Source organism: Alosa alosa, chromosome 2, assembly GCF_017589495.1.
Source record: "Alosa alosa isolate M-15738 ecotype Scorff River chromosome 2, AALO_Geno_1.1, whole genome shotgun sequence".
NCBI lineage: Eukaryota > Metazoa > Chordata > Actinopteri > Clupeiformes > Clupeidae > Alosa > Alosa alosa.
Window position 1 is genome coordinate 14804051 of NC_063190.1, and position 137543 is coordinate 14941593.

The window sequence follows — 137543 nt, forward strand, 5'->3', positions numbered from 1 at the left end:
AGAAAAACAATTTTAGAGAAACAGTGGTGACAGTCAGAGAAGCATTTTTTATGACCTAACCTTTGCCTGTATAAGAGGCATTGCCTTTCACCTGTGCCAGAGTTACGCAAGTCTACTTCATTCTACTTATCATGTTTAATTTTTTTAACAAGGTCACTTTTCCATTTGAAATTCTGTTTGTCAATTCTTGTTTCGATCTGTCTGTTTATTTGACTCATATTGATTTTGCTCACATTGCCGAAGCCTCCATCCTCACACAGCACCCGTTCCTACTAAACATGACAAAAAAAAACCTCAGCTTGCTACTGACAGCTTTGCATTATCACTGAGGCCTTACAAATAAAGTGATGTCATGGGGTTCATTAAAGCCACATGGATGATAACAATCTCCACAGTAACGCCATCACAGTTATCTGCTCGTTCCATCTCAGAAAGCTGCTTACTAGAACTACCTCATGTCATGTATTGCACATCGGACTCAACCTTTGACCAGTTTCTCTCTGCGTTATCCCTAGTCACCCTATCCTCTCTTGCACAACATATTGATGTTGAACGTGCAAGATAGGGTCCAACACGGCACCAGATTTGGCTCTGAGCTGTGAATGTCTCCTCTTGGGTTCGTCTCCACTGACACTGGTGCACAATTCTGTGCAATTCTCACAGTAATTCTTCCATTGCTGTGAGCATTTTGAAAATCTCTGAATAGAATATGATTTATCACTATATGATGTCCTCTTTTACAACTCTCCAGTGGGTGACAGAGGTCTCTGGACTTTACACCAGTGAACCTTATCGGATGGGGGGCACAATTGACAGAGGGAGAGCAACAGAAATGACTATCAGAGAGGGGATGAGGAGGAAGAGAAGATAGCAAAAGAGGAAATACAGAGAGATACTCGGCAGAGAGAACAAATAAGATGAGGGTATGCAATGATCTGTTGAGGGAAGGAAATCCTCTTTACAGTATATTGTTCTACGTATTGGGTAACCTACCTACATCTATGTCCCCATGCTTTTGCTATGTGTGCTTTATGTGTTTCAATGATTAACACCCTTGGCTTTGTGCTGTTTTTATCTTCTTTTCGCAGTCATGACACATTGATCAGATTTCTTAGAAAGAGGGGTGGTGCGCACATCCAAAAAAGTGATCCACAGGTGCTAGACAATTGTATCAGATATAAGAGAAAGGTTGGTCTGCACACTGTTTTTTGCTCCAGAAGTAAATTTATTTACTTAAAAAGGCAACATTTCGATCACTTCGGACCTTCATCAGGTATTGAGAACAAAGGGTGAGGCGGCTTATATTACATGACCCCAAAAAGGGGCACCTGCCTAAACAACAGGGCGTACCCAAAAAGGGGCACCTGCCTAAACAACAGGGTGTACCCAAAAAGTGACAAATGGCATAACATGCACCCGAAGGCACTGGCTTATATGCATTGCATAAAACCACAAGAATAAATAACAAATAAAAAAAATATATAACTGTATGTATCAAAATAGGCAATCAAAGAAAAGTTTTTAGATCAAGATACATCAATATATTTTTCATATACAAGCAGAGAACAAAATGTAAACTGCAGGCTATATATCAAACATGAGCAATCAAAGAAAAGGTCTAAGGTCAAAATACATATTGAGGCCCTTTGGAGACATGGTGTTTAACATGTGTATATAAAATGCCTCCCTTCTAAGGAGAAGGTTATCTATGTCTATTCCACGTCTGGGGGTGGAGACATGTTCAATTCCAATAGGTTATGTTTTAGCGCATTAAAATTGACAGCTACAGGATTTTACTGATCATTTAGTCTTATATTGCTCCTGTGTTGATGTTTTTATGCAGCTCATAGTCTTACCATTTAATAAGCAAGGCCGCAGGGGCACTTTATCAAGTAAATGACATTCTTAGTGTTGCATGTTATAATTCCTTTTATTTTGAGCGTCTTCCCTGTGTGCGGATGGCAATATGTGTTGCACTTATAGGTGAAATTGCATTGCACACAGTGTGCACACCTGTAATTTCCATCAGATGGTGGAGGGAATCACTGCTCCCTTGATCAGGTTTACCCAGACAGCCCCTGAATGTGGAGCAGATCTGTTGGTCTCGTGTCAGATCTGGGCCAGTTCTGTTGCAGAGATGTCTGCTATCTGGACGGGGAGGAAGACGTCTGACCACTGGGGGGTGCACACACGCTTTCAACTAACATCAATATCAGAGCTGGGAATGGAACTGATGCCAACATACTGCCACCTAGTGAACAAATATCTTGAATGAATTTGGTTCACAGCTTTTGTCCAAGGAGAAAGCTCACAGCTGAAGCTAAACAAAGCTTCTCCACTTCCTCTCTCTCATGATAAAACCATGTCTTTCAGTGCTTAATGGGTATTCTGTTGGTCCCCAGATTTGGTACAGTTTGAGAGGAAGGTTGTCAGCGTGCTCGGTCATAAAAAGTCTAAATATTAAATGTTGCTTTAGTTGGATGCTCTGTGTGCCAGGGGAAAAGGCAATTCAAAAAGGAGGATACTTTCCCTCTCTTTTCTCAAATGTAGTACAATACTAGGTGTATTGCTCTGCACAAATAATCCAAACCAAATAAAAGTTGTTGAGATGGTCATTGTTGTATATTGTCTAGTAATAGCTTTCTTGGTGTTGTTGTTGTTTGACAGACAACATCACTATTCTGTCTGGACAGGAGTGAGAGCCTGGTCCTGATGAATCTGGACAGGTGGGTGCATAAATAGATAGAATAGAATAAAAAACAGCTACACAAGCCGTTACTGCAAGCCTAGGATAGCTCTACATCTGTGTGTCCTATCGTACATGCCAAATTATAACTCATTATTATTACTCAAGGGGACAACCAGTGTCCACAGTGAATAGCCTGGAATGGATTAAAAGTTAAAAACAACCGTCCTCTGAAACTCTTGAAGTCACAGCAGGGGCTTAATAAATGCATTCAGAGAAGCCTAAACCATTGTTGTGTGGGGGCACAGCATTCATTTTACAAGAAGTGCTGAGATCAAACCAATGGTAATTACGCTGTGTCTACGGCAACTCAATAACATTCCACTGCGGGGCTCTCTCAATAGCCCAGTCAAGATGTTCAAGAGTCAATCTGGTCTTTCACACACATCGTTGTCTTAGAAAAAGAGGCTCCATGAAGTTATCTTCTCATGAAAGTGTTATGTAAACGGCTCCTCATTTTAATTTAGGGAAAAATGCAATGGCTCATGGCCATCAACTGCATGTATGTATGTATGTATGTATGTATGTATGTGTGTATATATATATATATATATATATATATATATATATTTATATATATATATATACACGTATATGTATGTATACATATAGATAAACTGGTTTCAGGATAGGAACGCAAATCAGTACTTACTGAAATAAATATTTCACGTATGATACATACATACATACATACATGTATGTATGTATGTATGTATGTGTGTGTTCTTTAAAAGCAGATGAGTCCTTCCTCTCGAATTGGGAGTATATCCAAAAAGTATTGGGTGCTCTTGGAAACGGGGAAAATGAAGAATTATTCCACAATGAAGAGCAATCCTTGCCTAGACTTGTAACCGGAGGGTTGCCGGTTCGAGCCCCGACCAGTGGGCCGCGGCTGAAGTGCCCTTGAGCAAGGCACCTAACCCCTCACTGCTCCCCGAGTGCAGCTGTTGTAGCAGGCAGCTCACTCTTGCCCGGGATTAGTGTGTGCTTCACCTCACTGTGTGTTCACTGTGTGCTGTTTGTGTTTCACTAATTCACCGATTGGGTTAAATGCAGAGACCAAATTTCCCTCACGGGATCAAAAAAGTAGATATACTGTACTTATACTATACTTAAATTCATCCTTCCTCGTCCAGCTTGGTGTGCCTGGATTGCTCTTTATTGTGGGATAATAGTTATTCTTGGTTATTATCATATGGATTTTATGACCATTTATATTTGGAAAGGTGGGTCTCTCTTATCATATGCAAAGGAATGTCCATGGCAATTGCAGTGTGATTCAGTGTATTACAACACCACATGCCATCATTTGTAATGTTTTCTTCAAGGAGGCTGCCGAGACTCTAAAACACTGATGTTCTCTGTGTTTGCACAATGCATGTAAAGCACAGCCTATAAACGTGATAGAGGAAAGGTGACTATTGTACTGGCATATGCAATAAAAAGCACTTGGTGTACTTAAATGTGTGCAACAGGCCTGTCGGATCTTTTTCTCAAAGAGACAGTCAACCTTTGGATTGCCCGCAGCTAGTTTTGGACAATCATCACACAAGTCTCGGTGAGAAAGCCTCTGTTTTAGACCCTGTTTTATAGATGTACTTTATTTAGATGTCATTGTATACTTATGTGTAAATTTTATTTTTAAATCATTGATTACCAACTTGTTTATTTAACATTTTGAGACACCTCAATAGATTATAGAGTTATATAGATCGATGTACTGTAGTGTTGTAATGAGGAGATTTTGGAATATGTCAGACAGGATATGGTTTTATCATTAAGACAGTAGAGGTTGAATTTTTCTGGCTGTATCTCAACAAACAACATCCCTGGCTGTATGTCTCAAGGCAAGAAGTATCTATATACAGTATAAAGTATATGACTGCTTTCACAGTACTTTGGACAGACACATACATGTGTTGCAGGCTGCAGGCTCTGTAGACTTCAGAAATAAGAAGACAGAATTTAGATTACATATTGCAATGGCATCAGCAGCTTTCTTTAGCAGGCACAGATTAATTTAAATCCTGTTCGTCACTGCATCTCCTCCATGTCCAAGCTACCAGCCTCCTTAGCAGTAAGGATGGGAGTGATGTGGACCGGTGCTCTCACTCACCTCGTCCTTCTCTTGAGCTTCAGGGCAGAAGGTAAAGACTCCACACACACTCAAACTCCAGCATGTCTGTTGTCAGATTTTTGAAGAAAATGAGAGTAACATGCATCTGCTCCTGGTCATCACACAGATTTTGTGCCACTGCATTTTACTCTTTGGAGTTATGCCAAAAACAAAGATTAACATGCTGGTATAATAAGTGAGCAGAGATGAGTAAATTTTTAACGAGTGAGAGGAAAAAGTAAAAGTTGTTCTTGTTTACTTTTTAAGACCCCGTTGTCGTTAACAACACAATGCTGCCATTAAACATTTTTCAAAGCACACATGTAACACAGCTAGAACTCCATGAAGAGAACTTAATTTGACAAAATGTGTATTGGATTATAATCGAGGACTTTATCCTCCACTGCCTATTAACTTTCACTCTAACATTATCCCTCTCCTTTCTGACAGCTGTGATAGTGGAGTCGAATCCTGCGGTGGACAATGGGGGCTTTATTCAGACCAGGCTGGACCAGATCGTGTCCCTGTCCTGCTCGGCGGCCTCTGCAGGCGGGGAGGGCGAGTTGCAGTGGTTCCGTAACGGGATGCTGGTGGATCTGAAGGAGGGGAACTACATCAGCCAGAGCCTCCTATGTGTCAGCCCCGTGACCCGGGAGGACAATGGTGCCATCTTCCGGTGCCAGCTGAAGAACAATGCAGCCCTCAACGGCTCTGTGCAGCTGGAGGTGACCTGTGAGTGCCAGAGAGAGAGAGAGAGAGAGGGGGCACCTATCTGCTATGATCTGAAAGAACAAAGGAAAAACAGTGATGGAGGACATATTAGTGTGTGTTTACTGGTGGAAAACAATTCCTGTGTTGGATGTTGGAAAACACTAGCTGACACAAGATTAGATTCTTACATATAATTAAATCATTACAATAATTACAATGCATGCCATTCATTTATTAGATTAAATACATCACGTGTTGTTTCCCTGTTTGAGGCAGGTTTTCCTGTATAACTCTAAAGTTATTGTGTGATGATCCTGTTGTTAGTGTCTATATTTTACAGTTCTCTTTTCTCCTCCTAGTCATGAACTTTGCCCCCTCTCTTGCAGATGCCCCTGACCTCTCAGGCAAAGAGGAGCAGTCCGTTGAGGAGAAGAGTACACTGACCCTCTCCTGTGACTCTCGTGCCAACCCCCCTGTGACCATGGTTTGGAGCCGTGATGGCCAGGTGCTCGACCTGTCCGAGGGGCACTTCACTGCCACCAACGACGGAGTTACAGCACGTCTCAGTGTGCACAGCGTAAAGCGAGAGCTCCACCAGGGCGAGTACACTTGCACGGCCACCTCACCTGTGGAGCCCAAGAAAACCAAGAACTTCCAGGTCACTGTAACCGGTTGGTACTACCTCTAATATATTATTTACTTTCTCTAGTAAATATCCCCACGGCTATAATCTGCATTAAAGGTTCAGTGGTCATCAGTATAATATAGAATATATTCTATATAATGTATATATATAGAATATAAAGTCAGACAACTCATAGAATTGTTGAAGGTTCCTTCTATGGCTGAGATGTCTTCTCGTGTCTGCTCTCCTGTCCTCCTGGCTTCAGATAAGACCATAAAGTTTCCCCGGGACCCCATGATTGCTGGAATAGTTGTGATTGCCTGCACTGTCGTTCTGGCAGTGCTTGCCCGATGGGAAAAGATTGTCAAGGTGAAATAACAAAAATGAATAAACAAACAAACTGTCAGTGTTGATAACAGATGTACACATTGTGTTTAGAATATTTGTATTTCACAAACATAATATCTTGCCAAACTATGCACTTTCTGAGTCTAAGTGTTTGTTTTATGTGGTCCTCTAGTGCTGCAAGTGAGTGGGAGTTGGCCAGGATCAGCAGGAATGAAAAAGAAAAAAGACAAGAACACATCCTGTCATGGCAAAATTGCAAGGAGCGCTCCTGACAACTAGCTCCAACAGCATATCTGAAAATAAAGTTCCCTGACTTAAAAAAAAAAAAAAACACAGAGGCTCTTTCATAACAGTAAAACCAGGAAGTAATATATAGCTGTTGTATGGTTGGCATGTGTGTTTGTGCTTTATCTTTTTATATGCTGCTGCTGGCTGAGCAGCTTTTAGGGCCATGTATCAGACCTTTTACATATTTACTGTCACCAGGTCCTGAGGCACTGGGAAAACACCCACCATACTCTCAGTTTCTCAATGCCAGGGGGGAATGACCCCATTAAAGTGGCTGTGTTACTGCTGTTCGCCAAGGTCACAATCAAGGTCAAGGATACTGCTATTTAAGTGTTTGCATAAAAGCTTATGATGGGAAAACCTGATTGGGTTCCTGTCCTTGTAAATACATAAGTTTTGTGGTTGTCCTGGGTTGAGATAACAAACATTTTTAGTGTGGAACATCTTTGTCATATAGCCCCAAGAGAGGCAAATGCATGATCTCTCTCTCTTTCCTTCTCTCTCTGTGCATACAAGAAAGAGAGAGGGACAGTCTATTTTTATTTGTGGGGTTTAAAATAATTTCAACCATTTAGAGTTTGGAGTTGTTTTATAGCCCTAAGCTAGGCCCACATTTGAGCCCAAAAAGTATCCATGCCAAAGTCAGATCAGTGCATTTTTATTTTTTAGTTGACCATTAGAGCTTTTTATTGAAGCAAATCGTTTGTTTCTGCCTACAAAAGGCGAAAACGTGCTATGGATATTTAAATGGTTAATAAACAACAGCAGTTTGATAAACAGTTGAAAACTGTGTGAGAAATCTTCGCTTCTCTCATTTTGCATAACAATACTACCATTAGAATGCAGTGAAGCGCTCTGCTCCGTCTTTTCAGCGTCGAAATGTGGGCCAATCACTGACTAGAGGCTGGGTCAACTGTGATTGGGGAGCGGTGGAGAGGGTGGTCCGCCAAATTCAAACAGTGGAGTAGTAGGTTAGCTTCTACTACAACACAGAGAGCAAGATCTGAATCAGTCACTGTGAACAATAACGTTGGTGAAATTTGAAAATAAGGTAAGTTGGGAATTCTCAGCTAGTAACGTTAGCCTACCCTTTGTTATGTTTTAACAACATTGTCAATAATAGACGCCCAACTATTCCGATAGGTAGCCTAACGTTAACGTTAAATAAATATGAACTGTCTAGGTGGGTTAACGTTAACAATTGTTACCCCATCGATAGATAGCTTTCTTTTAACCGAGCTGAATCTGAAAAGGGAATGTCGAGAACTGTGTAATGTTAACGTTAAAAGCTATTCGTAGTAAGGCTAACGTAGTTAACGTTAGGCCTAATACACTCATTAACGTTAACGCGTTGTGTTCGTAAACTTGTTCCCGTGGATTTTGAATGTTGGGAGCCCGTCTACGGATGGTTAACCCCAACATCATCTTAGCATAATAATTTGCAAGTAGATTGGCAAACAATAGGACAGGTTAACGTTAAGGCTAAGTAACTACATAAAATTAAATTAAATAATAGTTTACGGGTATTTTACGGTTATCATGGCCAGTCTCCCATTGTTTTATTAACTCCAATCATGTTACGTTTCATTGTTAGCCCCGCAACATGACGTCTTTTGCGAGTGGAGTCGGCACGGCTGTGACTAGCGTGTGGCGGGTCCACACCCAACTCGACGAATCCGATGAACCAGACACCTCCCCTGTCGCACCTAACCGGTTCCGAAAGCTGCGTACCTCCAGCTCTCTGAACTCTCTGCGTATGTCTCTGCGTAAACGACTTCCACTCAAATCTGTCCAGTCTAATGTGGTCGCTGAGACGGAGAACCCGACCTGGGAGTCACTTGAGATGAACAAGAAGACAGGGGCTGTCCGCCAGTTGACGCGGAATGCGAAGAATTCCATTACGGGAGTGTATCAGGTTTGATAAACATTTCTATTTAATTAACGATGCTCTTTTGGAAATTTCATTTATGAGTTCAACAGTGTTGTTTTCACTCGAATCAGGCTACATCCCACCCCTCACTTATCAACGTAGTCGCCTACCTTGAAAATTAAGTCTCGATGTATCAACTCTACCAAAATCAAAATGTTGTCAGTCCTTATGTTACTGTAGTAGTGAGACCGTGTATGTCAGTGGTTACTGACATCTACAACCTGCCTCTATCCTTACCCCATTCAGAAGTTCCAGAAGAGACAGGTGTCCCGAGAGGACTGTTTGGTAGCCACGCCCGGTCGGATACTGGAGGGGGAGGAAAATGGTTTCCGCACTCCTCGCCCCGGCACGCTAACGCCCTCACGCACCCCGAGGTCCACCGCCAGACGCACACTAAGGTCTGCCACCAAATGCACACCCAGATCAGCAACCAAAAGCACCCCGCGGAGAGGAGCTGCCTGCACCCCAGAGGCAAGCGACTCGGTGAGGGGTGTGAGGTCAGGGGGCGGCCGGAGACAGCTGGTGCGCATGGCGGCCCTGAGGAGCCCCTTCGCCTCCCCAAACACCATGAACCACAGGCGGTAAGCACACCCCACACACACACACACACCATAAGCACCTGTCATAGTCATATTTCATCAAGCTGTTTGGCAGATGCAGTAGAACAGTCATTTTAGGCAAGTCCCCCCTCCCCACTCGGCAGCTACCTTGCAATGCACTTTGGGCAGCTATTTTGGGCACACTGCACGTGTGCAAGGCTTCATGACACCAAGCTGCGAGATCACAACACATGACTGGCACGATGTATTCACAACATACCACATGATTGGCACGATGTATTCACAACATACCACATGATTGGCACGATGTATTTCACATGTCGACTTTTGGCGGCGGAAGGGGGGGGGAATATGTGTAGACCACTGCTGCCATGTTTGTGTTACGAACTAACCCCATACATTTCTATGGGAGATCCTTTGGGTGCTGTGTCTCCTCAGTAGAAAGTCTTTGAGTAGAATTCAGGCATCTTGGCTGCATGCATGAACTGTATTTCCTGAACATCATACAAGACAGCAGAGGTGCATTCAAATTCCTTGAACAGAGGTGAACGTTTGTGGCGAACATGTTTGTCTGAACAGACACATTTAAACTCCCAACTCCCAACATGTTTGTTGAGAACTACCTTCTCAAACTGTTTGTGAGTGTTCGCACACGTTCACAGAAAACTCAAGGCAAACCGAAAACTGTTTGCAAACGTTTGCCAAAACGCACCTCAGTTCTGCTTCTGTGTTCCGCCACTTCCATAGATAGTGGCTCACTCAGGATAAGGACATTTGGTTTTGACAGTGTTGTTTTTAGGAATAAGTCTTGAGAGCTAAACTAGAGTTCACGTGAGAAACCATCAGTGAACAGTCTCTGACCTAAATATGGGCGGGACAGCTGAAAATTGTAACTGACTCTGTGTGTGTGTGTGTGTTCTGATAACAGGCAGTTTGAGCGGGAGCTAGATGGTGTGGCCAGTGGATTGAGGAAGCTGAAGAGCCTGTCTCAAGCCCTCAATGATGTCATCGGCAGAGATGAACGGTATGTGCATTCCTGTGAATACAGGCCCCTCATTTTGAGTGAATCGCAAAACCAAAATGGCCATGACCTTTATACAGGGCTTAAAGTTTTCAGGCACTGTTCCAGAATTTATACATGGGCAGGGTTGTTTAGGATTTGAAAATAGATCATTATATAGACCCTTTCAAGAGAGTTCCATTATCAGCATCATAGTTGGCCCCACAAGGCTTCCATTTTAACATTCCATATGTTATCTTAATGCAGAGGAAGTAGATTGGGAACCAAATAGAACGTTCAAGCATTGTTTTAGTTTTTATTGTTGAAAGGGTATAGACCAAAGATCCTTGATTACTCCGCTTTAACCCTCTCTGGTATAGACCTTAAAGGGTATAGAACAAAAACAATGCTTGAACGTTCTATTTGGTTCCCAGTCTACTTCCTCTGCATTAAGAACTAAACATGGTGAAGCAGCTTTTAGCTGCTATGCGGCTCAGCTGTGGAACCAACTTTCGGATGACATTAAAAAGGCCCCAACTGTAGCCAGTTTTAAATCTAGACTTAAGACCAAACTGTTCTCAGACGCTTTCTGCTAACTGTGCCGAGTTACAAATTCTGAATCTGCCTCGATAATTATTCTACTTTGTCTTTTTATTACTTTTTTTACTACTTTTGCCTTTTGCATACTAATTATTCTTTATTTTTTAAATGATTTTACCTTGTGTTTTATGTTTTTTTTATTATGATCTTTACCTTTTAACTATTCTTTGACTATATTGCCCTTCTATGCTTTTTTATTTGTTATTATCGTTTGGTTTTGTTTATGTAAAGCACATTGAATGACCTCTGTGTATGAAATGTGCTATATAAATAAACTTGACTTGACTTGACTTGACTAAGATAACATATGGAATGTTAAAAAGGAAGTCTTGTGGGGCCAACTATGATGCTGATAATGGAACTCTCTTGAAAGGGTCTATATACTTATGTGGCTTAAAAAATGTATATCTTCAAGCACAGAAACTTCATGCTTTAAGCTTAGCCCTGCCCTTATAAAGGATAATTGAAAATAATTCAAATTGAAATGAAACTATTAACGATTCCATTTTCTCCCTTGGGAAATCCAAGCATTACTTCCTGTCAGTCAGCCTGTTATGCACTGGCTTTCACTGAAGAGGACAGTGAAGTTACTCATGCCAGACTTCCTGTTAGCCTTGCTCCCAATCCAGATGTGGGGAGTTTCCTGTTTGTGTTGTAAAGCTTTGGTCCTTGTCAACGGCCAACTCTCGCTCTTGCATAGCAGAGGCCCTGTCTCCACACTCCCCTCTCTGTCTCGGCATTCCCGCCTAGTGGTTTTGAAATGTGTGTGTGTGTGTGTTTGTGTCTATGGGGCGACAGAGGAATTTAAGAAACTTCTGGGTGCATGGATGAAATTTAGGGGTGTGTGAAGGGTGGGCTGGTAAAAATGTGAAACACATGTCAGAGTTTTAGATAGACTTAGAGATAATGTTATGCATGGTGTAAGAGATCTTTAATGAACTGAAAAGACTAAAATAAAAACAATAGAACAATCACAATAATTGTGTTATTAAATATAAGCAGTGTTTTTTTCTTTGTTTGTTTTAAGTGGAGGCTGATGATATGGTCTGGCCATCTTTGGTTTAAACAGCACTGTAAACCATAACTGTAAACTTGTAACCATAACTGAGTGAGTGTGTAAGAATAGGAGAGAGGGGGTGTTGAGAGTAACAGGGAAGCTACACCAGGCGCGTAACTGAAGCGTTCCGTTCCCAACGTGTAAAATCCACTTTAGATGAATGGTCTATTTTTTTCGAACATACGCGCCACTATCACGTCTGGTGTAGCTACTGCCAATGATTTTAGCAACGCGAACGCAACGCTTCAGTTATGTGCCTGGTGTAGCTCAGCCCTAAGAGTTAGAGCATGTATTGCAAGAGGGAGCAGAAGGAGGGCCTGGCTGGGACCTCATTCCCATGCTGCTGTGCCCCTCTTAAGAGCTTATCTCCCAGATTCCTCACATTTTTCCTGTTCCTACCGTCTTGAGTCAGAGGCCCACTTGTTTCAGATGGTCACCAACTCCCATTCACTGGAAGAATATAAAACAACAGCAAAAGATGGCTTTGAGAATAGAGTAGACTCATAACCAATAATAGTTCTTTCAGTTCTGCTCAGTCTGCTGACTGCATTGAGGCCACTGGCTGTTGTTGGTCAAATGGGCGACGCTGGGTCAGGATCAATGATCAAGCAGCAAGAGTAAAAGATTGAAAAGAGTTTGTAACTTGTTTTCTTCCCCCACCAGCAAGTTCAAGTACTCCCTTATGACCGAATAAAAAAGAGAGGTAAATTTCCTTCCTTTCATCCTGTATGGCATTTGACAAGGTCATGTCTTTGTTTCATGAATAGCATGTTATATGTTTAAAATATGTCTTGTTGTACCGTGCTGTTGTCATGTGGCATGATGACTTACTGAATGCAAGACAGATTTGTAAAACACAGTGTGCTTGTGTGTATGTGTACTGATGTGTGTATGTGCATTGTGTAAACACTGACTGCATGGCACTGATGCATTTATTACGAAAATATTGACTACATGCTACGTATCAGTCACCAAATAACGAATAATTAACACATGACCCCTTGGAAAACTATACTTTTCAAACATTATTGCTTTAGTTTATTGGCTACTTGAAACTTCAAAATATGTCATGCTTGAAAACCTGAAAGAACGATGCACACTCTTATAATGACAGTGCTACAGAAATTTTAACTGCATGTGTTAAATAAGACTCCAGATCAATCTAACAGCAGTTAAATGAGACTCCAAATCAAAGACAAATTATTTTCTCACAGGCTGGGGAGGCAGCCTGGCTTTCGATTGGTCTGGCCTATTACCTTCTCTCTAACCCTGTCTCCTCCATCCCACCCAGGTCTCAGGCCGTGGAGCATTACAGAAGTGTTATGGCAGGAGAATACTCCTCCTCAACCCCGAGGGAAGTAGCCGGCATTTTGTCCAGAGATTCCGTAAGGCAGGGGAGCCGATGCGTGCGACAGATGATGGGGACCTGGAAGGACACGGTCATGTCCAACATTCACAAAGCGTCCTGAAGTACTCCGGTTATGCTTGCTTAGTTACACTGTCATCTCTGTGACATTTATACTGTACAGATGCTATTTATGTGTGTCTGTCTGTTTACATATATATGTATATGTGTGTGTATGTTTGTGTATAATCAATGGGAGAACTTTGTTACACATGTGTCCTGTCTACTAACAGGAGTTGGGAGATGATCCTTAAGGGTCCTGTGGAGCAACTACATTTCAGGCTAAATTAAGCTGCTCATGAATTTCCTCCTGTTTGTATAAAACAATTATGATGTGTGTTCTTCAGTTATTATTTCTATTCATTCATTTATCATGTTTTACTTTTGTGGACCTAGTCATCAAACATGTTCTACTCACTGAATGCACTGTATGTTGTATAAATGATGCCTTATACCAAAATTGCGATTGTACTTTAGGAAACACTAGGACTAAAATACTGTGAGTTGTTTTTTTTAAATATAGACTTAACTAACACTAGACAAGAGACATTGTTTGTCTCCAATTTAATGCTTTTTTAAAATAATAATAACACATTTATTATAACAGCAAAATCTGTTTACTTGTTTAACTGCCAGTTTCAGTAAGGTAAGGTTTGTAAGGTTCATATCACTATGGGAAACTAAGTAATTTTTTCTTACTTAGCTAAAGCCAAGGGAAAAAATTTTACTATTTGGGATTTGTATGTTTTACTTATCTGTAAAGTCATCCAGACTGTTTAGAAGGTCAAAACGTTTTTATTGATTTTTATGTGCAAAGGTATACCAAAAATGTCTCCTTGAGGACTGTTACTTCCAAAATATTGTTTACCTTTTTGTTTTTGATAGGCCAATTAAAGTTCACCTTTTACAAAAAAGAATGTGTGGTTTTTGGTTTGAGAGAAACCTTCATTTGCCTTCAACATTCACAGACTTTTACACACTCCTCTCATGTCACTTTTAAGTCAAAACATTGATGTACAGTGATGTACCCCTGCTGACTTTGCCTCTTTCAGAAAGTTTTGTGTTTTGTTTTGTGTTGGTTCTGCTCACAAGAGGGTTATCTGCGGAGCTGAGTTGCATGGTGCAGGCGGCACAGTTATTTTTCAGGAGAGCTTGAAATAAACTTGAGCAAATAATATGTCAAACACCAAATCCTTTGTTGTCAGTGTAGACTAGATAACCTCACATTTATTACTAGCAAGAAGTAACCTTTTCACTGAATTGAGAGAGGGCAAATACAAAATATGCTTTTAATGGACAATGCACAGAAGCCCTATAGGTCACAGCATTCAGACATACAATAAGAAATTAAAGAAGAGCTAGGACTTTTTTTCAGTGTTGGAAACACAATGATCATTATTCAACAGCAGACAACCATGTTCACACGTTTTATACAACTATGTACAACATTTCCGATAGCATCGCTCTGGCACATTGAGCTTTAGGCTCAGAAAGCATCTCAGTGGAAAGTTTCTATCAGTGCAAGATGAATAACAGGCATTATCAAGAAAGTGACTAAACTCATTAAAATTAAAGGCATAAGCAAAATGTTGGTAACAATTCAGAAGGGCCAATGGTTCTTTTTTCTGTAACACTAACTGGATTTTCCCTCACTAACATTTCAATGAATAATTCCTATATACTGTTATTATGACCAGTGTTAAAGTATTGAAATAAAAGAACCATATCCTCAGTATTTTGCACAAATTCACACATACACACATAAACAATGCTTCCCAAGCACTTCCAGGTTGAAGTCAGTACTCCTCTCTTCTTCCCCATGCATTCTGACCAACATTTGTCTAGATCATTAATATCAACCACACTGACATTCTACTATAGCTGGTTATCTTCACTGACATCAATATTAATTAGATCACTAGTTCAGCATATGATGAAATCACCAAATGTACCTTAAGGTTGCTGTAAGCGATGTCAACATTGTGACTTACGAACGTTACCGGCAGATGAATACTTGCAGTGTTTCCTATTCATTGACTTATTTGTGGCGGCCCACCACAATATCAACATTGACCACCACACGATGATTTTCCTGGTTGTACTAAATTGTGTTAAATCTGGTTAGAATCATAACCACACTGCACTACTTTGTTAAAAACTGTTGCATTCAGGTTATTCTGCAAACCTACCACCACAAATAGAATTCAATTCTGTGGGAAACACTGACTTGAGTTTTTCCGATTCAACATGTTGTTTTGCTTCAGCTGTCACTTTAAATATACCCTAAAATGATTAAAGATGGCATAGAATGAATGAAAGGAGTATTTTACCTTATTCTCTGATGTCAATATAGAATATATGTAACTTTGGTCTGTCAAAAACATGCTCAGATATTAAGGGATAACGGCCGCTGAGGTGTCCTGTTATACGGAATTAATGAACGAGGGCGAGGGGCAAAGAACTCCCCGACGCGCAGCGGAGGAGTGTAGAGTTAGTGTAGGAATCTCAGTATTGATCAAATGCACATTTTTACATTTTTTTTATTACCTTGAACCGGTAAAAGTAGTCGATTGTTGTTTGTGTCAGATCTAACAGTGCTATGAGATAACCCCATATTCTTGCCACGCATGCAGAAGTCAGAGCAGTTGTAGGCTACAAGCTCATTTACAACCCTATAAGTAGTCTGGGGAATAAAATGGCCCTTTTAAGCAGATATCTAGTGCCCTTTATGCTTATCTGGCAATGACTACGCATAATAGGCTCCAGCAACTCCTACCTGAATATCCAACTCGAAGTGGTGACGTAAAGAGTGGAGGGGTGCGGTGATCAAAGTGATGGTTTCCATCACAGTCAGACTATTTTTTAGTGGTCATTTCAAAGTCCGATATTTGCATATGAAGAAGGAAACAACTGTTTTTAAGGGCCTGTCCACACGGAGACGCTTTTTAGGTTAAACGCAGAGGTTTTGCTTAGCCTTGGCCGGCGCCCAAACGAATCCTGTAAACGCACTGCCCAAACCGCGACTTTCTTGAAACCTGGTCCCAGAGTGGAAAAAATCTGAAACCGTAGCCTGTTTGAATTGGTTTATACAGCGAAACCGCGACATCCCTGCTTGCGTATCGATGATGTCATCGCCACACCTCAGCTGCCCTGAGTTGCACTTATAGTATTGCCTAACAATACTAGTTTTCATACATGACATTACCCTACGATTACACTCCGAAGATAAATATCACAACTGGTGCTGCGCAGCGCCGATAGCTTATGACTTGGTGGACTGAACACTGTTTTTCCCGGTGTTTTTTATGCATTCTAGCTACTGTCAGTGACGCGAGAGAACTTAAGTTATTAGGAAAGTGCGGTGTAAGTTTAGGCTACATTAATTTGTGCGTAGTGCCAGTGTCATTCATTTATTCTACATGTCTTACAACATATATACATGCATTCACAGTCGAGTGAAATCAGATATAAGCATATAGCAAGACACTTAGAACTCATGTTAAGCCGATGGTAGCACACTGAATGCAAATGCGCGATTTGATGCAGGCAAAAGTATTGACTGTGTAGTAAGACATTTTGGCCTTAAAGGTGTTTCCATTTAAGTGCAGGCTATATTCAACCATTTGCTCTTTTGGTATGGTGTGTGTAAAGCTGAAAGGAAGAGTCGCTGCTGTAAGCAGAAAGTGAAGGAGAGATTTATGAGGTAATAACTGTGGAATTCTATGTTCAAGGTGTTTGCACAGCCATGCTGAGTGTGTAAGTGTGCAGTCCTGCTGTGTGTGTATGTGCCTTCATGCTGAGCGCGTGAGCGCAGCCTTGTTGTATGTGTGTGCGTATGCCATGCTGTCTGGATGTATGTGTGTGTGTCAATGCTGTGTATGTGTGTAACATGGCTGAGTGTGTGTGTGTCCTTGAAGGAGGCTGGGTAGGCCTCTTCTCGACGGCTGGCGCCCTAAGACCTTATTTACTGTCTTGGGGTCAATCTTGACTGGATTCCATGGGCCTTGGTCGTTATGGGATACAGCCTTATAGATATGGTTGACTCTTTGGGTAACTATGTCGTAAACAAGTTTGCGTACCATTAATGGAGATGTCATGTCTTGTCTGACCTGTCAGCGAGGTATAAAAAGTGTTTCCCTGTTTGTAACATCAGACTGCGTCTGTTAGCAACACGACGCAGGTCTCCGGATTCGTGAATAAAGCTCTCTGAGATTTCTGACTTCACTCCTGGCTGACTGAGACTTCATTTCTGAAACAATCCCTAGACAATTTAAGTTCCTACAACTGTTACTAACGAAGGTTTTATAGCAATATTATAAATGTGGCGACAGAATAGCCTAGAACTTGGGTAAGCCTTGCGTTTAGTAGCCTAATTGCAGTGATAGCCAAAACTAATCACGGACTATCCTACAACCAAAGAAAGTAAAGGTGATTAGTAGGCCTACCTGCGTTAGCCAAATAAAGGACGGGACTGCACCCTTCACAAACCGTAAAATAAAGTGTATTAGTTTTACAGTTGACTACAGTTGACAGTTCACTCAGTCCACACAAACAATTCTGGTTTCCTTGCATTAGCCATTTCGTTGTAGCCTATTCTGTCTGTTTGTAAAGTGCAAGTTTTGGTCAATTTCTGTAAAGAAACAGTGCCACCTATAGGCCTGGGGTAAGAAGTAACGTGTTGAGTCGTGTTGAGATGGATCCGTTTGGACGCAAATATTCTTGATACGGTTCCAGGGAAGACGGAGGAAAAAAAGATCGGTTTGGTACGTGTGGACTAGGCCTAAGGTACATGGTAGCTCTGTGGCCATGCACCAAATTCTCTTTACAGTAATTTCCTGTGTATTAACCGCATTGTGTATAAGCTGCAGAACAATGTTTTATGCAAGTTAAAAAAAACAAAAAAACATATTAATACCATATTAACTGCCCCCCTGTATTAACCTCATAGCTGAAGAAATTTTGCAAAATCAATGTATGAGCCGCGGCTAATAGTTGGGAAATGACAGTATTCAACAAAGCCAAGGTAAAGAAAAAAACAGTTTTTCATTCTGTCTGCTTTAATATTTGATCTCTATTTCAGATCTATTTCAGTATCTCCTCTACTGCACTCCATTGAGCAGGGCAGGCCATTGTGTTATGTTTCACATTTTCTTGGCTCATGTACACTGTGTCCACTGCGCACATACACAGTGTATCTGACACAGCACAGGGCACCTGAGTTGTAGTTGACTCCAAACTAGGATTGGCTATGGTTGGCTAAGTTTATTACATGCCTACATGATTTCATATGAACATAGACTAGGCATCACTGACGCAGACATGACTGTATCATGAGCGGTTATGCTGTGTTGGTTGAGTTGTAGAAATTGATTGTGTTTTATCTGTTAGGTTGTACACATTAGAGAGACACAGGTGGCCTTCTGCTTAGATCTAAGATTATTCCCTCCATGTGGCACATTTAACATCTTGGGCACACTCTTCATTGTAGCAACAAAGATTTTAATCTACATATAGGCGAAAGTGACTCAAATCCAAATCAAACAGAACTTAAAAGTCTGATGTGTTGGAGCTCACTTCTCTCTGCCACTAAGCTGATGTCCTTCGCTAAGGCGCCCTTCATGAGAATTCAATCTGCATCGTGCCGTTACCTCCTCTCAAGTCCTCTGGTTCTCCTGCAAGCTGGACTGTGGCATAGATCTCCATACACTTCAGGACACATGGGTAAAATAGTTTAGATTTTGGTGTCGATACTGCTGGAAAGAGGGGAAAGAAAAAAAAACCATGTTAACAGTATCTCAGAGTGTTAACTGATGTGATGGTGAATATGGTCTAACATTCATTCAACCTTTATTTATTCTCGGAGGTTCGTTGAGGGCAGTCCTCATTTTCAGTGAAGCGGAGATAACAGCATTGATTATATGATAACCAATTCTCTCGTTTCTAAAATGTCTGTGGGTCTGGATAAAACCATACTGGTGTGATGATGTGTAACTGAGGCCGATTCAACTACAGAGAATCATATGTATATCAGATATATAAGAATGTGAACTTGGCAGATAACATGGTTTACCTCTTCTAGGTTGGACCTTGGACCTGTATTTTCTAAAGAATAGACCTGACAGTGGCCTACTAAAGCAACAAAGGAGGCTGAGCAGAGCAGACAGTGACAGACTCAGACAAAACACAGACAGACAGCGTGGATCGACAGGGCGGTGGACTGATAATGCTATGGTACTTCTCTGATCTCTGCATCTTTATGCACGAGGCAGTCTCTGGCTCAGGAGTGAATAAGTGTGCTTGTGTGTGTGTGTTTATATCAGAGCTTATCCTGTTTGTTTGTATTCACTTGTTTTGTAAATGGGTGTTGAGTATCGAGTGAATCCCCTCACCCCATATTTTCTGTGATTGTCTTGGCATTGAGAACTACCATTATGTCAATCAAATCCTTCACAGAGCCAAAAGAGTCTCGTCACATCTGAACACAAAAACACCGCTGTCATCTCTGTGTTACAAATGCAGCAAACAAAAGGACACACAATTATGGAGCCATCAAAGAAAATAAAATAAAAACATTTCTTGTTGCCCCTCAACGTTCCCTATCTGACGTCACATGGTTACAATGGACGGCACAGCCAACTGACTCCACATCTACTCCACACACGCACACAAAGCTCTCATTCAGTCATCTCTACCCAGCGGATGAAAGACGGGGGCATTTTCTCAGGCAGTCTCTGGGTCAATTTGCTGCCCAAACCGGAGCGAGAGAGAATGGGAGGATGACGCAGGTCAACACAAGCCAGTCCGAGAAGCAATCGACTGTGGAGCGTACCAAACCCTCCCCCCCGGGGAGCCCCTGTGCTGCACTTTCATTCAGTCAGCCAGCAGGCAGCCAACCCTACATAGGTCTGTCTGTCTATGTAAGAAGACTGGTTTGAGGGTCTTCCTACTCTACTAGGATAGATTCCAGCTTAGAGACCGGTCAGGTTGACTTTTTAACAACATAATGGATTAAAATCTGATGGGATGAAAACCTGGAATGCCAGACAGAAAAGAAAATGGCACAATAACACATGCAATAACCTCACATTATTCATCATTGTAAATGACAACTGGTTCTTTATTCATTTTATCTGGTAAAATAAAGGTAAAAATAAAGAATATATAATCATAAATAAATACTATAAATATAGTATATACTATAAATATATAAATACTTGTTACACAGTAGTTACACATTGTTGCTGATGCAAGTCACTTAAAGGAGAAGTTTGGTGTGATATTGACCTAAAGTGTGTTGAAACATGATACTGAGTGTGAACTTTTGTCTCATAGCTCATCTCGGCTTGTCCTGCAATCCAAAATCTGGCGCTAGTTAGCCTGATGCTACCAACAGGTTTTCGATGGGGGTGTCTAGCCATGCAAATAAATCACTGTTTTACACCATTTACGAGGCTCAAAGTAGCTCCACGCTTCATTGGTAGACTTCCGAGGGCCATGACATTTAAAACGAGACATTGAGAACTTTGAAAAAGCACTGGTAGTTTATTTACAAGACGATTTATGCAGACAGTACCTTCAGGAAGTTTACCATTCCCCGCCATCTTGAATTTAGTCACGATAAGTCGAGCGACGAGTACAAATGAACAGGTATGATAAGGGATCAGATTCCAAAAATAATTCCATGGAAATGCATGGATTCCAGTTGCTGCTACTGGAAGCAACTGGAATCCATGCATTTCCATGGAATTACTAAATTATATAAACTACCAGTGCTTTTTCAAAGTTCTCAATGTCTCGTTCAAGTCTACCAATGAAGTGTGGAGCTACTTTGAGCCTCATAAATGGTGTAAAACAGTGATTTATTTACATGGCTAGGCTGATGCCCGAGGCACCCCTATCGAAAACCTGTTGGTAGCATCGGCTAACTAGCGCCAGATTTAGGAGTGCAGGAGACAAGCCGAGATAAGCTATGAGACAAGAGTTCACACTCTGTATCATGTTTCAACACACTTTAGGTCAATATCACACCAAACTTCTCCTTTAATGCTCCATCTTTAATGTTCCATTGTTTTTAACTGTTTCCTGTGACCTTACGTTCCTGTTATATGCACACTTACTTTTTCCCACAGGGGACCCATTTCTCTGTGCTACCCTCCATCTCTCTCTCTCCCTCACCCTCTGCGTGTGTCAGGGAGTGTGGTCCTCTTTGATGAGAACAGGCCCCACTTCGTCCACGTGTACTTCACACTGACTGTGGGCGCGTTCAGGCTGGCTTTTGGCACGTTCAGGCTTCGGTGTGGCAGTGGTGGAGTGGGGTGGGGACGGCTGCTGCACAGACATGGCTCGTCGCAGCAAAGGCGTGCGCTTGCAAGACAGGAAGTCGGGAGATGGTGACAGGAAGTCAGACTTGGTGGTGAGGCCGAAGGAGGCCTGGCGCGGGATCATGCGGCTCTTCTTAGTGCAGGAGCCGTGCTCGAACTCCAGGGAGGAGAGGTGTGCAGCGTAGCCCTCACTGAGGAACTAGGGGTGCCATGGATGGACAGAAGTAAAGAGTCGAGAGAGAAAGAGAGAGAGAGAAAGGGGTGGGGGGGGTGGGATGTGAAAAAGTAGATGGACAGAGAATAAAGTGAAAAAAGGTGGAGGGGAAGTAAGAGTATAAAGATGATATTTTCCTGTATAAAGTATTCTCAGGTGCTTTTTTGCTAAAAACAGAACATTTCGAAAAAGAAAGAGGTCATCAAATAAGTTAATTTTAAAGGTGATCCCGAAAAGGGAAAAACACAGATGGAAAATCTTGTTGCAAGTTGCAACGTTAAGTCTGACTCCAGATCTGCTCCACAATTTGTTCTGTATTCCTGTATTCTAAAAATCCAAGCAGTTCCCAGGCAGTTTATTTATTGATTCATCCATTTCCTCATTAAGTTTTACATCTATTATGACCGCCGCTAAGCGAAGCGGTCATATAATGATTGTCAAAGTTTTTTTTTTTTCCATCATCTACTTCCTGAATTTTTGGTCAACGATACCCGGGACACCGAAACACCGGTGCACATGAAATTTGGTGGGTATGTAGCCCCACTAGACTTTTACGGAAAAATTTTGTTTGGAGTCCCCAGGGGCCACTCCCCCCCCACCCGTGCTGGGCCCCCCGAACCGCATAAAAAGCAGTTTTTCCTAAATAACTACCTGAACCGTGGCACCGAGGATGAAGAATCTTTTATGGTATGTTGGTCTCAAGGGCCCACATCAACCTGGCCCATAATCACTCATTTGTGATTTGTACTTTCTCGTAAAAAATGAAAATGCAATATTATTCTGCTTTAATCGCCCCTATCTTCAGTTAAGATGTTCAGAACTGCACCAAATTTTATGTGTATGATTGACCTGGCATTCTCTGGGGGTATGCCAAGTTTCGTAGAATTTCATCCATGGGGGGGTCTAAAAAAATTAGGTTATGTGTACATTTAGTGACTGTACACTCATTGGCCTGTAGATGGCGGTGCACACATATACACATGCACACACACACAGGCACCCACATACTAATTACAAATTCAGTAGGATTAAAAGAAAGCCAAATATTCATCATCATCATCATGGCTGCATTTTCAGTATTGGCGATAAGTAGTCGTTTGTCCACTAGATGGCGCATCGTTGCAGTGAGACGTAATTTTGTTGGAAGTTAAAAGTGGGTTGGAAAAACAATGGACGCTTCCTACAGGACTGTAGTTTACCGCAGAGAACGTCTTATAGCCTAAGGATAGGACGATGTTCACATGAAATGTAATTCCCATTTCTTCTTGAAGCCGAAATAAATCTGAGGATGTTTATCGGACATGCTTGGTTTTTACTGCAGGTACGTTAATCTTATAATATCAATAAGGACCTAGGTAATGTTACCGTTAGCGTTGGTTGAGTGATGGAGGCCAATTTGATTGATTGCATTTGTAGAAAACTATAAATGCGGTTTTACCAAGCAAATTGATAGCAGCACTGTAATTGTATCTTTCGACTGTCATTTGTTGCACGTGCTACAAAAATCATTCTGTGCAATGGAAGATTTATCAACTTTACACCGGTCTGATACAGTTTTGCCTATACATGCGTGAGACTGAGACGCCTGTTTATTTGTTTTAAGTGCGTGCAGGGTGTGAGAGGGGAATCGATGTGCTTTGATTAAATTAAAAAGTGAAATTAAAAAGCACGTGTGTGTAAAGTATCCAAACAATGACACCTTCATTTCATTATAGCTGCTTTAGCAACACACCTTAAGCTACTGTGTAGTGGGGGTCCCATTTAGAAGTGGTTACTTCATTCGCGCTACTTCATTTTCCTTGCCTCATGGAGCTGCGTGAATTTTATTACAACTTTTCGCCACGATATGGCAGTTTAAGTCCGCTTGATATTGTAAGGCGTAAGCCATTGGTTTCCAAAGGAGATTTTATTTGTGTCGCCAGCATAGCCTATTGACAATTTATGTTGTAAATAGGCCTACCTTATAAGCTGTAGCTTAGGGAAGCTAACAGCTTTCTAATAGGATCTAGTTTGTTAGTTACAGTTTTGTCATAACTCCCTGATGTATTTTTGCATTTAGAAAAGCCAGAGCGTGGATATCTCAATCGGAAAATTAAACAATAGGCTATCGGGTGCCTATTAGAGATGCGCAGTTCGCGGTTACAGCCGTGGACTCCGCGGTTAAACCGTGACGGATGACGTGAAGACATATAATATTTTAATTAAATTCAGGCGGGTGGCGGTTGAACCAATCAAACGCATCACCCATATACATTAAAACAACCAGCGGATGGCGGGCGGGTGCAGTTTTGAAAATTGGTCAAAAAACGTTGGTGCAGATGGATGGCGGATGGATGATACGTTTTGCTATGCGGTTACGGTTGAAATAATATCCCATCCGCGCATCTCTAGTGCCTATGGTGAACCCAGCCTGATCTGCCCGCTATTTATTTTTTGATTTATTAAAAGATTGAGCTTGGTCTGGTGAAAGCCAGACTAGCCATGGACCTCAGTTACACAATGCAAGGGAACATGAATCAGCCTATTTTTGCACGAACAATAACGAACAACAGCTCTTCAACTTTGGCCCGTTAAAATGTGTATGAACAGTCTAGCGACGCATTTCATCAAGGCCCATTTGGACATGTCAGTTATTTGCACCACTGGTTAGATGTAAAACAGCATTTCGTTTCAGACTACTGTTACTTAATTTGTGCATTGACAATAAAGTATCACATGAACTAAAGATGACTAAAATCTTATATAGACGAAGAAACATTCACAAAAAATCCATCCATCTAAAAATGACCTTTGTTTTTGATAGCTGTTGAAAACGGCATGGAACTGACAGAGATGTTATTTTGTTTATAAATAAATAAATAAATAAATAAATAACATTATGCTGATACCTTTTGCTTTTCCCAAATACAATGTAGCCTACAGGTGTAAGTGACCTTTCATCAATCCAGTTGCAATGGATGAACTGCCCTACTTGTGATTGTTTAGAGATTTTAAAGGTTTCATAACAATGCTACATCTTCTTTGGCTATTCTACAATCTATTCACCTTTTCAGCTCCAGTAGGCTACTTTCTGTGCAGCCGCACACACACACACTCAGGCATGCCAAACAAGCATACACAAAAGTTTCAAGAGTGGGGGATGGAGTAAAAGATGGAGACAAATTTAAGTGTGATTTATTTTCACGGAACGGATGTACAGGACTGAGCGGCGGTCATATTTTGTACCTCTATGGTATATCTAGTTTCTATGTGTGATTGCTTTCAATCACCTGAATCCTTGCAAAAGATTGCCCATTTCTTTTCTACAGTGGCTTTTGCAGAATTGATCTCTTAGGCCAAGATAATATGACTATGGCTTTTGTGTGTCTTCAGGTGTCTCTCTTGTACAAGACGATGCAGCATCTTTGGGTTGGACTCTGAAGAGAATGAACAGCTTTGTCTACATTCTAATGCAAAGGGTGAAACAAATAATACTGTCAATGCAGACAATTGTCTACTGCTCTCTTTGTGACACAGGGATAGAGTGACCCACTAAGAAAGGTGTATCCTTCATCCTCTGACACAAATCTGAGTTGAGCCTTTGTGCCTCAGTGCCTTTTGGAGGTAGGGGCGAGAACAACTCACAGCATAGACAAGACAAGGCAGACCCATTTACCCCAATAAAACATTTATCTAAAATACATATGCCCTAATATAACTGTTGAATTACTACATGTGTAAAACCCAAAGATATAATTGGAAAATGCTTCCGGGGTAAATTCAATGGAACTAGTTACAGGACCTACCAAACATTTCAGTGCCTTGCAGACTGACAATTTCTTATGCCAATAGACCCTTTCAAGAGAGTTCCATTATCAGCATCATAGTTGGCCCCACAAGACTTCCTTTTTAACATCCCATATTTTATCTTAATGCAGAGGAAGTAGATTGGGGCCCAAATAGAATGTGCAAGCATTGTTTTTGTTTACCTTGTTGAAAGTGTCTATACATTTTAGAAGGAAGGAGAAGAATGAAGACTATTAGTCTTTTTTCCTTTTTACTTGATGAGAGCCCTGTGACAGCACTGTGTTCTTGGCCTTGATCAGGAGAACAAGGTGTAAAATGTCAGGCTGAAGTGAAAACTTGTTTACAAGGAGACAGCTCACCGGCAAGCACAGTCAATTACACAGAAATAGCACAAGAGGAAGGAGACAGAGCTCGCTTAGATAGCTTGAAGAGGAAGACAATAAAACATGGCAGCTTTGGACAGCACAGGAAGAAAATGGTAATGTCAAAGAGACGTGGTTGATTTATGCAGGAGGAAGGGGATATGGTTGATAAAAGGTATTTTTTCATTTCCTGCATCTAGTTTTTATAGATCTGTTTACTTCAAATAATGAAGTTAGAGTAGAACAGACTTCCTCAGCCCAGTGATAAAAGAGCATAGCAGCAAAAGAAATCAATAAGTAAACAAATAAGTAAATAAATAAACACAAGAGGGAAGAGGAATAAACAGTAGACAGGCATAAGACAGAATTTGATTAGGCCAGTACATCCTGGGAATTCCATCTTTAGAGCTGCAAAAAGTCAAAATACAGCAACAGAGCTCAATGCAAAAAACAGTTCCGGTAACATCACTCCTGACATCACCCAAGGCAAATTCAATATTCCATTTATTGCTCTGGTTGTAAATATGTGAACAGATTACATTGGTTAATATTGCTATTGACAGAAAGTGTCTGTGCTGATTTCTGGTAAATAGCAAGTGAGAAAAAAGTGTGTGTGTGTGTGTCTATGTGTGTGTGTGTGTGCATGTGTGTGTGTGTGTGTGTGTGTGTGTGTGTGTGTACTGCATAATTAACATACAGTACCTGGCACTGGCTCTGGTGTTTCTTGGACGGCCGGCCCACAATGTAGATCTGCGAGGGGCTCAGGCCCAGAGTACTGTACACAGACATGTCCTTCATGGAGCCATAGGCTGCACTGATCTTAATGTGGCACTGCAGGAGACGGAAACAAAGCAAACAACACACACCAGGAGTGTCCTTCACCAGCTCTGTGTGTGTATGTATACGGCAGTGGAGGAAAGAGCATCAAGTAAGTACATGATAATAGACGAAGGGAGCAAGAGTTACAGAGAGTCAGAAAGACAGGAAGGAGGCTCCAGGAATAGTGTGATAAGAAAATAGAAAAGAGGGAGAGAGCAGCACCTCCTGCACGAGGCCCTTGAGGAAGATGGTTTTCTGGCGGAGCGGGTCGTGCACCAGGCCCTCGGAGAAGAAGACCATGCCCTGCGGGAAGTTGTGCTGCGAAAGCCAGGACACCACGCGCTGCTTCTGCATGTCCGGCCGACCCGTGATGTGGATGATCAGGTATCCCCTGTCCTGCCAGTGTCTGGGTGGACACAGGGAGCCCCCTCAGCTCATTAGTTTGATCAACCCCACTGAAACGCTTATTACACACTCACACATACTGTAAGCATACTATAAAAGATGTAATAATGTGAGCAAATGAAAACCAGTATATACCATAATGTAATAATGACAGTGATTCATGGCTATGCAATGCAAAGAACACTACGTATATTAGTTCATCCATTCATCGCAACAACTATATCTGCTTCTATTATTGTTATATCAACCTACTGTGTTTTGTCTAGCACACAGAGAACTTCTGTAAAAACAGCTTCCCCGACACCACATGGCTGCATTAAATCATTACTGATGCACTCTGAAGTTTCTTTGCTGTAGGAGCTTATAGAGCTTATCCAGGGTTTGATGTTTTTGTTGTCATCTGTGTTGCTGCCGCTCTCTGGTGAGCCGTACGAGCTGACTTTATTATCATTCGTCATTAATCTCTCCACACCTTCAGTCACTGGCAAAAGTAAAACCTATAGCCATTTCCTTCACAAACAAAACCTAGAACTACACACTATACCTTCTTCTAAATAAAAGAAAACACTTAGTCTTACCTCACAGATGCATATTATAGAAATACAGCTATGAATACTTCCCAAACCCATTGCAGATTGCACCCATCTGATAGATCTGACTTACCTGACCACATCCACAGCTCCTGCACGGACCTTGGGGTCGCTGCCCATCAGAGACACGCTGGCAGCAAACGAGCCGTCAATGCTGAACACCACACACTCCATGCCCTTGGGCAGCACGGTCAGAAAGGCCTCAGCACTCGTCTGGTCACCCCTGTTTAATGGGTATGGTGATGAGCCAGGAAAAAAAGTCACAAGTCTAAAGTGTGTACATCTGCGAGGTGAGGACCAAATCTAGAAGGATGAATCTAGAAAGATCTTTTGCAATCAAAGTGCATCACCAATACACAGAAAAGGCACCTACGCCAAGAATGTGGTTAATTGCCCCTCTGGACCACTTACTTGTGCATGAATACAATCTGAAGCACTCCAATATTCAATATAACCATCAATATAAAAGGCTCAATTGAATTTACACTTGCAAAAAAAATAGTAGTAGTAAGTGCTAGGACCATACTGACTTTGCAATCAAATGAGATAATTATATATTAAATGATAAAAGCACTATCTCTTTCTAGCACTACCTGGAGCAAATGAGGTGATTATATTTAAATGATAAAAGCACTATCTCTTTCTCTCACTGTCTTTCTCCAACTTCTGTGCTCATTCAGTGAAAACATCCACAACATCCATACATTACATAAACAATTCCACATGAGGACTGTCCTACATACTTGACCACCATTTTTATGGGGTAGACTCCAACAGGAAGTCGCTTGTTTGCAGGGATGGTGTAGGATACACGGCCACTGTTGCTAGTGAGCTCAGTGTCAAAGAACACCCAACGACCGGATGCAGGCTGAGACATCAAAAATACATCCACCTAAGAGAGAGAGAGAGAGAAATAGCTTGAGAACACACATCATAAAAACAAACACATCATAAAAGTTAGAGGGAGAGAGAGATAGAGAGATAGCTAAAGGATAGAAGAGGGTGAGTGAGAGTGATACAACTGAGAAGAACATAAATAAGTTTCAAAAAACTCCTGAAGACCCAGCTTTTTAGAGAACATCTCCTCTCATAGCACCACTTACAACAAGTCTTGCTGATCCTAGCACTTACCAGCTGTCTTGAACTGACACGTAACTGTTAAAAACAGCACTTACTGCTGATGCACTTATTCTTACTGTACAGTTTTTTAAAATTTGTCCTAAAATTGTTGAGAATTGCTATAAAACTTAAACTGTTTACCAAGTTGTTAGTCGCTTTGGCCAAAAATATGTCAGCCAAATATAATGTAATGTAATGTAAATACATTTGTGTATGTGTGTGTGTGTGCGTCTGTCTGTGACAGTGAGTGTGTGTGTGTGTGTGTCTGCACGTGCGTCTGTGCGTGTGTTTCTGTGTGCATGTCCATGTGTGTGTGTGTGTGTGTGTGTGTGTGTGTGTGCATGTCCATGTGTGTGTGTGTGTGCATGTCCATGTGTGTGTGTGTGTGTGCATGTCCGTGTGTGTGGGTGAGTGTGTGCATGTCCATGTGTGTGTGTGTGTGTGTGTGTGTAGGCAGGCTGGAGGCAGGGCACACAGAGGTCATAGGAGGGAGAGGTTTCTCTGTAATGACACAATAGAGGCCAGAGAGCACTGCTAAAAATGGACCACAATCTTCTCCCTGAACCCACTATCACCTGACCAGGGCTTGATTTTTTTGTCATCGCCTCAGTGACAGCTAGCAAAAGCTGCTGGGCTGCACTGATAACGCTGTCGCGTTTTCTTTCTCACAGCCTAAAGGCTCTGGCATAACCTGCAGTTGTCAGCACACGGCACACACGGGGTACACATGATGCAAATGTAATCATCAGCAGTGTGCGAGGACTGCCGAGTGCCTTTAAAATTCTGTGTCCAACCAGTGTGTGCGCTGACAGTGCACTGACTGTGTGTATAACTGAATGTACTTTCACTCTTTTTCTCTTTGCTCAAACTCTCTGCTTCTACTTTACATCCATCCATCCATCAATCCATTCATTCATCTATCTATCCATCCATCCATCCATCCATCCATCCATCCATCCATCCATCCATGTGCCTTTCAGTAATGACATTTCATAATTAAGTTCTTTAGCATTAAACACAGCAGTTGTGCTGTGGCTGTTTCACAGGAGTGCACGCCCTCACCTTCTCCCCTGTTAGGGTGACCATGTCCAGGGGGCCGTACATGAAACGCCCCACCACAGTCTGTGGACCATCCTCCGTGGCAATAACATCATGCACTCTGTGGTTGGCTGTGACATTCTGCATGAGAGGTAGAAGGGGGGGAAAAAACAGTGCAAATAAATGCAATTGCCCATCATTCTTGACATATTGTGTCTGTCACTGAGTGACAGACACAATATGTCACCCATTAAATAAAATTGCTCAAGCTCACCTGACAACATCCCAACATGTCTAGATGGTATATTTGAGTTCATGCAGGATTGGTCCTAATGTCAAGCTATGTTCCCATAGTTCATAACATTGTGAAAACCTTTCATCCAGTAATGGGCATTGTTTCACTATTAGTGACACTTGCTTGTTTGATATAATTTGTTCAGTTGTTTACATCCTAAAATTCTGCAAGGTCTTCAAAACTATATTCACAGCTTCTGCTTAATGCTTTGTTGAAAATTCCTTGATAAAGCCTTTACCAGAACTCAGTGTGTTACTGAAATTCAGCTTGATTTAACAGCGAATGTATTATATAATCACAAAAAAAATATGTAAATCAGTGTTCAGTCTCTCTGGCACTAAAACTGCTGTTTGCCTCAATTTGTCAATCTTGCTACTCAGTGAGGGCAGAGAGAAATCTCAGCCAAATGTCTTCAAGAGCTTAAAATAAGTTCCAAGCTCAGAGAACCAGCCACTGGCTGCAGTTCTAAAATGAGGTCAAAGAGCCTGTAAAGTGGCTTTATGATTCTCCAGGCCGACAGAAGCACAGTTGCAAGGGGCAAGTTATTCAATCAATCACAGTACTCAGAGCACTGTTCACACATAGGAAATTTGCCCTAGTTACATGAGCTGTGCTGTTTAGCTGGAGGGGGCAGCTTAGGCCACGCCCATGACAGATTGGGGCGAGGTGACCATACCCGTAGTTTGACGTGGGTGCACCGTCGGAGCCACTTCTCCCGTGGACTGGAGGGGCAGAGGGGTGCGGTGTCACAGCAGTCCGCCTTGCCAGCTTTCAGGCAGTCACATCGCAACACCTGTCCAATCACCACAGAAGGAAGACAAATCAGGAAGTCAGCAGGACCAATTAGCGTGTGAAAAAATCTAATCAGGATGTCAGAACTCATTTCGAGAGTAGCTGGGACAAGCCTTCTCGTGGGGACCATGCTAAAGAAATTACTTTCTGAATCGATGTGCCAGAGCCAATCCTCACACAGGGCTTGGAGGTTATCACAATATCACAACGACTGCTTAGTTACACAGTGGTGCAAAGTTTTATTAAAAAAGGAGGGGGGATGTAATGAAGGTAACATTTACATATCTACATATTTACAGGTTCATAAAAATAAGAAAACCATGACAAAATTATGCGTAATGCTTCCCAAAAGGATAGAACAAAATACTTTTAGAAAATATTGCCTCAATCTGTTTTGCTTAGAATGCTTCTGGAATATTTACAGCCTAACCTTTTATTCAAAGCCAAGAGAAAATAATTGTCATGGGCTAGATGGAAGCCCTGTTTTTTTCTCATCGGTTCAGCTGCATTTTGTTTCTCTATTGTCTGCTGATTTATCTTTCGATCTCTGTTTGTTTGTTTGTTTGCATCCCTCTCTTTTTCCCTTCTTCTCTGGGCTGGTAGCCTTTGTCCAGTAATGGCACTCATTTGAAGTTGTCCTCATGTCAACCCAGTGGATTGACATCAGAGCTGAAATTGCCCGTGGAGGCATCAGGAAGAGCCCCCTCCTCTGAATCCCTGGACGAAAGATCGATGTGCCTTTTGCAACTCCTTTGTGTCCATAAATAGTTCTGTGAGCCCTGTGTAATCATTCTGATGTCACAGCTCTCTTGCGCAGGTCATGGTCTGCAAGCAGGACAGGAGATCAGAGAGGCTCTGTGACTAGGCCTACAGGGCTTCAGCTGTGCAGGGAGGAGGCAGAGGGGGGACCTCAGACACACAGACTAGATTAGCACTGAACACACACTAGCTCTGTGAAATACTGAACAGTTGCTAGAGCTAAATGTATGTGTTTTTCAGATAAATGTATGCAATTCTGGCATTATCAATTTTGTTAAGCAATCATCTGCATGTGAGCACACAGTTAATATGTATAGTCAAAATATTAGGTGAATGAATTACATTCCAAACATTATCACACACATTATCTTTTCAGGTATTGCTTAAAAGCAGAGCTGATATAGAGTTCGGGTGACTACTTCACGTTTGGGCAGCAATGGTCATTTTCCCGGTACGCTAAAGGAAGATGCAGTGATGAGGCCTGCTCACGAGAAAGTAGTTAACGTCAAGAGGAGATAATAAAACAAATGGACCATGGTATAAGCAAATGTGAGCTTCTTCAGAAAGACGAGATGTAGCCTACAAGAAGGCAACGGAGTGTTACTTAAATAAAATAAAGACCATTAAATGCTGTAAATTGACCTCTGTTCTGTGGGCTGTGTAATATTGAGTTTGCCTGCTGATGTTATGTATCTATAACTTACTACTGCCTGTACAAACACTCTTATTAAGCTGCTTTGGATCCACTGGGTAAAACAGACATAGTTACATAGATCCATAGAGATCCTTTCTGTGTTGGCTAACATTTGTGATTACATGTTGAACCTGTCAGTAGCGTAAAAAAGAGGTCTATTTGACGTAAGTCATGCCTACCCCACTGGATTTCTATCTGTACAGTAGCCGCCATTATTACCAGGTGGTACTGAGGCCTTTGAGCATGCAATAAAATGCAATGTCATCTAAATAATATGGGAAGGAATGCTTGACATTATCAATTCAAACACCTCTGACTGGAAGAAAAATGTTTTCCAAATGAACTTTACCTAATTGTTTGTTTCAATAGACCAGATAAGATTCCTAGATGTCAAGTGATTATAATGCTCTGTGTACTCACATCTAGACAAGCTCATCAGAAATATGAACAATCTAACAATTTAGTTATATCTTTCAGCAGCCCAAACATGTATTACAGCTTCAAACATACCTTCTGTGTCTAGGTCTGAGATTCTCCATTGAAATTCGTATAAAGGCATAAAAATAGCATTTTGTGTTTAAGTATTTAGGTCTATCCTTTTATACAGGAAGTCTAAAGATGTTATGCAGGAAGAAAAATAGATGCCCTTGAGGTGTGGCTCTTGCATTGCTAGATGTCTGAAGAACACAATGACAAACGGGTCTGACAAGTCACACTCTAGGTGATGGAAGGCATGCCTTTCAGCCACTGCTCACATAACATAACTGTCCATCTTTGAGGACAGACTAGGTTTTGTTACAGAAGAACCCAAAGTTATCCCAAGTCAAGCCATCCACAGGTAAAACAGCCTCATTGGTCAGACTTCAGCGGCTCTATCAACACACTGGAAATAAAAGAATATCACCAAATACCATGCTTCTGATTATATTGAAAGGAGTTGCTCGAAAGATAAGCAACATGACAATGCTTTGCCATCAATCAACTAGTCAATTTTATTATATTGCTTTGCTTTGAACTCAATTAAATTGGCTATTTGGTTGATCTCTCGATGCCTGAATAATTTTCTTTATATTTATAGTAGACTCGTAAGTAATCCTGTGGTAAAGAAATGGGAGAAACCAAGAGTTAAAAGCTATCTATAGGATAAATCATTCTTTCCAAAAAAGTACAGTGCACTAGGGACTTCAGATCTGTTCCACTGAGTTCACAGCCCACGGCGGGAAAGAACCGATTCTGACACACAAAGGGCACATGCTGTTAATGCTATCGATCTATTCAGCCAAAAACTCCAGCCCAGCAGGGGCATCTAGCCCAGGGAACCAGAAGTGCATGCTGCTCGCAACCACATTTGCTTCAACCCACAGACCTTGTATTTCTGGTTCAGATGCAATTATGAGCACAATAAGTCATGTTTATTTCTGCATATGGATCATTCAATTTTCTGCCTCACATATAAAACGGGTTATGTGAAATTTCGTGGATTCATTTTTAAAATTGTGACAGTAACACTTGTGTTGCTGGGTGATGGGATAGTGTGGTGGCCAACATAAATAGTACATATTTACAGAGTATATATTTATAAAAAGTAACCAAAGCCATAAACAAAAATCAGAGCACATAACCTTCTCACCTGTCGTAGAATGAAGGCCACAGCATCTGTGGACTCCCAGTAGGATGCGTGGAACAGGTGGGGCAGAGCCACAGTAGGGAATGTAGTCAGGACGTCAGGGCAGAAGAGCACGTAGTCCAGGCGCTTCAAGCCCCACCACTGGCTGCACACTGAGGTGTACACACATTGAGGCCTTACTCTTATGCATATTGGTCACATTTTTTAAAGAGCCAATTGGCTCTCTCTTCAAAATAGACTGCTAATTCATAGGACCCGTTAATCAAAGCTTGCGGCTGTATATTCAGTTTAGTTTTTTATTTTTTATTTTATGGGCTCATTACAAGGCTATTAAAGTTGCAACCATCTATGTTCAGATCATAGATCAGCAAAATAATCAGTACACTTGAGAAAAGGGTAACACTTTATTTTAGCAAACACGGCGACGAAATTGTGAATTTCCAGAGCGTGTTACTCCACACTCGGCAATCGACTCCTACAGACTTTCCCCTAAAGACGCCAGCTGCAGCAGCAACATTTCCGGAAAGGTACTGGCTTGATGAAATTCATTCTGGACTCTCTATCCGACCACATAAAGACCTCGGGATACTTCGGTTTGGCTTTAGGGACCCTCTACTCACTACCACATAAGTGTAATGTTGTTTGGAACTGTAGAAGAGGTATGAAAATAGCGTTTTGTAGCGGCGAAATGACTTGCCCTGGTCACTTCCAGGCTAACGAGTTTTGACTAAAAACGGTAAAATTGAACTTTCGCAAAACACATCCAAATGACATGATTTTGATGTCAACTCAACGTATGTACTCCCAACCATCTGTAAATTGATCTAAAGTGCATTTTACTCCGGATAATTCCTTTAAGACAAACAAGTTACTTATTCAGGATTTACTAAGAATAATTCACCTATTGAGTAAGAATAAGAAATTGTTGAATAAAGATCTTATGTGTAATTATGCTTAATACAGACCTTATTGAGCACTACTAATACATACACATATTTATGTATTAATGACTAACATACATGCATAGGGCCTACTGAGAAAAGCTACACAACTCAAATAAAATGTCAAAACCAACACAAATGTATGTGCTGTAGCCTACTGTGGATGTGATATAGCTGCAGTGTTTTTGTGTACCACTCACAGTCAGTGAGGTGGCGGACAGGTTGTTGCTGAGAGGTGGCTGATGTTTCACTGTCGCTCCTGGCCAACCTTGCCTTATGGATAAGTCTGTCAACAACCTCTTCCTCAGACACAATGTCCACTTCAACTGGGGGCAGACCTTCAGGAAGGGGGTCTGTTCCCAACATGGCTGAACCCCCAGAGTGCTTCAACACGGTGTCAGCTGGCAGAGTGGGAGGAAAAAATGAGAACGAAAATGAAAAATGAGCTTGATAAGGGGGAGATGTCATTTACAAGGAGGTTCCATTTGCTTATCTAGTTTTAAAAATGTGTTCTGAAAGTAAAGCTGTGGCATTTTTGAGACTGACAACTTTCATCATGGCCTCAAATGAAGCATATATTTCACCAGCGTTTTTTTCTTTAAGATAATACAAAAGTGAAACAGTACGGTTACAATTATACAAAAAAAATTACAAGTTGCACAAAACAAAGACAACAATTAATAAGTAAATAAATGAAAAGAAAAACAGGAAAAGAAAAAAGACAATTAACTAGGGGAATTAACAAGCACATTATTGTAATGTTTAAGCAATGTTGTAGCTTTTTTGTTATCCAATCTTTTAACAATGTCAAGAAAGGACTCAAGTTCAGCGCTAAATTGTTGTACATTTAGGGTGGCTAAAGCAAATTAAAAACTTAGTTATCAAAATAACAAGATTACAAATACAGTAAATTCTAAGCTAGTGTCTTCCTTATTTTCATAGTACATAAAGACATCTTTCAAAGAAAATTGAAGATTAGGGTATTTCCCTGAGAACCAGTGGCTCACAATGTCTGCCCATAACAACTGTAAAACAAAAGTTTCGCTATGACCCTTACAAAATGTACATATATCTTCAGTATCACAATATTTAGAAACAAGAAAATGTATTGGATATATTGTGCGCAAGATTTTAAAGTGCACTTCTTTGACTTTGTTACTTATGCAATACTTAAAGGGAGTCAACCAGGACTTACATGGGCCCAATTATTGCACCCCAGAAGAACTTCCTCTAGGAGAAATCTTATTTCTTTCCTGCGTACAACTCGAATATGTTTGTTACTGCACTTCTTGTCAGTAATTGGAACGCCATTTAGAGAAAGTGTAGGGAGAGTAATATTAATTGCATTATAACAAAGATGACTTTTAAGTAGCTGTTTTTTTTTTAAGTAGCTGTACAAGCCAGAAGGGATAGCCTTTGTTACCAACTTATATTGTTTGAAAGATATAAACAATGTTGAGCCATGAATTGTTTATAAGACAGCACATCCCCTTTGCCATCTAACAAGTCCACAATACGATTGATACCCTTTTCATACCAGTTTTTAAGAAAGATAGATTTGTTCTTGCTGATGATCTTACAGTTATTCCAAAGAAAGGCACAATGTGGGGAGAAATTGTTGATTTTAGACATTTTAATCCACAAAGGGGCGTGGGTATGACGCAGAGCAAAGTACCCGGATGTTTTCGTTTCGTCATCATTGGGAAGAGCCCGTTCTGTGTGCATGTGGAATTAAAATCGTCGGGATGCACACGGATTGAATTAAACAGTCTACAGAAAGACATGGTACGCTGTCGAGGTCGGTGGTGTATAGCATTAATCATAAATTGAGCCAGCATGTTACCGTTTAGGAGGTTCGTGAAGATATCTAAAAACATAGGCTAACCAAAATGCACGCTAGCTTAACCAGCGAAGTGAGATTCCTCCAAACATCCCCCTCATGCTTCATTACATGGGGGACTATTCATCCATGCATTAAAATTGAGCTTAGCCTCCTTAATGCTATGATAGGTAGCTAAGGGGAAATCAGGGTAGGCTACCCATACTTGTCCTGTTGTTTGAGGCTAGGCTGCTTGCCGCTTACCCCAACCGTAGACACCAGAAATCTACTGATACACTGTGTCTTAACGTTATGTCTTTGACACAGGGAGTTTACAATTTTGAAAAATTAATATGCTACTAGATAGACTACATTTTAAAAACAATTTCAGTAATATTTAACTTTAAGAAACCTTAATACAAAGTTCTTCCATATCATAAAGTAGAGCCTACATAAAAGGATGCAAGTAAATGCTTGAAAGTTTACTGCATTGTAGGCTGTAGCCTATAGATTCACTTTGCCTGCTGCACACAGCTCTCACATTTTGCAACAAGGGGTAGCCTAGTATGTGACCTCAGCAAACACGGCACACGTTATATCATGTAAGGGCTCTAATGAAGTCTAGTGCATAGCAAACATGGTGCAACAACAATCACCATCATCTCTGCTAAAGGTATATTACTTTTCTTTTGTCTTTCTGTTTTATCCTAGATGGATGTTACGTCATCTGATATTCAGATGATGAATATGACCAGCTGTGTTGTCCGTATCCCTCGCCTGGATCTTCCACTGGATGTGGTAGTGAAGGTACCCCTGTGGGATGAGGAAATCTGGGAAGAGTCTGCTTCATCCAGGAGGCAGGGGAACAGCTTGTGGCACAGTGTGTTACATGAACCATTCCAGGAGGCCGAAAAGGCATGTAGCAGACTAAAAAAGACCTTTATGTTTCATGTTGTGAATTACTATGTTGAGTCTGAGAGAGCATGTCACTCTTCTACTTGTCTGCATGACCTCTAACTGACTACCATGCTGTCCTTATCAAATTCAGTTTACTAATGCTTGTCTGCAACCATGTAGGCTACCTGAACTCATATCAGGCTTACACTTCTTCTCATTCACTACTTTTCATAAAGACACTTTGTCTGGCATCGCCATCCCCATACACAAGGCGATCTCAATCTAGCCTGTACTCATCCATAGTTTCCTGATGGTGGAATGAGCTACCAGCTGCCATCAGAACAGGGACATACATCTCTCTCTACCTTCAGCCTGTTCAAGACTCACCCCTCCTGATAGCACCTTCTCTCCTAACACCGCAATATAAAAAGTTTGGTTCCAAAACGCTATATCTCCGTTTAAAAAAAAAACATTAAAAAGTCAGGCTATTTAATTGTGTATTTCAGGTAATATCAATCAAATTGCAGTTGTGTTTGTTTTGATTGAGTAAAGATAAATCAAATAATAATATCCAATTACAGCTCTACTGAAATTACTTGGAAAACAAAATGTAAAAGAAATATTTATGAAAATTCATTAAAATGGTAGACTGGTGCCAAAATCCAAAATTGTGACACCCTCAGGCATTTTTGAGACAGAGTTGGCAACCAGTCTTACTTTGTCAATTTGGGTGTGCTGAATTCAAGTCTGCAATATGACAAGCTCTATCTGACCTCAGGTGACCTCTAGAGGTCATTGAACTTTGGGGCTGTAAGCGTCCCAGCTGAACCCAGTTTCTCAGTTTCATAAACAATGAAATGTACTAAAATGATTAATTAAAGGTGCTCTAAGCGATGCCACACGTTTTTTAGGCTAAAACATTTTATGTCTGTCTGTGTCCTCACTGTAAAAAAAACGCGATCTCTGTGGACAGCCCAGGGCCCAGTTTCCCGAAAACGACGGAGACACACTCTTAAGAGGGTTTTCTACGATTCACCTTACGGTCGTTCGTTTGATTTTTCCGACTGTTGCCCGAACATGCTCATAGCGTGAACGCGCGTGCACTGCTCTTAAGGGGAGCTGTCCACGTTAATAGTTCTGAAATATCCTCTAATTTGATGGTGATGTCAGGTGACATCCTACCATTCAAACTGGGATCTACACATTAATTCACATCAATATGAAAATAGAAACAAGTTGACATCTGCATGTAAGCATCCCAAGTAGGCTAGGTTATATACCACACACAGACATAAATAATTGTAATTATTTAAGACTAGATTGTTGCACCATGTAATAATTTTTCGCGGTGTCACTTAAGAACACGTTTGAAGATAAGAAAGAAGTCGTGTAAGAAAGTGAGGAAATGTGTAGGCTTAGATTTTGATGCAGTACAGACTAAACCACATGTTCCTTTCTCTGCTTTTACCTCATAGGCCTAATAAATTATAGCCTTCACTTAGCAAAGATAATGGCAAACTATTCTGGCAACGTCTCATTTTATAACTGGATTGCATTTTTGTCCGCTTTTCATCACATTATTATGACTATTAAATGTAGGCTATGCTAGCCTACTTGCACGTTAAAATCTGATTCATCAGGTAAACACAATAAAGAATGGGAACGTAAATTGGATTATGTATTCTAAATTGTAATTCCGCTGTATGTCCTGTTGGTGACCTCAGTGAGAAGTGTTAAGACGCTCTTAGCCGGTAACGAGAACTCTGGAGCACTCGTAGATCTATGAGTGTTTTCACGACGTTCTTAAGCTACGATGGTTTCAGGGAAACAGTTGGCAAATCTTAAGACGTTCGTAAGAGGGACTTTGCGACTCTCTTAGGCTTAAGATGCTTTCGGGAAACTGGGCCCAGGCTCCAAAAACAGCAACAAAAACAACCTGGGCAAACCTAGCCCATAAAAACACAAACTGTTCCAGCAAATCACAGACGAGATGCGCGTTTAGGAGAGTTTCAATTGCACGGGAGCAGCATGGGAGGGAGGGGGAGGAAGTAACGAGCTAGCTCTCTGTTTTGTTTGAAAGTCAACAGAAGTGACGTTACCCAGCATCACTTAGAGCACCTTTAAGTTAACAAATGGCCTTGTTTGGTAAATATTGGGGTGCTGAATTCACTTTTTCATTTGCAAAACCACATATGACCTCTGATAACCTCAAGGTCATTAACTTCATTTTTTAATTATTTTTTTTATTGTCCCAAAGGGAATATGAACAGACAAAAAAACAAATAGACAGGACCAGACAAAACAAAAACATTAACTGCCAGTCTATGTGCATTTCACATTTTTTTCCAAAATGGCCACCATGAGAATGCCTAGGCTGTGATATTAGTGTGCTTAGTCTGCTTCTTTTAGGCAAACATCAGCAGAAGTGTGGCAACGACATTTAGCAGTGCACTGCAGCTTGTATTCTTTGCAGTTGCAGTTCTTCCTTTTACACTGTGTAGTACAACGGCATGTAAACAGATTGATAACAGCCCGAGAATAGATAAAGCTAGATACCGCATTGGGCTCCAGAACATATGTAAATAGCTACGCCATCTTGGTGGGGGCAGCAATCACTGGAGGCCAATGGAGGAACATGTGACTCTGACTGGAAATCAGACAGATGTCTGTGATTGCCTGCAAATGTTGTCCATAGACAATAAAGGTTCTGCCCACACCAATATGGCAGCCGCGTTTACGATGCCACCTAATAGAACTCGACAGTCAATGCGGTATCTAGCTTTCTAATATATATGGCCTGAGGCACAGAAGGAAGGGAAGTGAGAACTAGCAAAAGAGCATCTTTCTCAATTCGCCAACCCATAGTTTCCGGTGGAGACAGTGCAGGTCTTAGTTGATTTGCTTGGAGCCATACAGCTGCTTGGTAGTGTGCCCTCTTGATATGGAATGATAATGCATCATGGCTTGGGGGCAATCTTTTCAAAGGAACAGCCTGAGCAAATAGAGGCCCTGGCACTGTTTGATGACGTGCATGAGCCAGCTTTGAAAACCTTGCAAATGAAGGCTTCCAGATCAGCACACTTTCAGAAGACTATGGTGCTCAATGAAAACTTTGAATCAGGATTTTTTTGAGTGTCCTGCCAAGAAAGAAGTAGTATCGCATCCTGTGATAGCATGATAGCATGATAGCAGGCAGGCAGGGTACCGAGCAGACCATCTTCAAGCTTTGCGGCAACTGCGTGAATTGGAATGAATTTCTGCTTCTTCGAGGTGCTTGCCTTCATCCATACTTTATCACAGTTGATCCTGGCAAAATGGACCAAAAGGAGAACCAAAACATCTGAAGACACAACAATGGCTCAAAGAAGCATAAATTCATCCCAATTCACACAGTTGCCGCAAAGCTTGGAGATGCTCTGCTCGGTACCCTATCCATGCTATCACAGGATGTGATACTACTTCTCCTAGCCATTCTCATGGTGGCCATTTTGGAAAAAAAAATGTGAAATGCACATGGACTGGCAGTTAATGTCTTGTTTGGTCCTGTCTATTTGTATTTTGTCTGTTCATATCCCCTTTGGGACAATAAAATAAGCAAAAAATGAAGTTAAATGCATAGGCCTATAGGCAAAGTTTATCAGAGGTTTTCAGAGGTCATATGTGGTTTTGCAAATTAAAAAGTGAATTCAGCACCCCAATATATACCAAACAAGACCATTTGTTAACTTAATTCATCATTTTAGTACATTTGATTGCTTATGAAGCTGAGAAACTGGGTTCAGCTGGGACGCTTACAGCCCCAAAGTTCAATGACCTCTAGAGGTCACCAGAGGTCAGATAGCTTGTCATATTGCAGGTTTGAATTCAGCACACCCAAAATAAGACTGGTTGCCAACTTTGTCTCAGAACTGCCTCGGGCTTCCTAAATAAGCACATTTTTCAATTTTGGAACCAGTCTATGGATATCATGTTTTGGAACCAAACTCCTATCTCATACTTACTGTCCTCTTTAACTGTTCTCCATGCTCTATCCAATTGTAGTGATGCTTGAATGTTGTTCCTCACTTGTAAGTTGCTTTGAATGAGACTTGGAATAAATAGTTTATGTGTGTTGACGCAGCGTAATGTGATATAGTGTACGATCTGCAGCTCTCTCATTGGTGTAATACTTTTCTTGTTCCCTTTTCTTGTTTTATCCTAGATGGATGTTACGTCATCTGATATTCAGATGATAAATATGACCAGCTGTGTTGTCCGTATCCCTCGCCTGGATCTTCCACTGGATGTGGTAGTGAAGGTACCCCTGTGGGATGAGGAAATCTGGGAAGAGTCTGCTTCATCCAGGAAGCAGGGGAACAGCTTGTGGCACAGTGTGTTACATGAACCAGTCCAGGAGGCCGAAAAGGCATGTAGACTAACAAAGACGAACACACTAACAAAGACCACACTAAATGTATATAAACATAATAATTTATTTCAATTTTAACAGGAGAACCTTGGTGAAGCACTGGATTGGATGAGCCCATATGCCTCATCTAGTGGATCTCTTGTAAATGTGGCTGACAGGAAGGAAGAGGTCACTCAGGAGGTGCTGACTGGGCCCGAAAAACAGCAGAAATGTTGGAATGTTTTAAACCAAGGAAACGGAAAGGAAAAATCTGTAACAAAAGGCGACAGAGGAAGCAGGAGCTGCATTGTAAGTGGCTGCATGGCTCGAGTGGTCCACCTGCCACGCCACCTCAGACGCGTGCACCAGCGGAGCCCCCAGCAAGCCCTCAATGCTACGGAAAAGACGTCCACAGCAACATGTGGCAGACGAACCAGGAGCTGCATTGTGGATGGCTGCACAGCTGTTGTGGTTCACCTGCCACGACACCTCAGACAGGTGCACTATTTGGGCCCATCTGAGATCCGAAGTGCTATATTTGGCAGTAAAAAGCCACGGTCCCTCACCAGCCGCCACAGCAAGAAACAGTGTCCTCAGGAAGGATGTGGCCGTGTAAGTCGGAATATTTACCAGCACATGAGAAAATTCCACAAGCTGGAAAAAGGGCGGAGAGGATGGAGCACAATGTTAAAGGCAAGAGATGAAATAGTAGCCTTGTAAACCATACTCTTGACTACATTTCGCTATACGATACTCTTCGGCAAAGAGTACTGTAGGAAAATGAAATTGAGCGGAAGTACGTATTCGGGCGGAGCCAGGCTAATGAAATAGTACCTTGTTTAAAAAAACAAAAAGATTGATTGGTTTTGTGTAGTAGTACCAGTCTATGAGTACTCAAAAATGATTTGTAGTCTTAGAACAATAGTAACCTACAGTAATTACAGTAAGTAATGGTAACATGCTTTTTTATTGACATTGTAAAACGTGTTTGTTCCTTTTGTGTATACAGTGGAATGTTTCAGGCAATGAAAGTGGTGAACTGTACCCTACCACCTCCTCAACATGGAGGATCGTGGAGGAGGGATCGCAACGAGAGGAGCCACCTAAACAAGAGATGAAACAGCCCAATAACCAGAGGCGTCTATGTGGCAAGATTAGACATAAGGCAACTGAGAATGGAGAAATAAGGCCTTGTGGCAGAGGTACTAAGAGCTGCATTGTAAGTGGCTGCACAGCTGTTGTGATTCACCTGCCTCGACACCTGAGACAGGTGCACCAGTGGAGCCCTAAAGAGGCCCGAGATGCTGTCCACTCCCTCAGGAAGCCGTTGTCACCAACGAGCCGCCCATTACAGATGTGTCCAGTGGAGGGATGTGGTCGCATGGCACAGAGGATTCCCCAACATTTGAGAAAATACCACAAACTGCGCATTGGTTCTCTTGCGCAACATAACATCAAAAAAGCACAAGTTGAATTAGAGGGCCAAGATGGATCAATTCATGGGCCAGAAGTAGTTGAAAGTGTAAGTAAACGCCTTCTTGGACGTGTAAGGCCAGATTATCTACTACACGATTGTGCCATGGAAGTTTTACAAATGGATTGTGGTGATAGAACTATGGTAGACAATAATACTGTAATTATAACAATAGTAAGTAATGACAAACTAAAGTAATCCTCACTAAAAACTTGATTAATCTTGTAAAATGTTCTTTTTTTATTCCAGAGTATTGTAAGCTCATCAAAGCTTTCAGATAATGGAAGCGGTGAACTGCCCCTTCAATACCCAACCACCACCTCAACATACGTAGAAGACGGACTACAAGGAGAGGAGCCACCTCAAGATGAAACTGTACTACCCAATGACCAGAGGAGTCCATGCAGCAGTATTACTGACAAGGCAACTGAGAATGGAGAAATAAGGCCTTGTGGCAGAGGTACTAAGAGCTGCATTGTGAGCGGCTGCACAGCTGTTGTGATTCACCTGCCTCGACACCTGAGACAGGTGCACCAGTGGAACCCTAAAGAGGCCCGAGATACTGTCCACTCATTCAGGAAGCCGTTGTCACCAACGAGCCGCCCATTACAGATGTGTCCAGTGGAGGGATGTGGTCGCATGGCACAGAGGATTCCCCAACATTTGAGACAATACCACAAACTGCGCATTGGTTCTCTTGCGCAACGTAACATCAAAAAAGCACAAGTTGAATTAGAGGGCCAAGACGGATCAATTCACGGGCCAGAAGTAGTCGAAAGTGTAAGTAAATGCCTCCTTTGACTTGTATGGCCAGATTATCTACTACACGATTGTGCCATGGAAGTTCTACAAATGGATTATGGTTATAGAACTATGGTAAACAATGATACTGTAATTATAATAATAGTAAGTAATGACAACCTAAAGTAATCCTCACTAAAACTTGATCAATGTTGTAAAATGTCTGTTCTTTTTTTTATTCAAGAGTATAATAAGCTCATCAGAGCTTTCAGACGATGGAGGCTATGAACTGCCCCTTCCATACCCAACCACCACAACATACGTAGAAGAGAGACTACAAGGAGAGGAGCCACCTCAAGATGAAACTGTACTACCCAATGACCAGAGGAGTCCATGCAGCAGTATTACTGAAAAGGCAACTGAGAATGGAGAAATAAGGCCTTGTGGCAGAGGTACTAAGAGCTGCATTGTAAGTGGCTGCACAGCTGTTGTGATTCACCTGCCTCGACACCTGAGACAGGTGCACCAGTGGAGCCCTAAAGAGGCCCGAGATGCTGTCCACTCCCTCAGGAAGCCGTGGTCACCAACGAGCCGCCCATTACAGATGTGTCCAGTGGAGGGATGTGGTCGCATGACACAGAGGATTCCCCAACATTTGAGAAAATACCACAAACTGCATATTGGTTCTCTAGCACGACGTAACATCAAAAAAGCACAAGTTGAATTAGAGGGCCAAAATGGATCAATTCATGGGCCAGAAGTAGTCGAAAGTGTAAGTAAACGCCTCCTTTGACTTGTATGGCCAGATTATCTACACAATTTTGTCATGGAAGTTCTACAAATGGATTGTGGTTAAAGAACTATGGTAAACAATAATAATTATAACAATGGTAAGTAATGACAAACTAAAGTAATGCTCACTAAAACTTGATTAATGTTGTAACATTTTCTTTTTTTATTCCAGAGTATTGCAAGCTCATCAGAGCTTTCAGATAATGGAAGTGGTGAACTGCCCCTTCCATACCCAACCACCACCTCAACATACGAGGAGGAGAGAAGTGGTGAACTGCCCCTTCCATACCCAACCACCACCTCAACATACGAAGAGGAGAGAAGTGGTGAACTGCCCCTTCCATACCCAACCACCACCTCAACATACGAAGAGGAGAGAAGTGGTGAACTGCCCCTTCCATACCCAACCACCACCTCCATATACGAGGAGGAGGGAAGTGGTGAACTGCCCCTTCCATACCCAACCACCACCTCAACATACGAAGAGGAGAGAAGTGGTGAACTGCCCCTTCCATACCCAACCACCACCTCAACATACCGAAGAGGGAGAGAAGTGGTGAACTGCCCCTTCCATACCCAACCACCACCTCAACATACGAGGAGGAGGGAAGTGGTGAACTGCCCCTTCCATACCCAACCACCACCTCAACATACGAAGAGGAGGGAAGTGATGAACTGCCCCTTCCATACCAAACCACCACCTCAACATACGAGGAGGGACTACAAGGAGAGAAGCCACCTCAAGATGAAACTGTACTACCCAATGACCAGAGGAGTCCATGCAGCAGTATTACTGAAAAGGCAACTGAGAATGGAGAAATAAAGCCTTGTGGCAGAGGTACTAAGAGCTGCATTGTAAGTGGCTGCACAGCTGTTGTGATTCACCTGCCTCGACACCTGAGACAGGTGCACCAGTGGAGCCCTAAAGAGGCCCGAGATGCTGTCCACTCCCTCAGGAAGCCGTGGTCACCAACGAGCCGCCCATTACAGATGTGTCCAGTGGAGGGATGTGGTCGCATGACACAGAGGATTCCCAACATTTGAGAACATACCACAAACTGCATATACTGTAGGTTCACAGGATAGAAGCAACATGCAAGGTAATTAACAGCTAAACTAAAGGTCAACCACATAACCACGTAACGCTAAACTTTATTTAAGGTAGCTCACTAGGCCAAATGATCGAAACGCTCCATTTAAGCAAATACTATTGTAAAAGCACCAATAACCGGCCCTTTCGTTTGAAAATTCTAAAACAACAATGTTTTTTAATACTTCAAAATCACATTTGATAAATTAACCTTACATTTTTCAGTGGCCATAGGTGTGTAGATTTGAACAAAATCTGGTTTGCTTTTACTGCCTGAAATATCCGATTTTGTTTACCACGGTTGGAGGTTAGTGCTGGGCTGGTGGGTGCCTATTTCCGACCTTTCTCACGGCACATCAACGGTTAGACCGAGAATTCTCGTTGCAAATTAAAAATTCCACTGGAGCAGCTCTTTGAGTCACGGTAGAATGTAATTTTTGGTACAAAGCTAATTTAGATACACTTATGGTGTGGGTGCTTGCGTTTCTTTAGGAATCCGCAGTCTTTGTATAGAAATGAATATTAAGTGACGCATACACGTAAGAGGTCGGAAATACGGGACAGTCGGTAATTGGTGACGTTCCGATACAGGAGGCTATTCATACGTGAGGGCTCATTTTGCATTGTACCATGATCTAGTGGGCAAGAATTTTGACTGCAAGCACAGAATTATCTGCCATATTGACTTTGGGTCCATGTGTGCTTAGCCCACTGCTGTACTCCCTGTACACACATGACTGTGTTCAGTCATGCACAGCTCCAACTCCAAATTTGCGGATGATACAATAGTGCTGGGGTCCATCTCCAACAATAATGAGACAGCCTACTGGGAGGAGGTAGAGAGTCTGGCATCATGGTGCCAGACGCCTCCAACTTAACATCAGCAAAACAAATAAGATTGTGGTGGATTTCAGGAGGGGTCAACCCCCCTCAACATCAACGCCCCAGTAGAATGTGTGAACTGTTTTAAATATCTGGGTGAGGACCTTACTTGGTCTACTAACACCCAGACTACGGCCAAGAAAGCCAATCAGCGCCTGTACCATCTAAGGCAGCTGAGGAAGTTTGGAGCCTCCCCAGCCATTTTAAGATCTTTTTACTCTGCCACTGTGGAGAGTGTCTTGATGTGAGAGTGTATGGCAACAGCTGTGAGAAGGACAGGAAGGCCCTCTATCCATGCTGCTGAGCGTCGCTGCAGTTCAGCTCTCCCATCCCTGGACGAACTCCATCAGAAGAGATGTTGGAGTAAGGCTGTCAAGATTTTAAAAGACATCTCCCACCCCGGCAGCTGCCTATTTCAGCGGCTGAAATCGGGCAAGCGATTCAGGAGCTAATACAGAAAGACTCAGGAGGAGTTTTTATCCACAAGCTGTTAGGCTCCTAAATCAAAACATGACATGCACCTCCCTCATGAACTGCACAATGCACCTTGCACTTTAAGCCCTGGATCTACTGTTAGTGAGCACTTTAGTGGTACAAGCTTTTATTATATTTATGGGTAGGGGTAGTCTGGGTGGTATATCTTTTATCTTTAGGTTCTTATTTATTTATGTTTTAAACTTAACTTTTATTCTATAACGTAACTTATTATGCTATTAGTTATGTGACTACATGAATTCCTGACTCAACAGTTAGAGTGGAGTCAGGAATTAATTTTACTGCTTGTTGTAAGTGTATGACTGACTATGCATGTGACAAATAAAGAAACTTGAAACTTGAAGACACCAGTGTATCCAACTGATCTTTACCAGACCCAAGGAAACTAAATATGTCTCCTCGTTCTCCTACTTGCTTCCTGTCACTGTTAATTGTCCTATCTACATAACGTTTAAAGCCCCTAAAATGTATCTCCTCTCTTCCTTTTCCAGTTGCAGATGACGATGCTTGTTGACTTATCCAATATTTGGACTGAAGCAAGTGGAGCTGCCAGACACAGTGAGAACATGCAACCCCATTTCGACTGTTAGCAAGTGGCCAAAGAAGTAATGTCAGAGGACTTCTCTGTGATCTCTCAACAAAAGACTTAACCAAAGATCCTTTAGAACACTTTCTCAACCGTCTCTGACTTAACTATTGGCTCAGTCACACCTCTTCACTCTCCTAATTCTCTCGTCCTGGGCTGGGGCTTTTAAAGAAAATAACTGAGGGTGACCGTAGGGGCTGGAGCTAAAGCACAAGTGATGTGCAGCACCACAGGTGCTAAGTTGCCTCAACTCTGCAGAGGGTTGAGATAGATATAACAAAATAAAAATACATTTTAAAACAATCAAATTGCAATGTAATTTGTTCAATACGCTTTATTGAACAGTCAGTATGTTTACATGTTAATACACACCTATAGCATAACCTATAGCTATGGTTGCTAGGTTATGGGGACGCTGGCTGCACTCAAGTCGCTCCGTGTAGCATTTGTTAATTTGTCATTTATTTCCGATTTACCAAACATTTTGACTGGATTTATTTTTAATACTTCAGTTAAGTTTAGTGAAGTTAAATTAGTAGATAGTGTTCTTAGTGTTCTTAGATCTTTTATTCTTATTGTGTTCTGCTTTGATCGCAATGGTCACCTGCGTGTAGTAACCTAGTTACCTGCGGTGAATAGAAGCTGCGTGGATTGCATAAGTTTTGTCCAAGAACGACATTTTATCCAGAACTGATTGCTGTTGCTGTGCTGCTGACAATGCCCTATATCTTCACTGCTGCTCAAGGGCATCTGGCTGAAGGTGATCATCATCAGATGAGGTGGTCGGCAGAGGAGTGCAGATTGGCGTGACACCCACTTAACTCCAACCCACACTCTGAACTGTGTCTGATTGTGTTGGGAGGGGAGTTTGTGTTGTTTTGGTCTTGATGCCCTTTAGGTATACCCTGGAAATCCAGAGTTCTCGCAAGAGCACAATGGAATTGTCTTTGCGAGACACTCTGGCAATGAGCAATTGATGCATGTTACTTTTACCCCTTGCATCCCGTGGAACCAATCAAATCGGCGTATCTGATATATGCGGGCCAGAGGCGAGATGACGAGAAACTGATGACGACAGCGCTGCAACGTTGGAGGTCAGTAAACATTGGTTGTAGTGTTATCCAATTGCGTCGAAGTCCGGAATCATTCAGAGTAAGCATTGGTCTAGTGTTATCAAATTGCGTGCAGTGAGATTTTCAAATGCATGCTTGGTGCCGCCCTTTGAGTTGGGCCATTACATTGTTCGCGGCCAGACCCTTAATCTTTCTAGATTACCAGGGTCTGGATTTTCCAGGCTACTTTAGGTACACTGCCGTTGAACTCTTACGCAATAGCCTCCTGCAATTCCACCATCACCGATGAGGTTCGCAATGTTTGTTGAGCAGTGGGGATTTCCTATCATAAACCTTATTTATGGACCCTTTCAGGAGAGTTCCATTATCAGCATCATAGTTGGCCCCACAAGACTTCCTTTTTAACATTCCATATGTTATCTTAATGCAGAGGAAGTAGATTGGGGCCCAAATAGAACGTTCAAGCATTGTTTTTGTTTTTATTGTTGAAAGGGTCTACATCATGCCTCTGGTTGCATCTCCCGGCGGGCTACAGACACTGGTTCTGCCCTGTTCGCTGCCTGCCAACACAGCACAGCACTTCCTGCAGTTTGCTCAAGCATCGCTCTCAATGTCTAGCAGAGGAGCATCACCTTTTGTCTCCCACTTCACCACACACCAACTCCCTTCGCTCCGGATGCCTCGCTCTCATCGCACTGGACTGAATAATATTTTTCAGCCAGTTAGACGCAAACCAATTGGACTAATTTAACATGGAATTTTATTTTAATTTAACATGGAATTTTATTTTATTTCATATTTATTTTTTACTTTTTATTATTTGTTCATTTGTTTGTTGTTAACTGGGGAGCGAGACAGCAACTGCAGTTCGAAACCGAAAAAAAATAATTTTTGGCTGCCATATCTTAAAATTTCCGCAATAATGGTCGTTTTTGAAAGCAGCATCAATGTATCCTTGCTCCCTACTACCCATAGTTCTTTGCAGCAACATCTAAAAAAGCTGTGAAAAGTAAACAAAGATGGCAGATGATGGAATGTTAAAACGGAAGCCTTGTGGGAACAACTATGATGCTGATAATGGAACTCTCTTGAAACAGTATTTAGGCAGGGAGGCGGCGTGCCGCTGCCTTCAATTTCGAACAGAGCCACCAACACAATACCACACTATACCAATCTAATACCAGGAAGTGAGCTTTTTAAACTGACCTATGAGGGTGGAGCGCCCGTCTCCAAGGGGGTAGCGCTGGTAGCGGGGCACAGAGAATGGGGACAGCTGCCTGAGTTTGGGGTGGAAGAGAGGCTCCAGGCGAGAGGCAGAGGGATCCGAAGGGTAGAACAGATTAAAGAGCTGCGAGCATGCCGGCTGGAGCTGGGACACTGTAGCAAAAAGAGAGAGATGGGTTTAAATTTCTAAGGGATATGCACATTTTAGATACATCTCAGCTGTTTTATTTATATTTGTGAATGTGAATATGAATTATTCAATAATATGAAATATGAAACCCCTTCATGTAGAGGATGTGCATTTCTGGTTCTTGGTGGTTGACTTGTGTGTGTTGAGTAGAATGTAGAGTAGAAGGTGTGGGATTTGGGACCTTCTAAATGTCATTTTCTGACACATCTGACAGCTAAGACATAAACCTCTGAAAGCATGACTTCCCCTATGGGGGTAGCAACCAACCCTGAAAAGCAGGTAGGACTGTTTTCCTCATGGCCAGAACCAGCCCGAGAGGACAGCCAAGGAGGAAGCAGTCGGACACCTCAAAGTCAAAAGAGCCCGGGCCGCACGCCAGGCGGGACCTGCTGTGTTCTCCCTGTAAGAGACTGAGAAAGGGAGTGGGGAAAGACAGGAAAGATAAGGATGAACCGAAGGAGATAGAGAAGACAGAGGGAAATAGATAAAAGGTATCGAATGTGAGGACATATAGGACATAGTGGCGTAGATGTAGAGTCAAGTCAACTTTATATATATGGAGGGAAAGTGAAAACCAGTTCCTATTGAAGAGCAGCTCCAATGTTACAGCAACACCAAAGCACTTTTCCTCTTCGGTCCCCCTACAGGTTGGAAGTGGAATTGTCCATTACCGCTGTCGTAAATAGTTTAGCCTACCGCAGCCTACCATCTTCCATTTACTGTATATGTACCTACTGAGTACACTCCACCCAGAGCCTTGCTCCACCTATCGGCTATTGTAACGCTTGCCGTAAAGCAAGTCAAATTTGTAGTTTCTTAAGTCTCATTGAAACTACAGATCCGCTACCCGATCTGGCAAACTTGAATAGTGCGGTGATAGAGGGCCGCGGATGCAGAAGTGCCATGGTGTGTGTGTGTGTGTGTGTGTGTGTGTGTGTGTTTTATGTGTCTGCGTGTGTGTGTGTGTGTGTTCGCTTGTAAGTGGGTGTCTGGGGGTAATGGTGTGTGTGTGTGTGTGTGTGTGTGTGTGTGTGTGCCTGCTTGCCTGTATGTGTGTGTTTTTATGTGTGTGTGCGTGTGTTTTTGTGTGTGTGTGTGTGTTTATATGTGTGTGTGCATGCATGTATGTGTGTGCGTGTGGCTGTGTTTATGCGTGCGTGTACATGTTTGTGTTTATGTGTCGGTGAGCGTGCTTGTGTGCGTGCCTGTCTGTGTGTGTATGCGTGTGAGTCTGTGCGTGCGTGCATACGGATGCCTACATGTCTACTGTGTGTGTATGTGTGTGCGTGTGTCTTTATGTGTGTGTGTGTGTGTGTGTGTGAAATTTCTGCTCAATTTCTGTGATAATTGAGTCGCCACATCTGGAGAAGGCGCTGTTTTTTGTACCCATGAACTGAGACCAGAGGCGTAGGCTACTGGGTTTACAATGCTGGTATCTAAGATTGTTTGTGTTCAATGAAATCTACTGTAAAATGTGAACAGAAATAAAGGTATTAAAATGTGTGTGTGTGTGTGCCTGCATGTGTGAGCATATATTTTTATGTGTGTGTTTGCATGTGTTCATGAGTGTAGTCACTAAATTTATACATAAATGAATTTATTGTATGCCCCCTCCCATTAAAGGAATTCCTCGAAACTTCTCAGAATTCAGAGGGTGTCAGAATAATCCTACACCTCCAATTTTGTGCAGTTTTGACCCTGTCAGCCAGAGATACCTGCGATTACTTTAAATTTCTGACATTCTCCCACAGTTTTATAGACAGGGGAGTTAGCAATGAATGAAACTGATGTCTCAAGACCTTAGGACCTACTAGAAAAATCTTTGTTTTATTATCATTAAACTTTAAGAAGTGTTGGGCCATCCAAGTTTTAATATCAGAAATGCATTGGGTGAGGCCATTCACTGGACGAGGATTATTGGAAGAATTGCTTGTCATCGGCATATAAATGATAAGAAATATTGTACTGCTGAATGATAGGCCCAAGTGGGAGATTGAAAAGCAGAGGACCAAGAACTGACCCCCGAGGTACCCCATATAAAATGTCAACTACATCAGATGTAACATTCTCAATAGAGACAGAATGTGATCTTCCAGTAAGATAGGAGGAAAGCCCATTGAGAACTGTGCCTATAAGTCAGGGGTGGCCAACCTTTTGACTCAAGGGCCACATTCAGACCGTCGAGCCAAAGCCGAGCTAGCCAGGTCAAGCCGGGGCTAATTGCTTTCACACCATCAGCTAACTGGTGCCACTTGGGGGCTATATTGGTGCTACTGGCCCCTGATTTCTGGCCCACCCTAAACGTTGGGCCACTTGGTGCTAGAGCGGGGCTAGGGGTGGTGTCAAGGTGAAGGCGGGGTCTACCCGTTGTTGTGTGTGAAGTCGAGAAACATGATAGAATGGAATGGCTATAAAAGCACAGCAGTATTTGCTAGTACACCGAGTTTAGAGATAGCGGTTACGTCCGTATTAAAGATGTTCGCCTGTCAGTAGGCTAACTCTGTCCAGAGGTTGCCATGTAGCACAGTAGGCTAAAATTAAAAGTGAACTTATGAGTTAATTAACATAGACAAGCGTCCCATTTAATTATTCCTGCCAGTGTGTTTTATGCTATCGATAGTGTGGAATAACCTAAGCTACTTAAATAACTATCATAAAAGCTCCAATTTCAGTTACAGCCCCTTTTGTTCAGAAATTCTAAAATAAAGATGTTTTTTAATACTTCAACATAACATTTCATAAATGAACCTTACATTTTCCAGTAGCCATAGATGTGTAGATTTGAACAAAGTCTGGTTTGGTCTTACAAGGAGCATCTACTGCCTTCAAAATCCTTTTTTCTGGCCCCAGCTGTGGCGCAACTGGCTGGGGCACCTGTACCGTACGCCGGCGACCCGGGTTCAATTCCCGCCCCGTGGTCCTTTCCGGATCCCACCCGACTCTCCCACTCATTTCCTGTCACTCTCCACTATCCTGTCGCATTAACGGCATAAAAGCCCAAAAAAATATACTTTTAAAAAAAAATCCTTTTTTCTTTACTGTGCGCTCGGAGTTTGGTGCTGGGCTGGTGGGTGGCCACTCACGCGGCACATCTTCATGAAATCAAAATTCCACTGGAGCTCCAAGCGGATTTGTACACACAGCCTTACAACACTGTTTACAGCTCTTCGAGTCACAGTAAAATGTAATTTATGGTACATAGCTCATTTAGATACATGTTGTGTGTGCTTGCGTTTCTTTAGAAATCCGCCGTCTTGGTTTGTATAGAAATGAATAGGCTATTAAGTGACATACACATAAAAGGACAGAAATAGGTGACTGACTTCGATAGCATACAGTATAGGAAAGAGATAGGCGACAATCTGCTTTTCCTGTTTGAAAATGGGTGGTATTGGTGACGTTTTCACAAGCGAGGGCATGTCGAGGTGTAATGTGGAGAGGCTAATGGCCTGACAGTCTAAACACAAACGTCTCAGGGTCATGAGGCTTGTAGCCTGGGCTACTATCACCAGGTGGCCCCTCAAATTACCCTAGCCTGGCCTGGCTCGATATATATATAAAATGTTTTGTATCATTTAAATGATAATAATGACAAAGTGCTTTTGTTGTAGAAAGTTAATTTCTTAAGAAATACTGTTAATTTGATGCTTAATTCATTTATAAATGGTGCACTGTCACTTTAAGACTCTTCTGCCAGCTCCACTCAAATAGCCTATACCTATGGCTGTGCTCTCTCACAGTTTATAAATGGTCAGTAGTGGAAACTACTGTTGCCATCGCGATTTCCTTTTAAAAGTTTCTTATAAAAAGGAGATATCAATTATCAACAATGACAAGCCAGCCAATGGAACCTGTGGCACTCTCTCTCTCTTGTGCACGCTTCAATGCATTCCCAATTGAATGGAGTAGCATAACGTAAATTAGATCTGCTGCAATGGAGACAGCTCGATGTAACAAGCTGTTTTGACATTGACATTGTAAACGTTCTCTAAAAAGAGTGTAAAGCAGTTTGCAGTAAAGTTAACCACAACGTCGTCTATCACTCGAAAAAAATAGCGAGCAGCCTATGATAACCTATTTAAATGCTCGGCAGGCCGGATTAAAGTGCGTGGTGGGCCAGATCTATGATAACCTGATAAATGCTCGGCAGGCCGGATTAAAGTGCGTGGCGGGCCGGATCTATGATAACCTGATAAATGCTTGGCGGGCCGGATTAAAGTGTGTGGCAGGCCGCATTTGGCCCACGGGCCGTAGTTTGGCCACCCCTGCTCTAAGTCCTCCAAGTGTTTTAGGCACTGAAGAAGAATATTGTATGGTCAAGTGTCAAAGGCTGCACTGAGATAGAGAAATACAAAGATGGACACTTTGTGGTTGTCTGTGGCAATTTTAAGATCATTCAGAGAGTGAGAGATAGAAAAATAACAGCAGGAAAGAGATAAAATGTCCAATTAACCCAAAATAATTTAATAAGTTAATTAACCCAAACCACTTATTCTACCTCTCCTGTCTTACTGTTTGATACAAACCCATCATCCAGTGCCTGTCCTGACTCTAATGGTCTGCTCTGATTAATGAGAATGTGCAGCAGTAGCTGCAAGCCCTGAGCTTAAGAATTCTGTGGATAATGTCAATATGCCTTCATATCCAGCAGGGTTCAAAAATGGAAACACAAAAGGGAAACAGTGCAAGGTGGATGCCAAACGGTAACATTTGTATTTGGCAGTGCACAGATAGAAGCTGATTCCACGCCAGATGGCGTCAGGCCCAGCCTGGGCTACTGTCTGGGGTCTGGGATGCCCGCCACATGTGACCTGCCATATCTCACCACAACTCAGACTCTTCCTGATTTCACTTTAGCTCATATGACCCCAGCACCAGTTTGAGATAATGTGTAATGCCAAATGCACACAACCTTTCACGCTCACACAAGAGAACAGTGGCGTCTGACCTGTAGCATATTTCACACTTTTTTCCAACAATTTCAGTTTTTACTAGCCTGGAGAGACCAGATCAATCGTACATTTGAATTTGCACTGGCAGATGCCTGTTACACCTACAAATTCAAGCCCATTTCCAAATCATCAAAAACCGAGGAACCAATCACAACATTATCCAGCATCAGGCGGACTTTATATGATGACAGACAGAGGCGGATGGTGGGCACCACTTTGTACTCAAAAGAAAGGCATGCGCTGATGGCTATCAGTATTAAGCAACATGGAACGTGCATTTTCTTTGAAATTGAGTTAACAACCTTCCTTTACAAGAACAATGTGTTTGCTGTCCTTCTGAAAGGACAGCAAACACATTGTTAGTACGAGTTTAATGTACAACTGAAGATTCATTTCACCGCTGGATATGCCCCTTAGTTCAAAAATGCCCTTAAACTAAGTATGCCGTTTTCACTTTTCAGAGACCTAAAGGTGTGTTTAGTCACTCTAAGGGCCCGTTTACACGTATCTAGATATTTGTATAAACACATACTTTTGTACGCATACTTTTTTTTATCTCCCTCAAACGCATACTTTTACAAACGCACTCCAAAGTGAAGATTTCTTAAAACGATGACGTGTTCGATTGTGCCGTGTGTCAATTCGATTTCATATGTGCAGCAAAGATTCTAGAACGGAGCTTTTGATGTGCAGTGCCTGACTGAACATTTCACACATACTGTAGCCTACACACCACACGTGATATGCGATTATTTTTAATATGTCGCATATTATTTCGTGCTCATCTCACACAGGTTCACACAGCAACTGTCTGTTGACTTCTGAGTTAATTATAGAGTTGTTTCGTTGTTTACTTCATGTAGCTAGGTAAGTCTCGTCTTGTGACGCTGACATAGCCTAGGCTAGGCCTACTCAATGGATTATAACATGTTGGATTAAGTCATCTTCATTTCCAAACCTAGAGGATAGGCTATGTTTGCTATTCTGGCCCGCTGTTGCATGATTAATTGCCGTATCTGAGAAGTTATGCTATGGTGAGTTTTGGCAATGGGTTTGCTATTCTGGTCAGTTTTGGCATGACGTGCGAGTTTTAGCGTTAACGCATTGAAACATGTTGTGATGTTGGCTCTGCTGCCAACACTGTCATTAAAACAGCCCCATTCGACCTTCTCAGTTAAAAGGCCCTATGTGTGCTATGTGCAGACTACTAGCTGGGTCATAGTCCATGAACGCTAGCCTAGCAACTCATGGATAGCCTACTCAATAGCCTACCACACTTACATCACGGTGTTATTACATATTCTAAATCGCCTGTTTACGTTGTGGATAGCTAAATAAATGTAGCCGAAAGTAGGCGTTTTGTCATTAGGCATTTTGACCCTAATCGCATAGTTCTTAAGTTTTTTTTAACCAGTCATGGGTGTCTTTTGGGTGTAAAACCAATGAGAGTGACATCCGTCATTCCAGCAAGCAGTGCAAGATCTAACAGCGCATCAGTGTTTTCATTATTGACCTGGTGTAAGTGGCATGCTGGTGTTGATATAAACAGGCGTCGCCAACCTTTTTTCCTCCAAGAGCTACTTTGACAAAATTAACATGGGTGAGAGCTAATGTTTATAGGCTATTAGTAGCATGTAATCCGTGCCCTCCTGAACTTTCCTCACTTTATACTGTACTAAGAAAAAGTAGTTCTACCTCGTCGTTGGTCCACATGTATGAGTCGCTTTTTGCAATATTTCCCTTCGGTTTAATCAGCCTAAAACACGTAGCCTTCTGTACATTTTAAGTTTATTCTCGGATATGCGATTGAACTTTGACTGGGATAGCACAATCTGTTGGCCTGGCGTGTTACAGACGCCGATTTGTCTAAAGTGAACTGTGAGATGTTGGTAGGCTTTTGCACATTTTAATCAATGCTTGCCACGATATAACATAACTGAGAACTCATCTCCATCTCATATTGTTGGCCTATCATAGCCTACTGTGTTGTGCATGTCGTCTCCTGCCATTAGGCTAATTGAGGGGAGGGAGGGCGAGCAACGCAGACAAGTAGACGACCTAGACGACACTTTATTCTAGGTTCTACATAAACATTCGCCTTTGGAATCATTTTGCGTTCCAGTGTGTATGGATATATTTTTTAATCATTTACACGACAGTGCAAATGTCGTGTAAACGCAATTAAAAAAACAAACGCTTACAAAAATATCCGTTTTTTTTCCATCTAGATCCGTGTAAACAAGCCCTACATTTCCAAGACAAAATCAACCAAACAAATGAGACCATTTTAGATTGGCACTTTGTCTAGCTCAATAAAATAATTAGTCTCAGTCTAAGACCCTGAGATGAAGTGCTCTTAATTCCACTGCTGGTACAGAGAACAATGTGCCTCTGTGTAGAGTAGCAGATTCTGTTGGACACCTGGCCTGGTCTGCTGCATCTATCTTCATTTAGAAGCATATGAAATCACCCATGGCAACAGACGGCGTAGTGTTATTAGTGGTGTTGATCTCAAGAGCTCATGACGCTCCCTCATCTCATAAACCAGGCTGTCTGCTCAAACACACAGACACAACATAACATATGTACACACTCACATACAGTACAATACAAAGCGGTGCATAACAAAATCAATCACACACATGCATAAATGGAAAATACTCAACAAAATCAAACAACTCACAACTCACATAGCAACATGGACACACATATTACAATAAACATTCAAACATGACATGAATATTATTACACATAAATAAGGCTTATCATGTTAAGATATTGACAAAGGCAAGACGTGATGTGATGAATGAATTAATCTCCTTGGGTTAGGGTTAGTGTTTCAATATGTTTATGGGTTTCAATATATAACTGTGGATAAACAAAAATGGTCTCTATTGTGTTCCTCTAGAAACTCACTAAATTATCTCATAAATAACCTAATATAAACTACATAAAGTGCATATTCCAGGGTTTCATGTACTGTAAGTGCATAAATACATACACTGAAAAATTGTAGACACACTCCCACAAATATTGTGCACCAAAACTCGCATCACTGAAAGCCTAAAGCTATTTTGAAGCAGAAACAAAATGAGCAAACCCCTGGGGGTTGAACGTAGGGGGTTCTGTGTTAGCAGTTTTTAATTTCCACAAAAGGCACCTAGTGTTAGCAGTACAGTGTGAACAGTACAGCACATCAGCAAACACCTGCACCCCCCAAAAAGCTCTCCTCTGATGAGGCAAACATGTCTCACGCAACACTGTTTAGAGGGGGGCTTGAACTCCCATCTCTGATTTTCATTGTTTGGAGGCAAAAGGATTGGTAACATTTGAATCCCCATCTCAAGATACATTTATTCCAAGGTTATTATCATGTAATGGAACATGTCACTGTTTCAGTATTCCTCACAGATCATCACTAATCCTATGGTGCCATGTTGGGCAAGAAAGGCTCAACAAGATGCACAAGAACACTTTGTTAATGGCAATATCACATCAACTTCATCATAATCACCACCAAAAACAAAAAAATAGCCTATAATTTATTTGCAAAATACTTTTATGTAAGGAGAAGAAAGCTGCAAAAGTGTATAGAAATTATTATGCATACAAAAACAAAGAGATAACATCATGAAGATAACATACCGTACACAGAAATAGTCTACTAGTCTGCTGAGGTGCCTATACTCCCATGGTGACGAATTTCATAACAGCACAGAGACAATGACAATTACTCAACCTTGCAAACGCTGACACACAGAGAGAGAGGGAGAGAGAGAAAGAGACAGAGAGAGATGGATGCAAAACAATCTATCACAAATTGCCCTCCTTTCTTGAAATTATTTGCTGTATTATGTTAAATATCGTCAAATCCTCATTTGCGAGCTATTGTGTGTCATATTTCTCATTTCACTGTTGTTGTTCATAATGATAGGGGAACCCAAGAGGAAATAGCCAAGTTGTACTCTGTGGCAGTGTGTGTGACTGTATGTGCCAGTGTTTGTGTGCCTGTCTGTGTATTTGTGTCTACAGTATATCTCTGTGCATATCTGGGGGTTTGTGTGGGGGTGTGGTTAATGCCTCCAAAACTGTGTGCACACATTCACACTTTCACCCAGGAGAGATACCCGTCTTCTGCTCTAGAAACACCAGATATGAAAGCCTAATGAGCTCAACTGTATCCCTCTGGAAGGAAGAGCAATTATTGACTTCATTCCTCACTGTTGTGTATAAAGATAATAGAGTAAAACATCCAGTGCCTTCTTTGTTTGCAACTCTAGCCTATGATCTAACTGCTCTGATACATAATGACGATAATCTAATTAATCCATTAATTTAAGCATAAAGAAAATGTCTTCTTTTTTAAGATGTGAAGATGAGGCCCAAAGGTCACTACTACTATTATTACTATTACTGTTAGCACTAATAATTATAATAATAAACACAAACACAATAATTTTAGCAATTTTAGCAACAAACTGAGATTTAGCAAAAGCCCCCTCCTTCCCCTACTCTCAGCAAAGCATTATCTGCCTCCACAAATTCCTCTGACAAGCCGGGGAACCTAGAGCCTTGGTTAAAGGTTAAGGCCTGCTGGGAATTTACAAAGAGAATATCTTTGAGGTGCTCCATGGGCAGTCCCATAAGTTTGGCTTATGTCGGCCTTAAGACATGCATGTACACAGCAACGCATGCCTTGGAGTGCATTTCAGGCTGAAATCCCAGAACTTTTGTACCTCTACGCAAGTTGTTGCGCAATATCATATCAGTACAATGCTGTACAACAGTACAACAATGCTGATGAGGAGGATGATGGTGATGGTAATGGTAATGATGCTCTAGTAACCTACCAAAATAAAGTGATAAAGAAAAGCATAAATCACATGGAGACATCCTATCAATTTGTAAATGCCATGGTCCTATTTTTTGCAGATTCCTATCCCCTATTTTTTGCACATTCCCATCCCATTCTCCTATAATCCGCAAATGCATCTGCACACTCAAGAAGAACATAGCTTTGACGTGCTGTTAGTAAGCATGAGCAAGCATCCCATGGGCAAGATATGGGTGAAGTGAAAGAAAGAGAGAGAGAGCACAATGGCAGCAGATAAAAGATGAGAACCTCTAATGGTAACTGTCTCACCTCATGATGTCAGCGTTGCAGGAGTCACTCTGCTTGCGCATGAGCGGGTGGGGGGGCACGGACGATACATCGGTGGGCAAGGACACGTCGATGTTGCTTTTACTCAGGCGTTTGCTTCCCAGGAGGTTAGGGCTCAGGCTGTCCACAGTGGCTGAGGGCTTCTCCTTGAAACCAAACCACAGGAATGGCAAAAAAATGAGGAACATGAGTATATGCACAGAGAGACATTTCACAGACTATTATTTGTTTTCTTAGGACTTTACATGGGTTGAGATATTGGGTAAATCAGCAGCATTGTTATAAAAAAATATGAATGTAAATTGAATGAATGACTGCACTGCTGACATATTTCAGCGTAAAAAAAGCATGCCATAATGATTCCAGTGGAGTGATCAGTGCTTGTGGACACTGGGGAAGGAATATACAAGTGTCAATGTGAGTGCTATAATGTTGTAACAAGTATATAAGTACTCCATTCTTCAACAACCTCATAGAGTGAAGGTAAGGACCATTTGCCAAAGCAATAAAGATCAATAAAGAATAAAGATAAATAACAAAGATGCATATTTACAAATCTCATAAATAAAAAGTATTAATTGATTGGAAGTAATAAAAATAGGCAGCACATTTTCATTTCATTTCTTGTTATTGAAAGTAAATCATTTGTAACAAACATTATCATCTGACAGTCATATCTCAATCCTTTATTTCTGCAGGGCTGTCTCTCAGCTGCTGAAACAAGAGATAGAGGCCAGAGATGGCAATGACTGGCAGTATATCAGAGGGTATTGTCATGGAGACAATCTGGTGAACGGGCCCTAGCCGAATGCTTCGGTCTCCATTAAAGCACACAGGCCTGTGAGAAGAGGGTGGGTCAAGGTCAGACGCAGTCCGTTAGGAGGTGTTACGGAGGATGACGCGTAGGTGGGAACTATTCATATATTCTCATTTCAGAGGGCTGTTTGAGGGGCAGCAGGCTAGACACAAGGTCAGAAATGATTTAACTTCACTGTCAGGAGAGTGAGGAAGACTGCGTACTGAGTTTGAGTCAGTGTCCTGTAAAAGTGTGTGTGCCTGTCTGTCTGTCTGTCTGTCAGCATTTGAGTGTGTATGTACCGGTAATAAGTGTATGCATATGTTGTGCATGTATGGCATGTGAACGTATGAATTTGTGATGAACTATTCAAGTGTGTGTGTGTGTGTGTGTGTGTGTGCGTTTGTATGTCTGTGCATATTTGTGCATGTGTTGGTATAGTATGTGTTGGTACTGCATTTGTATTGGTTATATTTGTATATGTGCGTGTACATGTATGTTTTTTGCATGTGTGTATTGAATTGAATTGAAACGTATGTGCATGTGTTGATGTGAACATGTGTTTGAAAATACCTTCAAATTCTCGATGCTATCATGCTTCTTTGAGGCAGCAGCAACTGTGTGTCTCTTGTCTCCGCTGAAGCAGAGGGCATCAAAGCAGAGGACACCCCCAATACAATCAGCTACCAGGCATACCTGACACCTGACAAGACATCAAAGACAAGACAATACCATCACACACACACACACACACACATACACACAAACACAGAAAAACAAAAATTTACTTTTACTTTATGTATGTATGAATGAAAGAGAATGTGTGTGTGTGTGTGTGTGTGTGTGTGTGTGTGTGTGTGTGTGTATTTGTGTGTATTTGTGTGTGTGTGAGTGTGTGTGTGTGCGGGAGATGTGTGTATTTGTGTGTGTGTGAGGGAAAACAATGGTATTAGAAAGATATCGGTATATGCAGATACTCAAGGTTGTTGGTCATGATATTGGTATTGGTATTGATAAGTTAGGTTGTATGGAGCCCTCCCTACTGTAGGCTTCAGAGACATGATTTTTTCTCTGAAAGTCTGCCTAAAAGGCCAGCATTCCAGAGCCCCTTCACTGCTGATGACAGGACTGGTGTTTTACGGACACAATAAGGACCTGTAAGGGATCTGTTTCTAAAGATAGAGATTGTGATGTTCTTATCCTCCTGCACAGTTGTTCATAGGGGTTGTGCTCCTTCTTCTCCTGGTATCCTGGTTAGAGCTAGAGAACACTGTTCTACGAAAGATGTAGTGCACAGCTTTGTACGATATCCGCAGTTACTTGCCAATGTCCTGCATGAAATAGTCTTAATTTCTAAAAACAATTACAGACTGGTGTATATCTGAAAAAGCACTTTCTTTCTGACCACTTTTAGACAATAATCAGTTCCACAAGTTCTGACTGCCTAGAATCTCAGGAACCCCAATGAAGGCTAGATTTATAACCTCCTTAAACTGCACAGTCTACAGCCACACAAACATTATTGCAAATGGGTTTACTAATGATGAATTATGCTTTTAATTATAAAATTATAATTTATATAACATTAACAGTGTAGGCTACACTATATTTCAGATCAATTTTAGGTTATTTGAATAGAAAATAGGGATATTTTCCTTGAAAAACAAAGGAATTTCTCAGTGATTCCAACCTTACAGTTCATACAATGCATGCACTGTACTAGTGCTTGCTTTCAGCTGAGTAGGCAACACAATGTAAGTCAATGCAGCAGCAGATTAGCTACATATCTAGCAGCAGGCCAGATAGTATGCCCTGACTCTGTTTACAAACAGATCCCTAGTTCTCAGATCTCTAGTTCAGACATCAGATACTGTAATCATGAGCAGTGTTGGGCAAGTTACTGAAAATTAGTAATTAGTTACAGTTACTTCTTTCAAAAGTAATTGAATTACCGTACCAATTACAGTATATCAAAAGTAATTAGTTACTAGAGAAAGTAACTTTTGAGATACTTTTAAGTCTGCTTTTAAAATGTCAATATGAACAGTACTGAACAGTCACACACACAATAAACCTAATTTTTAGACCTATTTATTGTAGTTTCAACGGGCCTTCAAATCAATAACCTTGTGCATGACCACAAAACATTCTACAATGCATGAAGGCTTCCCTGACCTTGTTTTGCGCCACCCTCATCATCAAGGTGGTTTGATAGATATGTACAGCACACTGCCTACTGCTTGCCTTCTACTATACTACTACTACTACTACTACTACTAGTAGTATGCATGGTGGTGCACTGTGCAAATAACTAAAGTCGCTGTATTACGTACGGTAGGCTATTTGGAGGTTTCTTTATCTGGTAAGTGAAATCTGCATTTTCCTCTCGAGTTAAACGTGTGCTTGCTTGTGCCAAGGCTATATATAGGCTACTGTATGTAGGCCTATTGGTGTGTGGCGTGGCTATGTTGTAAGAATGAGAAATTGATATAACGATGCTTTTGCGCAATAGGCAAAAACGAGCAGAGATAAAATAAACAACAATGCGCTTTTACTGTAGTGGAGCTCACAAGATGGAAACGAAAGGGAAAAGGCTTTTAAGATGCCCATTTAAATTGTACTCTTGTGTGTTTTAGCATAAATCCGAAATAAGGAGGAATGTGAGGAGGCTCCTATTAACTGTAAAGAATGCATCTGCAATCTAAACATAAAACACAATCGCTGGAAACACAGCTAAGGTCGGGAGACATTAGATCAGAAGCAGCAAATGTGCATCTGTCATCTTGTCTGCAGTCATTCATTCAAGATCAACAGAGTAACGCAAGTAATGAACTCTTTGAAATTTCAGTAATTGTAATTGCGTTACTTGATTTACAGAAAATACTTCGTTACATGTTCGTTACCACTAAAAGTAGTGGAATTACAGTAACGCGTTACTTTGTAACGCATTACTCCCAACACTGATCATGAGTCATTAGTGTATACGCTAATGATGAGCCAACCACTTCCTCACCATGGATTTCCACAAGATGACTTAAATAGGAGGTATGAGTAATATCTCTCGTAGACCTGCAAGTAAAATCCAATATTGCTTCTACAGGCAAGATTATGTGTAGGTAGAGCAGCTGTGTCCCAACGTTTTACTGTACCGGTACTGTATGTACAAAGCAGGCGTATAGAACAGGGTCATACCTGCCCAGAGAAGCCGATCCCCTCTGGAGACTGCAGGAAGTTGCTGTACACCTGGTTGGCCTGGTGAATGACGGTTGCCACGCCGTCCTGATAGCGGGGTGTGGTGATGGTGAGCAACGGGAGGGCAGCCAGCGGCAGGTGATCCACACTGCTGGACACGCAGCTCTCATCATAGCTGTAGGGATTTAAGCTACACACAAACACACACACACACGCACGCACGCACATACACACACACACACACACACACACATGCACGCACGCACACACACACACACACACACAAAAACACGCACGCACCCACACACACACACAAACACACACACACACACACATTATTGGATTACAGTAGAGGTAAGAATGTCAACATGTGTGCTGTTTAGGCTACATGTGTCAAGTGGTAAAGCGAGGCTGCGGATAAGGTCACATATTTTGTGCTATGAGGAGAGAGCAGGGCTGTAGTGGAGGCTAAAAGCAAGTAAACACAGTTTTCAGAAATGGAGATTTTCAGAATTTCCGGAAATAGCATTCCACCTCTCAAGAGAGTTTATTCACTAATTGCATTGCATCTTTTAACATAAAAATATCACACTTTATTATCCACATTCACAATATGTACACTCATCAACACACTAGGAACCATCCCTGGTATTGTTATAAACATTGGACAATAACCTCCGCCATCATCAAACATGAATGTTTTTTTTTTTTTTTATCCGTAACCGCATGGCATAGTCCACATTACCGTAATCACAGAATTCATAGTTTACCCACCTCTTATTTTACCACTACACCCCTAGGAAAGAGCGTGTGTATGTGTGCATGAACACAACACACATACAATGTAGCAGGGCCATAAGGCCAGCAATTTACAACTACCTGAACCGTGAGGATGAAGAATCTTTTATGGTATGTTGGTCTCAAGGGCCCACATCAACCTGGCCCATAGTCACTCATTTGTGACCCCCCGGTAAAAAATGAAAATGCAATATCATTCTGCTTTAATCACCCCCATCTTCAGTTAAGATGTTCAGAACTGCACCAAATTTTATGTGTATGATTGACCTGGCATTCTCTGGGGGTATGCCAAGTTTCGTAGAATTTCATCCATGGGGGGGTCTAAAAAATGAGGTCTATGGAGCTGTGCCCCTCATAATCCACTTTTCTCTGGATATAATTTTTTTTCAAGTAATTTGAATATTGTATTTGAAAGGGGAGGCAAAGACAATACACTTGGTTGAGTATTATATTTTTTAAAGTCACTTAATTGTTCTAAAAAGCCTTTCAAACGTGTCAATGACGTCATTCATTAGCATGATCATAGCATAGCATAGCATCAATGCTAGCGTGTTATGGGCAACAACGACCCAACCCGTAAGAAAACGAAAGTACATGAGTCCCGGATTATTTCACTTTTGATTGATAATCCATATCCATTTTGCGAAAAATAAAATAAAATCTGAGGGTTTCAGTTGTTAAAATAGGTGAAAACAATAAATGTAGCCATGTAGCTCTATAGGACCCCATGTATTTGGACTCGCCCGCGATCGCCATCTAGGTGAACTCTGGTGAACTGCAGCCAAATTCGGTTTGTATGGGATTAATAGAGAGTGGAGAGGCTCTCCGTAGACAGGCTCTGGTTGTGACCCACTAGTGATCACGTGACACTTGCTCTGCTGCACTTGTCCCGCATAGCCTACCTCCTGGGAATGTATGAGTCATCAGTGCGTGATTTCAGGTGTTTTTCCCCATAAGTAATTTAAATACTCGATAATGTCAATTTGCACATCGTTAAAACAACAATCACGATATTATCGCAGACGATATATATATCGCCCACCCCTAGTCACATCTGATGATTTACTGGTAAATAAATTATTAATTCACCCAACCCTTGTTGGTCGCAATTGTTTTTATGTACAGATCTCGGTGCCTTGGCTGCCTACAGAGACGCGTTTTTTTGACGGCCTGCTTATGGGGCAGACAGCTAGTAGATCGTTAGGAAAGATTAGATTAATGTGATAATTTATGTTTGGGCCTTTTTTGGGCCTGAAATTGCTGATACAACCTTTAACAGAGTTTCTGTAAAACTGAGTTGCCAGCTACCTTCACCCATACAAATATGAAATACACAAATTTGAGGCAACCCTCTTCTCTTCTCAGCTGTAATTGCCGTCATGCATTCTAGAAAATGTCCATATTGTTTCTAATGGCCTAGGTTAGGTCTTAAGGGAAATAGAAAGAAGAGCACACACAAAATGAGCTCTCACCAAGTACATGGAGCTAGGCGTCCAATTATGGCCCTCAGAATCCATCTTGTAGACAACCTTGGTGGATTTGCTTGTTTCCTGCCTCAGTGTGACAGTTATAATCAATTGCTGGAACCTTCCGCAGGGCTAACCTTGGAGATTTTTTTAGATTTAATCCCAAAACTGGGATGCAGTTTTAAATGTACTAAGTGGAGAGTAACTACCATTCAGACAAAAGGTCCACACAGTTGATGGAAACTGCATCAGTAATAACAAAGTCTGAACTGTGAAAGGGTGATATTTTCCTGCCATAGACATGAATTAAACTGAGTTCAATTGAAGTTACATAAAATGTTATATTCTATTAAATCTATTTCTATATCTTAAATATAAGTCTCAACACCCCTCTAAACAGACCTGTGAAGCCAACGTTATTACATAAACATTTGTCCAGCTTTAGTCTTGGAAGTGCAGGGCAAATCAGTCACCCCACAATTTGACCTTAATCTACATAATCATTAGGTAGACTAGAGGGCTTCTGCCTTTGTAGCCATTGTAGCCACCCATTTAGAACTGGTCACAGCTGTTTGCCCCATAAGCTAAAAAGGCACTTAATGTGTGGCGAACACTTGATGCTTTTCTCTGTAGTTTGTTTTGATTTTAGTGATACATTCATTCCCAAAGACGCCTTAAATCTCTTCTGACAGTATTTGGTTCGGTGTGTTTTTTCCTCAGGTTGTGCAGTTGCGGTTCAATGCATGAGAGAACACTTAGGCGGGGATCACATCAGCCAGCGGCAAGCGGCAGCGGCAAACGTAATGCGACGCTCAGACCATAATAAGTTTTATCTCGTTCCTAAGCAACATAAACGGTTTGTCAATTGAATGCGCTCGCGTTGCGCTTTGAAAGTTGAACCAAGTTCAACTTAAAAGCCTCAGACAACAGAGATGTTGAAAGACATACAGTACATGTGTTAATGAATATGCTGGTGCGTGTGTGTGTGTGTGTGTGCGCATGTGTGCGCATGTGTGTGTCTGTGTGTGAATGGGTATGTATGGGTTTATGGTCCTCCTCAATATATGTAAGCATATGTTTCTGTGTCTTTCAACTGGTAAATCAAGACACAGTCATTGTCATGAGTGGGTTTCCTAGGAACACATGCTGTGAATGTCCACATTCCCCATGTACTACTTTATTTACACCTGCTACAGTAATTTCCTGTGTGTTAGCCGCATTTTTGTGTATAAGCCATTTTTATGCAAGTTAAAAGAAACAAAACCATATCAATACCATATTAACTACCCCTGTGAAATAAACTCATACAGTAGCTGAAGAAATTTTGCAAAATCAATGTATAAGCCGCGGCTAATAGTTGGGAAAGGACAGTATGCTGTATCTGTAAACACATGCTTTATGCTTGGACTGGACTGTCCACATGTAAGGTCTCAAGCATCTGGCAAATGAATAAATCGGGGAACAAATAATGTGTTTTGTGTGCGTACGATGATGGGAAGCAGCCTCTGAGTCTGAACACCATATTAACATAAATTATTTCCTAGTCATATTTAAAAGGCAAATGAAGCGAGTGCTTGAGTTCTCTGAGCCCCAGCATATACCGCCCCACCAGGCAAATCTCATCTTCAGAACCGACAATATGCTTTCTGTGTGTGTGTGCAAAATTGTGATTAGGGGCGTTTTTCTGAGGTGACACTTTCTAAATTACTGTAAAAGAAAAAGGGGGCTTCACATTTCAAATTGGACTCCTTATGTAAGTAGAGCACCTGAAGCTGGGAACAAGCTCCCTGGAGATCCACAAGGGAAAATCAATTCTTTATCCCTCCCTACTGACAGCGTGGCGTGTATTCCACGTGTGGCACAGAGTGGAGACATGGCACTGCACATGCTCAGACATCTCTCTCAGAGTCAGATCACAGGGAACTGTGCCTTTACATTTCAGCCAATTTCTCACACAGGGATTTCAACAGAGACTTCCTCTGAGAGAGAGAGTATGTGTGTGAGAGAAAGATTAGAAGCTTGCTTGGAAGTTCTGTCAATTTTCTGCTGTGTGTTTCAAATCATTCTGTAAGCTGTTTAAATACTGCCAGCAAATATTTTAGCCTAGTCTGTTAAATGAATGAATGAATGAATGTATGAATAAATAATCTGTGACTTATTTCCATCCCAAAGACCATACCAAATGGCATCTATGCATCCCTAATGAATCATTAGTTTCACAGCAATGGAGCATCCAATCTGCCCAGCCACCACAGACTAGTGTTGATAACAACAGGGTGGGTGAAAACTATAGGCACCGCATAGCTGTACAAAATATGACTGCTCAGTCCTGTACATCCTCTGCACGAAAATAACTCACACTTGTCAATTTGTCTCCATCTCCTACTCCATCCCCTACTTTTGCAACTTTTGTGTATGCTTGTACGTACATGCCTGTGTGTGTGTGTGTGTGTGTGTGTGTGTGTGCGTGCGTGTGTGTGTGTGCGTGTGCGTGCGTGTGTGCCTGTGTGTATACGTGCATGCGTGAGCGTGTGTGTGTATGAGTGTGTGCGTGCCTGTGTATGTGTGTTTATGTGTGTGTGTGTGTGATGTGTATGTCTGTGGTTTCCGTAAAAGTCTAGTGGGGCTACATGCCCACCAAGTTTCATGTGCCCCAGTGTTTCGGTGTCGTTGACCAAAAATTCGGGAATTAGAAAATACTCAATAGTGTGGGAATGTTTCTATGTTTTCATCTTAAATTATATAGTACCAACGCAGACCCAACGCACCCACTATACCCAATTCGGAGAAGAACGAGGAGGGGGCAACGTGGAAAGGGGAAGAGGACTGAACAAGAGGGCAGGAAGGAGAAAGGGAGCGACAAATCGATGGTAACTGAGGCAGATGCCGACCGCCAGCAACTCGTCTTCAACCTTTCCAAGACGCAGTTGAACACACATGAACAACAGATACTCAACAAAGGTTTGTCCTATGTTCCCCCTACACCTACCGATCCCTTTAAACTGAAAGTAGAAATGTTCCGATTTTACAGATCATTAAGATTAAAATGTTTTTACAAAAAGGATGGCCCACAGACAGACAGCCCCCAACATGACCAGATACGAGCCCTAAGACCCAAGAGTCAGTTTTGCCCTCCCGTCAACAATGCAGCAATCACTACATTTTGCAATTTAGTGGACAGAGATATTGACAAGATTATATCTGAGACCGACTACAAAAGTTACGGGAACCAGGAACGCAAGATCCTCACTCAGTTAGGCAAAAAACAGGACGTTGTCTGGAAACCAGCCGATAAAGGTGGCGGCATTGTCCTTATGGACAGAGACGATTACAGAACTGAAATAGCATCTCAACTGCCTAATGCCAGATGCTACATTAAACTAGGGAAGAACCCAACACTTGACTTTAAGAAGGAGATTGATGATTTTCTACATGTTTCTATGGATAAAGGCTACATCACCCAAACAGAACTGAGATTCTTGACCGCTAACCACCCTGTCACTCCAGTCATATATACATTCTACCAAAGGTCCATAAAACTTTGGTGAAGCCTCCAGGCCGCCCTTATCGTCGCTTGCAACGACAGCCTGATGGAACCTCTATCCCTTTATGTGGATCGTATCCTGAGGCCACTCGTAGTAAACTTACCTTCATATTTACGTGATACTAATGATTTCATTGAACAGCTCTCCAATGTCCACTTTGACTGTGATTCTCACAACATCATCCTGACCACGTTGGATGTGGTATCTCTCTATACTAACATCCCCCACGATAAAGGTGTTGTGGCCATGGAACATTTCTTAAACCTTCGAACAGACACACATCCCCCGACTCAGTTTTTGATTGACATGATTTCTATGTTGTTATATAAGAATTTCTTTCTGTTTGAAAACCAATTCTACCTGCAGACACAAGGGGCGGCCATGGGATCTAGGTTCTCACCAGATTATGCCTGTCTATTTATGGGATATTTGGAAGAGAGATATGTTTGGAACAACAATCCTTTTGAACAAAATATTATACAATGGAAAAGATATGTTGATGATGTGTTTTGTCTATTCAAAGGCTCAAGTGACCAATTTAATGATTTTGTGACTCATCTCAACAATATGATACATTCAATCAAGTTTGAGGTTGTGATTGATCCAAAATCTGTTTCTTTCTTGGATACTGTTGTACACCTAGAAGGGGGAATTTACTGACAACACTCTACACGAATGCTATAAGAACAGCATTTTACATGCAACTAGTGCCCATCCTTCCACCCTGAAACGTGGTCTACCATACACACAGTTCCTTAGGGCAAAACGTATCTGCACCAACACTTTCTGATTTTAATACTGAGGTCACTAGGATGTATAAACAGTTCAGTCTAAGAGGCTATCACCACACTTGTTTGAATGAGGCTCTAGAGATAGTGCGCAACACCCAGACCCACCCTAAGAAGGAAAAGCGCTCCTCGGTAGTATGCACCACGACCTATAGCAAACATAGTGCACAGATCAAGGGAGCCATAAAAAAGCATTGGCATGTCTTAAGTAGTGATCCTGTATGTCGTGCCCTCTTCCCTAACCCACCTTTATTTGCTCATTACAGGGCCAGAAATATAAGGGATTTTTTGGTCAGAGCAGACAATTACAGCGCACATAGTCATATGGAGCGCTTAAGCAGAAGCACAGGCTTCCATCCTTGCCGTACGTGTGCTGCTTGCCAGAACAGGTCTGGTAAGACCACTACATTTGTGTGTTCTACGACAGGAAAAAGTTACACAATCAAACAGTTCACTACTTGCTCTACTAGTAATGTGGTCAATTTAATCACATGTCCATGTAACAAACAATACGTAGGAAAAACTAATAGAAAAATAAAAACATGCATCATTGAACACAATAGCGCTATTAGATGGAAGGATGAAAAATCTCCTGTCGCACGACATTTCAATGAAGCAGGCCATCCTATCTCATCCCTCGCATTCACTGTCATTGAACATGTTAAACCTGTACGTAGAGGAGGGGACCTAGAAAAAAGATTACTACAAAGGGAAAGTTACTGGATGTTCACCCTGAAAACTCTCCATCCTTTAGGGATGAATGAAGAACTGGTTCTGTCATGTTTTTGTGATGCGATAAGCACTTATGTGGATCTTGGATTAGGGTGTACACTGCTGTCTTGAATCCAGATGTATACATATTGTCTGTATATGTTTTTAATGTTAATTGCACATATGGTTGTTTTTTGGTTTTGGGTGTAGTTTATACGATTTGTCTTTTGTGTTGACATTAAGTATTACGGTAATTAACACGTCACGGCTATAAAAAACCTGAACGCCCTGTGACGCATTTCATAATGGAGACATTGATAAAGGGCTAAGCCCGAAACGTTTGTTTCCCAGTTTTTTGTCTGTAGACTTGTTGAAAATACCTCGGCTCTCAATACAAATTTGTATTAGAATCAAGCCCTTGAGTGTGCCTCTGCACTAATGAATTAGTTTAAAATATGAAACATAGTTCCTGAAAGATACATATAATAATCCCTTGATGGCCTTGACACAACTCCAATGTGGGGAGGCAATAGGGAGGCAAAGTGAATCCACATGACACAGAGGCATGTAGCTTTCATGCAGTTGTCCTAGCATATGTGGACCTTGGCACTCACTGGGACACCAGGGAGAAGGCTTCCGAGCACACCGGTGGGCAGGGTACCAGGCGCACCACCATGCCATCCGCAGCCGCCTGGAAGTGGGCATGGGCCAGCCTCTCCAGGACAGAGGCCAGGGTGGCCGTGTCATCCGACTTGCCCCCGGTGTCACCGCCAGAGTCCAGGATGTGACCGCCATGGACCACCAGGATCAGAAGCTGAGTGCGGCACTTTCTCTAAGGAAGTTAGGAAGACAAGAAAGAGGGGAGGCAGGCATTTATTTGATGTAATGCTAAAAGTACACAATAAGCCCCAGTTCCATTGTGATTGATAAGTTGAAATGAATTACAAGTTAAACAGATGTGAACGATATGAACAATATGAAATGGGAATATCTGAATATATGAATGAGAATATTTCTCCAGCATGGAGAAATAAAAGAGATCCAGAGACAACATCAGATAGATTTGCTGACACAAACTGGAAAGACATTCCAAATGTAGATGGTTGTGAGGGACGAACTCAAGAGTGCTTACTGTACCTCCACATCCTCCAGTCCATCAACACTACTCTGAGGGGCACAGCGAGGGTGCAGCCTGTACAAACTCTCTGAGAGAGGCAGGAAGAAAGGAAGGAACAAAAGAAAAAGAAGGAAAGAAAAGAATGAGGGAGGAAAGAAACAAAGTTCTTATCAGAGACAAAATAAGCATCAGATAAATAAATACATATGTAAATGCTGAAAATATAATAATGTTCTTACATTATCTACTCTACCTCACCACAGAAAAGTATAAATGACCGAAACAAATCAATCCAATCAATAGCCATTGCCCCATTTCCCCCCTCTTTAATGTACTCAGTATCTCCACCTTGAGTGAAGCACATATTTCCACTCTCTCTTCCCTCCACCCACATCACCGACCCAGATATCATGATGATGCCCAGTACACCCATAAAGGCTCGGGCCATTTCTATCTCATTAAAAGATGTTGAGACCATCGCTACACACTCGCCCTCAATTGTACACCCTCAAATGGGGTCACATGCATGCTCACAGGGAGAGCACGGGCACTGATCTGGGTAGCACATGCTGGGCATGCCTGCAGAACATGACTGTCCTACTTTTAACTAGTTCACATCATATGTGATAGAACATTCAAGTGTTGAAATAACTATGCAATAGCTTTTTGTGAAATAATTTTTCAGTTCAGATCTTCATCTACTTAGTTTTAAGAACAGACCACTATTGACCCACTGTCAAAATTACCTCTGTTGACAACACCCAACTTTAGTCAAATGACCCTTCACAAAGCTGTGTCTTAGAGGCTGGCCAGTCTCTTTTCTCTGACGACAGTCTAATGAAATGCCTCCACTCATATCTCTCTTATGACCCAAATAACATGGAGCTGAATAGATGCCAGCTTGTGAAAAAGAGTATGTGCCAGTGTTATGACAATGTGTGTGTTCTGTCTCTCTCTCTCTCTCTCGCTCACTCTGCTTTTCTGTCTGTTTGTGTGTGTGTGTGTGTGCATTTGTGTGTGTGCATGCGTGTGTTTGCCTATGCTACAGGAGCTGGGACTCTCACACAGACCAGGGCAGAGAGAACCCGGACGAATGCCACCTGCCAGAGACTATCTAGATCAAACATGAGCAGGGCAGTCTGTCACCCAACCAGTCAGTCGTACTACATTTCATCCAAAGGCTAAAATAATTAAAATGTGCCTCAACCAAAGGGACACCAGGCAAGCCTGATGCTTTTTCTCTACAAAACTCCCCTCTCGGTCTGAAGCTCTTTTCCTTTTCTTTGCGTCTTCTGTGGCTGCTTCTTCTTTGGCTCTGCCATTATACACACGTTTGCAACAATCTCTAGCGTTTCGTTAGCCTGCCTCTGTGCTGTAAACCGATCCTGCTTGGTCGGGCGGGGGATACACCGAACTTGCAAGTGGGATATTCTTCCTACAGGCAGTAGGGGTGGGCGAGAGAGCCTTCATTCGCCCCGTAATGAGTCATTTAACCATATACCGACTTACGAAGATGATTAATTAACACGAAAACGTTGCCTGGTGTCCCTTTGTCACCACTTAAAATATATGTACATCTGAATACAGAAAACATTAGCCCATGTACTTTGATAATCAGAGAAAGCACTTAAATCTTGCTCTTCGTGAAATATAAATAGCAGCATTGGTGTTCATTTTTAAGTTGGTAAAAACGTTGTTACATAACAAGTACTGTTATTAAATACAATACCTGCATACACACATACAGACACACACACACACGCACACATGCACACACACTCACACGTGCACACGCACACATGCACACACACACACACACACACACACACACACAGAGACACACCCACGCACACACACACACACACACACACACACACGCACACACACACACGTCTTTCAGATATACATTTATTTCAAAAAAGTAAACTCACATCAAAGACAGGCATGAACTTATTCTTATTCCTAATAAAATATTTATTTACCACAGCCTTTAAAATTGCCAATAAGTTGGTGACTCACTTGCACTGCTTATCTTTCCAGGGGGCCCTTGAAAGGCCACACCAGCACAGATTACAGAAAACCACAGAATTACCACAAATGCTCTGATATGCCTGGCCAGAGACAAGATTACAGTAAAGGCCTGGCCAAAGGAAGGAGCCAAGAGAGGCCCACAAACATACATGACCAAAGGCCAAGTTTAAGGAGAGGCACAGCACATTCTTACAGACAGCTCAGTCTATCTCTGAAGTACAGGGCGTGACCTGCATGCTTTCCAAACGCCACTCCAAAAGAAACTTCTTCTTCAAAAAAAAAAAAGGTCTAAAAAAGGTCTCTGCTACATCAGTGAGATGTTGTTGGTCTATGCCTTGAAAGGAACACTGGTAAAAGATTAGATGGTGCATAGTTTCCATCTTCTCAAGCTACTAGGGGTCATAACTGTAACATGAACAAGACAGTGCCAGTGGTTAGAGGCTTTCTGACACAAACAACGTACAGAGCATTTACCCCAATGACAGCTGTCAATGCTACACTGTATCACTGCATCATAACATTCTTTCACAGGTAAATGGAAAAAAGAGAAAGACTAATGCGACGATTTGTTTTCTTTTTGCAGTGATATGGTTTCTATGGTGGTCTTGAAAAGAGATACATCAGAGTTTTTACACTAAAAACAATGTTGCAACATAAAATGCTTACATAAGAACCATAGCTGTAATCAATGTCAAACATGTAAGACTTTTTGAACATCTTGGGTTCCACTGATTCTAACAGTGATCTAGAAACACTGTAGCACAAACAAGGCAATGATTTCACATGAGGAGCCACCTTAACCTTTTTCAAAAGGATTTTGTTTTAATGCATGTAATGTAACTTTTCTCAACCATGTGGACACACACACACACACACACACACAGTCACACACCTCATACAGTTTTACATGAATCAAATATCACATCTCAGCATGACCCTCTTTTAAACTCTTCTAAAGTTGCTTAGCAAATGACAGGGTACTAGGTTATCATGGCAGAGAAACAATGTACTGTTCTAACGCCAAAAAATCACTTGAGCACACTCACAATGTTTTTTCTAAAGGCATAGCAACTAACAAACTAATTCACCACTTAAAAGTAGAATTTTACCTGTATTTGACACTGATCACTTCTGTTTTTATGTTTCAAAGTGTGATTCCATCCTTGATTTTCAAATGTGACCCGGAGAGAACAACTTAGGTTTGTGCAGTTCTCTCCACAGTTTTAAAGTGGGCTTGGGTAGGTTGTCTTTGTAAGGATGCGCCTCCAGGTACCTTTTAACATCATGCGTCTGAGACTTTAGGCAGCTCTCCAGTCGTCTGTGCACGCATGCACGCACACACAAAGAAACACAGACGTGCGCACGCACACACACACACACACACACAGGTTACATTGATTGTTTAATTTCAGGACACACATTTCAGTGTGAAATAGTCTCCCCTCCTCTTTCCTTCCTTATCTGTCTTTCCCTGCTTCCTCTCCATAAGATTGTTGAGTAAATAGTAAAAAGTTTAGTTAGTTTCTTGAAAGTACGGCAACATTGCGTTCTCGGTCTCTTAGGTCACTCACAAAGCCACAGGGCCTCTCAGATCTACAGTACCTCTATCTTACAAATGAAGCAGACTTGCTTTCTCAAATCTCTGTTAGTTTTACATACTGTAATAACTGCCCATGTGTTATTTCTTGGTCTCAGAGAAAGACACAGGAATGTGAATCGTATAAAAGCCCACATGGGAATTCTATTAAACAGCTGACAGAATAGAAACGAGTTCAAGGGTTTGGTGAGGACAAGCTGGACAAGGACACACAGAGAGAAAAACCTTAAATTGAAGGGACCAAAATAGCCCTGTGGCTAACAACAATAGCCAACAATGAACAGACTCAAGACATCCATGTCACCCAGTCTTTGTCTCCTTTAAAATAAAGATCTAGAGAGACAAGTTGCCCAGGATGCCCAGAGATCCTCAGCTGGAAATGTAAAAGATTTAAGTATCATAATATCTGAGTCTGGGGAAAGCAATAACACCTTCCCTGTGCTTTATCATCAATGCTCTATTGTGACCTTCAATTGACAACAAAAGACTAATGTTCTCATTTTATATACACTGAAAAAAGACACAAATGTACCGTTTAAATTAATTTAGAGTTGAGTATCAAGGATACGTATGGCTACAATCTGATCATACTATGGCAGTAGGGAATAACATCTCTGCAATCAGTTTTCAACACATTTGTTTTAAAGGATAATTCCGGTGTGATTTTGACCTAAGTGTGTTGAAACATGATACCGAGTGTGAACGTATGTCTCATAGCTCACCTCGGCTTGTCCCCTGCACTCAGAAATCTGGCGCTAGTTAGCCAATGCTACCAACAGTGTTTCGTTATGGTACCTCGGGCATCGGCCTAGCCATGCAAATAAATCACTGTTTTACACCATTTACGAGGCTCAAAGTAGCTCCATACTTCATTGGTAGACTTCCGAGGGCCTTGACATTTAAAACGAGACATAGAGAACTTTGAAAAAGCACTGGTAGTTTATTTACAAGACGATTTATACAGACAGTACCTTAAGGAATTTTACCGTTCGACGCCATCTTGAATTTAGTCACGATAAGTCGAGCGACAAGTACGAACGAACAAGTATGATAAGGGATCAGATTCCAAAAATAATTCTGTGAAAATGCATGGATTCCAGTTGCTGCTACTGGAAGCAACTGAATCCATGCATTTCCACTGAATTATTTGAGTGTGAATCAGAAGAAATAACTTGCAGACAGTGGGAATGGGAATGAAACACAAGTAACGAAACTATGGACATGATCTTACACTCAACAATCCTAGAGTTAGATTTTCATCCTTGAAAATGTTCTGCGCTTTCAAAAGATTGAATAATTTTCGGAGAGATTAGATTAGTTTAGATCTGCTCTGCCCTTTTCTTCAGCATGATTTACAGTAGCAGGAAACTTTGCTGACTTTAGTCCAATACTAACAAATGTCCTGCGGCTAGTGTGTCCAGTTGACCCCTCGAAGCCCTGTGAATGACATGTGGGCCCGCTGCCTAAGAGAGAGGTTGGAGAGGCTGGGGCAGGAGAATGCCCAGCGCAGGCGGAGCTGCTTCAGGGAGGGCTATGTGGAGGGCTATGTGAGCCTACAGGTCATTCAAGGCTGAATGTTTTCTTACTTCCCACTGTTTTAAACAAACAGTAATACAACAGAAAATCTCTCTTTCTCTCTATGTGTGTGTGTGTGTGTGTGTGTGTGTGTGTGTGTGTGTGTGTGTGTGTGTGTGTGAAAGAGTGAGGGTAAGAGAGGAAATGTGAGAGAGAGTATATTCATGCCATGTGTGTGTGTCCGTGCCTTCATTACAGACAGATTGAAAGAGAGAGCGCCAAAGAAAGATAGAAAGAGTGAGTGTGGCAGAGCAAGCCAAAGGAGGAGAAAGTGTAGGAGGGCCAGGGTGAGCAGGGAACCGTGGGTGAAATCCATGAATAAATAAATAATTGTGCAAAAATGAATACAACACAACCAGAACAGAACAGAACAGGGCAGAAGAGGAGATGGGAGAGGGGAGAGGAAAAGAGAGGAGGAGGAGGAGGAGAGACGCCTCTGTCTGAGCTGAACCTCAAACCCTGTCATGTCCTTTCATGTCATATTTAACATCACAAGGCCTCAGCATGGTTTGTTTTTCTTTTTTTCATTTGCTTGTCATGAAAATTCATCATCTCCAGATGGATGGGGAGATAAAGGAATAAAGACAGACAGATAGAGAGAGAGAGAGAGAGAGAGAGAGAGAGAGAGAGAGAGAGAGAGAGAGAGAGAGAGATGGGCACTAACATGTAAGATGACAGACCCCCAAGTTAAAAAAGGAAAAGAAACAAATATGACATAAGCTAATGCAATTTCTTCTCAGTATTCTGGAGGACATGCTTCATGTCTTATCAGATTAATCTCTCCATGTAAACAGGACTGACAAAGTGGAGTGGCATTCAGTAAAACACATCAGGGTGCTTTTCTTCAGCCTCACAGTGCAAACCCATTACCACTTCACTGTGCAAACCATGTAAAGCTAACTCACACAACCCAAAACCACCAAAATGACAAAAATAATAGGTTTACAGTGCTGCGGAGAAAAAAACACTTCTTGTCAGTCCACCCAAAGAAGTGCCGTGAGATGAACAATAGAAATACATAACTAGTGGTTGTGGTTGAAATTCAAGTTGAAGTGGCTCGACTTCCGATTCTTCAAGTAGGTCAAGTAGGTATTATGGTAATATCTTCAACAACTCCACACACCAGAGAACAATGAAGAGCAGCTTTAATGGCATATAACAGTGATAAGATGGCGAGGCTAAATTGAGTTTCTGACTAGTTGGATTAAGGCTGGATTTCTTGCAGGTTAGTAAGTATAAGTGAAAAGTGCATGAAGTGCAGATGATCTAATGCCTAATAAAGAGCAGCAGGCCATTCTGACAGAAACTAACAAGAGGTGATGGAGCTCAATGATCTAACTGTAACTCAAATAATACACCAATACACTGGGCTCTATTTAAGAGTGCTCTATTTAAAATGAAGAAAAGCTGCAATCTTGGTGAGATAATCCTGTAACACATACAGACATATCTCTACAGAGTAGAGAGTGGTTAAAATATCATGACATCCATGCACCACCCACCCAAACCACAGACCACCCAAACCACATTAGGACACAGGTTAGGTCCCTTCTCCCTGATGTTTTAGCTGTCACACTGAGGCACACAACACAGACACCAATGGAATGTGTCACCCTGCACATGAGCTGGGACATTAAGTGAAGTGAAGTCAAGACAAGTCATATGTATTTATATATCACACTTAAACGCAATGTTATTGACCCAAGGTGCTCAGAAATAAAATAAACAGTAATAAAAACAAAAAATAAAGACATAAATTACAAAAAATAAAAATAAATAAATGAACATACAAAAAAAAAAAAAAAATAATAATAATAATAATACTAATAATACTACTACTAATAATAATAAACAGATTATGAATTGTAGATAAAAAATAAACATATGGTTACTGAAACTACTACTATAGGCCTAGAGAAAGATGTACAGTAAAGTTAGATGCCAGTTAATATAATGCAGAAAAGAAATAGAAATAAGATTAAATAAATAAAAAATAAAATAAAAATAAACAACCAAACAAGGGGAGAAATGAATGGACATTATAGGCCAAAGAAAATAGATGGGTCTTTAAATTTGATTTAAAACTACTGATAGTGGGAGAGGACTTAATTTCTATAGGGAGATTGTTCCAGAGTCTAGGGGCAGCAACAGAAAAAGCTCTATCACCTTTAGTTTTAAGGGTTGCCTTTGGGACTGATAGGAGAAGTTGTGAGGAAGACCTCAGTGGCCTAGAAGGACAGTAGTAGGGTTGGGTATCGTTTGGGTTTTATCCGATACCGGTGCTAAATCGATACTTTTAAAACGGTGCCGGTGCCGAAACGGTGCCTGAACCGGTACTTTGTTTTAAAAATGTTTTAAATTAAAATGATCTAAAGCATGAATTGCTTTTTTTTATTGATAAGACAAATTTGAACATGAAATTGAACTGTTATATTCAATTCACTATCAATATCTCATTGCTCCTACGAATAATACATTTAAATGTTAAAACAGCTTGCCATGCATGCACACTGCTTTCAAGATTACCCAGTGTAGGCGGTTTGCCATAAGGTATGTTAAAACCGCTTGCCATAAAACTGGCAGGTCATGGACAACGGCATTTGCAAGGAAGCAAATCTAACAGGGACTCTACTTTCCAGTTAATTCAGTGTATTCCCAAATGCTTCAAGAAATTTCATGTCTTAATCCATAACACGCAGTAGTTTTGAACATGTTAGGCTACATGTCGGTGTTGAAGTGTTTAGATTCCCAGCGCTAGCCTAGTAGACATTTTAACAGCAACTATGGCTAGCGCTAACACCAGTCAGCTGATTTTAATTAGCGATAACGTACGGAGATGGTTTCGTAGCCTCTTTGACAGCTCAGTGACATCAGGTATGTAACCTACATATTTATGTTTTTGCCAGCTTACTTTTAACATTATCTTCATATTCATTGTGATGCTATATGGGCCTCATGCACATGAAAGATTAATAGCCTATGCTATTATGTTGTTTAACACAATCGTGAAATAAAGTTTTCACCTTACAACTTTGCTGATAACATTTCAAATAAATGTCAGTTAGCGCATTAGCAAGGATATTGTGTAACGTATAGGCTAGCCTACTGTTGATGTTGTTTCATAGCCTTTTGCTTGTGTGTAGTTAGGCCCACTGCTAGATTTTGACAAGAGCTCGCAATATCGCTTTAAAGTAAGCTACTTGGGCTCACGCAAGCTGTCAAACACTGTCCACTCGCCTATGTGGTGCACCCCTCTGGTTTATACATCCAGTGTTTATCATGTTAGCTAACTGTATCTGGATGTGTTGCTATCAGAGCAAGACGTTAAGACGTTAGAGATGGCGCATGACATGCAGTGATGCCTCGAAAAAAAAAAAAAACGCTTATTTAAGCAACCGAAATGAGGCAATCAAATCCATGTTGTTATTTGATGCAGTTACTACCGTTTGCGTCGGCACCGGTGCCATATTAGAACCGTGTTTCGGTGCCCAACCCTAGACAGTAGGGACTTAAAAGGTCACAGATATACTGTGGTGCCATTCCATTTAGGGCTTTGAAAACAAAAAGTAAAACTTTAAAATGAATTCTGTAATTGACAGGTAACCAATGGAGTTGGGCCAGCACAGGACTTATGTGCATATGTTTCTTTGTTCCAGTAAGAAGCCTAGCTGCTGCATTTTGGACTAATTGAAGTCTAGCAAGGGTAGATTGGTTCAGACCTAAATACAGAGAGTTACAATAGTCCAGCCTAGATGTAACAAAAGCATGGATTACAGTTTCTAAGTCAGTATATGAGAGCCAGGGCTTTAATTTAGCTATTTGTCTTAGTTGAAAAAAGCTTCCCTTAACCACACTACTGACTTGCTTATTGAAATTCAAAGAGGAATCTAGGAAAACACCTAGATTTCTGACCTCACTGTGGCCTTAAGGCGGGGGTTTCACATTGGCCAGTGGCACACGACAGTGGCAAGCGTAACACAACGCTCAGAGCATAATAAGTTCTATCTTGATTCTATCTTGGTTTGCCTACACTGACAATTGAATACACTCGCATTGCGCTTTGAAACTTGAACCAAGATCAATGCTCAGCTTGTTCAACGCTAGCGCTAGGCTAGCACTGCCACCATTCTGCTGCCGAACCATAGAGAAAAACAGGAAACCTGCCGCTTGCTGCTGGTCAGTGTGATCTCAGCCTGATAAGAAGGAGACACTCACCTCCAGGAGAGAGATGCAAATGTATGGGATGCACTGATTGTTTGTATGGAGGGTAATGTTACTGTAGTACTGTGCATCCCACACACATTAAAACTACTTAATTTTGGATGTAGTCCTCAATGTGCAGTATCTGTTTACAGAGCATGATACTGTAGGTTTCGCTCAAATTCAGTCGTTTCTGCTCTATAGGTCTCCTAGCTAATCAATCAATATATGACTACTGTATATATAGAATCATGACAATATTGTCACATACTGCATACTGTAACTTTATCTTGAGATGAGCTTCTTTTATACGCGGAAGAAGTTATCACATGATTTTGTTCAACTGTCAGTGTGCCACACCCCACATATCATCTCCGCTCAGCCTGATGTGTTGGACTCCGCTGCAGCAGTGTCATTGGGTCAACCGGCAAGGTATGCAAGGAAGATTAATGTTCCTGTGGGCCTCTTATTCTTATAGAGGAGAAATGGGCACGAGAAACACTAAACTGGGTGGTTAGTACACACCAGGATGTTTTGTATGTGCAGAGACAAGATACTTGTGTTCCCTTAGGGCTCTGCACATATTATATCAGGCACAGAGCATTGTTGGCAAGACAGTGTCACACATGCTATAATGACCTCTATCATCAGCAGCTCAGTCTTCACATTTTCACAAATACCATCATATACCATTTACCCCAGTGAAATGTCAGGAATATTTGCAGCTATGGAAAACTCATACTGTCTAAGCCTAACATGTATAATAATTACTTCAGCTGAGTAAAAGAAAATCTGGCATTTTGTTCTGAAAACAGAGGCACAATCATCAATCTGCAGGGTCCTAATGGATGCTGAATGACTCTGCAAAGTGTTGTAATTTGTTTATACACTGCAAATAAACAAACAAACTGCACTACACTGCCTTCTCACATCAAACTATTGTTGAAAAAAAATGAGCTGCAGATCACAGCATAATCCGGGTGATAAATAAAGACTCATTGAAGAGCTTACTGGGCATAACGCCACTAGGACAAAACCACTTAACAATTTCTGCCTCATGACTAAATCATTTGGTCGATCCTGCACCCTGTTCCGAATTCCCCCCCACACCCCCAAACAAACACAAACACACACACACACACACACACCTCTGTGGTAGGCACCCATTTAATCACACTCTGAGTAAGCAGACATGACGTATCACTGGCACGGTTCATTTTCAAAACAAAAAGCTAATCTGCTGCTAAATGTGTGTGTGTCTCTCTCTCTCTGTGTGTATGTTTGTGAAATGTGTGTGTGTGTGTGTGCTTGCGTGAGCCTGCATAGAGTGTGTAAAAGCGGTGGTGGCAGAGAGATAGAGGGGTAGGACACACACATGGACACACACACAGAGTGAGAGAAAGTGTGTGTGTGTGTGTGTGTGTGTGCATGAGCCTGCATAGAGTATGTAGAGGCGAGGGAGCGGAACAGGAGAGAGAGAGGTGTGAGAGAAGAGCCTAAATCTAGTCAAATTAGTCAGAAATTACATAATTGACTCGTTTTTTAACGGCCTAAAAAGGTGTGTATCAGAGGTTAGTGTGACTGTACTGCTGATAATGCATGCTAATAGGAACGAGAATGAGCTTTTCTCTGTGAGAGTGAGGTGGGTTTTGATCATATAATTGAGGTCATACCTTTTTAACAGTGAACATCTAAATCAAAACATGGCTAATGGTAGATAATTCAATCAAGGCACAGAATATTATTTTCACCAAACTACTCAACCAAATGTATCCACATTCTCCCTTCCTTGTATCCCTTTTAACCTGCAGAATTAATTATCATTCTTGAACGCTCCTCTCATATGGCAGTTTGTACATGTAAAGGTTGTTACTTCTGGAGGCAGATGAGATCAAGTTCCAGGTGTGTGTGTGTGTGGCCTCCCTCTGGATTCCAACACGGCCCTCTTGGCTTAGAGCAGCGTTTCTCAAAGTGTGGTCCGCGGGCAGACGTGGTAAAATATAATATAGATTTTGTTGTTTGCAATATTGAACTTGTATATAAATCCAAACAGTTCTGCAACACTGCCTACAAGCTACGCCAGTTTAAATCATATGAGTCCACTGATACAATAAGCAAGGTGCAAAGACAATAAGCAAGGTTGTTCAGCGAGTATGCCTATTATGTAATATACTGTTAAAGTAGGTCTATTGTTTTTTTTAGCTAGGTGATCCGTGAGGTTTTTTTTATTGGTTAAGTGGTCCTTGGTCTGAAAAAGTTTCAGAAACACTGGCTCAGAGCAGATGCGACTGTGTTGCTCAGTGGATAACTGGGAGACCTGGGAGGCATTACACTTAAAAAAAAGTATTGTGAGAGTCTTGGCCGTAGTGGGAAGTCCCAAACCAATAGCACAAGCAACTAGGGCTGTGCTTTCGATATCGAAATATCAATATATTGTATCGCCACTTCCACCAAATATCGATATTTTTTATTAAAGCATTAGGGTACGTTCAGACTAAGCATCTTTTTCGCAGCTGCCGGCGTCCGTTTTACATTATAACCTTATGGAGTAGACCGTGTTTTCAAAAAAGTCGTTGGCTTCTTTTAAAACGCGACTGCAACCGTCTTTTGCTGCAGCTCAGAAGTTGAGAAATATTCAACTTCTAGCGGAAAAACACCATAAAGTACGTCATGCTGTCTTTTTTTAGAACTGACCAATCACAAGCGGATTACCGAGACCTGTGGTTTTCCATGACAACAGGTAAAAAATGGAGAAGGTGACAGAACACCGGTCTAGAGACTTGTTTTAGTGTCTGAACATAGGGAATTGTTTGACATGACTTCACAACTTTACCGTAACATAGGCTACCAAAAGCAATAGCCAATCCCATTTTTTCTTTTTGTATCCAAATTTTCTTTCTTTTTTGTATCCACACATAACGTTAGTCACTTTGCCTATCACAAAAAAACGCTTCCGGCTGCTTTTTTGGAACAAGAACGCTGGCAGATTTTTTTTTCAAACTGAAAAAGCGGTCTGCATAACTTATTTTGTCAGAAAAAGACGAAAAAGAAAAAGTCTGAACGTACCATGCAAAAATGTCTTTACAGCTGTCTATTGCAATATTTTTTTTTATAATTTGTCTGCTGAATTATCAGTAAAATGTGACTTACATTTACAATGTGATTTTTTATTATACTGCCCAGGTGATACAAAGCAAATTGGGTTTCCAGTTAGGTGCCTTGCTCAAGGGCACTTTCTGCCGTGCCTACTGGTCGGGGTTCGAACCGGCAACTCTCCGGTTATAGGTCCGAAGTGCTAACCAGTAGGCCACGGCTGCCCTAAGTAAGCCACGGCTGCCCTAATATATTGTGATATATTATATAATATATTGTGATGTATTGTATCGTGATCTATGTATCATGATGTGTATTGTATCGTTGGGTCCTTGCCAATACACAGCCCTACAAGCAACTAACACATAAAAAAAACATGCAGTTATGTCTAGGTACACTCACACTGTGAGATGTCATCAAATATACATGAGAAGATGATATTCCAGGGCTCCAGACTGCGATCAAATTGTCGTATTTTGCGACCAAAATTTGAGAGTGTGCGACTGAATTTTACAACCAGTCCCACATGTGCGACCAGTAATTTTGCCTCCTTTTTTTACACGTTAAACGTGAAAGTGACGATGAATCCGGAATTTGTGGCAGGCCAACGAGGAGTGAGGATAGGGAATGGCCACTGTATGTGGCTAATGTGTGGAGGGGGAGGGTCCTAGAGATAATCGAGTGTGCGTAAATGTCTGTAGGAAAGTACTGTAAGGAGACAAACTCCATGAACTGTGAATGTTGCAGTCGCTACCCCAGAACTGTGGGGAACACAAAGTTTGCCGACAGTGCAGGCACTTCGCAGTTTAAACACAATACACTAGTTAAACACAATCTTAGCCTCAAGCATAGAGTATGCTGTGACATGTTAATGAATGAAAAAGCCACTTCCAGTTGCTTTTAGAAGACAAGAGGCTGTAAATCTGAGCTTCAAAAGTGCACAATAAAATGTGACACTAAATTTAAAACAGCACATTGTAATTTCTGCATCCATTATCAAAGTATTTATCAGTAATACAGTGGAAATTAGTAGAAATTAGTAGTGTGAATATTTGGTTAGCATGTTGATTTACAGTGTGTGCCCCTAAATTTTCTGGTTGCGCCCCTAAACTTTTCAGTTGGGAGCCACTGTGGTCCTAGTGAAAAACGTTAGTCTGAAGCACTGTATTCTGTACAGCAAAATGTAACTGTTCACTGGATTTGTGTGGAGGGCCAGTACGCTATAAGTACGCAATCAAAATGGAATGACACATGAGTGACATTCTGTGATATTTGCTGAGCGTGTGTTAGCAATGTGAGGAAATAAACAACATCTTCAGCCAAGTTGTAACATTGTTGACATGGGTTAGGGTTAGATGAAGCAATTCCACTTTCCCAACTCAGAGTAAAAAAACAAATGTGCTTAAAGGTACCACCCACCCAATCAAGTCAGCTTCTGAAGTTGACGGCACATCCTACATCCATTCATGGCTCCGTAGGGAGCATCTTAAAAAACTATTTAAAAATGTGCTGTAAGCGAATTTAAACCATATTTTGCTTCAATGACTGCATGGTGAAGTTTCCAGCTTGAAAGAATGATTTTACATAAAGCACCCCAGTTGGGTTTTTGTGGATTTGTAGATGCTGTGAGTGTCCTGATAAGCTCTGCAGAGCCTCAGTCTACAGCTCAACAGTACCACAGATGAACATAATAGTTCCTCCCCTACGCATTAATCATCGGGCCAATACTTCATACAGACACAAATACACTGCATATATTACCATCTATCAAAAAGATGACAGAATCCCGCTGACTCAGACTCACCTCACAATCCTGTGCTGGAATTGTCCAACTGGCATTTTTAGTACATAAAATATGTGCAACTCTAAATACAGTGAAACCACAGTGCACAAAATGTGGGTGTTTATGGACTTAGACAATGGCTGCACACAATTGTAAAGGCAACATCCGGTTCTACACATAGTGTTCCAGTGCCATTTTTCCAAATAGAAATAAAATTGTTGAAGGATGAAATCAGGTATATACCAAATAATCACTTTGACCACTCAACCAAATAATCACTTTGCCAATACCAATAAGCCATACCACTCTACCAACCAATAAGACAGATATAATCACTTTGCACACAACTCTTGACACATTGACTGACGATACCATGAGTGTTCTGCGGTTGCAGGGAGACAACAACATCCTACTGCAGCCAACAGTCTACACAGCTGTGTGCACACCGCCTGCTGGACTCGGAGATCGACAGTCTCAGCAACGACAGATGGGGACAGCGGATCACTTACCCCGCGCATCGAAAAACTCATCATCAGAGCTGTCGGTGGACTCCTGGGCGATGTTCTCCAGACGCCAGTGGGACATGCTGTGCTTGCGGGACGGTTCTAGGACAGAGAACAAATAGAACTATTACAACTGAACTGAACTGTGTCACATGGGGAAGATGATGTACATTACAGTGTCTGTTAGGATGGACGGCAGCGAAGGCAACAAGGATGGTAGCAGGAGGTGAAAAATATTTACAGTGACGAAATAATAGCAACAAAAAAAAAACGTTACGTGTTACGGTAGATACAGTACGTGCAGGTAAATTGGCAATACCAAATATCACTGGCCCAACACACAGCACAGATATGTTCTCTTCCATAGCATGGCGCAAACTCAATACTAGTTCCATTCTGCTCCTAGAATTAGGCCAAAACCCCAGCCCTAGGCTATACTAACACAGATATAAATCAATTAACAATATAACATATGAGAAGGGACAAAAATATACAGAATACATTGCAACATTCTCAGTAATACATCCATATTATAGGATTGAAAAACATACAGAACATGTACTATTTAATAAATAAACAGTAATTCTGAGGCACTCACAAGGAACATAAATTAAAATAGAGGCTTTTTAAACTTGGCTATCCATTAAAAAACATGCCAACAGGTTTCGGCCTCTGTGGCCTTCTTCAGGGCAAATTCAAAAAAACAAGCTTTGAATTTGCCCTGAAGAAGGCTTTCTGTGAATATCTTGAGAACCGTAGGGCCTAAGATGACCACATTTTTTGTATGTTGGTCTAAAGTGGCCATATCAACCCATCCTATGACCACCCATTTGTGGTATAGCGCCACCTAGTTAAAAATGAAAAAGCAAAAATGAGGCATTGTAATCGTAGGTATTTTTGGCTGTGGCTTGTAACCGAAGGGTTGCCGGTTCGAACCCCGACCAGTAGGCACAGCTGAAGTGCCCTTGAGCAAGGCACCTAACACCTCACTGCTCCCCGAGCGCCGCTGTTGTTGCAGGCAGCTCACTGTGCCGGGATTAGTGTGTGCTGAGTGTGTTTCACTAATCCACGGATTGGGATACATTTTTGAGAAAAATTGAGACCAAATTTCCCTCACGGGATCAAAAGAGTATATACTTATACTTATACTATACTGATATGCTCAGAACTGCATGACATTTGAAGTGAGGATCATTATGAAACCTTCTGAATGCATGCCAAGTCTCGTAGAATTCCGTTCATGGGGGGCCATACAATGAATGAATTTATGTGTACATTTAGTGACTGTACACCAATCGACCTGTAGATGGTGTTGTTGAGAGAAGGGTTGCGCACACATACACATATTCACACACACGCATGCACGCACACTAGGGCTGAACGATAAATTGCATTTGCAATAATATCGCGATATGAAATGCGATTTTCTAACCGCAAAGGCTGCGATTACGCTTCACAGTATGTGACGTTACCAAAACGCATTTATTAGGGGTGTAAAGATTAACCGATACGTATCGGTATCCGTTTTTAACGTGTAAGATACGGCTACACCGATACATGAAGCCCTGTATCGGAAAAAAACTGAAATGAACCGGTCGTTATATCGATTTACTTGTTATGAATCGGTTAACAACGTTTTCTGCTCGCTCAGACTCTCATTTACGTTCCAAGCAGCGCGTTCATCCCACTTCCGGTTTTAAACTATCATGGTGCGGTAATGCAGTTCGTTTTTGGTTACATTCATTGCCCAAAGTTGTCAAATGACCTCATTACCCATACATCTACTGCAACTTAAGCATGTGACAACTTGCACTCGATTCGGCTTTTGTTTTTCAAATCCAGCGAAATTAAACACTTATAGCATTCCTAAACAGCAACGATAGTCTGTAGAGTAGCCTTACCTTTGATGAAGGGATTTCCTTGTTAAATAATAATTTGGCCCTTGCTGCTGAAACGATGCACAAATTATCAGCCAATGATTTTGTTTATATTACTCAGACTTGTGGCATTATAGGTTTCTGCATTAGGTCTACTGTTGGAACAAAATAAGCCCAGAGAGTTCATTGATTTGTAGGCCTATTTTATTCTTGTAGGGTAGGCTAGGCTATATGAGAAAAGGCCAAGAGTTTCTTAAGCACTTTTATTTTGGTATTGTCTTACCTCAACATGGCTACAGCTCCATAAAAACAATCAGATATAACTCTATAAAATCTGTGAAAGATCTATAAGTCTATAAAAAATTATTTTTATGTTGTATTTGGCTGCTGTGTTTGACTGAAATGTAGACTATTCTTTTTTCATTTCAATACAGTATGAAACAAACCTCAGTTTAGATAATCATATTCACACATTTTTTTTGGACTAATTGACATGACCATGATAATTGATCATATAAAATGAATGTGCACCATGAGCAAATGATAAAAAATCTTTCAGAATGCTTTCCATTCTTGAACTGCATCGAATTGCATCGTACTGAATCAAATCTTTTCTTGTATCGAATCGTGCCCATGTATCTAGATGCGAATCGTATCGTCTTTTACATGAGAGATTCACACCCCTAGTGCTTGCCGACGTGCCACCGACTCTGCACACCGTTGAAAAAGCAAAAAACGTAAACAAGAGGACCAGCTAACAGTGTCAAGAAAGGTTTTATCAGTATAGCTACTATTTTGCTGGAACCTGCCATGTCCCTGGTTCTAGTTCCCCTGTGCTGCAACTCTGGCTGGTAACTTCATTAACTTGTCCAGCTGACGATTAAAACTTCACGACTGTTTAGGCTGCACAGCATAAACTCACCTGTGCACTGGGGGCTTTGATTACTGGAATACAGTGACAGTGGTGGCATTTGCGATATCCAAGGGGGTTGTCGGCGCAAACATTTCATCTCACAGGTAATGAAATAATGCTATCCGTGAGTAGTTGACACGGCTAACCACCAAATTAAGGCTCTTAGGCTACATGCTGATAACTGCTGATAACTTTGCCTGTTTAAAGAGTTTTGTCTCCGCGATTGGCTTTGTTGTGATAAGAACAAACTAGTTAATCTGCATGCATGCGTATTGCGCTGCGGTGTTGATGATGCTAACCTTTAGTTAACACCGAGCTGAACGGTCATTCGGCCGCATGTAGTTTGTTCCGATTCACGCCCAAGTAGGCTACAGAATGAGAGGAGCGGGTCTGTCTGTGTGTGCGCGTGTATGAGAGAGAGCACAGGACAAGGAGAAGCCGTGTCAGTGCCACTGCATAGGCCTGTTGTTAACTAACGGAAGATCATATCTACATGAAATAGAAACAAAATAGAAACGTATAAGAATCATCAAATGTTTACAAGGCTGGAAGTTCAACAAATATAGGCCTTCTAATGTGATTCAAATAGTTAAATTAAAAATATTTCGCACAGACACACACACACATTCACATACATAAACACACCCACACACACATAAACACACATAAACACATCCACACACACACATACATAAACACACCCACACACACATAAATTTACATAAACACATGTTGGTCATACTATAGAATGATATATTGCTTGTCTTTGTTGAATAAGACAGAAGATAAAGAGTTTAAAAATAATCGCATCGCAATCGCAATATTAGTGGGAAAAATTGCAAATAAATTATTTTCCATAATCGTTCACCCCTAACGCACAGACACACACACACATTCACATACATAAACACACCCACACACACATAAACACACATAAACACATCCACACACACACATACATAAACACACCCACACACACATAAACACACATAAACACATCCACACACACACATAAAGACATGCACACACGCAAGCATGCACATACACACACACATGCACACACACACACACACACACAGACACACACACATGCACACACACAGGCACGCACACATTCACATGCACACACACACATAAAGACACACATGCACACACATACGCACGCACACACATATACACACACACACACACACACAAGCACAGACACGCACACACACACGCACACACATACGCATACACAGGCACACACATGCATGCACACGCACACATAAAGGCATAAGCACACACACACAGCCACACACTCACACGCACGCACACACACAGGCACGCACACACACATAAACACGCACACACACACACATAAATACACAACCACAGACACACACACGCACGCACACACACTTACACGCACACCACACACATAAACACACGCACACATAAACACACCCACACATATGCACGCACGCAGGCACACACACACACACACACACACACACACACACAGGAATGCACACACACACACAAAGGCACACAAAAGAACATAAACACACACACACATATAAACACACACCCCATCACCCACACGCACACACTCAGAAGTGAACACAGACACTCAGAGAAGCACACATATACACAAAATATTTCACTGCAATATACACAAAAGCAAACACACACATGCACACACTCATTTACATACACAAAAGTTGCAAGAATAGGGGATGGAGTAGGAGATGGAGACATATTGACAAGCGTGATTTATTTTTTGTGGAGAGAATGTGCCGGACTGAGCGGCAGTCTGCGGTACACGTAGTATTATTGTTGTTGTTGATGTTGCTGTTATTGTTATTATATCACTAAGAGCTGTGTGACGTGATGTGACAGTAAAGTGAAAGGCAGGGTTTTGCTCTCTCTATGAGGGCTGTTTCACACCGGGCGCGTGGCGTGAGCATGTCAGTTGCGTGGCGTGAGCATGTCAGTTGCGTGGCGTGAGCATGTCAGTTGCGTGGCGTGTCCGTTTTTATTTCGGTTCCCATGTTAACAGGTTAGAGCTTGCACACTGCCTGCGTGACATGCACATGCAAGCGTGTTGGAAGCGTTTCCATTCAAAACAGTGAAGAAAAAAAATTAAGAGACGTTTTTAATTGGCAGAGAGGCCGCTGCAGCGCCGCGTCAGACACGTTTCTGGTAAGCAGACATAGAAAATGCCAGGCAGCCACCACACAACTGACACGCAACAGACACACAATGTTCACGCCACGCACCCGGTGTGAAACAGGCCTAAGAGTGCTCCAGTGCAGCTGAAGCTGAGGTCCGGATGGGGAAAATAGGTTGGCACAGAAGGACAGAGTTGTATAAAACATGACTTTGCCTGAACCTTTGTCACTTGGCATTCCCTGCAGGAGCACCTCTTTGAAGATGAGCATTACTAAATTAAATGATGAGATCCGTCTGTGTGTGACCGTGTATGTGTGTATGTATGTGCCTGGGTGATATGAGTGTGTGTGTGTGTCTGTCAACAAGTACCAGGTGTATAGATGAATGTATTTGAAAGAAATATGTGTGTATGTATGATATTGTGTGTTTTTAGTGTGTATTTGAGAGAGAGAGAATAAAAAAGGAGAGAGAGAAAGAGAGAGACAGTGTGCGTGTTGAAAATCTTCACTGAATGAGAGTTCCATATTGCCATCCACCAACCAGATTTAGCTGAGCCACCGATAAGCAGTAGAGCCTTCTGCCCACAAACGCATTGTCCTCACCTCCCTACCCACCCCCTCTTGTAGATGTGGCACATTTTCTTCCCTTCCTATCTTCAAAAGGGCGCCAACAATCAGTTCTCCTCTGGTGGAGCATTAGCGAGGAAGATGATAGACAGATTTGCTTTAACAGCCAAAGCCTTGCCTGTTCCCTCTATTCACAAAGCCCAAACACAAACCCCACAGAAGCCGCCAAGGGTTTTGGGAACAGATAGAAAAAAAACCGTTCTCATAGGGGCAAGAATAGTCATACAAACGCTGATGGAAATATGAGGGATTTTATTTTCTGCTTGCTGGATACACTGCCACAGGGTGTGCTGTGCTGTTGACTTAAGCCTTGTTAGTGGCTTCTTGGAGTGCCGAAATGCCACAGGGTTATGGGACTGAGTCACGCTCAACACAAACAAATGGGAGTTATCGCCTCAACAAAGAACAGAAGGGGGAAATAGATATCAGGGCCTACAGTACAGTGTGTAGGAGTTGAGCTTGACTTCACCATGGGGAGTCACAAGAGATCTGATTTCACAATGTCTCTGGAGGAGTTACAGAAGGTAAGAAAAGCATAGGCTACAGTTTAAACTAGCCTATGTAAAACTTCCGACAATTTCGATATTTTACAACATATCTTGAATGAATGGCCGTCACAAATTGCCGTTAGCTGTAGCGCAGCCTTTCTAATGAGGAGACACCATAGGGAGACACAGCACTCAAAAAATCATCCATAGAAAAGTATGGGGTTAGTTTGTAACGTTGTCTACACATATCCCGCCCCTTCCGCGGTAAAAAGTAGAAATGTGAAAGCGTGGTGTGTTGTGAATACATTGTGCCAATCATGTGTTGTGATCTCGCCGCTGGAGCAAGGTTGGTGTCGTGAAGCCTTGCGCACACGCATTTCTGCCAAAACAGATGCCCGATAAATGGGGCACTCAGATGATGCTGGAAAGAATTTTTCGCACCGCGTTAATTAAGATAATTAAAATCAACACGTAATTGTTATCATCAAGAATTGTATCGTGGTTTACGGTTACACCGGTAACCGTTACATCCCTAGCTCTTAGATATCCATAACGGTGGTGTTGTCCACACAATCTATTATTCATTCATCTCCTTTTCAAACAAATGAGATATATCCACAGTAAAAGACACAATAGTCCTTAAACATTGGGGTACTATTTATTTTTAAACAACTGATAAAACAAATCTAAACCTAAAAATAACACCTTTACATAAGGTTTGATAGTGCCTTTAAATACACACAGCGCAGAGTAGACACACAACTCTTCCACTGTCTTCAATTTTCTCAGGGTTAAAAGCTTAGCCTAAACTACTATCTTAATAACTTCTCAAGAATCTCTGGACATTCTCAGATGGGGAGAGGAATCTTGTCGGAAGGCAATGAAGCTAGATGGTCTGATCGACTGCATCACTGCAGGGGATTCTCCATAGGGCCTTCCCATCTTCCTTCACTCCTTGATTCACTGTGAAGGGTCATTTTCTGTGTAATAAACTAGATCAATAATGGTGCGGCTCACCAGGAAGCTGCCACAGGGACTTCAATACGTGTGCTGCTTGGAAGCGAACGGCACCAATATTATCCAGTCTGACCCATTGCCATTTTAGGATGTCAATGTTTTGGTCAATAAGCTTCGTCCATCCAGATTTATTTCAAAGTATTTAGAAGTATTTAGAAGTTTCACCCCAAATGCCCATTGTTATGAACAAGGACAAAAAGGCCCCATACCAAAGCTAAGCTCATTATCTAGGGCTTTGAAATTCTTTGCTAAAACCTCTCCACATTCATAACGTAGACTTTTATGTTCTTTTTGGTTGGTGGTGGGTAAGTCCAAAACAAATGTACAAATCCAAATGTCAGTTTCTCATCCTAATGTGTGGTGATACAGATGCGAGGCAGCAATCCATCTGAGCCACTGAGGACCTCAAAGCCAAACAGGCGACAGCAACATCCGAGCAGGCTGAGGAGAAGATGAAAGTCAGGCTGTCTGAGGCGGAAATGTCAGAGCTAAATCACAAGGGCTTGTCTGTGTGCTGCTCCACATTTTGTAAAATGTAAGTGTACATTTTTGATCTCCCTCTCCCTGTCCTTCATTCACACAGTCTGGGCCTGGGTTTCAAATAACAGGGAGCAAAACTGATTGAAATGCAGCACCTAAAAGTGCTCTGGAATACTGGGTTGGAAGAAACAATCCCCTGTGCAATGCAAAACAGGGAAACCTGTCATCAGTTCAGTCAAAGGCATGCGTAAGCGACCAAGGCGTCAGTGAGGGGAGAGCCATTTCCTATATAGATCTTTAATTAATGAATGCACACCTGCCGCCGCCCCTTCTCTGACTTCCAGTCCTCAAGCCTGGCTCTTATTAGAAAGCCTCAGAGGATTACACAAGCGAGTCTCTCTCCGCGCAGCTTACCCCGCCTCAAACCCAAATGGCACGTAATTGAAGTTATCCCTGGTTCCCAAAGATAAATACACCCAGACCGTCTGAAAAAAGGGGAAAAATAGAAGAACAACATCAAGAGGAGATTTTAATGAGCTTGGGATTTCACAGCAAACAGGCCATTTGTTTCCATTTCATGAGAGAGAAAAATGTGACAACTTAAGTTAGCCGTGAGGCCTCTGTGAACGTCTCCAGACTATCTTCGTATTACACCACAGCTGTCTGGGAAAAATATGACCACAGGACACAAAGGAACAGATGCTGCAACATATCATGAACAGTGTGGAATGTACAAACTGTTCCTAGAAGAGTTTGTACATTCCTGTTCCAATGCACATTCCTAGAACTGCATTCTAGAAGGATCATAGGAAAGGTTCATGAGTTTTTTGCAGTGAGTTTTTCTGCCATGTTTCACTAGATGTTTGCTTCCCTTTCTGTCGGTCAGTGGTTCCATGTTTCCATTTCATTGTGCTTCCATTTGTGATTCCTATCAGTTGCAAGCACCAGTTAGAGGGCGATGACATGCGTTGATTGCACAAAAAGCATGATCAGGTTTCAGTACATTCAACATAAAATGAGACACTGTGCTTTCTGCAGACTGTCCAAGTCTCTTTCCACCGAAGAACAAACTGAATTGCATGAGCTTCAGACCCTCAACTGACCAAGACCCTTATCACACATATGTACTTTGTACATTGATCTACAGAAGTTTGAGCCATGAATTATTTACACAGGAATTTGAAAGGCAATATAACCACTGACCATAACAGAAAATATAAGATTAGGTGAGGTAAGTGTAGGATAAACTGTCAGATCCCAACGTGTGAAGGTCAATGATGTTTTATCTGATGCTCATCTCTTCCACTGGTTCACCACAGGGCTGTGTCCTCTCACCTCTTTTAGTTTTATACAAAAAGTCAACATCCAAGACGACACGTCAATTTTGTTGATATATCTACTGTATTCATAGGCCTATACTAAGGCAATGATTGAAATTTTGCAGATTTGGTGTGGGGTTATGATGTTTGGAAGACATGTTTAGAAAATTGTGTGACAAGCAAAGATTTAGTGTGTAAGCAGTTGAAAAAATATATATTTTTTCGGAAAAAACTGGATGCCATCTCCCCTGTTGTCATTAATGGTCAGGCTGTGGAAACTGTGGAGAAATACACATATCTTGGGACTGTGATTGACAACAAACTAACATTTGAGCATCAGGTTGACAATGTGTGTAAGAAAGCTCACCAACGCATGGACTTTTACTGTAAACATTTACTGCAGACATTTTAATGTGGACAGGACTTTTATAAAGATGTTTTACAGTTGTTTTATTGAATCTGTTCTTACTTTTTCTTTTATTTGCTGGTATGGGTCTTTAACTCTGAAGAACAAAAAACCGTCTCCATCGTATAGTTAACAAATGTAGCTACTTTAGTTAACATTCCTTCCCTGCATAAGAACAGAGCACTCAAAAAAAGCCTGGTCGATCCTGGATGACCCCAGTCACCCCTTGTTTTCAGAGTTACATTGCTTCCATCTGGCCATAGGTTTGTGTCCACGAGATGTAAGACAAATAGATACAAGAACTCTTTTATACCCACTGTCACCAGCTTTTTAAACACTCTCACTTGAGTGTTTTTTACAAGTACTATTTGTATTATGTGCTTATGTTTTTTTAAATGTTTTTTTATATATAGTTTACTTTATGTTTTTATGTTGTATTTTATGTCCATGTTTTAGTGAGCCCTTATGTTGTATTTATGTCTATTTATGAATATGCTCTCTGCTGGCTGCAGAACAAATAGCCCCTTGGGGAAAATAAAGACATCTTGAACCTGGAACCTTAATTTATATACACCCAGCACCAAGGCATGATACAGCACAGATCAAGCTGACAAGTATGCGTCTAATATCCTGAATAACATGTGTCCATTTCACTTGTCATTTCCTTAAAGTAACTTTATGTAAGGGATAATGTATAGAACGCCAGTCATTATTGGGAAAATAAATCCCGACAGGGCGAACCGGAACCGGTCTTGCTTCACCCTGAAGGGACTTATTTTCCCAATAATGACTGGCGTTCTATACATTATCCCGCTTATTATACGGCTACTTGCCAAAACGAAATAAACTCCACGACATGTCTCTCTCTTTACATATATAATATTTCAGAGATGCAGAGGCAGTATGCACAACTGGCCCAATGTGTTTCATGCTGCTGGAGTTCAGATACATCAGTTGTATGAAGTGCTCCTTTCAAACAGCTGTTTCCCATGATTGAATACAAACTTATAGACCGATTCAATAGTAACAATATAAGATGGGATAAGCTTTGATCTAGCAATTTTATTTTCTCCCCAGTGCTATTTTTTCCCTTTAAATGGTGATTGATGTGCTGGGAGATTGCCTCAGCCTGCCAGTAAACTCTCCTAATTCCTCTTCACAGCTGGACGATCAGTCTCTCACCGCTCTCACCCCCCACTCAAGAGACAGGTGTGGCGGTGGCGTCGGCCAGACGACATCTGCTCTGGCAGACAGAGTCAGCAGACGCATCACTTGCCCCCCCGCCTGCCCGCTCGCTCAGCCTGTGGGACCGACAATGGCTCGGCCACAATCAAAAGCAAATTAAGCTGCCAGCCCTCCCCCTCCTTTGCTCTACCTCACGGATGTTTTTATTCAACCTCACCGCTGTTACAGGGCTGGACAAGAACCCTGCATATTTTCATATTTATGACGATGCCAAAAAGGTGAAAACCTTCAATACCCACCAATGAATCATGAAATGAACTAATAAATAAACAAACAGGCAGAAAAAAACAGACAGATACCAGCAAGTCTCCAACTAGCTGTATCTCATGTTGACTCTTCTTATATTCTCATATAACGTGTTCAGCAGACTCAGATTTGCACACTGCCTGAAACTTTTTTCCCCATGGGCTTCAGCCTCCACAGTAGAACACTCACCTCTCAAGCCCAAGGTCAAATGTCCAACCCAGAATAAGACTGTCCCTCTGTCTTCTTACAGCCAGGCCAAAGAAATGTGACTTCTAGTAGGCTACAGTGTACTCAGTTGCACCCCCTACCCCCACAGTGAACTTAGTTACAGTGCCCTTGGTAGTACTTGGTTAAAACTGAACTACCAAACTGAACTGAACTAGCTGAACTGAAACATCATGATTAATTGGCTAATTAGTTAAAAGTAAGCAAGCAATTATCAGCATTAAAAGCACCCACCAAACCCCACACACAAATGCACAGTGTAATCAGGGCTGACATGCACTTACTGACCCCTTGTAAGAGATTTAACCCTTTTCTTCTTTAATTGAATACATGTATCTAAAATAAAACTGTAGACGTATTGTGTCCCTCACAATGCATAAGGCTGAGTGGGGTTTTAAAAAAGCCAAATTCTTTTATGTGCTGCTAAAACCATTCTTCAGTACATAGCCAGAGAACAGCCTTCTAAAATGGGCATGTGAAAGTGCAGCCTCCAAGGTAGTGCTACAACTGAAATGAGCAGCACCCATCCAAAATAACACAATTTTGCCATACCCCTTTCATGCTTGAAGTACTTTATCAAAGCCATGTTTGTGAAGCTGCATTCCCCGCTGACTATGTGCTATTCCACAGCCTGTATGAATCACTACCATTCACCATCAAATCACGCTGAGTTGAGGGGTACGTGCGCACGATCAAGGCTAATCTGTAGAACACCAACACGGCAAGGCTGCATGAATCACAGCGATAATTCATGTTTTTCTAGTGATTTCATTAACATGAGCTTGGAGAATCTAAATTACAAAATTGCCAGCAATAGTAGTGTCTTTAAGAAAATGTGAATGACCATTTGAGTGGTGAGGATACAGAAAAAAGAGTGGATCCAGTTCAACAGGTTAGCTTTTCAGAAAACTGTCACAACGTGCTTCTTTGTAGTGCGCCAAACACCTCTGAATGCTCCAGAATTAGTGTGTTCTAGAATGCTATAGCAGTTGAAGAAATAGAATCTCTGATTTCAGCAGTCAGCATCCTCTTCATTACAAGTCCACATTTTTACTCTGTATGAAATTATCAAGCCTACACATCTCCAACAACATGCGGAGTTGGGTGTGTGAGGCCTTGAAGAATTGCAGGCAGAATCGTGCAATAGGACTGGCGTACTTCTGAAGAGAGGAGGTCAGAAGGAAGAATGAGACAAGAATGAGAGAGGGCTGAAGTGAAGGTCATTGCAATAGAAGAGGGTATGAGTTCATATTTGCTATCTTTCTTATACTGTAGACCCTACATATAATGTTTTAGTCTTCTTTAGTGCTAACACACAGAAGTTATATGATACAAGCTCATACTGAATTTATCATTTTCAACACGGTGAAATGTATTTCTTGTGTTTATTTTGTAAAATACCTAAAATCTGTCCAGTTTCTTTTGTTATGCAGTTTGCATGGTCAGTGCATACTAAACCTCAAGAAAGCCACATCTCCACAACACATCACATCCCTACTACTGGCACGGGGTGCTGAAGTAACTGAGTATCCTGTAAATAGCATCCATGACCCTCATTAGTCACAACCACCTTTGTGTCACAACCAGTCACAACCACCTTTGTGTTAGCCATTAACAAAGACAACTCCACTGTTCCATTATTGGCATATATACTAACAATGATTTAGGATGATTCCATAAGACACATACCAGTAGTTCAATTCATAATTTTAAGATGAATAAAAAAACGGAATTTCAGGCTTTTTTCCCTCTTTATATTCCTCTCAGCTCTTCCTCTACACCAGTGTTTCTCAAACTTTTTCAGACAAAGGACCACTTGACCAATAAAAAAAAATTACGGACCACCTAGCTAAAAAAAAAAAAAAAAAAAAAAAAAAAAAAAAAAAACAGTAGACCTACTTAAACAGTATATTACACAATAGTCCTACTCACTGAACCAACTATTGTCTTTGCACCTGCTTATTGTGTCAGAGGATTCATATGATTGAAACTGGCATAGCTTACATAGGCAGTGTTGCAGAACTGTTGGATTTACATACAATTTAGTTCAATATTGCAAACAACTCATCTATATTATATTTTACCACGTCACTTGGGATAGCTTGCGGACCACCAGTGGTCCCTGGACCACACTTTGAGAAACATTGCTCTACACCCATCCCACAGGGCTTGACATTAATGGTTAATTAATGCATAAATTAATTAATTACTACCAAATTGTTACAAGTTGCAACCAGATTTGTTTGGCTTTGCCAACCAAAATCTCATGCCTGGTTACAAAGCTGGCAACCACTTTGATTCCTGTCTCGCTGCCTTTTTGCACTAGGTTTTGCTCAACCAATTCACTCACTCACATTCGTAACAACCTTTCCTTTCAAGCTGAGGTTTCCATAGAAAGACCCACCCACGTCACCCGATGTCCTTCAGTAAATCTTTTAGTGTCTCACTATTTTAAAGCTCTGATGGATCTCTCCTCCAGGTGCTCTAAACCAAAGTGATGCATGAGTCCTGATAGACACTCAACATGAACACTTACAGCAGTTAGTGAAAGGGTGTCTTGGGCAAAGCTATTTAGATATCCAAAAAAGCACTAAATACTCTGGGTCCCATTAAGGAAGCTCTCACAGACTTGAATGCCATGGCTCTGCAAAATGGATACTAATCATCCCCCTGAGCTTACGACATGCCGAGAACAGATATAATGGAGACAATAAAGACACTATGACACTATGGGCAACATTAAGGCCCTGAGAATTCACTTAGAATATGAACAGAACAGTTCAAAAAAAACACCTTAAAAAATAGTTAAGGAAAGAACTGTCAGACAGGGTTTTCCATTTCAGGTCTCACTTCATTGCTGAATCACATTACATCTGCTGACCGATATCTGTCTATCAAGGAGGCGACCTCACAGATGTCCTAAGCTATTAGATGGACAGATGCTTCACATACATCAGATGGCATTGCAGGGAAGCTATATCTCCACTGACGAAAAATTAAACCTGTTCCTGTTGAATGGAAATACATTTTACCCTTGAAATTTGACTCACGTTGAACACCCTGACCATATTAGTCTACCACCATAATTCTCTCTAAAGCAGCAGGTTTGCCCCAGATTCCACCCTAGCACCTCCTTTCAAACTGATAAATCTCCCAAGGGCAAATAAGAGGTCTTTCCTGTGGGATTCATTGGAATATGTTAATATGCACCACACCAATCCAGCACACACAGCTGTACTGGCCTCTGTTTGTGAAAGCATCTCTGTATTTGTCTTCTGTGTTGCATTGTCTTGTGTGTTGAGGACATATAGCATTGTTTTCTGATAGGGTGCATGAGATTGGGAATGTATGTCTGTTTTTTAACCTTGTTTACAGAAACACACACATATACAGATACAGACACACACACAGTTTCTCACACAGTAAAGCTATTTGTACAAAACCTACACATCTTGATTGCTTTATCATTTAAGCCATTCACAGCATCAAGTGCATCTGAGGTAAACCACTGCAATCACCATCATCACAGTAAATTCAGCCAGGGTAATGCTACACATCATCAGCTAATTGGTTCATCCTTGTGCATTATGGTGAACCAATCAATTTCACAGCCACGTCTCTTGATAAACACATGTTGTTCACCTACATACAGGAGTTAATGGAGCATCAACACTGCCCAGTAACACCCAGATGTGCTCTATGCTGATCGGTACAGGGGTGCTTGTCTGGTTAATGCAGAAGCAACACATCATTCACCTTGTCTAGCAGCAGTGCCTTAACACAGATATAGCCAAGCTCACAATCCTAAACTTCTGCACTGTCAGGTTGGATTCCTGAACACACCATTGTGAGTCCATAACAATCTCATTTTTATTTATTTATATCAAATGATAAAAGCATCTGCTAAATACCAGTCACTTACCACCACTTATACTTTAATATATCGCAAAAATGGGCGTGACTGAAATTCAGCAACTGCTCCCGCTTGTGATTTATATATTTAATTTCATTCACTGAAATTAAAAAATGTCAAGCAACAGAGACATGGGAATTCAAGCGAATCAGGTGTTGGTAACAGGTAAATTTGGTGTTAACATGTGCCATGGATAGTTTTGCTCTAACAATCAACATTCATGGAATCACCATCCGCTGGTAACCTTGTAACCAGTTTAGTTCTCCTTTCTCATTTTGATGAAACAGAAGTGTAAGTGGTGATCAAAAGGATTGTGTGTCTTTTAATGTGTTCACAGAGACAGAAAAAAGAGGTCAATTTTCTATCAGGCAATCACTGCTCATTTTTGAAATTTCATGCTTGCCAGCTCATTCAAGAAAATCCGTTTTTATCCACTCCTGGTCAATCCATTTTATAACACTCACAGTGTGCATTTGTATTTACTGGTGTCCCCACAATACAAACCCATTTCTAACATATACTAAAATAGAGTATAGTACTGGAATCCAAGTTTGCTACAATTTTATACCTCTGATCAAAATACCAGTCCATACATTTTAAGTCATGGTCCACAGCCATAGCCCATTACGTGCATACTGTATATGTGCTTACCAGTGAGTACCTCACTATATTCATATAGCTCGTCAGTTGTTTGTGCTGACCAGTGTGTCCAAGCCGTATAGGAACTAGATGTACCGCAGAGCGGTACAAAATATGACCGCCGCCCAGTCCAGCACATTTTTTCCACAAAAATAAATCACGCTGAAAGGCCTATATGATTCTAACTGTCTCACTAAATTGCATTATCCACACTCAATTCTCACTGGTATCTGCTAGACAACAAGTACCAAAACATGATTAGTTCATAGATTTCACATGTAAAATTAATATTATACAACCCCACCCCCCATCTTGCCTGTTCATAATTCTGAGAAATTCTTGAATTGTCTGCATGTGTGCGTGTACACGTTTATGTTTATGTGTGTGGGTGTGTGTGTGTGTGAGTGTGTGTGTGTGTGTGTGTGTGCGTGCTTGTGTGTTTGCCTGCGTATGTGTGTTTGTACATGTGCTTGCATGCGTGCATATGTCTACTGTGTGAGTATGTGTCATACGTATGATTACTGTGAATGTATGTGTGTGCGTGTGTATCTGTTTATGCACATGTGTGCACATGGAATGGGTTAACATGACCCCTGGAGGCAAACATACAGAAAAAATTGGTCATCCTAGGCCCTACGGTTCTCAAGATATTCACAGAAAACTGTGTCTGCCCTACCCTCCTTTCGGGGGGTCCAGTACAGCGGGGGGGCTACAGATCAAAACGAAAAACTATGGTTCCATGCTATCCATGTGGGCTTACATGCCCACCAAGTTTCGTGTACCCCGGTCTTTCAGTGTCCCGGGAATCCTTGTTGGTGTATGGTCACTAAATGTACACATAAATTATTTTATTGTAAGGCCCCCCATGAACGAAAGTTCACAAAACTTGGCATGCTTTCGGAGGGTGTCATAATGATCCTACACTTTCAATTTTGTGCAGTTTTGACCATGTCAGCCAGAGATATTGTGATGAAAACACCAAATTGTTTGCTTTTTAATTTTTAACTAGGTGGCGCTATACATGAAATAAGTGGTAATGGGATGGGTTGACATGCCCCCTTAAGACCAACATACAAAAAAAAGGTGGACCTCCTAGGTCCTACGGTTCTCGAGATATTCACAGAAAACTGTCTCCGGCCACCTACAGGCCAGTTGGTGTATAGTAACATAAATTAATTTATTGTGTGGCCCCCCATGAACGGAATTCCACGAAACTTGGCGTGCATTCAGAGGGTGTCATAATGATCCTCGCTGTGCGGCGGTCATAATAAAAGGTGCACTGCAAGCCAGGGTTCAGCACCACGGACAGCTCCTCAATGTCAGGCCCCAGCTCCCACAGGACAGGAGATATGGGCTTGCCACACTATTGCACATTAGTAGTTAGCCAAGCAAATAAAGAAGACAGAAATGCACACATCCCTTGTCTATTAGGTTCATCAAAATCCAAGACAGAACATAACTAAGCTACAAATGATGACTGACAGGAGACTAGTCACTAGGGAGTTCAGTCATGTCAAGAAAATACATGCCACTATATGTCTGTCATCACTGAATTTCCCTTTCCCTTCTTGTGTTTTTCTGATTTCGTACTTTCCCTGTAATAAATCAGACATTGCTCTGTCATGACGGATGGGTCATGCACAGAGGGATGTGTCACTTCAGCTTTTATAACACTACAGTTTTCACCAGACACTACAGACATTACCCACACACCCCACACCCACCTATCGTTCAGATCACTCATGATCAGAGCTACAGCTCCCAGAGGGAGAACAAACACAACGGGACCGAGACAAAGACATTATAACCTCCATCAGAGACCCAGTAACACCGTCGAGAGGAAACACAGCTCCTCTGCAAAGGTAATTAATGTGAATGGCTATGAAACGAGAGAGGCTGCGGAGGGGTTCTCCATAACAAACACACAGGTTAATTGAGAATCATGGGAGGGACATGAGATTATATAAAATGTCACTGTAACATGGCATTCCAGAGAAACCATCATGTTTGGCTCTGATCTCATTAATTGCACTGAATTTGTTTTGGTAGACCCAATCTGTCTTAGATGTAAGCACAAAAAGCATGGAGATCCAAAGACAACATCTGTCTGTCTGGTGTCTTGACCAATCACAGTGCTCTTTGATATGTTAGTGGATTCTGTCTGTACAGTTTCATCTAAGAGGCACAACTGTTTGTTTTCAGTGATAGGAATTCACAAGGCGAACATCAAGAAACTAGGCTACTGCATTCATGTTGAAATTAGTGAAGTTCTCTCTTGTATGCAAGTACCGGTATGCATGAATCATACACTTGAATTTCAGGAAAGTTGTCATAGCACTAGAGATTATGACATAATCTGAAAAGAGATATAACCTCTGAAAAAATCCTCCAACAGTCTTGATGGAATAGCCAACAGCAGGTGCCTCTTCCGGATATGATTGCGAAAATATAATGATAACATTAAAATAATGTCTGAACCGTTCGTTCAGTGATCACTAAAAAAAACGTGAGCTCATATCGGTGCAGACGCACAGGTCTAGTTACCTTCCTTAGAGTAGAGATGACCCTAATCCGTTTCCCCACTTACCTTGTAAACTTGCAGTAGGCTATACAAAATGCCTACAACTGTACACACTGTTTCAAACGTCCTGAGACCTGTGCAAGTTGATTCAGAGCAGGTTATAAAGCCAAACGTGCAACTATAACATATCGGAACTCCCCCTATTTCCACCGGTCCCGTATTTCCACCGTCTTGCGTGTATGTGTCACTTAATATCCATTTCTATACAAACCAAGACAGCGGACTCCTAAAGAAACGCAACCACCCACACCATAGGTGTATCTAAATTAGCTATGTACCAAAAATGACATTTTACCGTGACTCGAAGAGCTGTAAACAGTGTTGTAAGGCTGCGTGTACACAACCGCTTGGAGCTCCAGTGGAATTTTAATTTCACGACGAGAATTCTCGGTCTAACCGTCCATGTGCCGTTGAAACGGTGTAAATCAGGCCAGCACTATAACTCCGAGCGTGGTAAACAAAATCGGATGTTTCAGGCACTAAATGCTCCCGTTAAGAACCAAACCAGATTTTGTTCAAATCTACACACCTATGGCTTCTGACAAATGTAAGGTTAATTTAGTAAATGTTATTTTGAAGTGTTAAAAAACATCGTTGTTTTAGAATTTCTGAACAAAAGTGGTGATAATTGGTGCATGAATAGCTTGAGTATAAAACTTCTATAACTCGATCTGACATCTATCGATCTATTTTTTTCTCGTTTGACTTTGCTGGAGACGAGAGTGACATTGCAGGTAAACTGCAAAACCGGTACCAAAGAAGACAATTCATCACTACTACACACATTAACGCGGTGAGAGGGACCACCATGCTAGAAATGTACCGCCGTGGCTCCACATGACGCACGAGCGAGAAATATGTTTCAGATCATTTACGATATAGCCTAGTCTACAACGTGTACTTTCGTTGCTAACCATTTGCATTAACAGAAGCGGCGACACCTGTGCACTCTGTTCATATTATGTCCTCAAACTGCATTCCAACAGATGTCTTGACATCCACATTCGTAAGTGGGCACTGCTTTTGACACTCAACTATTACAACCAGCAACAGTGTATGAAGACATGCTTATATACAGTACGTCATTTCAATAGTGTAATTTGTTAAAGTCCTTTACCTTGCGCCCTCGTTTTCTCCATCCCTTTATCCTTAAATTTTCAAACCTCTGAGGAACAAGTATGACCTGAAGACACGCGGTTTACTGCTGTCAGCAAGCAGCACACCTTACGAAGTCCAGACAGAGGGTGTGAAAATTAACCTCAGGTCTTTCGCAATGTCTGTCGATCGTGTTCTTTTTTTAAGGTTTCAGTTTGATTCTGTTGAACTCTCTTATCAATCTTCCAACTAGAGCACGTCCAACACTTGTCACAACAGACGATTTGTCCCATCAATTTGCCGCGCACCACCACGGCTGTTCGCGAGCGTAGTTGTCTACCTTCCACAGTGATGCACGTTAGGTGTATCCAATAGGTTCATTCTGTTCAGATGGTATTCACATGGCATTTTCTGGGAACATTTTTCTCGCGCTGTATCGACAAGACAACGAAGCCACTGAGCAACATTTAAGTTCAGACTTCTAGGCTATTGAAGAGAGACAGATAAATGCCGATACAGTATTTTTAACTGACATACGATATCCTACCAGCTTTCTGAATTTTAAAAGGGGACAGATGGTTTTGTTATACATTTGTTTGAACGTACAGATACAATTTAAGCTAATGTTTAATTTTTACATTTTGAGTCTTCAACATGCATAAAACTCTGTAAACCAAAATCAGAGATTAGTCTGGAAACATAGGTCAGGTAAAAATTATTTCTGAAAACGGGAAAGTGGAGACAGGAATTTTGGAGTTAATTAAACTGGTCATCATTATTTTATCCTCCGTTTTTTGGGCGTTCCAGAAAAGGGGTGTTGATGCCATGTAGCCTGATGAGCCAGACCCACATTAAAATGTAGGGTCTGGGGACTTACCGTTCGCAGTGCTCAGTCTGAGGGGCGGGGTAATCGGTTGTCTTTCAAATTCCCTCTACGCAATAGGATAGCGCTACAACATGAGTCCCATGCGTTTTCCCACCAGCGGAGCTAGTTGGCTAGTTCAAACTTTTGCCTACATAAAGCAACACCAAAGAGTTTTTGTACCTTAAAATAATGTTTCCAAAATCGTTTCAGTCGTTCATCAACTTGTAATAGGGTGAACAGCACTTCTGCATTCGCTTTGCAGCCCTCTATCGGCTATAACCGCACTATGTAAGTTTGCCAGATCGGGTAGCAGATCTGTAGTTCAATGGAATGAGACATAAGAAACTACAAATTTGACTTGCATCTGATGTCGCAATACATCGTACTTTCATAAATCGTGCAACATATTCTACCTTGTCTGTGGACATCGTTATTTGAAAGCCGGTGCTGGATAAACAAATAGCATGCATGCGACAGAGGGAAAGTTCTTTGGTGTTGCTTTAACCTAACCATAACCTCTGACTTCTTTTCTGGTTACAGTAACTAGGTCATTGGATTTTACTGTGTCTATTTCTTAATACTTTTTACAAAATCTAAGCAAGAAAAGGTCAAACAAATAAGATTAATGTTTCAGCATGACAGTCTATGGGGTTTGCCATTCTGACTACCGTTTGGGTGGTGAGCGACGCAGACACAGGCCACACACCCCCTAGCATTATGGCGGTGAAATGGACCGCGATGCAAAGCAACCCTGACAGAACTCCGAAAGGGTCACGACGCTGTAGGGGCGACGGCATGGAGTCGACGCAGAAGCATAAATCAGCCTTGAAGCGGGTTTCACATTACAACAGCAACGCTGCGCTAGGAAACACATAATTTTCAATGGTTTGCGCACGCAACAACTGGTCTGCCGCTGCGCTGCAGCTTAGGATTTGTCCAAAGATTTGCATTATATACTATATAAACAAACACCAAACAGCTCAGCTCACCATCCCTTCAGTAAACTTTACATTACAACTATGTGCATGTGGGAGCGTTTAGTCCATGTTATAGACAGACTTTGTTGCCAAGTCTCTTTTTTCTGTGTTCTGCCTGCTACATTGTTATTCTCCGTTTAATGCCACAACTCCTAAAAAAACTCATCTCACGAACACTCATTACAGACTTCTGCAATTTAATTAAGCAAACAGGCTGAGAGGGTGTCTAACCTCAAAGAATAATCAAAGCATGAGTAATTTTTTGCCAATTTTGTCAACATTCACTATTTTTATGTCCAAATAAACCCAGTTCTTTGGTTATTAAAGAGAGCTAGTGTATTATTCTGCTGCATTTGACGTGAGTATGCATAAAGACATACAAGAAGCACACACACATCACAGACAACACTATGCACAATAAATAGATAAACATAATATATAGGTAAAAACTATGAAATCAGTCCAGTTTGCTCCAGAGAAGAGTTAAAAGATATAAATAATAATGAGAAAAACATAAATAAAGTGCCTAACTGCATACATTTATCTGACTATGGGCAGTTCTTTGTTAAGGATGGTCACAGCTGATGGAATGAATGACCGCTTGTAACCATTCTTCCTTGCCATTGGGACTGCAAGTCTCCGTCCTGATGCTTCAGTAATTCAGCAAAGTCAGGGTATCTACTGGTCTGGCTGCTTTCTAAAAACAAAAGGTGATCATATATGATTCTAACTGTCTCGCTGAATTGTGCACACTCAATTCTCACTGGTATCTGCTAGACAACAAGTACCAAAACATGATTAGTTCATAGATTTCACATGTATAATATATTTTATACAACCCCACCCCCATCTTGTCTGTTCATAATTCTGAGAAATTCTTGAATTGTGTACATGTGGGCGTGTACGTGTACGTGTACGTGTTTATGTTTATGTGTGTGTGTGCTTGTGTGTGTGCCTGTGTGTGTGCATGTGCATGCATGCGTACATATGTCTACTGTGTGTGTACAGTATGTGTCATACGTATGATTACTGTGAATGTATGTGTGTGCGTATGTGTCTGTTTATGCACATGTGTGCATATGGAATGGGTTAACATGGCCCCTGGAGGCAAACATATGCAAACAATTGGTCATCCTAGGCCAGGGGTCTCAAACTCCCGGCCCGCGGGCCAAATCCAGCAAAAATAATAATGTAATGGCCCTTGAGGGTATTTTTAATTGCGACAAACAGCGATACTGATTAAAACAGACGATAGATCCAAGTATGGTGACAAATCCCATGTGTACTCTCCTCCACTATTTGCTAGACATCCAGAGCTTGATTCAAACCCAAAATCGCTGCACAAAGTTTTCAGGAAATACTTGTATTAGCCTCATGCGAGAAACACGAAGACGTGCATTTGTAATGACGCGGAAGAGATGCAGGCCATAGTTTTGCACAAAGTGAAGCAGAAATAGGCCTAGGCTACACCAAATGTTGAAAAACGTTCACGTGTGATGAAGTCTTAGGTAGGCTATGTTATTCACCTATTCTGATTCTGAAGGAGAATTATCCTAATGGAGATTATGATCGATCGTCTATTGACAGTGATAGTCACGGTGCGTCTGTGAATGGAGATGCGTCTTTGCGTTGCTTACCATGCTTATTTCGACCCTCTGCCCAACATAGCTTGGAGGTTGCAGTGGTAATCGTGATGATAGTGTCCGTAATGGACGTGGTACAGACAGCAGGGCTAGTAGAAATAGGGCTCTGAAGAACTACAAAGTCACCCGCGATAAGAACTGATTTGACCAGGATACTTTATTGTAGGCCTTGTGGTTATAGGCTAGTAATAGCTTACTATTGTTGGTATACATCTTAGGTTTTTTCCTGTTCTATTTGTTATGTGGGTAATATGACAAAAAAGAAAGTAAACCTGCTCAAATATGTTCATCCAGTATTTACTGAAAGGTGCATAATTTGAGGTGCTTGCCATCCGGTGGCAAATTAGATGGGTAAATTTACCCCCTTCATAAACTTTTGTTTATACTCAAAGATTTTTACATTTACAGTAGGACTTTATCTCTGACCACTTTCAAGCCATGGCCTTTTGAAATTTTGATATAAAAATCCAATGGTGTTGCTTTCTTAAACCTGACGCCTAGTTTGCCAGGTTTAAAAAAGTTATGAGAGGAAAATATGTTTATTTGGTGTGAAACACATACATAGTCCTACCTGTTTTTATGCTTTTTTGTTTGTTTTTATAATTTGCATTAATATTTATTTTATCATTATTTTATTTATAAGCTAAGGTTGCTAGCACAGGTGTCTAAAAATAGATAAAAAGACTTGCACTTTCTGTTTGTAGTTTTGTGTTTGAAAATACAGTATTTGAAAAAAACTTTGCTTTTTTTAGGAAATAGCCGTTGTTTTTTTGTATTATTCTTTAACACTGACGTGGCCCTCCAATCAGATGACATTGGCAGAAGTGGCCCCCAGCTCATTTGAGTTTGAGACACCTGTCCTAGGCCCTATGGTTCTCAAGATATTCACAAAAAACTCTGTTGGTGTACAGTCACTAAATGTACACATAAATTAATTTATTGTATGGCACCCCATGAGCGGAAGTCCACGAAACTTGGCATGCATTCAGAGGGTGTCATAATGATCCTACACTTCCAAATGTTGTGCAGTTTTGACCGTGTCAAGTCAGAGTTACCCAGAGGCTGACAGAGTACACAGCTTCCTTACTTGAGTAAAAGTACAGATACCCTTTGCTAAATTTTACGCAAGTACAAGTAAAAGTACAACAGTCAGATAGCTACTTAAGTAAAAGTACTGAAGTACTTGTTTTTAAAAGTACTTGAGTATCAAGAGTACAAGAGTAGCCTACATTTTCTAAATATTGCATTACTACTGCCACAGTGCTTACATTTAGAGAAACGTCCTACATGGAGTTATGAAAAATGTTACTGTTAATACCTTGGAGAATGTAAAATGAATGAGGTACTCACGGTTATGGATAGAAATGTAGTGGAGTAAAGAGTACAATATTTGCCTCTCAAATGTACTTGAGTAAAGTCATGAGTACTCCCCAAAAATAATACTCGAGTAAAGTACAGATCCCTCAAAATTGTACAAGTACTGTACTCAAGTAAATGTACTCCGTTACTGTCCGGCTCTGGAGTTACCTGCGATTACAACATCTAATTTTTGCTTTTTCATTTTTAACTAGGTGGCGCTATACATGAAATGAGTGGTGGTCCCCCTAGGCCCTACAATTCTCGAGATATTCACAGAAAACTGTCCGCCCTACCCTCCTTTCGGGAGTCCTCCCTACCCTCCTTTTGGGGGACGGATCAAAACTAAATACATTGGTTCCATGCTACGCTTGTGGGGCTACATGCCCACCAAGTGTTGTGCACCCGGTCTTTCAGTGTCCCAGGAATCCTTGACGGAAAATTAGTCATGCGGAAAAAAAACCTCTGACTAAACCTATATGACCGCTGCTTCGCTGCTCAGCGGTCATAATGACCATCTAAAACCTTCTCACAGTGCCCAAGTCTACTGAAGGGCAACCAGTGCATCTCCTCTCATGTCTTACTCAGGGAGGACACCAAAGGAAGCATTACACACAGGAACAACTCCATGGCAACCAGGCAAGAGCCTATGAAATCACACACGTGGGAAACACGTGTCTTCCAAAAGCATCGTTAAGCAACTACTATATAATGGTAATCGCTAGAGAGCATGTTCATAGTATTGCCACCATTGTTAGTCTTGCCATCACTGAATGACGGTAAGTGTTCAAGGACACTTCTGGGAAGTGCATGCTTGCAGTGGATCTGCTTCGGAATGATGGTGAGTCATTGGTGGCTGTGCAGACCAGGCCGACACGAGCAGTAGGGCAGCTAGTAGATATAGTGCCAACTGTCCTCTGTGTTGGTGAATGTTGTTTTGAACTGCTGGTGCAGCAATCACAGGGTGTCATTATAAAGTCAGCATGGTCCTCCGATTGCAAGAATGGGAGAGTGGAAGTGAGAGAGGGACACAGGCTGACTTCCCAACGGCAGCTTTGCAGCATCGTTAAGAATGAACTCAATCAATAAACAGTGAATGCCTTGTGTGCCTCCCCTCTGAGCCTGAGTATTGTTGATAGAGGCACTCTGCAGTGACCTTGAGAAATGGCTCCATCTCTATTTAAAAGGAGTCTGATGGGTGAGCAAGCCTGTTGCCGTGTCAACACACAGTGCTCCAGGGCCTCTTCTCGTTCTAGACTAAGCAATCAAGCAGTACAAGTCTCCAGCTGATCCAGAGGTTATCGTTATGTGAGGATCTGATGTTTTACAAGTGTTAATGAAAGGCCACAGGGTCATCTTCGTGGCAGCATCATTTAGAGTAATGTTCACAGGATTAGTGGTCTGCCCTGGTATGTCTCTGCAGTGGAATAAAATGTCAGATTAATAATCGATTATTGGGATACTGGGCAGGACTTTTACCTGCTAAATTGTAGCCTGTGCTTTATTGCAGTGCAACTGGGAATGTGATGACCATCCACCCACACACACACACTTTACCCACACTAAAAATATTCCAGGAGGTTCAGGATTGAAGTGTTGAAGTTGAAGTGGCAGCAGTAGCATAGTGAATGACCAAGTGCCACACCTCCGATATCACTCAAAGCAGCTTTGATTAAATGCCCATCAGGGTGAGAGGCTGCACCTGAGTGAGTTTGTGCATACCAATGTACAGAAATAAGCTTTCTGATGATCAAAGTCAAAGTCAGCTTTATTGTCAATTTCTTCACATGTCAAGACATACAAAGAGATCGAAATTACGTTTCCCACTATCCCACGGTGGAGACAAGACATATTTTACCAATTAGGTCCACAGACAAACATAACATTCAAGTAAACAATATAAAAAGTAAAAATAAGAAGGCACATACAATGAAATGAATGTCTGTGTAACCAAGGGAACTCACTCTCCTATCTCTCTCACTACCTCCATTTGTTTCTCTGTCTCATTTTTTCTTCAGTTCTCTTTTTTTCTCTTGCTTCCTCTCTTTCTCTCTAGGACCATTAAGTGACAGCAGTGGCACTATTCTTTCCATTTGTAATTAATAAAAAACAAGATTCCTACCACTGCAAAGATGAAGTGAAAAAAACAAAGTTGAGACTTTGCGAGACAGGCATTCTACATCTATGGAAGTGAACACAACATCCAAGTGGGATTCTGTCACAGTGAAACATCAAATATATGCTAATGACCTCTTACAGAGAAACAGTGTTATTTCGAAGGATTTTGAGAAGCAAACCATGAATTAGAAAGCCTCGAAAACCAAGGCAAGCCTTTTGTTAAAAACTGAACAACTGAAGTAGTTATTTTCTCTATCTTTGTATAAATTAGTCTATTTTCCCACCCTATCCATCACAGTAGATTGGAGACAGCCTTTGATGTTCATGACAGCAACCACATCTTGGGAAGCTAATTAGTCCTCACAGAGAGTCTGTACTATTTCATCAGATGTCGGTCAAGCCTGTCACCAGTGTGACGTTGTGCCAAGCTCATAAAGTCATATAAAGATATCAAGACATTTAATAGATAAAGTTAAGAATGTCAATGCTGGATTTTCACTTTACTCAACAAATGTACACAGGAATTTGACTTATGTGATAGTAAAGTAAAGTGAAAAATAGTTAAGAGTAGGAGAAATATGAAAAATAATATGACGATATTCCATGAAGTCCATGTTTTTCTAGAATGGAGACACCAATCCCAAGCTGACTGACTAGTGTTTTAACATGATCTCTGGGTCCTCTCAAGGTCTTACTGGCTGTGAGGATGAAACCCAGTTTTGTCATGGCAGCGCAAGGAACCCGTGGGATGGTAATCCTCTCGTGCCCGTCCGTGAGGGGAGTGAGGGTAGTAATCTTATAATCCTGGGCACAGCAAGGTTGGCGTTGTCCTTGCCTCAAGGTCACCAGAACTAACCCCTCTAAAACAGTGACTTTATGAATCTCCCCCCAAAGCCATTCTGAGCCATATTGCCAGCCAGACTCCACAAAAGATGCAGCCAAGTCATACTGCTTTCTCATGCTGCTAATTTGATTAATGGACGGGCATTCTAAACGATTCCTATGAAAAAAGCACCAGGAGTAATTCAAGTCTTTATCTTATTTAAGACCCCCTACACAGCTTGTCCTCAGTTTAAAATGTGTTGCTAACCTGTAAGTGCACAATGTAGATCAGAATCTATGAGCAACACTTTGAACACAAGCTGTTTAAGCCCAATGACTGTAGTTACTTTAGGACAGACAGCGAGAGGTTGAAGTATAGGAGAAAGCAGGATTATGGTGTGTGAATCAATTTGTAAAGGGAAACAATTCACATCTGTGTTTTTAGTCCATCCTCCAATTCAGGTGACAAAATACCATGAAAGATTACTTTGAGAAGGCCCTCAAATATAGGACATGACATTTTAAGAGAGCCATGCCATGTATCTTAGAAAATCTCTCACCTGCCTTGCTCACTGTCTTTTTTTATGATGAGGGGTTGTCTCTCAGTCTCCCCTTAGTATGACTTCCGTTCACATGGCTGTATGTGTGCTCTGAAAAAGAGAAATGTGTGCTCGGAAATGTCTCTTTTTGTCATGTTCAGTCATTCTCAGACATAGAATCATGGTTACATAATGAGGAGTCAGGGTCATAGCGTAGGAATCACCACTCACCACTATGCATGCATATTACATACACTGTATATGCTGTCCCACATTAATAGTTGAAGTCATGCTTGAACTGGTCATGCATGTAAAGGTGAGGCTGAGGTGTTTTCAGTTGAACATGTGTGAATACCTCTTAGACCTTCTGGCAAAAACCTGTAGGTGAAAAGCCAGATCTGCACATAAGAAAGGGAGAAAGAGATAGCAACAGAGGGAGAGAAAAGCTGATCGAGAGAGAGAGAGAGAGAGAGAGAGCAAGCCAAGCAAGAGAGATCAAACAAGGAGTATGTGTGTGAGAGAGAGAGAGAACCCAAAATGACGTGTTTCCCTGCACCCCAGGGAGAGCCAGTGGACACTGATTTATTTCTATCTCCAGACATATACACCTGGGGAGAAGCCCAAAGATAACACCATGCAGGTGTGCAGGCAGATGGACAGTAGGTGGTGACAGAAAGACAGATGGCAAGGGTGAAAGAGTGGAGAAAAGACTACAGATCAGATAGGAGAGAGAGAAAAAGGTAATTAACATCCCTTAAGGGAGAGAGATAAGCAGTGCTGCACAATAGACACTTATTGGCACAGCAGTGACGTCTCTCCCTCTTCTCTTGGTCTCTACAGGTATTTAGTGATTGATCAGCGCTGTCGGAAATCAATTCAGAAAGGGGAGAGTAGAAGAAAATGGGTTGAGGTGCTTGAATGGTGTTGCTATGACCACTTAGAAGTGGGATGTAAAATTGCAACCACCTTCAGAACTATTTTGGTTTCATTGAGGACTAAAGAAATTCAATACATAGACAGACAGTGCACTCTTAAAACGAATGTGTTGTCTCTACAAGTTGTGTTATTTTGAACACATATTGTGTAACAAATAAAAAAAGAAAACACAAACTGTGTTGTCCCTATCTGGACAGAGATGTGTTAAAAGCAACACAAGTTGTGTTGTTTTCAACACATTTGTTTTAAGAGTGTACTGTAAATAGCCATAATAAAGGACTTAGCCAATGGAGAAAAGGAGCTGTACTGTACATTCAATGAGGATTCACAGCTCATAACTGAAACTGGTAACACTCAAACTTTGTCTAACCTGACAACCTTAAAATCTCTGCCAAGATTGTTTAGGCACCTTAGCAACTTCAATTCCGTTCAGACCTCCGATCGAAAACACGACTTTTTAGAAACAGAGCCCTTTTCAATTCATCACCAACTGGCATTTATACACAGGCCACACATTCAATTCAATGAGGCAGCATTTACAACGCTCTGTCTAGCCATCAGACTAAAGCACATTTGGTCTTGTTAAGCTTTACTGGCTTCAGTTGGGCTGAAAGGAAAAATCTATTGGTCCCAAGAGACTGTTGCATTGATCAGGACTTCCTCATTTGAGGTCTAATGAGGGTTAACTCTTTGGCACATTACACGGATCATCACAGCAGGCCAACAATGCGGGTGTACTTATGTTAAACCCTCTAACATAGTATAGCATCTGTTCTGTCTAAAGTCAGCGTGCCCTTGTGCTCTCTGCTCATTTTAATTGGCATGTCTCTCTCTGTGTGTGTGTAGCTAAAAGGAATAGAGGGTGAGTGAGTGATCGAGCGACTGTGTATATCTTCACAAATGGTCAGAGAGCATTAGCCTACTGCAAAAGAACTCAGGGTGGGACTACAGTATGTGAGGACCAACACTGATCACGGGGACAACTGTGAAGATGAGTGATCAGATAAAATGTTGCCAGATCATGTTGTAAATCCTCCCTTGGTATTGCTTCATCCTGCCTCCCTTGTCAGAAATATCTGGAGAAGCCACATCTGGAGCTGGAGGGATTAAGTGTATCGGTCACAGAAGACAAAAAGTGACTGTGGGCCTAATCCAGTCTGCCTCGATAATGACAAAACTAAAATGACTTTATATTTCATTTAAAAGTAATGAAATACTTTGAGAGCAGGATTTCTCCAAGCCTGCTGGGCAAACACATTCTAAACGCATGGGTGGGCAGTTAGAGCGGCAGAATAAGAACTGAGGGTGACAAATATTTGGCTGGTGGCAGATTTAGCTAGGTTAGCCACAGATTAGGCGTTCCATTTTGCTGAGTTGGGGTCCACAGGAAAACAAAAACTGACAGCTTCCAGCTCATCGAAGAAAAGCTTTTGGAATAGGATGGCAGCAGTCACTTCTGACACACTGGCATGACTCCACAGCTAGTCTCTGGTGGCTGCTAAATGAGACAGTTGACCCCCACCCCACCCCACCCCCTGCTGGCACAGAGGTCGCACTGCATTATAAGAAAGCTATGCAAGATGACTTTTGGACTGAGGTGCTAGAAGACAAGTCCAACTACAAGAGTTACACACACTGGCTAAAATCCTAAAGCAAGAAGCCAAGTTCCAACCACTTTGAGTATAAGAAATGTATTGAATGCAGACTGATGGACATTGTATAAGAACCCCATAATACAGCTTGTGCATCAATTTATTTAATTATTAAACAGTACAGATCCATAATCCTTTGCATTTTCAAGTCTAATACCAACACACCTGATAGACATGCCTAAACTGCCCTTATTGACTACTGAAAATTAACTTATTGAGCAATGCTATTTCCTTTTAACTCAGGGTATTATACCAACTTGAACATTAAGCATAACCTCCAATCATAACTATTAAATTAACATTTTTATAAGAATTTCTCACACTCAAAAAATATATATTTTTACATATAAAATTCCAACAGAATGGCACACATATATACAATCTTCAATATTAAGTTAAAAAAAATTGCGCTGTAATATACAGATGTAGGCTACATGATTAATTCACAAGTCTTCATAGACCAAATAAAAATTAAAGTGTGTTCTACTGGGCACTGTTGGTCTGTGGGGTGATTATGTCACTCATTCTGTAGACCTTTGAGCATATCACCTCTGTTTTCCCGTCTCCTAGGAGACAGAGGTCCAGCATACACACCACATGCTCCTGTTCAAGCGAAGCCGCTGAGCTCATCACCTCCTCTGCACAGGAAGGGACCAATCACACAGAGACGCCATTGACATCCACAAGTTCACAAACATTATCATTATGAAAATCAACATTATCAATATTTTAACAAATTAGTTTCACTAACTAGAGATGTAACGGTATGAAAATTTAACATGATGATTACAGTGACCAAAATTATCACGGTTATCGCTGTATTTTTCAAATGTGCTGAAAATGTTTCTAAGCCTACCACCAATGATGGACAGAGCTGATAATTGGCCAATTCTGTATGCGTAATAGCAACAACACTGAGGCAACAGAATAGCATAGTGTCTTGTCATAAAAGTGGTGTGTGGCTCCTTTAAGAGCAAAAGGCTCCCTTTTTTTTACTAATAGGCTAGAAGTTAGATGGGCTGGCGACTGAGGTAAAGTTAGTGAGTTTTTGGTCTGTAAATAAAGCTGCAACTCCTTTGATTGAAGCTGTATCTTGTGCGTGCCTGTTGCTCACAACTAGCCTACCATAAGGGAGAGCCAGGACGATTTAAACACATTTTAATTCAAGTTAATTTACAAAGAGATCGTGCTACATTGAAAGCTATATTTTGTCACTAGCAACCTACATCTGTCCTCTGTCAAATACAGTTGCATTTTCAGCTCTGAACAAAATTGTTCATGAATTATGTCAACAAAAGCGTAATGTGCGTAATGTTTAATTTCCTCCTGGTCGGACCGCTGTCACGCTATCCAGAGAAATATTCTATGGTCAACGCTATCGTAAGATTTATGGATCCCACTGACTTCCATTTAAACACATCAAAATAATACTTCAATAATCTGCGATAATGTGACTTATGCCAGCAACCATTTTATTTTGATAATAAACTACATTTTGGTATATACAGCACAAATTGCCTTAAGCAATGCGAAAGAATCGTATGAAAATGGTCAGCCGCTAATAACTTGTATTTGTTATTTTGTGTGTGTGTGTGTGTGTGTGTGTGTGTGTTGGGCTGTTTTCTCCCTTTAGTGGTCCCCTCCTTGTGTGCTGTGTAGTACTTAACATATCCATTTTGGTCGTATTGGTGTGGAGCACTTTGGATTGCTTACAGCACCCGTTAGCACGGAGTTACCTGCCAAGTCACAGCCTAATGTCTAGTGTCTTGACTTCTGTGTGTCCGTGTACATGTTGTCATTGTATCTGTTATTTAACAAAAATAAATATATTTTGGTAATGGAAAACCACGTCTCTGCCTTTCAATCAACGAATCTGTGTGACCTACTTTTGCTAAGGGATGTTCCCTCTAATACAGTCAATGGCAAAATCCCCGCAATGCCACACATAGCAGTGGCACCTGATTTCAAACACATAACAAGGCCACGTTGCATGCTTTGTCTGTGCGCCTACTTTGGGGGACTCGGATGATGCTGAAAAGAATTCCACACACGTTTTTCGCACTGTGGTAATCCACCGCGGTAATTTAGATCAAAACGGTAAATATTATCGTGGGGAATTTTTATCGTGGTTTACCGTTACCATCCCTACTTTTAACAAAACCAACATCATCAACGTCCACAAAATAAGCATCAATATTATCATCAATAAACTTAATGAATAACAGCTGCCACCACCAACATGACATGGCATACACTAAAAGTTAAAATACATGTTTAGACAAAGGCATTTGATGAACACATCAAGTGCAACTACACGCACACACACAGCCCTGCCCTTACCTGGGGTGGGGCACGGGGTGTCCGTAGGATCAGCAGCGTTGGGAGGAGGGCAGAGGTGACCTGACATGAGGCATGACAGGAAGCTGTTGTCATGGCAACTCCATGACATGCTGGCTGCCCGAGGGTCTTTTGAGGACCAAACGGGCAGAAACAGAGCATCTACTGCCACCTGCTGATTCAGCCCTGAAACCCACAGACAACACGGGAGGTCAAACTCAAAGGCACAAAAAAAATTCAGCTACGGAAAAAAAACAAACAGTGAATGTCTGGACAACACAGATTTAAGGAGCAGTATCGAACCCTGAAGAGTTATTATAAATCTTCCTTCACGATTCATAATAACTCTTTAGGGCCACTGGTGTGCCTGTCATAAACGTTAGCACTAAGTTGGTGTGGGCCCACAGCCATGTCTGCTACAGAGCATGGTGAGGGTGTAGTAGCAATAGGCAGGTGTGCAATAATCAAGTTTATTTTACGGCTCTTCAGAACAAACCTCCCAATGTTCGGAAATCCAATAATTCTGTATAATGGCCGCAGCCAATGGCAACAGGTTTTGTGTTTCTGGTTTGAGTCTTTTATATCTTTTATATAATTTGCTATATATCGCAACACCCCCAATTATCACCACTTTTGTTCGGAGATTCTAAAACAACAATGTTTTTTAACACTTCAAAATAACATTTGCTACCGGTAAATGAACCTTACATTTTTCAGTAGCCATAGGTGTGTAGATTTGAACAAAATCTGGTTTGGTTCTTAACGGGAGCATTTACTGCCTGAAAGATCCGATTTTGTATACCACACTCGGAGTTATAGTGCTGGCCTGATGGGTCGTCTATTTACGCCGTTTCAACGGCACATGGCGGTTAGACCGAGAATTTCGTCATGAAATTAAAATTCCACTGGAGCTCCAAGCGGTTGTGTGTCTATTTACAGCTATTCGAGTCGCGGTAAAATGTCATTTTGGTACATAGCTAATTTAGATACACCTATGGTGTGGGTGCTTGCGTTTCTTTAGGAATCCGCCGTCTTGGTTTGTATAGAAATGGATATTAAGTGACACATTAAGCGGTTCGGGATAAATAAATTGATAAATAAATTGACATTGACACTGACATATCAGTTCATTCACTAATCGCAATGGAACTTCATTTAAAGTGAAAGTCAGCCAGTACATTGCTATGCAACATCTGAGACTATAACTTACATTTATTTTAAGACACATCATGTGAAGTTTCTTTTCTCGCTTTGAAAAATAGCCGTATAATAAGTGGGATAATGTATTGCCTGCTGGTCATTATTGGAAAAAGTCTGAAGTCCCTTCAGTTCCTTATTTTCCGACAATGACTGGTGGACAATACATTATCCCTTTCACGCTGGTTTGGTGTAGTCTAAGAGGCACCTTACCGAGGATGGTGAGTGTGTAGTATCCGTGGCAGGCGGCGGGCGGGTGGGCTTTGTGCTGTGGGGGGTACAGCTCTGGACTCCAGCGCGATGGGTGCAGGTTGATCTGGCGCAGGTGCAGCTCCTGGTCGTCGAAGCAGAAGCACTCGGCCACACTCTCCCGGTGCAGATCACCAGCGGCCCGCACGTGCTCAATGGCCTCCAGAACGGACGCAGGGATCAGGCTGCTCTGCCAGAATGTATCTGGGGAGTGAACAGATCTGTGCTCTGTGCTACCGTGGTTGTTAGTCCCTGAAGAACTATCCACTGCAAATAAAGGAGACAGGACAAGCAGAAACACAAAGCACAAATGTGTTTAATAATATGCCAAACATTATATATTATAGACCAGAATTATGGAGAATCTGTTTTCAGAACACTGGACAGCACCCCCACCTGTGGCTGCTGACTGACTGGCTTGCTCTGACGACTGGTCCTGCGGCTCAGGCGCTCCTTCTTCCTCCTCACTTTCATCTTCATCATCTAACAACAAATTCATGGGGTTTTCTCTACATATGGCACATATTAGAAGGATACAAAGAGAAAAGGTGAGGACTCCTCAACACTGGAGTGCACACTGAATGAACACTACAGAGCAGCATGATTCTCTGGCTAGGTCTTCCAGAATTTAATATAAAGCTGGCATATTGGGTGAGGTAAGCATTAGAAAAGGCAATAATACATACTATCACTGTACAGTCCGTCAATATCAGAATAAAGACTGAATTCCAAACACAGATACAGACACAGACACAGACACAGTACAATAGAACAGTTGTTCTCCATGCACTCAGACAAGTGGAGTACATCTAATGTGTCCTCATACTCACCTCTGAGTGAGCGCACGAGCCCTGGTAATGTAGTGCCGTTTCATCTTTCTACATCACAACAGAAAAGACATGAATCATAAACAGGCTGCAGTAGGTGCCACACATCTCACAGACAGTTTGCACAGTGCATGTTTTTTTTTCTCTCTCTTTTTTTTGAACCTATTCGGTCAGGATTGTATGAGGCAGTGTCAAATGTTGTCTCACTCACACACACACACACACACACACACACACACACACACACACTGATTTGTTTAACTTGAAGTACTGATAAATGGTGCACTTTAAGACGCTGAGTCTAAACGGTTCTTGCTTTTGCCAGCTCTTGCTCAAGGCTCCACCAGAGAATTTCTAAAAGGGCTCTGGCTCCACCAACTCTAGCCTCATTTGTTTGGACCACATTGATAGCATAATATTAATTTATTACAAGCAGCCTTTATTGCTTTGAAAATGGAAGCATGTAATGACATGTTGTTAGCTTTACATTTCTGTTTGCAATTTAAAGTGAGTTATCAGCCTGGTAGCCACTGGTAGCTATCTGAGTAGAATGCGTTTCAATCGGCATATCATGTGACTAGTTTAAGGAAAGCTAATTATTGAAGACTCACCAATTTGATTCGACAGAGGCAAAATAGTAGGCTAGCTAATCCTTGTATTCTTGGCCATTACAAATGACAGCGAGTGCTTATAAATGGTGAGAGATTCGGGTCTAATGCTTGGCATTAGAGCTAGATAATCTTGAACATTACTTGCCAGAATGTATCTCTGTCAAGTGACACTAGCCTGTCCAACAGACAACTCACTCACAGGGCGCCCCCTAGAGGTGATCAGAGGGCAACTAGCTATAATGTTGGCCTTAACAGTAGCCTTAGTGGTTTGTGTAAATGTGTAAAAAATGTTAATTGAGTATGTTTTAAACACACTAGAATAGCCGGCGTAGCTCCCCTATGCGACGCATATGTTGCATATCCCCTTTTTGCACCACTGCTCACTCAGACACACACACACACACACACACACACACCTTTTAAGGGGCAGTGCTCTTTTGCGTTTGCGGGGTACACCGGCACTGCTGTCAGATGACTCTGGGGTGTCTCTACCCGTCTGACGGCCCTCGGATTCCACCACCTGGCCTTCACTGGGAGGAGTCAAACTGGTGGACGCCACAACCACTGATGCTTCAACCTAAAGAAGGGATGAACTACATCACTGCATCATTCTTGTCATATTTCAAGATGATATCTTACTACATTCTGATAATTTTCTACTCTTTGCTGTAACATTGTGTTTGTTGACAGAAAAAAAAACCCACCAAGACATTGTTACTGGTCATTATACCAAGAAAACAAATAAACTAACAAATTAATTATCGAGTGCAGCACTCTTAACTGGGTGGACTAACTCTTTTTGACCCAACACATTAAGGCCAGGAGCCAATGGCCATGCTGAATACCTATCTCACCTGCTGCTTCTGCTGTGGTGCATTGTGGGTAAGCTCTCTGGTTCTCACTGGCCAGGTATGGTACTTCACAGTCATGATATGACCCTGAATGATGACTCTCTTATGCTCACGATACTGAAGACTGTCCAACTCCCTCTTCAGGTCCTCTAAAGCAAGTATCTTGGTCTCTGCTGAACCAAGACAGTTGTTGTTGAGGACTTATATTAAACCATGAAATACATATTTTTTCCTCATGTATGGAGGAGGGTGTAACTGGAAGCTGCAAAATGTAATTTTTAATCATACTGCGTCACCTCACATTAACATCATATACTGTGAATGTACTCCAGTAAGCATTTTTGTATTTACAACAAGCAAACACCTATACTACTTCATTTTCAAACACAAACACCGGTCTTATAAATGATATAAATAAGCCAGCCATACTATGTTTACTTTAATACTAAAGGATAATTTAGTTGGTCTTTTGTACAAAATACACTAGTTTCTTGTGTTTACAGCCTCTAGCACTGTCAACATAAAGCATGGTAAACTCATGGCTGGTCACCTGAGCTCTGGTCAGTGTTGAGGGTAAAGGTTGGCTGGGGGCTGGGGCAGCAGTAGTAGCCTCCGACTGTGCACTTTGCCAGAATGTCTCTGTCCTTCTGCGTCTTCACCCACTGAATAAAGGCCTTCACCTTGGGCTGGGACTGGTAGGGCTGATTTTTATGATAGCCTAGATTGGACAGATTACACTTCATCCTCAGCCTTCTGATCTTTCTGATTAAGCATTTTTTTCAATTGGTAAGTGTGGTCAAAGACAAGAGGAATTCCATGAGTGGAGATTTGCTTTACCAACCCCACTCTCACTTGTGTGTCATACTGCTCAAATCCGAAGCATTAACCATTAGATACTGAGAGCATGTTTAATAGAAAATAACATTTTGTATTAAAGAAAAGGTTCACAGTACACTGAACTCTAAGGACAGTAAGAAAGTACAATCTGTAAAGGGACTACATACTGTATGCCTACCGGTACATCAACTCTTCTGCACCTCTGAATAGAGAGGTTGCAAAAAAACAGGGCTACTTGACCTGAGCTATTCCAAGTCTTGCTTCTAGGTGTTAGACTACTGTATATATCTGAGACTAACTATTCCTCATTAAAGCATAACTTGTATCTGGATCTAGTATCAATAAGTAGTCACACACCATGCTCTGCAATGACAATGTGAATGGTTAAAACAGACTCACAATGTGAACTGAAACAGATTTAAAAACAAACTCTGCCCTGCATTACCAAATGCTGTGTTGTCTACCTATTGCATGGCAGTCAGGAAATGACAGAGTGTCACTACCACACAACTAGACCAGGTTTTACCAGACAGATGGGATGAGATTAAATTTAGGCTCACCAACATCATCGACACGGAGCACTCACATGAATATAATGTGTAGTTTGGTGCATGACACACTAATATTCGTGAATGTCACATACAGCAGATATACTGTAGGTGTTATATAAGACCAGGAGGTGGTCCAGCAGAAGTGCTGGATCTCCATGACCCTGGGTTAACAGCATCACACTGTCGCCATTCACCTGTGGTGAAGACCTGGGTTTCTGCACTGGACGTCAAGTAGCGATGCGAGCCCTGCTCGCAACACACTCTCATCTGGGTACACACCAGCAGAGCCACTGAGAGGGAAGGGAGGGATAGAGAGAGAGAGAGAGAGAGAGAGAGAGAGAGAGAGAGAGGGATGGAAAGAGTTAGAGAAGAGGTGGAGTGGAAGAGAGAGATACAAAGGTCAAATTGGAGGGCAATCAAGAAAAACTGAGAATAAGACAAGACTGTCAGGGAAAGGGAGCGAGAGCAACAACACAGTGTGATGTGTTTACGCTGGTATATTTTATCATTAACATTAGAACCCATTTAGGCATTTAAGCATTAACATTAGAACCCATTAAGGTGCAGCTGATAATACTGAAGCAGAGAGAGAAAGGGGGCTTACTTGGATGGATGCTGTTGAACATGTCTGGCTGGGAGGTGGAGAAGATCTCAAGGATAAATGGAGACTCGGATGTTCCATCTACAGCGTGGACCCATCGATACGTCCAGAACCTGTCAGGAACTGACACAGACATGGGTGAAATGACAACGAAACTCGCTAAGAAACTTGGTGTCCAGTCGCACCTCTAACATTAGAAATGCTTCAGTGTGCAGTATAACCTCTAAAAAGAATTGTATTCAATGAAAAATGATGTCACTTCTTTTACATTAATGTCACTTATTTTACATTAATCAGTCTTCTTCCGTCCCCACAGCAAAGAACCATGGCCAATGAAGAGCAATACCTGCGTTTCCACGGCTCCTGAGTCGCTCTGTGCGGCCAACAAAGGTCACCAGGCCAATGACATCAACAACAGTGTTATTACACAAGTTCTCAATTTCAGACCTACACATCAGAGGGAAAGACACAAAAACACAGCAGAATATTCCTAATTTTCAACTGAGTCCGATATTTAAGACGAGATAAGATGAGAGATTTCTTAAACCAGACAGCGTGGTGCATGAACACAAAGTACCCCTCTCTAGCACTGCATCTCCCCTAAATTGCTGTTCAGTAGAGACCGGCTGTGAGTGTGTAGTGTGTACCTGGTGTGGAAGAGGTAGGAGACCTCAGGTAAACACCACTGTGGCTGCACCTTCCGTGGAGGGATTACAGACATCACTGCAGATTCTGGGTTCAGGCTGATTTCTGTAGAGCAACACATCACCACACAGACAGACACACCATCACATATACAAACCATGCTTTACTTTTTGCTGCACGTGAACAGAATCTAGTGAATCCCTCAGCTACCACCAGACAAGTGGGTATTAGAAAATGTACAAAAAGAAGAACGCACACATCCAGGTTCAAACAGGTGCTGGACTAGAAATGAGAAAATGTGCAACATAAACGGTGGGTATTTCTTTCTTTAGGGACTAAAACTAAATAAAAACAAACAATACCAATGGAGTTGAAGAACATGAGGCTGTTGTTCATTTTAGGCCGGGAGCGCTGTTGGTAGGCTTGCTTCAGAGTGTAGCGGTTGAGGTAGAGCTCTGTTCCAACGTTAAGCTTGTGGTACCACTCTACACACACCTCATTCCAGAGAACCATGGAGATGACACCACTCTGATCCGCCACCTCAAAGTAGGCCTGGAAAGAAAATATAATTTCATTACAAATATAATCACTTTTAAGATATAACTTACTGACAACTGCACTACAGTGTAGTGACTATGCATCTGTGCTTATACACTACAGCAAACCCCCCAATCCCTAGATTCCTTCAGCGTACAGGATTATATCAGTGTGGATTGCTGGATAAACAGGACACGCAAAAACCCTTCACGCACTAAACAAAGTATAGTCAGATGCATCCCTCCCCTCCACGCATTGCACAGTTCATGGCACAATAAATGGAAAGTTGTAGGCCTACCTGATATGGGAAGTCGATACTTGTGGTTGGTTTTCCGTAGTGTCTCAAGCGGGATTTGTGCATTACTCTGACAAGTATTGGACGGGGCGGTTTTCCTCTGACATAGAAGAACTCCAGATCTGCCACAAGACAGATCTTAGACACTGCCAAAGAGATTATTAATAAACAAATGAGCTATAACTATAAATTGCTTGTTCGCCTTCAGGGAGAAAATGAGCAGCTCACCGTCAAAGACTACGTCAACTGGCGAACAGTTTGGAGACCAGACTGTGCCATGCGGATCTTCGTTATTCCAAAGCGGAAGATAATGTTTCCGACCAGCATCGAGGGGGAGGTCCATTTTAATAATGGAGAGCGTTCGGGCATCATTATTTGTCCAAACTGACAGAGCGTCAAGGTTTTTGACAGTTAGGAAAACGTCCGACACTCCCGAGGTGCATTCGAGGTTATTTATTCGGACAAAACTCTGACCCAACCTCCTCTCGTCATAAATGAGCACTAGCTCCAAAATACGAACATGAATGCCGCTACGAAGAATATTTCTAAGCAGCAAGTTGTGTAGACTTGTGGAAAGTTTACATTTTACCTGCCAGAGTCCATCTGTCACAATCAGATCGTAAGCATAAACATCGGTGCAACTAATGTTATCGGTTTTAGCGTTAACGTTACTTGGAGCTAGATACCTCTCAACAGAAATGACTGCCACATCAACAGGGCTAATTTTCTGGCGTGTCGAACTTGACAATTTTAACTGCTCCAATGCTGAAAACAGAGCAGAATGTTGCGTTGCAACGTTACAGTTATCCTCACTCAACGGAGTTTGGCTTGTTGAATCCATGGACAGTGTTGTAAAAACATTAGCAAGCAAGCTAAGTTGGCTATGTTTAGCCTTGTATGTTAACGTTATAGTTCCAACTTGCAAATGTATTGTGATGATAATTTGCTTACTAGCTCGACACGAATATTATTTTCTTGAAAAAAATACCGCCAATTTCAATCCAACATTGCTTTAGTTTCTGCACTTATGTTTGTACTTTGTACAAGTATATGCACAGACTTGTAGTTCAAAACACCTAATGGCGCCTTTTAATACGTCATTCTTTTTCGTGATTTCTCTCTTGTTGAGATGAGGAAGACGTTGTGTGCTTCCGCCTGCTGGTCGAGATGTGTGTTTTCTTTTTACAATATTTTCTAAAGGCCAATCGGTCTTTGAACTACTATTTAAAAACAAAAAACTGTTTTTGTCCTTTAAAATATACAAATGTTTATGCAACCTACCCCCATGACACAAATATAGTGCTCATACAAGGGCGACTGAAATAGCCTTTGTATTGGTAGGCTAAAAAAGAAAGCGAATTTAAAAAGGTCTGGATTTAATGAAGATTATGTCTCCATGGTACCGACCAATCTCCAGATCAACAGATCCCTGATGAAGTAGTGTGCAGACCCCTCCTTAACATAGCCTACTTGGACAATAAAACCTTATTTCACTTTTAAATAGGCTAAGCTTACACACAGCACATTTGACAGATATCTTCTAACTAATGAGTCAGATTTAGTCTTATTTATTCCAAAAGAAATCACCAATGAGGAGAACTGTTTTTCAAAATATTTATTTTTTAATATACCACATTATCAAGATTGAATAAAAATAATTTAATATCACTATCACAGAATTAATATCCAAGGTGTTTCAGAATGTAAACTTTTTATTAATTTCTTTTAAAACAATATTAACAATATGTTAAAGCTTATTTTGATGTATATACACAGAGGAAAATCCATACAATATCATTGACTGTGCAACACCCACTGCTGTATTGAAGAAAAGAAAGACTTCACCTCCCCCAGTAAGACACTTCAATAATTATTCTGTTACAAAATACTTCTGTTTTTTAACCTTTGAATCATATAATGTATATAAATGTATCTCAATCTATTTGACATTTTATAAAATAAACAACTATATATTCTAAACATTTTTGTACATACTATATTACAATATCTTCAATGTATTTTTTTTTCTGTTTCAAATGAACAGAAATGGCCATTCGGGTAGGTCTTGTATTTCCTAATCTTCCTCTACCCTGATACTGCTGAATGCATTGATTAAAACCCCCATCTGAACACAATGGTTGACATCGACCCTTTAAACCACAGAGGCAGAGGATGGAGATCACGGAGCCCGAATGCCTTCAAAATAGAAAACAAAAATAAACAAGAACTGCAGAGGATATTCTGGGGGCAAATACAGATACAGAGAGCAAATAAAATAACCAGGTCAGAAAGAGGCCATTTAAGACAGACATACAGAGAGTGGGATAGAGAAAGAGAGAGAGAGAAATCAGTACCATTGAATGTATTATGGTAAAGCCATCACAACTGACAAACACAAGTAGCGTAGATAGAGAGGGACTTTATATATTTATATATATATATATATATATATATATATATATATATATACCAAACCAAATGCACACCACAAAAAAATGTCCTTTATACAGAAGACTGAAATTAGTTGAAAAAGTTGGGGAAATTGAGGAAACCTTTTAAAAATTAAACTCAGTGATACAACACAGAACACATATTCAAAAGAAAAGTTTCTGTCACTGACACAACTTGGACACTCTCAGTGGTTGAAGGTTTTTAAAAGGGAATTGAACGCTCTCACGTTTCCTCTCACTGATGATTCTTTGAACCAAGAAATCGGTAAATTCAAAGACAGAGAACAACAACTGAATAGGTGCAATGGGCAGACCTGAGATGTTTTGCAGACTACGGATTGAGGTGCCAGTGTCAAATAGTTTTTGCTGACAGCAAAACAATACATTTCACAAAAGTAAACTGAATCCACAGTCCTGCTAATTAGACACACAAGGCCAGAGTGAAGAGCTGCAAAAAGTCTGTATAGCAAGAGTCTGAAGATGACTCACTTCGCTGCAGTTTGGAGAATACAGTTGGGTGACAGAACAAGCAAACGTCACAATTCAAAAGCACAGATTGATGGAAAGTGTCAGAAAGAATACTGTTCCTTATTTCTCCTGTAGGCAAGTTTGGTTGACCTGTCATTACCTTTGCTCAAATATTGTTTTGGGAGTGCTTTTCTTGTCCAAACTGTCCATTTCAAGCTTGATTAAAATATATACCCAAAAAACATGCAAGAACATGCACTTTTTCATCTGCATGTTTGTGATGTGTCAGCTAGTCTGAAATACAGTTGTGTCTGACGGTGAGAAATATTGATGTCTGTTCAGATGGATTTATATAATAAGCTTTACACCTTGTTAAAGTTTCTGACGTTGGAGAATATATCATGATTTTGTTGATCACTTGATTGGATCATTTGGGCTAAGGGAATTTGTCTGACTTGAATAAGCCAAGCCATATGAATTGAATTGCTATTCACAATACAGCTGGCTATCGACTGCAAACAAAAGTCTCTTAACACATGACAACTATCAACAATCTCCCTGTGGAAAGCTTTTGAAAACTGCACCCCCAAAAGGCTTCAAGGTGAAACCGTAGCATTTGTTTTACAGTCATGTTCTGGGGACATATCTGCAGGTGTTAGGAGTGAGTGGGTCTAACTGAACTGCCCATGCACAGCCAGCCTTCATGTGGTTGCGTAATTTGGAACACTAACAATAAAACACTACACTGTGCCACCCATTGTCAAAGGAATGTAGAGGATATCTTTTTTCCATACAAAAATACTTTCCATTTAATTCACACAGTACATTGGTTGTATACTACCACGGATCTCGCTCTTAGTATGTCAATATACAGAAACCTAAAAGACATTATTTCATAAAAGTATAAATTAAACATTCTTTTTTAAATTGCACATAATAAAGGGTCAAACGGCACATACTGTGAATCTTTTAGTGTTTCTTTTTTTTCCTGCTCATTGCTATAATGTTTTTTTTTTTTTTTTTTTTCCAAACCTTTTTTTCCCACAAAGAGCAGCACCAGTCCTTTGAAGCGAACGGCGCTTACAAACGTGGGCGGCAGCCTCTCACCCACCACACAGGCCACTAGAGAGGCAGTGAACGCAGGGGCCATCAGAGTGCTTTCCTTTTCTTTTTTTTTCTCGTTTGTTCTTTCTTCCTTTCTGTCTTTCTTTCTTATGCCTTTCCTTCACTCTTGGCATTCAAATCCCAAAATGTGTTGATCACCTTTCTGCCAGTGTGATCTCAAACTCTACAGTTTGGCCAACCAAGGCTTCTGAATCAAGAGTGCCATTTTGTGACAAAGTGGCAAAGGATGCTGTGCTCAGTATTAAAGGGAAATAGGTCCTAAATGTATCTGTTGGCTTAGTCAACAGTTTAAAAATGTTAAAGCCTATTTTATTCCAACCTGAATACATAGATGCACTCAGTATGTGGACTGGTTAAAGGTTTGCACATCTCTGAGTGTTTGTGGATATAAGGGTTTACAGACTTGCCTGAATGCCTACAAAGTGCCACCGTGTGTAGAAGTGTGTACAACTGAAATTCTGTGATTGTCGTTTACATTGATCTCATTTGTCTCTGCTCTTGTTAACCTGGCTTGTTCCTTGACAGCAGAAAGGGAGAACATCCATGTCCTGATCTCACAAACCCCAAAACAAACACGCACACACATACGCACGCACACGCACGCACGCATGCACGGAATAGAAATGGCACATCCTGACAATGCCGTAAGAAAAGGGTGTTCGATCAGCTTGCACAAATAATCATTAATGTGCTTCCAGTCACAATGTAAATTTGAGTCATACATTATAAAAAATATATAACTACATAATAGGAACTCTTGTGTAATACTGAGAGAGTTGCATTTAAACCACCTAAAAAAATGCAGTGCATCACCATCATCCATACAAGCTTGTTTCTACACTTGAATGTGAAGAAAGGGACCATTCGAAAAGCTGTCTTAAGGAGACATGACTAAATCATGTCCTCACATAGCTTCACTTCAGCTATTTTGTGTTCCTGTTTGTTGGGCGATAGCTTGTGTGCTGTGTGTTTTTAGGTCTGTTTTAAGTGACACGCCACATGCAGCAATCCAGGTAACCCAGCAATTTAGAAATTCAGAGTGGCGAGAAGACATTAGCAATCTCATCCCAAACATGTTTAGACAAAATCCTGACTATGACTTGTTACCATGTTACCTTGAATGATAATGAAGTGTGAGTGTACGCTGCTAATTCATCTCTGTTTGACCTATTGATGATACCTCAGTGATGTGTTTTACTCCAACATGGCAAGACACAGCATGTGGCCTGGGGTGGGGATAGGGGATAATGGGAGATGGATGCGATTCCTCGCCTAATGTCTCCTCCTCATCGTCCTCATCTCTCTTCCTCACAACTGATTGTCTAGACCAGAACGGGAGTGGAGTCTGTCTGGTCTGCTGAGGGCAGACTGAAGTAGCAGTGATCTAAGCAGCTGTGTTTGTGTGTTCCTCTGCCAATGGGACATACTGGTGGTTTGACTGAAGAGGGCGAAGTGAGTGATTTGGCTTGTCCTGATGTTGTAGAAAGGGGTGTGATTCTGTCATCTGACCTGACTCATCTTAGTACCGGGCAAGTTCCTGCTCCGCAATAATTGACCAAACCAAACATCTGATTCTTTTTGTTTCTTTCAAAATGACATTGTGATCCTCTCAGTGCATTTTACTTGTTTTTTTGTGTGTTTCCTTTTCTTCCTTCTCAGGCTTGAGTTTTTGCCTCCATCTCACACGTCAGCATCAGGGAGGAGTCTTTGCACACACACACCGCCCCCTCCCCCCCTCCCACTCATACACACACACACAATCCCCTCCCCTTGAGCACCATAAAAACAAAAAGAAAGCACCACCCCTGCACACGTGCACAGCAAGCCACACCCATCTCCCAAGATCCTTTGCATGAAGCAGCCATGAACTCTGTGAGTGAGGCATTAGGGCGGCAGAAGGCCCCCTTCCGTCCCCCACTCTTGACAACACAGGGCAAAAAGGTCTCCCAGGGGCTGAATCTCGCAGGTCAGAGGGCATCGCCGTGGGAACAGCTGGACTTTGGCTTCCTCATGATAGCAATTTGTTTATGAGAGAGCACGCTTGCCTTTGTCGTCTAGGAAATAAGAGTCATATGTCTCCTTGACAAAGAGAGAGAGAGCCTCCTTCGACTCATTTCATTTATTTGTTTTTGTTTCACCAGCATCCCTTTAAAACGGTGCCCCTCACCCCTGGCCAAGTGCTCAATGCGGTCATAAGCCTCTCTTTCCCCAGGAGGCGTGGCTACCGCTGGAGCAAGTTCCTGAAGTCTGATAGGCTGCCTGCTTGAGTCTGGGAATGGTGTTGTTGTTGCTGCTGCTGTTGTTGCTGTGGCTGTTGCTGGATGTAGCCCACAGCACCTTGCTGTGGGACATTAGTGGTGTGGAAGAAGGCCTGAGTTTGACTGCTGTGTAAGAGACCTTGGGGCTGCATCTGTTGACAAATGGACAGACAGAGAATGGCCCATGTCATATACTGTACAGTACACATTCATATATATGTGACACTACACAGCAAAACCAGACGCATGGTTAACTTATTGTAGTTTCATGAAAGACCATAAAAAAAGCCTTCAAATGATGCATATATGTAGGATATTGACAAACCTACATAAAGTAGGTAGTTAGGCAGGTAGTAAGTAAATGCCAGGTCACCCTGGGAGAGATTACCTATTCATCTTTATAGATGTTTTGGAAGGGCATTGATTTGCCTCATTAATACTTCATTCCACTGTAAGTGTTATACTCAATTTATGGATGGTAATAATAAAACCATCAGTGGTATATTAATACCCCTACAAAATAGGGACAGTCTACTGTTCTGTTCTGAAGCACTTCCTTCACTAACATTTCAATTTTCTGTAAACATCTCTTTAAAACTCTGGTGTCAGCTTTATCTTAACCAGACACACTCATTTCCATAGACACTACAGAAGCAGCCTCTCTGGTCCTGTCTGGGCTACCACTGTGAAAGGGCCAATGTACTTGTTTATTCCGTTTTCCTTCGTTTTGCCATCATGGGCCACTTCACTGAAGTCAGGAGGTGACATTTCTTTGATTCCGTAATGTAATAAATATCCTTCAGTGAGCTCTCTTAACAAGGGTTTAAACAGTAGCCTTCCAGTTGCTGCCACATGAACTGGCATGTGCAGCCCCCCTCTCCACTTCTCTATGTCCCACACACTCTTAGGACCATCACTACACTACCAACACCAACAAGTGGAAATAGAAACACAAAGTGAAAAGGAGAGCACTTGAAGAGCACAGACCTGAACGAGGACTAATTCTGTATCGCACACAAAGTGTCTGGAGTCTTTTATTTGTTTTACATAATCCTACTTAAAGACAAACAGACAAGCCTCTTAATCTTAACAAACTCATAACCTTCCCGGCCGAGGTAACAAAGACACTATAGACCTGACATACCCTCTTGCTCTGGCACCTTTCCCCATCCCTCCCTAGCTGAAAGAAGTGTTGCTTCAGCTGCTGTCGTTGCACACACACACACACACACACACACACACACACACACACACACACACACACACACACACACACACACACACACACACACACACACACACACACACACACACACACCTGAAAGAAGTGCTGTTGTTGCTGTTGCTGCTGTAGTTGCTGCTGCTGTTGCTGCTGAGGCGGGTGCTGAGGATGAGGATGGTAGGTGGCCTGGGCCTGGTGGGTGATGAAGGTGTTGTGGGGGATCATGATGGGCGAGGTGAAGACAGGCACCGCCGAGGGCACCAACACAGCATTACAGTTCATTTGCTGGAATGAGGGCGGCATCATCTGCTGCTCAAGAGAGTATCTGAGAACACACAAAACACACACACACACACACATGAATACATATGCAAATAGACACACACAAGTAGGTTACCAGAAACTGCATTGAAGTATCACAAGGTCATAAAAAATTGTCAAGCATACATGCACTTACATAAATAACATTTAATTCAAAAGATAAAAACAAACTATCAAATCCATACAGAGATAGACGCACATACACACACTTACTTGGTTTGCTGGATGGCAGCATTGCATTGTGAGGACTGGGTAGACCCACTGCCATCCTGCACGAGTGTCTGCATGGGCTGGTTTAGCAGCATCCTGTACAGAGAGAGCAGTGTTCAGGACAAGGTTCAAAGTTCAGAGGTCAATCAACAGAGTAGTGCCAGAGACTTTCTAATGTGGAGACACAGCACTCAAAAAATCCTCTATAGAAATGCATGGGGTTAGTTTGTAACGCCAATATGGCCGTGTCTACACATATCCCACGCCTTCCTTGGCAAAACGTCGACATGTGAATACATTGAGCCAATCATGTGGTGTGATGTGAAGACATCGTGCCAATCATGTGTTGTGAACTCGCAGCTGGAGCATAATTGGTGTCGTGAAGCCTTGCCCACGCGCATTTCTGCTGAATAGGATGCCCTATAAGTGCCCAAAAAGCGTTGCAATATGGCCGCCGAGTGGAGGGACTTGCCTAAAAGGACTTTGGTAGTGCTCTATGAAAACATACACGAATACCATGCTACCTCTATCAACTGTGCAAGGAGGTTCATCAGGGAATTTTCCCATAGACTTACATTTACAAATCATTGTAATTGATTGACATGTGCAGTTGCTGGTGTATGAGGGTTAGCTAAAATACTAGTGGCACTGTGCCCCTGACAGCCTGCTGTGATGCCAATACCACAACTCATACTCCCCACTCAGGCAAAGCAGACACAGACTCCTATTAGACCATACTGTCATGTTGACTAATATGTTAGCGAGTGGATATGCTAGCGAGTGGATGAGTAGATTGTATGTTAGAGACTGGATATGTATGTTAGTAAGTGGATATGTATGTTAGTGAGTGGATACTCAGTAATGCTAGTGATTGGATATGTTAGTGAGTGGATATTCAGTAATGCTAGTAAGTGGATATGTTAGCGAGTAGTATGTGTACAGATATGCGCGTCTGACCGTAGCTGTCCGTCCTGTCCGTAGTGTGTGGTGTCGACTTGTCTTTGGCTGGACTCCTGTAGGGACCGACGGTTGGTGTGGGAGAAGAGCATGGGGTTGCTGTAGAAGGGCATGGTCAGGCTGGTCTGGGTCTGCACGGGCAAGCTCACTGTCTGCATAGAACCACCAATGCCCAGTCGCTGCTGCTGCTGCTGCTGCTGCTGCTGCACACACACGTACACACACACACACACACACACACACACACACACACAGACAAATATTAAAGCATTACTTTTCCAAACATTTAAACTGTAAGGAAATTTAAGTGAAAAATTATTAGATGCTGTGTGAGAATCGATTGGGGGATATGTATGTGTGTGTGTGTGTGTGTGTGTGTGTGTGTATGATGAGAGAGAGAGTATGTGAGTGTAATAAGCTATTGGTGTTGTACCTGTGGTGAGGAGCTGTTGGATGCGTCTCTCAGTAGCGCGTGTGGGGTTATGGAGCTGTGAGGTCCACACATGGGGGGTTTGGGGTGCCCTGTGGTCTGCCTGATCACACCCGACTGGCCGTGCTGAGACGGCCGCCCCGGGCCCTGCTGCTGGGGCGGCGGCGAGGGGAAATCACTGTGGAGCGGTTGTTGTAGCAACATCTAGGGCCACATAACAAACCAAAAAGCTCACAGTTCTGTGCTAGATACACACATACACTTAAAAAGGGGGCGCGGGACCAAAGCAGAACTTCGATGATTATTGTTGTTCCACTGCTGTTGCT

General features: G+C 41.6%; 5 protein-coding genes and 2 long non-coding RNA genes across 23 annotated transcripts in view; 3 read left to right on the top strand and 4 right to left on the bottom strand.

The window, feature by feature from the left end:
• The first annotated feature begins 4179 nt into the window (after positions 1-4179).
• On the top strand, positions 4180-6764 carry tmigd1 (transmembrane and immunoglobulin domain containing 1). Its single transcript, XM_048237557.1, has 6 exons — positions 4180-4304; positions 4806-4893; positions 5313-5594; positions 5960-6244; positions 6464-6567; positions 6719-6764. The coding sequence occupies exons 2-6, from the start codon at positions 4830-4832 to the stop codon at positions 6728-6730; spliced, it is 747 nt and encodes a 248-aa protein (XP_048093514.1). The 5' UTR covers positions 4180-4304; positions 4806-4829; the 3' UTR covers positions 6731-6764.
• On the bottom strand, positions 5564-9114 carry LOC125291037. Its single transcript, XR_007192907.1, has 3 exons — positions 9002-9114; positions 7668-7816; positions 5564-5644 (listed from the first exon to the last, which is right to left on the bottom strand). It is a non-coding gene; the product is annotated as an uncharacterized LOC125291037 (long non-coding RNA).
• Positions 7781-14300, top strand: LOC125291035. Of its 2 annotated transcripts, none has more exons than XM_048237555.1 (5): positions 7781-7885; positions 8429-8749; positions 9011-9345; positions 10253-10348; positions 13273-14300. In XM_048237555.1, exons 2-5 carry the CDS (start codon positions 8438-8440, stop codon positions 13448-13450), a joined length of 921 nt encoding a protein of 306 aa, XP_048093512.1. In that variant the 5' UTR covers positions 7781-7885; positions 8429-8437; the 3' UTR covers positions 13451-14300. The 2 variants fall into 2 exon arrangements, with proteins under 2 accessions (XP_048093512.1, XP_048093513.1); XM_048237556.1 differs by lacking the exon at positions 7781-7885 and adding an exon at positions 12645-12684 and having other exon boundaries at positions 13273-13390.
• A 3748-nt stretch (positions 14301-18048) lies between these two features.
• On the bottom strand, positions 18049-107664 carry LOC125290151 (membrane-associated phosphatidylinositol transfer protein 3-like). 3 transcript variants are annotated; one of them, XM_048237104.1, is made up of 19 exons: positions 107353-107664; positions 88113-88208; positions 73345-73412; positions 72822-73039; positions 64900-65089; positions 62281-62403; positions 60894-61057; positions 51066-51208; positions 50591-50761; positions 35349-35549; positions 34211-34359; positions 31012-31128; positions 30065-30181; positions 28627-28775; positions 27957-28106; positions 27111-27294; positions 26772-26900; positions 21504-21906; positions 18049-19136 (listed from the first exon to the last, which is right to left on the bottom strand). In XM_048237104.1, the coding sequence occupies exons 1-18, from the start codon at positions 107372-107374 to the stop codon at positions 21574-21576; spliced, it is 2724 nt and encodes a 907-aa protein (XP_048093061.1). In that variant the 5' UTR covers positions 107375-107664; the 3' UTR covers positions 18049-19136; positions 21504-21573. The 3 variants fall into 3 exon arrangements, with proteins under 3 accessions (XP_048093061.1, XP_048093059.1, XP_048093065.1); XM_048237102.1 differs by having other exon boundaries at positions 18049-19139; XM_048237108.1 differs by lacking the exon at positions 107353-107664 and adding an exon at positions 88426-88468 and having other exon boundaries at positions 18049-19139.
• Positions 45819-48614, top strand: LOC125290178. The gene is made up of 2 exons (XR_007192765.1): positions 45819-46358; positions 48217-48614. It is a non-coding gene; the product is annotated as an uncharacterized LOC125290178 (long non-coding RNA).
• Positions 107665-118528: 10864 nt separating the features above from the next.
• On the bottom strand, positions 118529-128853 carry radx (RPA1 related single stranded DNA binding protein). 3 transcript variants are annotated; one of them, XM_048227942.1, is made up of 15 exons: positions 128005-128853; positions 127780-127922; positions 127307-127496; positions 126947-127049; positions 126646-126746; positions 126303-126422; positions 125893-125988; positions 124861-125028; positions 124314-124480; positions 123876-124036; positions 122852-122899; positions 122418-122530; positions 121986-122288; positions 120579-120761; positions 118529-118876 (listed from the first exon to the last, which is right to left on the bottom strand). In XM_048227942.1, the coding sequence occupies exons 1-15, from the start codon at positions 128615-128617 to the stop codon at positions 118722-118724; spliced, it is 2664 nt and encodes an 887-aa protein (XP_048083899.1). In that variant the 5' UTR covers positions 128618-128853; the 3' UTR covers positions 118529-118721. The 3 variants fall into 3 exon arrangements, with proteins under 3 accessions (XP_048083899.1, XP_048083890.1, XP_048083906.1); XM_048227933.1 differs by having other exon boundaries at positions 124314-124483; XM_048227949.1 differs by lacking the exon at positions 118529-118876 and adding an exon at positions 119456-120042 and having other exon boundaries at positions 124314-124483.
• Positions 128854-133894: 5041 nt separating this feature from the next.
• Positions 133895-137543, bottom strand: part of npas2 (neuronal PAS domain protein 2) — a 62342-nt gene continuing 58693 nt past the window's right edge. For 9 of the 12 annotated variants that reach the window (XM_048228038.1, XM_048228029.1, XM_048228019.1 and 6 more), the window contains 5 exons: positions 137221-137421; positions 136788-136990; positions 135834-135926; positions 135396-135624; positions 133895-134229 (listed from right to left, as the gene is read on the bottom strand). In XM_048228038.1, coding sequence (XP_048083995.1) covers positions 134041-134229; positions 135396-135624; positions 135834-135926; positions 136788-136990; positions 137221-137421 — 915 coding nt within the window. In that variant the 3' untranslated portion in view covers positions 133895-134040. The remainder of the gene's footprint in view (positions 134230-135395; positions 135625-135833; positions 135927-136787; positions 136991-137220; positions 137422-137543) is intronic. The other 3 variants (XM_048228010.1, XM_048228056.1, XM_048228047.1) reach the window with 3 other exon arrangements.

Bases quoted from the DNA above. Each gene is read 5' to 3' on its own strand.
- tmigd1 (XM_048237557.1), top strand. From the start codon at position 4,830: ATGGGAGTGATGTGGACCGGTGCTCTCACTCACCTCGTCCTTCTCTTG. The intron at 5,595-5,959 runs GTGAGTGCCAGA...CCTCTCTTGCAG, and splicing joins TGTGCAGCTGGAGGTGACCT to ATGCCCCTGACCTCTCAGGC. The intron at 6,245-6,463 runs GTTGGTACTACC...TCCTGGCTTCAG, and splicing joins CTTCCAGGTCACTGTAACCG to ATAAGACCATAAAGTTTCCC.
- radx (XM_048227933.1), bottom strand. From the start codon at position 128,617: ATGGATTCAACAAGCCAAACTCCGTTGAGTGAGGATAACTGTAACGTT. The intron at 127,497-127,779 runs GTAGGCCTACAA...TTTTCTTTCCAG, and splicing joins GTATCGACTTCCCATATCAG to GCCTACTTTGAGGTGGCGGA. The intron at 118,877-120,578 runs GTAAGGGCAGGG...CTTCCTGTGCAG, and splicing joins CACCCCGTGCCCCACCCCAG to AGGAGGTGATGAGCTCAGCG.
- LOC125291035 (XM_048237555.1), top strand. From the start codon at position 8,438: ATGACGTCTTTTGCGAGTGGAGTCGGCACGGCTGTGACTAGCGTGTGG. The intron at 9,346-10,252 runs GTAAGCACACCC...TTCTGATAACAG, and splicing joins AACACCATGAACCACAGGCG to GCAGTTTGAGCGGGAGCTAG. The intron at 10,349-13,272 runs GTATGTGCATTC...CATCCCACCCAG, and splicing joins GTCATCGGCAGAGATGAACG to GTCTCAGGCCGTGGAGCATT.
- LOC125290151 (XM_048237104.1), bottom strand. From the start codon at position 107,374: ATGGAGAAAACGAGGGCGCAAG. The intron at 35,550-50,590 runs GTCAGTTTAAAA...CCACTCTGCCAG, and splicing joins CGGGCGCTCCACCCTCATAG to CTGACACCGTGTTGAAGCAC. The intron at 21,907-26,771 runs GTACTGTATGTT...TGGCACCCCTAG, and splicing joins AACACCAGAGCCAGTGCCAG to TTCCTCAGTGAGGGCTACGC.